The 123551-nt window shown below is 42.1% G+C and overlaps 1 protein-coding gene and 1 long non-coding RNA gene across 9 annotated transcripts; both read right to left on the bottom strand.

Annotated features, from left to right (window-relative positions):
- Positions 1-1942: 1942 nt before the first annotated feature.
- On the bottom strand, positions 1943-106820 carry Cecr2 (CECR2, histone acetyl-lysine reader). Of its 8 annotated transcripts, XM_011241398.2 has the most exons (20): positions 106427-106816; positions 52172-52266; positions 41691-41874; positions 39264-39403; positions 38472-38576; positions 35986-36035; positions 34809-34978; positions 29268-29351; positions 22129-22282; positions 20365-20494; positions 18572-18609; positions 18394-18485; positions 17491-17617; positions 16197-16585; positions 15443-15568; positions 15173-15319; positions 14503-14608; positions 10577-11993; positions 7751-7862; positions 5342-6722 (listed from the first exon to the last, which is right to left on the bottom strand). In XM_011241398.2, exons 1-20 carry the CDS (start codon positions 106550-106552, stop codon positions 6717-6719), a joined length of 3798 nt encoding a protein of 1265 aa, XP_011239700.1. In that variant the 5' UTR covers positions 106553-106816; the 3' UTR covers positions 5342-6716. The 8 variants fall into 8 exon arrangements, with proteins under 8 accessions (NP_001355635.1, NP_001121623.1, XP_011239699.1 ...); NM_001368706.1 differs by having other exon boundaries at positions 1943-6722; positions 14503-15319; positions 106427-106820; NM_001128151.2 differs by having other exon boundaries at positions 1943-6722; positions 14503-15319; positions 16281-16585; positions 106427-106820.
- On the bottom strand, positions 53531-77694 carry Gm52876. Its single transcript, XR_003956357.1, has 2 exons — positions 76744-77694; positions 53531-63114 (listed from the first exon to the last, which is right to left on the bottom strand). It is a non-coding gene; the product is annotated as a predicted gene, 52876 (long non-coding RNA).
- Positions 106821-123551: the final 16731 nt, after the last annotated feature.

Raw genomic sequence — 123551 nt, 5'->3', positions numbered from 1 at the left:
GACACCATGTACATAATAGCCACAGATCATAAGCCATTCCCCTTCCAGAAGACTCCAGCTAGGTATTTCTCCGTTATTAATATTTTCAGGGAGAGATCAGAACAATACTGCACAAACAAGTTTTAAAATCAAGCTCACTAGTAGTAGAAGATAGTATTTTTTGTTGTATACAGGATTTAGCATTGTTTCGTCAAAATGATTTGTGTAGAATAGACACTTTCTTTTGAGATAGGATCTTGTGTATCCTAAGCTGTAAGCTATGTATACAAGAGGACTTGATTTTGAGCTTCCTGCCTCTCTGACACACACCCAGCTTCATCTGGAGTTGGAAGTTGGAACTTGAGGCCTCACACACAGTATAGACACTCTTTTTTGTTTGTTTTTTGAGACATGGTTTCTCTGTATAGCCCTGGCTGTCCTGGAACTCACTCTGTAGACCAGGCTGGCCTCGAACTCAGAAATCCACCTGCCTCTGCTTCCCGAGTGCTGGGATCAAAGGTGTGCGCCACCACACCGGCCGCAGACACTCTTATCAATTGATCTACATCAAGTTCTAAGAATTAAGTTCTATTTTGTTTACAGTAGATCTATTTTTAATTGACATACAGGATTGTACATGTAAATGACTGCCTGTATCTTATATGCACAATGGAAGTCAGAACTGAGCACTGGATCTCTTGGAACTGGAATTGCAAGCAGTTGTGAGTTGCTCTGTGGGTACTGGGAGAAGCAAGTACTTTTAACACTGAGCCATTCCTCCAGGCCCACAGCTAAATTCTTAGTAATCTGGCTTTCCCTGTTGAGGAATTATGTAATATGGGGGTTTTGGGTGGAGAATAAGTTAGGCTCCCAAGTTTCTATTTTCTAAGGGACAGTAGGGTGCACAAGGAAGCAGCTGTCTGGATGCCTAAGGCATGATGCAACTGGGCTGGGTTTCTGAGAGGCTGGTGCATGGGGCTGGCAGCCAGTGACTTGCCATCCCACTCCAGGCAAACAGAAACCACCACCATCAGAGAGAACAATGTGACCAGCATAGTACACACCTAGGTTTCCTAAAAGTGTTCATCCTAAAGCTTACTTTGTTCCAGAAATTACATAGACATGCAACCACACTAGAAAATAAAGTGACACAGCGTATTTTATAGAAGAAATGCCCTTTTCTATTGTGTAACGTTCTCAGGACTGGGTTGTTTTACTTTTGTATGTTTTGAAGAGGCCTTGAGCTGGAGAGATGGCTCAGCAGATGAAAATGTTTACCTTTTTAAGCCCACCAATCTGAGTTTGAGCCCCAGAACCCATGTGAAGGAAAAGAGACAAGTCCTTGTTGCATTAGCTGGCCACCAGCTACTAACTGACCTGCAGTCTTCAGAGTCCAGAGATTGTGGGTAGGCACATGTATGGCTGAATTATTATGGAATGAGGACTACTTAAAAGTGTAATAATAAAAGCAGCTAGGTAGTTTGGTCTAAGACCACGGTTGATTACATAACCTACCTAATCAAAACATTTCCCAGGAACTAGAACTAAAAACAATTGGGTTAGCCTAAGCTTCATTGGGCTTGCAGCTCCCTCTTCTGGATATCTGTAACTTGGATGACTACAAGCTACAGGTTATCTATGGTCTCTGTCAACTGACTGCTCACCAAAGGCTCTGCAAGGAGAGCAGTCAATGCCAAACATGGCCATCACTTTTGGGAAGATACCTGCAACCAGCCATGCATTGTAGCTGGGATGAGGATAAAGGTCCCAGGTGGGTACCACAGACTAGCTGTGATGGGTTTTGCCCTGGCCATAGTTAAGACTGTACCACTGTGAAGATTCTTGGCATCTAAGTGAGATGAAGATGAATCCTTTAAGGTGGTGGGCACTGTTGAAATAGGAGTCTGACCTGATGATAAAAGTGACACATGAACACACACCAGGCACATACACGAAAGCCTTACTAATTTAACAATGTACTTTATACAAAATAACGAGTTCATATGGAAATAAATCTACAGATCTCCAAAGATCAAAAAAGCTTTTTAAAAAGTTCTTTCAAAAAATTATCCAACACACAGCATCAAACTAACTATTGAGGTAATTGTCGCTCTCAGTGAAACAGCAGGGAACCAGCAGACCATGACAAAATATATACAATATAAAAATAAATACCATTCCCCCCTGGCCAGGACAGTTCATAGGGCATTCACTTCTGTAGCAATGTCCAATATACTGTGTGCAGACTGGCAATGTGGGGCTAGGGCCCACGAGTCAAATGAGAGATATATCCCCTGCCTAAAGAAATGAAGGGACCACAGAGAATGGGGTGGAGGGAGGGAGGCAGCATTTCAATAAATTATTCAATATCCATACAGCTGTCCCCACTGAACTCCAAGGGGGAGGATGGAGTGAGAGCAGCTAAGTTAAGCCAAGCTAGTAGAAAGCTTGTTGTCCCACCTCACCTAGAGAATGTGTTTTAACCCAAGACTGACACAGATCTTAGCACCAAGGCTAAGCTTGTGTTGGCCTACTGTGATTGGGCACGCAACTCATCTACTCAAAAGGAAGGTCTAAGCCAGGTCCTAAGGCTCTAAGGAGTTCAGTGTGCTCAAACAGAAAAAGGTAATCGAGAGCCTTTTACCAGCAAGTATCAATCACATTTGTCACATTCATTCTTGGGGTTTGTTTGCTATTTTAATGGGGGTCTCACTACTTAAGCTTTGGCCTGACCAAGCAGACTTTGAACTCAGAGGTCTTTCTGCCTCTGCCTGCTGGAATTAAAGGCCTGTGCCACCATGCTGGGCTCACACTGGAACTAAAGCAGTGCTGTAAATTCATGGGGGAAGGGGCAATGTTTCTGCATGTTTCACCCAAATGCCAAGTGTCTTTGCTATAGCTGTTGACAAGAGCTGCCCACATTCCAGAAATCCTCCAGACTGAACACTCACTGATACACTCTTGTGAAGGGAACGTCACATCAGGGTTTTAAGTATGTAAGGAAGGAGGCCAAGGAGGGAACAGTAAAGAATGCTAGAAGATCAAATGAGGTCATCTGAAACACCTGAGGATTTTGACACCTGATCTTGACTCTGGATTAAGCCTTCCTGGGGAATTTCAAATTATGGAGTGTTGGGGTAACTAAGGATTGAAGCTAGGACCTCAAGTATGTATGCTGCACAAGTGTTCTACCACTGAGCACCACCCCACCCCTCTTCACTGTGGAGTCGCCATCTAACTAAGTTGCTCAGGCAAGGCTGAACTTATGGTCCTCCAGCCCCAGCCTTGGAGCTGGGATTACAGCTCCATTCCACCAGACCTTCTTTATTATTTCGACCTGCACATGCTAGGCCAGTGCATAGAACTACATCTTTAGCCCCTCCCCCACCTCTGATTAGGTCTTAAGAACAGTTAGTTATAGATTTGAACATTCATTAAAAAAAAAAAGTCTGACCAAGTGGTATGACTTGAGTCATGTTGATGGCAAACATAGTTGAGAACTACATTGGGACATTTGTGTGTTTAAGACTACATTGAACATGCACACCTTTTAATTTCAGTAGAAGTTAACGTAGAGAACAACCATACAGCAAACAAATGTCATTGGACAATAACACCATGGCCAGTCAAGAGACAGACTAGAGTAATTGACATTTAAAGTTGAATTTTGATTGATTAAAAAAAAGGCAACATGAAATTTGATTGGAGGAGACCACGGGTCTTAAAGTTTTCCATATAGTTTAATATATGGACTAGTATGAGATTTAGCCTTTGAGAGCACGTGGCCCAGCTAGGCTCAGTGTGAACTGAAGAGAAGTTCACAGGCTCAGATAGGTGCCTCATCAGGTGACCCAAAACCAATCTGGCTCAGAAAGCAAGAGTAGCTGTACATTTATTTTTAAGAGATTGGACGGAAAGTTACATGAACAAGAGCCCTGCATAGTCTATCCTATTCACATTCTTCTAAGGGGAGGAATTTTAGCTAACAGCTCTTGCTATTTTTTTCCCTTTAAAGAAAACTATTTCACAGTAGGGATGGGGTTGGGGGACAAAGACACACACGCTCATAAGCCCTCTAAAAGGCTCCACTTGTGCTTTCTGAATCTTTTATTTCTTTTAAGCCCTAAGGGTTCTAAGTTATGACGAAATCTGATAAAGCGAAGTCTAACACTAAATCAAAGAGTGCTTCCAATTACGCACAACTATGTCCTCCTGGGGATCACTGAGAGTCAGCATACTAGCAAGGTCACAGTGACCAAAAGATGCAGCTCCTAGCCTAAAAGTGAATCTTTTAAGATATCCTTATATACTGCTTCCTAAGTATTCCATCTTCCAAAACCACTCTTTCCCTACTGAAGACTGCAAACAGAATTATTTGCATCTGCTTTTAAAATATTGCCATCTGTGTAAGATACCTGGAAGAGAAGTGCTGGAAGCAGAAAGGTAAAAAACCAATGATCTTGTCTGCATTTGAGAGAGTGAGGGGTGTGATCACAGAGGCTCAGCACTGTGTTCTGGCTGCTCCAGGAAACCTAGCACCTGAAAGACCAATAAAAGTTGGGGCCAGACCAGGAGAGGAAGTACTAGGTTCTGTAAGCCTAGACACCACCAAATTCACACACAGGACACAACAGGCTCTTCTTACAGTGTTAGAACTTAATGTAGTAATTCAATTTCCTATTTAATTTCCTCCATAAACCAGGAAGGGATAAAGGAACTTTCCTCTCTCCACAGTTTTGTTCATAGCACTTCTTTAGGAACAGGTAAAGGGGGTGAGATGGGAGGTGGAAGCAGCTTAGCAACCTCTAGTTTTAGCACCTTGACACTGTGGGGCCAGATTGTTGCTGCAGTCCTAGTGAGATTTACAGGCCCCCACTGTTAGTGGTGGACACAAATCTTGCAGCAGTTGATTAGGTTAAGTTATACAGCTCAACAGCACAATTCTGACTTCGCTGCTCTTCTAAACTGGATTGCAGATGTCTGGCTTCTGATTCAAGAGACTTGCAAACACAAATTAAACAGGAAAGAAAACTCTCGTGTGTGTGCGCCATAACCTGGGAAACACTCTCTGGGTCCTCAGCAACACCAGCAGGTTAGTAAGCAGCCACTTTTATCAAGAGAGCAAGTGTCCTAGGGTCCAGCTATCTCTACAGCCTGGGTGTGTCCAATTGTTTTCCCTGCAATCCTCCTAGACTAGTCTGCATTTCCTGAGGACACTGGAACTGGAGGGAAAACTCCATTGACCCCTCCTCACACCTATACTATAAGATACTAGGGCAGATTAGTATTTTAATGGAAATCTCTATTACCCCAAAGCATACTTAAAAATCATATTCCTTTACAAAGACTTGAAACTCCAGGGTATTTCCCTTGGTTTATTCTGTATGGGATATTCAAAAATTTAAACATAGATCCTAACTTTGGTGACATCTCAGCTAAAATAAAATACAGAAGGCTAAACAGGGAGAATCCAGTGTAATTCACTTCTAAATCCATAGTAACGGGATTTAATACTGTAAAATTGTTTCCTATCACAGACACAACAAATAATCCCCAAGAACTAGCCCTTGGCAGCTACTTTAAATCAACATGACTGAGTCTACTATGATTCACGTAAGCTGGATAAAAACTACACATACTGAAATAGTCCTAATTTCAAATTTAAATCTATAGGATATACTTTCCTTATTCAAACCTGTGCAATTTCTTTATTGAGACTAACATACATAACAAACCTGAGTAGTCACTTTCACAAAATGTGATTTGTGCTAGAAAGCACTGTATGATGCCTTCTAGATCACAGGCCTGACAGGCCCATGGAGAAGCCACTTTATCTTCTAATAAAACACTCTAGAGTCCAAATTCCTGGCTTACAACTATCTGGTAGAGCTGGTGGAAAAGCAGGAAGGGACATGCTTTCCCAAGTCCAGAACTTAGGCCACCAGAGTAAGAGCAGCCTGTCCTATGGCTGCGACACCCAGTAAAGCCACATTGACAGCACCGTCCAACCAACTGTGAAATGAATGCTGAGGAGGACATCTTGTCTCGGAGGTCGGCTGGAGAGGAAACAAGTTAGTGACATATATAAGCTGCAGTCTTCTGGGTCTCTTCTCCAAGTTCCTCAGGCATTCAGTGTGACCTGACTGCACAAAGACAGAGACTCGTCCAGTATAGTATGCTGGCCATATCGGGGAAGGAATCCCAACTCCTCCATGTGCCCACCTGACTGTCCCACTATATATACAATACATTCACCACAAAAAAAAAAAAAAAATTAAAAAAAGGCAACATGAAACTTCTGTAAACTGGACCCAGCTCCAAAAACATTAATACTACAAGTAGTCCCTTCCCCAAATATATACCTGAGATTAGCTGCTCATGAAAGTTTAAAAGCACCACTCCAGCCTTACATGTACCCTCCACCCAAGTTTAAAGTGATTTTTCCCTGAACAAGAGTCTTGGGATTTGGAGAAGCCAGCAAGAACTCCAGGTCCATTGCTCTGGCTAAGTTTGTCAGCTGTGCAGATGATCCCAGCTATAGGCCAGCCAGTCATCTAAAGAGTGTGCACCTAAGGCCTATGCTGTTCAGCTCTGAGGAAGGCTTGATTCACAGTGAAGAGGTGGAGCAGGACGACAGGACAGAGATGTACAACAGTCATTCCTCCAAGTCCGCCAGGCCTGCCTTCGGGTCTCCACATGCAGCCGTCCACTTCCTTGGGGCTTAGTTCCTCCCTGGACTAGCTCTGAAAGTACAAAAAACCTTTTAAATTATATCAATTGCCCAGCCTAACAATAATTGAATATGCCCACACAGGCTTGTGGGAGCAATAATTTACCCCCAGAGGCTAATCTGAGTCCTGCAGCTCCAATTTGGAGCCAGGCTCCAGTGCTAGCTGGAGAGAAAGAACAGAACACCCAGTGCAGTTGTGCACATTTGTAACCTAGCACTTGGAAGGTGGAACAAGAGGGCCATGGGTTTAGAGTCACATAATTAAAGTAGATTAGGTCACATTGAGATCCTGCTTCAAAAACAAAAAACTACCCACCAAAATGCATCCCCATAAACACACTCAAAAGCTATATAAAACTAGGGGCAATCCGAGCACTCAGCTGAGATTCATGACCGCCTACGCTGGATTCTCCAGGATCAGAAAACTGCATGTACAAAACATAAACAACCCCTATTCTCAGAAAAATGAAGTCAAGTAGAGGTTGAACATTCTTTATTCCAATCATGAGGCCCGAAATTTTTTTTTTAAGATAAGGTGTCTGATCGGAAGAGGTGGCTCAGCTGTTAAGAGCATTGGTTGTTTGATCTTCCAGAGCACCCGGGCTCAATTTCTAGCACCCATATGGCAGCTCATAACAGTCTGTAACTCACTCAGCCACAAACAAGAAAAGCCTGCCTCTGGCTCTCCAGTCCTGGGATTAAAGGCGCGCACTACAATTGCCCAGTAAAATCCAGAACTCTCTCAAGGCCACCAACCAGAGCACTGGCTGGCCTTGAACTCACAAGGGTTGGGATGTGCCAGCAGGTGTGTACTACTGTCTAGAGAATCCAAAACTAGATTTAACAATAGAAAAGTCACATTTTGCAGCTTTTTGGGATGAGGTTTTCAGGTTGAGTCTATCAACTACTGAAGTCCATGCTAATATCCCCACATCTAGAAACCTGAGACCTGAGTACCCCAGGGCCCAAGATATCCAACCTGTATTTATTGCTTACATCTGTCAGGTGTTAGGAAATGATCTAGTTTTTAGTAATTCTTACCTGATCCAGAGGAAGCGTTGGGGTCTTATGCGGTGGCAACTGTTCTGGTGATGCTGCAGGTGCCGGGGTCTTTGGGAATAAGGACTGTGACTGCACTGGATGCATCTGCAATCTACAGCCAGAAGAAAGGCACAGTTCAGAGTTATTGAGGAATTACTAATCACGAAGACACTGTTGTAAATTTAGAAACATCAATACTGGGACAAAATGTCATAACATGCCTATTGCGGTGATAGAGCAAACACATCACGGCCTAAACAAAGGGGCCAGTGAACAATACCCAGCATTGGGGAAATTCTCCCTAGAGAACTGGCCTGAACTGAGAAACAAGTCAAAGATATTAAAAATAGAAAAGACTTGTATACAGAGACTAAATAGACACCACAACCAAATGAAAATACCTGAGCCTTGACTGGAGTCTGTAGCAGAAATAAATCAAAAGGAATAGAAAAGTTGAATCCCTGAACAACATTCCAGGGACACAGGGAATTTAAGGACCACCATGCATTTCCACTCTGAGACTGTGGAAGGGCAGTATCCTGATGCTTAGGTGATACACACTGAAGCACTTATGTGGCTGCAATGTAAGCTGCAGTGGTTTCCAGAAAGGCAAAAAAACCCAAAACAAATAAACCACCAGGCATGGTGGCACAGGCCTTTTTCCCTAGCACTCGGGAGGCAGAGGCAGGTTGATCTCTGAGTTTAAGCGTGGCCTACAAAAGACAGCCAGGGCTACACTGAAAAATCCTGCTTTGAAACAAACAAACAAACAAACAAACAAAACCAATCCAAACAAAGAAAAAGCCACAAAATAAGTAGTTACTAGACTCTGTAGGCAAACAGAGAATGGTAGCATACTTGGGGGGGGGGGGGCAGTGCCTGGTGGAGGCCATCCAGAGTTAGGAAGTTAAGATCTTGCCTCCAAAACAAAAGAACAAGCTGGCATGGTGGCACACAACTTTTACTCCCAGCATCTTGGGAGGCAGAGGCAGGTAGACCTCTGTGAGTTCAGAGGCAACTGTGGTCTACATTAGAGAATTCCAGAACAGCCAGCAGGACCCTGTCTCAAAAACAAAATTGTTTCAAACACCCTCAACATAAAACCAAACAACCCTTCCCCTCAAATAGCCTCCAAATTCAAATGCAAAAATCAATAGGCAAACTGTAAAATGTGAGAGCAAGTGTGGCTCACATCTGTAAATCCTAGGATTAGGGAGGCTGAGGCACCAAGACTGAGTTCCATACCAGACTGGGCTACCCAGCAAATTCCTGTCTCAAGCAAATCACAAAACAATCACAAAAAAGTCAGAAGTGGGTAGAGAGATTTTGGTGTTAAGAAGATGGGATAGCAGTGGCAGGGGGCACACCAGGTTTTAAATGGAATGGTATGGCGGTTAGTCTTTATAATCAGCCCCCCAACCCCCTAAGTTTTCTGGACAGGGCCTCTCTGTGTAACAGAGCCCTGGCTACCCTATTTGGCCTCTAACTCACAGAGATCCACCTGCCTCTGCTTCCTGAACACTGGGATTAAAGATGTGCACCACCATGCCTGGCTAGACAGTTATATGTAGTTCAGTTGGACAGTGTAAAGTGATAACCTTGAACTCTTTTCTCTCCTTTAAAAAAAAGACAAGATCTTATTTATGTAGCTCTGGCTGACCTCAAATTTAGGGATCCGCCTGCCTGACTGGGTTAGAGCTGTGCACTACCTAATACTTTGCACTCAGACTTCTTGTGCTAGGATTATAGGTTTGAATCCCTAGCCAGGCTTATCTTTTATATATACTATTAACTTGGTGTTTCCTGTGAATTACTAATTTGGATAGCAGGTAGATCACTTCATTATGTGCACCCATAATGGTGCTATGGATGGGACAAAGTACTCCACATGGTGGGCTAGTGTTCTGACTTGTCAATACATCCCACCCCTAATAAGTTTCTTTTTTGGTTGTAGCTTGTGTAACAAGAATGGTTGTCCTGGAACTACCTCTATACAGACCAGGATACTCCAAGACCCACCTGTCTGCACCTGCGCAGTGATGGGACTAAAGGTGTCAACAACCAACACCTGGCTATGGTTGTTTCTTAAAGCCATCACCACTAACTTTCATGATGACATATGATTTAGTCCACATTTTTTTTTTAAATTCAGCAATAGGGAAGAATGAGACAAGGACAACCTCAGCCATGCAGACCCATGCTTCCTAAAGCAGACCCTCTTTTACTGTAGTTAGTAACAAGTCAACTAGGCAGAAATGCTGACCAGCCTCTGCCCATAGCTTTCAAACTGTAGTGTGCAGTATGAATTTTTTGACAGTCCAGGCATGGTGGTACACACTTATAGTCCAGTACTCAAGAAGCTGAAGCAGAACAGTTCCTCAGAGTTTGAGATCAGCAGGGGTCACATTGTGAGCCCTATTTTTAAAAAACCACTGTCCCCCAATTTTCTTTCTTTCTTTTTTTTTTTTTTTGAGATAGGGTTTCTCTGTATAGCCCTGGCTGTCCTGGAACTCAGAAATCCAACTGCCTCAGCCTCCCGAGTGCTGGGATTAATGGCGTGCGCCACCATGCCTGGCTTTTTTGTTTGTTTTCCTATCTTTTTAAGATAACAAAAAAATCTAATGACAGAAGTACTTATCACTATACACAAAGATCAGTCTAAATGTTGACTCATTTTCACCAGAGGAAGAAAATGGCAAAGACACAACTGTTACCTAGTCCCCCATCAGGTCTGTAATTTATGTATGTTTCTTGGTATTGTGCAATCACTTTCTTTCATTCCTAAAGACATTATTATTTTCTCAGAAAAACCTAATGCATCCTTACCCTGGTGGTCTGTGTACTTCTTGAAATGAGCCTCTTAATCCGCTTCCGGTACCAGTCTGCTCCATCATCGAAGCCTGAAAGTGACCTAGGCCCTCTTCCTGACAGCAGTAGAGGGAATCCTCTGGAGAGAGGCCATTGGGTTGGGTGGCTACTGGATGGGGAGGTGGATGGGCAGGCACAGGGGATGGGTATGCCCTGGGCTGAAAATGACTGGCTGATCGCTGAGGAGTGTATGGAGACCCTGTCTGCAGCATCACACTGTGGGGTGGGAAAGCAGATGAACCAAAAGTCATTCCTGAACTCAGAGATGGTGGTGGAGTTCCATAAAGATAGTCACTGGTTGACAGTGAGTTCTGCCGCTTGGTAGCTGCATTATGGTTGTCGAGATCTAGAAATTCTTTGGGACTCTCTGGCCTCTCCACAGATTCATCCATCTTTTCTTCTTCTGGACCAGAATTGTGTCCATCAGGAGGAACAACTTTAGCAGTCACTACATCCATTTGAGTTGGAGAAGTTAAGGCAGTATTTAATGTTTCACAACCTTGCAGACTAGACAGGACATTCTTCTCTGAAAAGAGGGAGCGTGGAGGGTGACTTCCTGGGGGTCCACTTGGGCTTCTCTGGGAAGGGAGAGATCTCTGCCAATCAGAAAAGCCCTGTGGACATGTATAATAAGGAGTCCGCTGATAGGGGTGGTAGGAAGGCTGAGAAGGCGGCTGGTAGGAATATCTCATTCCCTGCTGAGGACGGTACCGAGGAAAGAGTCCAGGGTGGGGACCATTAGCCTGGAAACCCCTGGGAGGAAAGGACTGAGGTTGTGATCCTGAGGACTTTCCTCCCATCATAGAGGCCAAACCTTGCAAACTTGGACTCATAGGGTACTGTGTAGCTGAGTTAGAGTATTCTATGCCAGGCATGTATAAGGGAGAAAACTGGTTCACAGTGGCTGCCATCAAACTGGGATCTGTGCAAGGAGGTGTAGTTGCATTCGGTCCTGTACATGGCACGGCTTCTTGCAATGTTTTACCCCTGGGGCAGAGTGGCTTTTCTGAACCACTACCATCAAGGCCCTTCCCCTCTGACCTACAGGGAGATGCTTCACCAACGACCCCATTTTCAGGTAGATTCCCCGTCTCTGCCACTATGGAGAGGTCCCTCAAACAGCCTTGCACAGCTGGGCTGCTGTAGCTATTGTCCAAAGGCCAGGTGTTCTTGTTCTTTGATGTCTTATAAGTGTCTGCAGAGTCTGAAGCATCACTTTTGAGTTGGGAGTCCTCTGTTTCCCTTTCTTGTGGTGAGCTTTGCCTGGTACAGCTGGCTTGCAAGGGAGGTGCTGGGTGAGGTAGCTGTTTGAGGTATACCCCCTCTGAAGAACAAATGCTTGCTGCTTTCTCTTCATGTCCAGGCAAAGGCTCTGCTGGCAAGGGAGAACAAAACAATAACTTGATAGCTGAAATGACAACATCAATGGATAGAGCATGCAGTTAGATGAACTGGGTCAAGGCTGAGACAAACCTCTGCTAGACACAGTGAGTCTCTGAAAGGTGTAATCATTTGGGGGTCTGTACACTCTTTTGTAGGCAGAACACTGTGCACATCTAAGCTATCAAAAGATAAAAAATCTGGGTCTCTCCTGTGTTGTTATAGTCACATTAGAAAGAGGCCAAGAGATAGCCCATGTTCCAGACTGCCAGGAAGAGGAATCTGAAATGTGGAAGAGAATGTGGTCCTTTTCCATGAAAAACAAATTTAAACTTAAGATCTAGTACCAATTTCATGTGGAATATTCATCATCTTCCATAAAAGTTCAAGTGAGTCCATTCCCCAGGAAGTACTAAACAAAATCAGATACTGGACACACACATAAAATGGAAAGGATTCATTTCTCTTTCTCTTTAAAGATGTATGTATGTATGTATGTATGTATGTATGTATGTATTTAGTGTACATGAATATATTGTTGTTCTCTTCAGACACACCAGAAGAGGACATCAGATCCCATTATTGATGGTTGTGAGCACCATGTGGTTGCTGGGAATTGAACACAGGACCTCTGGAAGAGCAGTCAGTGCTCTTAACCGCTGAGCCATCTCTCCAGCCCCATTTTTCACTTTCAAGTTTATCTTTATGGCCTTTAAACAACACTTCTGAAAAACTGTTTCAACCTTTAGATTTCACTGTTCTCCACAGTTATGTACTCAAGACAGATGGATATAAAAGACACTGAAAACGTTTCATAGCGATCACTTTTACAATGCACGATGAGGTGCATCAATAAAGAAGACAACGCTGAGGCTGGAGGGAAGGTTCAGAGTTAAGAGAACCATCTCTTTTGCAGACCTGGATTCAGGTCTAGTACCAAGATGGCAGCTCACAACAATCTGTAACTTCTGCTCCACATAATCTGATGCCCTCTTTTGATGTCTATACACAAACACGGAGCACATAGTAACAAAGGCTCATAACTTACACATAAACTACACAAATACGATGTTGCTTTACCTGTACAGCTCAAACTCAGCACTAATATTTCTCATCAAACAGCAAATCACTGTGCTCTCAATTTCTGAACTTTATCAGCCTGCCATATTTTCTGAATTATTCCGAAAAAATGTAAGTCTTTATCTCTTTTGTTTTTCTTCTTTTTCCCCAAGATAGGGTTTCTGTGTAATAAACCCAGTGGTCCTAGAATTCACTTTGTAGAGATCCACCTGCCTCTGCCTCTGTCTCTGAAGTGGTGGAATTAAAAGTACACACCTGGAAAGCCATCACTGTAGGCTCTTCTACCTTGTTCCTAAGCACACTTTTAATATCTCCACCCCCAATACTTCTTACTCTCTCACGATATCACCACTGTTGCCATGTATCTGATCATTTCTCTATCAGTTTAAATGACATAGGCTTTTCCTTCTCTCCTCCATTCTCCTCTTTTGGGCAGCAGCTTAGGTTTTAAAGCTAGGTTGTCCTGTGGTTTTTCTTTTAGACTGTAAAATTATCCTTGAACTCAAAACAAAATAAAACACAGAGAGAGACACACACATAGAATGAGCATGGTGGTAATGGCTGATGATCCCAGCACCTGGGAGGTGCAGGTTTGAAGGACCATGAATGAGTTTGATATACAGAAAGAGCCCAGATTAGGGCAATCAAGATGGCTCTTCTGGTAAAGGCACTTGCTGCCAAGCCTGAGAATCTGAATGTAGTCCCTAAGACTCACTCTACAGGGTGTACTCTGACTCCCCACAAGCACCCCACCCCCAATTAAACCCCAAAGATATTGGTAATAGCTTGTACAAAGGCAGGTTCTTTTTTTTTTTAAAAGATTTATTTATTTATTATATGTAAATACACTGTAGCTGTCTTCAGACACACCAGAAGAGGGAGTCAGATCTTGTTACGGATGGTTGTGAGCCACCATGTGGTTGCTGGGATTTGAACTCTGGACCTTCGGAAGAGCAGTCGGGTGCTCTTACCCACTGAGCCATCTCACCAGCCCGAAAGGCAGGTTCTAATTAAATGAGTTTTCATTTAAAAAGTTTCATGGGCCTGGTGGGCACACCTCAGAGGTAGAAGTATGGAGACTCCTGAGTTTGAAGCTAGTCTGCTCTTTATAAAGTTCTAGGACAGCCAGAGTCAGAGATTCTGCCTTAAAAATCAACCAAACAAAACAAAAGAAACAACAACAAATAAGACCTAAAAGTGCATCTCACATGTAAGTGCCTTTTGGCTGTATGTCAATCATGTAAATTCATGAATTATGTTTTTGATACCTCTATACCTAAAAGGACTTCAGTTATCCCGAACTCGAATAGCTTATAGGAGGCTTGACATCACTTTGCATGTTATCTTCATATTCTGTATGAAAAATTACTCATGAAATGACACACAAAAGTCAGGGGAAAAAATAAGAAGGCACTGTAAATTACCTGGGTCTTCCTCGGGCTCGTGTGTTTCAGTCATCTCCTGTGTACTCCCAGGGTTGTCCAATGCAGGCTTGGGCGCCGACACACAGACTGAAGCTGAATGAGCTACCTGCGGAAAGGGACCAGGTAACTGGGGAGGAGTGGGCTGGCGGGGGTGGTAAGGCACACCTGGGGGACAGACTCGGGAGGAGAGCTGCTGCATGGCAATCATTTCAGGGCTGTCCATCATGGATTCCCCTCCTTGTGCCCCCCGGAGGGCCTGGGAGGGCCCTCTGAATCGAGGACTTGGTGCTGGAGTTGGAGGTGGCTGCAAACGATGTCCAGCAGACTTACAGGGTGGCTGCATATACCCCGAGGAAGGAACTCCATGAGGTAGAAAGCTTGACTGTTTAGTCCACTGGTTTGGTGGGATAGGTTGTCTCATCACTCGGCCATCCATCATATGACCAAGGGTATGAGGGTGGTGAGAGGGTCCTGGCCCCAGGTGGGGCTTCTCATCTGGCCCCAAACGTCCAGGGTTTGTAGTACCATGGTTCCCATTCCAAACAGCAGGGTGTGCTCGATTTAGATACTTGTATGAATGATAAATATGACCGGGAGGAATTTCAGAGCTTTCAGGAAAGTCTGGGGGTCGGGCTGGAGTCCCACCATGCCTAGAAGGAATAAATCCTGCCTGGAATGGAGCTGGTGGATACATGTTTCCATCTTGACTGGGACAATTCATCTGCCCAAGCTGTAAGGATGGGACATGTGACCCCATATTGGAAAGGTCTGGAGCACTGAGCAGGGATCCCCGATGGTTACTAATTCCAACTGGAGCCTGATAACAGAAATGGTAAGAAGAGAAGAATGTGAATTCACAGAACAAAACAAACCTTGAAAGATGCTACCTCTTAATTATTGCTGCAGAACCGTCCCAGCTGTCTCTCTGCAGACTGCTTACCTGTATAGCAAAGGGTGGGTGTTGCAAGGGCTCTCCTGGGGGAGCCTCTGGGATTCTAGAGGAGCCATGTAAGTTGGTGGGATCTGATCCTTGAAGAGAGCCAAATGTTCCTGGTGCTGCTGGCCTCTGAAGGCAGTGAGTAAAGCAGAAAGGGTGTGAGGGAAGAACAATCAAGGAAAACAAGTCATTCCCTAAGGATTGCTATTAATGTGCCCTATGGCAAGGAACTGCCTCCAATCTCAAAGCAGCTTCTCTCTCCAAGAAAAAAAAAAAAACACTTATCATTTTGTTTTGAAAAACAAAAACAATCACCTTCCGAACCACAATTAGAGAAATTTTAGGCATTCTGGATACAAGTACAGCCCACAATTATTTATTTATACATGTTTGACTAGGGTCTCATGAAGCCAGGTGGGCCTCAAATTTGTTGTGTAGCTGAACTACTTCTGGCTCATCTGCCTGTCTGTGTGTGTGTCACACAAACACACACACACACACACCCATTTTTCAAGACAGGGCTTCTCTGTATTAACAGTCCTGCCTCTGCTTCCCGAGTGCTGGGATTAAAGGCCTGTATCACCATCTGGCCTGTCTCCATCTCTTAAGTTCAAACATCACAGGTGTACAACCACCACACTCACTTTTATGCTGTGCTGGGGATCAAACACACACGTTTTCATATGTGCTACATCTCCAGCTCTTTATAATGAAATTTTAACGTTTAAACAATATATAGGTGAGTTTTTTTCCTTACCATCTGGTTTAAAGGGGGTGCGTGGCTAGGCACCCTACCACAGTGCAGGGGGCGAGAAAAGCCTTGGCCATGTGATGTGCCCACCTCTGGAGGGAGTTGTATGGAACTCCTACTCTGATCGTCCCCTGAGGAGGCAGCTCGGCGTGCCGGGGGCAATGATTTTCCCCCATTCTCCACTGGTGGCTGTTTCCTGCTCGACCCTTCTGTGTCTCTGGAGCGCGTCCAAACATGGCTTCCACTACTTCTACCAGACCGACTTCTTCTTTTTTCCCGTTTTTCATCCTCTTTGATCCAAAATTCTTCATCTGTGTCTCCATCTTCACCAGGAAAATGTTTTGTCATGGCCCGATGGAAACACCGCTCTAAATTGTCAGACATCTTGGTATACTCTAGAAGGAAGACAAGAAGACTGACCACCAGGGTACATATTTTACTATACACAAAGACAATTATTGAAAATAATAAGGAAAGCTACTTCTGGAAAATATTACACTGCAAAGCTACAGATACAATATGAAGATCTGGTTTCTATAAGTATTCTGCTCAAGGCTTTATGGCTGTGACATAAACTATAGTATGTTATCTCAAATTAGTGAAATTTTAATTCTTTAGACTAAGTTACTCAAACTAGTATGTACTATAATTGAATTTGCTTTGTTTTATAGGCTGTAGCATTTTTGTGTTGATGCATGAATCAAGACAAAAGTCTCAGGATCATTAGAAAGTTTTGCTGCATGGTAAGTTGAGAGGAAGCCCAGGGATGTTGCTCAGCAGCAGTGCTTGCTGAGCATCCAGGAAGCATTAGATTCCATCTCCTATGTAAAACACAATGGCAGGAATTCAAGGTGGATTCAATCTTGTCTGTGGTAAAAAGGCCCAGTACAACACAGGCCAGACTTCTCTGTCCACAAGGCCGAATGAGAACTCCTGGGACACTGTGTAAGAAACTAGAACCACAAATCCCATGACTGTTGGTATACATTCTGTCGGCCGTCCTAAGGCAAAATAGGAAACCAGCAATGGTGGCACATCTGAGATTAACTGTTGGTCTTACAAAGGACCTGGGCTTAGTTCCCAGCACCCATGTGGTGGCTGACAATCATTCATAGCTCAAGATCTAAATAAAGGATCCAACAGCCTGTTCTGATCTCAGTGGGTATAAGGCACAGTGCACTTGTTTTAAAAATCCAAGGTAAGCTTGGACTATAGCAACTCCATCTCAAAAGAGAAGAGAGTAAAGTCTGAAACACAGACACATGCATGTGCAGTCAGCAAAAAGGCCTCATCCACCTACCACTACTGTCACCATTGTATTTTCGGCAATTTCTGAACATGGTCTTCATGTCATTTACAAATTCCTCCTTGTTACAATATAAACCTCCGTTTAATTTCTTCTCCATGCTTGAAATATCCATGGGGATCTAAAAATGGAACATAAAATACTGTAAGTGGCACAGTGGATTTAATCCCAGCACTGGAACTCAGGAGGACTGACACAAGTTTGAAGCTAGCCTGTGCTACATAGTGACTTCCAGGCTAGTCTTGGTAATAGTAAATGAAGCCTTGTCTCAAAACAAGATAAAACCAATTAACTGCATGCCGCCTCCAATCACTTTTTATGATGAAGAGCAATCGTGACATTTTAGATTTTCAAGAGACTGGTATAGCTAGGAGTATATTGGCACACACTTTTAATCCCACTGCTTAGGAGACAGAAGCAGGCAAATCTTTCTGAGTTTGAGGACAGTCTGGTCTATGTAGTGAGTACAAGATCAGCCAAGAAAACACGGGGTCCTGTCACAAAACAAACCCTAACAACACATACACTTGTATGTGTGTCTGTCTATCTGTCTGTCTGTCTCCCTGATATTAAGGAGGACAGAAAAGCAAGAGAAAAAAACAGTTCTAGAACCCTGAGTTTGAATAACTTGTCCTCCGAGGTAGTAGTGTGGCTTTATGAGGCTGCAGAACATTAGGAGGTTGGGCCTAGTTGGAGGAGTGGATTACTGGGGGACGTTTTACAAGTTATACTGCAAGCCATTTACAGCCCTAAGTTCTGGTTGGCCACCAAGACGAAAACAAGCTCCTACCACCACAGAGCTGCCCGTTACCATCAGTATTTGTTCAGTATGATGGAAAAATGACTAATATAGAATCCAAGCAAAATACAGATGCTTAAGTACAATTTAAAAGATACCTTAATAATCTGGTAATAGTTGGGGGCATACGATTCATCCACAGGTTCCAAGAAGGGCCAGGAATCCTTGTGAGCCTTCACCACATCTAGAACTGGAAACCAAAAAGGAGAATATAACTGACACATTCCTGTGGAAAGATGTTCATCAAGAACACCAAAGCTGAGAATGGCAACTAACCTTTATACATGGCTGTGAAATCGTCATCCAATTCAAAGCTGTGAACCACAAAACACAACATTAGTTTAACTGTGACTGCCATTTTTCCTTAGCTTTCTTGGATCAAATACAGATTGAACAGTGCTTTTTACTTTCCTTAAGCAAGTCCAAATACTGATCCCAACTCACTGGAAACATAAGGATGGTAGATGGTGAACGTTGCAAAAAGGACTATCATATTCCCTACAACGAATTCCATCTCCAATGAAAGACTGGCTTAAATGATCTAGAACTTTATTATGACTTTGTAACTACAAACATATTATAAGAATATTAACCATATCAGTTTATTTTTATGAAAATAGGGTATTGTTATATAGTTGTCCTGGAGCTCAGAGTTTGTTGCCTTTGTTTATCCAGTGGTGAGATTAAGGGCATGCACTTTCCTTTTTGACCCTTGTCTTCCCCTGCCATGGTTCTATTCTGGCATACCTTCATGACTAGCTGGTATTAATGTACAACAGCCAATGCCACTATTTTAAAAAGTAAGATACTTCCTGATCATGATGGTGCTTTTGTAATGCCAGCACTGAGGAAGCTGAGAGAGCAAAATGGCAAGCTCTCGTCTTAAAACGTAGGTCTAAGCTGTAGCTTAGTGCTAGAGCACTGCCAACACGAATACTTAAAAGTATTGGGGATTCAATACCTAGCACTGCCAAACAAGCAAATATAAAATATTCTATATATGCCAAAGGAACAAGTTCCCATTAATAGTAAATTCTGGTGGCATTGAAATGCTGGGGTAATAAGAACCCATCTTTTCCTGTGCCAGTAGATTCTAAGACTGGAAAGGAGGGTAGTGATTCACTTAAAGAGTATGTATGTAAACAATGCATTTGAGTCAGATCTGGTTTTAAGGCCTACCACTAACACTTGCTATGCTTTCTTACCATTAAAATGTAAAAGCCACTGCCTTCCAAACAGGCCTTTTTGTTACAAGGATTAAATGAGAGATGTAATTTTTTTTAAAGGTGCATTAATGAGTACACGGTTGCTGCCTTGAGACACACCAGAAGAGGGCGTCAGATCCCATTACAGATGGTTGTGAGCCACCATGTGGTTGCTAGAAACTACACTCAGGACCTCTGGAAGAGCAGTCAGTGCTCTTAACCACTGAACCATCTCTCCAGTCTGAGACATCTAACTTTTTAAAACCAAGAATTTTATTTTTGACCATGTATATGTGTCAGATTCCCCTAGAGCTAAAGGCACTTGTGAGCTGCCACGTGAGTGCTGGGAATCAAACTCCAGTGACTTGAAAGTTGATTTTTCAAGACAGCGTTTCTCTGCATAGTTCTGGCTGTCCTAGAACTAGCTCTATAAACCAGAGCTGACCTCAAACACACAGATATCCGCATGTCCACTGCCTGGTTTGAGAGATGCTTTTCATAAAATATGCTTCTTTTTGTTTTTTTTGAGACAGGGTTTCTCTGTGTAGCCCTGGCTGTCCTAGAACTCACTCTATAGACCAAGCTGGCCTTGAACTCAAATCCGCCTGCCTCTGCCTCCCAAGTGCTGGGATTAAAGGCTTGCGCCACCACTGCCTGGCCAAAATATGCTTTTTTATTGCGTGCGTGGGTGTGTATGTACTCCTGAGCCATCATGGTCCATGTGTCAGAGGACAATTTGCAACAGTCAGTCCTCTCCCTACAACATGTAGGTTCCAGGGATACAAGTCAGATCATTGGGCTCTGCGGCAAGTGCTTGCAGAGAGAAGTGCTTAAGGTGGCCAGCTGCTATTACTAAATACTCACAGGTCCTTGGTCTTCTTCCCTTCCCTCATAGGAGAATTCAGGTCCAAATGGGAAAGTTCTGGGGGTAGCTCCTTGCCTTGAGCCAATAGCCATGCTCGTTCTTCCCTGAGCTTTCTCCTCTTAGCTCGATCTATAATGAATACACGAACATAATCCAGGTAAGCACCTGTGCCACTGCTCCTGGGACACCTGTGAGCCATCAGTTCTGCGCCAAGCAACTGCATTCATTTCACTCAAGTACCACAGCAGACAGAATCTGTGATGATCCCAGTTAAATGTCACTTTAGGCATGAAACTCTTTTGCTTTTTAGAGGGTGGTGGGAGGGAGACAGGACTTCGTGTACCCCAGGTTAGCCTCAACCTTATTATGTACCCAAGACATGAACTCTTGATTCTCCTATCTGATCCTTCAAAAAAGGAATAGCCTTGCTCATTATCATAAACCTGCCTGATATAGAATGGGTGTATAAAAACAATGTCACTTTGGGGACTGGAAGGATGGCTCAGTGGTTAAGAGCACTGTCTGCTCTTCTAGACGACCTGGGTTTGATTCCCAGTACCCACCTGGTGCTCACCACTGTCTGTAACTCCAGTTAAATGGGGACCTGATATCCTTACACAGTCATGCATATAGGCAAAACATCACTCACTGGACATTTAAAAAAAAAAAGTCACTTCAAAAAACTGCTTCAGCTGGGTGTGTGGTCACACGTATACTCAGAATGCTTGAGAGGCTGAGGCAGGAAGACTGCTGCAAATTAAAGTCAACCTGAGCCACATAATGAGACCACATCAGACCACACACATGGGTGTGTGTCTTGTAATTTAAGTATTATTAATCTTATTTACCCTGTTCCCCCCCAATAAAGTCTTAAGGAGAGGGAAAGAGAAAGGGAAAAGGTCTTGAGAGGGCACACAGAGAGAAGACATCCAGATGTTCAGCTGGTAAATGCTACCATTAGCCAAGAAAGCAACTCATGTTACTCTTTGTGTTGTAAACCTATAGATAAGCACTTGAAAGACAGAAGGAGGTAGATCTCTGTGAGTTTTAGGCCAGTTTGGTCTTCACTGTGGCACCCATGTCAGCTATGGCTACAGGGAGACCCTATATACTCTAAAAAACAAAAAACAACAGACAAAAGAAAAATCTCACTATAGCAAGACTGCAGTCTACAAAATTTTGACTCTACAAAAATTGCCTGGCACTGGTAATCTCAATGGCAACATTCTGACATGCGGTATGACAGGAAGATCCAGGCTAGGGATGTAATTCAGGTGATAAAGTGTTTACATAGCACGGAGGAAGTCCTGGGCAGAAAGCATCACATAACCTGGCAGTGGTGCCCCCATCTATAATTTTAGAACTTGAGAGGTAGAGACATGAAGCTGTTCAAAATGAGTTCAATGTCAGCCTGAGATACATAAAACCCTGTCCAAAAGACCAAAACCAACCAATCAACCAACCAACATCAAACATTCCCTAAGCATATACCATTGCATCTATGAAAGTAGCTGCCAACATCTTAATGTCTTTTCTTTCTTTAATTCTGTATAAAATGTATAGGACACAGCAGAAATCCAAATATAAAGCAGGGCATTGAAAGGACAAATACAATTGGCTTTGGGCAGAATTTAGAGAGCAAGGCTGCATGGATTTAGATGAGGAAACATGACAGGATACAAGTGACAGGACGTTTACACAGTCGCAGAACAGCAGAGATGAAGGATGACGGCCTCAAGTTCTCACCCTGAACCATGACATACCTTCCACTGCCTTGACCTTTTCCTCCATTTCCCGCTTTCTCTCCTCCTTTAACATCTGCTCTTGCTCCTTCTTCTGCACGGCAAGAAGGAGCTGTCGCTCCTCCTCCTCCTCCCTGCGCTTCTGTTTTTCTATCTTGGTGAGCATGGGAGTTTCCTGTAAGGGGCAAAAGTGCATGGAAGTTAACAGACAGCAATTGCAAGGCTTCTTCACTGAGTAAAGAGCTAGTTTACAGGTTCCAACATATACTAGTAGACAGAGGATTTATACTTCATAGAAGGCTGGCTTTATTACCTGTGAAACGTGTGCATCAAAGTACAAAAATACACACATATGAAAACATAATGGGAGACACATACCAGAACCTTAGCACTGAGGCTTATGAATTTGAGCTACCAAAAGACTCTTCTCAAAAAACCAAGATGGACATAGTGGTATATACCTTTAATCCTAGCACTTGGAAGACAAGAGTTAAGGGCAGCCAAGGCTACACAATGAGATCATGTCTCAAACCAAAATGGGCTGGAAAGAGATGGTTCACTGGTTAAGAGAACCTGCTGCCCTGCAACATCCATATGGATATGGATGGCAGCTTAAACACACACAGAGGCACACAATCACTCTCAATCAATCCCTCCCTCCCTCCCTCCCTCCCTCCCTCCCTCCCTCCTTCCTTTTTTCCCATGGAGCTGTGGCTTATGTTTGCGGGTTTAAGCCATTTTTATTTTATTTTATTTTATTTTATTTTATTTTGAGACAGGATCTCTAAGTCTAGGCTAGTCTCAATTTCACAGAGACCTTGTCAGCTTAAGGTGTGTGGCACCTTTTGGGGTGGGGAGTGGGGGGGGGGGGTGTTATCAGGGAAGATTCTCTTATCTTATAAGGTAGTCTGAAACATTCTTTCGATGGAGTCCAGGCCCTCAATCTAACGACCCATCTCAGTCTTGCCCTACCCCAACCCCCAACCCTCCGCAAGAGGGTTCTACTGTTTATTGTTACTGTTGTCTAGGAACTTGCTCTTCACATCAGACTGTACTTGAACTCAGCGATCCACTTGCCCCTGCCTCCTGAGTGCTGGGAGGAAAGGCATGTGCCACTATGTCTTGAGGTATATATGTGTATGCCAGAGATGCCATCTACTTGTTTTGGGCTAGGGTTTCTCATGTTTTGGAGCTCACCAGTTAGCTAGTCTGGCTGTCCAGGGAGCCCCAGAAATCCTCCTATTCCCACTTACCCAATAGTGCACAACACCATGCTCAGCAATTTTGTGTCAAGGATTAAAGAGAAGCCCTCCCGTTTACTGACTGAACAATCTCCCCAGCCTCTACCTCAGTTGATGTCTCTAGCCCAGGCTGACCTCAGACTTCAAGTATAGTTTAAGTATCACCTAACTGGGAACATGATGCTTGTTTTTCTACAGTCAATTCTCTCAAGTTTTAGACTATGGAAACTGTACAAGTGGGCTTTGTCCAGAGGGCAAAGATGAATGCAGATGGCTGGTTAGAGAAGTTAACATTTAACACTCGGAATTGTTTTTGATTCAATTTTTTTTTATTATTATTCATTTCCTTTTTTGTGGCTTTTGAAACCAGTTAAAGATTTATATTTATTTTTCTTATGTGTGCTATGTCTATGTGAGTGAGTGCATGTGTACAGAGTGCCCTCAGAAGAGAGTGTTGGATGTTCCAAAGCTGGCATTCCCCACATAGGTGCAGGAACTCCACTGGGACCTCACAGCAGAGCAGGAAGCACTCTTAACTACTGTGCCATCTCTTTAACTCCCTTGTAAAAAATTTCGATTCGGAATTTGGATGTGATTTTGTCTTTGAAGTGAGTGGACTTTTCAAAGGCTGTCTTATTAATTTACAGTCAGGCTTGCCCAGAACTTGCCCTGGTCCTTCTGCTACCACTTCCCAAGTGTTAGGTGAAGAGGCCTGTCGCCATCCTTGGCATGCTGTCAATCAGTTATTTACTATTTGTTTATCGTGTGTGTGACAGCACAACTGTACCGTAGTGTGGATGTGGAACTTGAGAGGTCGAGTCTCTCCTACCACACGGCTCCAAGGGACTGAAATCCCTTACTAGGCTCCGTGGCAAGTGCTTTTACTCAACAGAACATCTTGCTACTACAATGTCATTCTATAACTTAAATTCTCTTAATTTTATTTCAAGGCCAACTGGGCCACACAAGATCTGACCTCATAAAGCCAAGGTCAAACCAAGATAACGTGTACTTTCTCTTCCCAAGAAAGGAGTTCACAAGTTGGAGATCTGATTCACACTGTACTGATAAGGAACCTCAGCAGAAGAAACACAGTGCTTTAGAATTTCAAAACAACAATCTGTCTAATGATAACTGGCAAGGGCAAGTCCTTCAATATTGAATTTCAGGTCACTGCCTCCTACTGTCACTGTCCATGGGTGTGCTTGTTAGTTTTTGTTAACTTGACATAAGCTAGTCATTTGGGAAGTGGGATCGCCTCTATTACACTGCCGGTAGGCAAGTCTATGGGGCATTTTATTGATTACTAATTGGTGTAAGAGGGACCACCTTGCTGTGGGCAGTACCACCCCTGGGATGGTGGTCCTGCATTGTATAAGAAAACAAGCTGAGTGAGCCTCAAGGAACAAGTCAGTAAGGAGCACTCTTCCATGGCCTCTACTTCAGGTCCCGCCTAGACTTCCTGCATGATGGACTACAGAAGGTAAGATAGAATGAATGCCCTTGCTTTTCCAATGCTTTTGTTCATGGTATTTATCCCAACAATAGAAAGCAAACTGCCAACAGCCTTTCCTGTGTTCTACCAGTAACTTCCTGGGTTCTTATTTCAACATCACACCACTGATAACATGATTGACCATTATCATGTCTTCAAGGCAATGCTATGTGTAAGACATTACTGACTATCATGGAAAGAATGGAAATTAGAGCCTGATTTCATTCCAAGAAAATGAACTGCTGCAATTCCCAGTACTACATAAACTAAGCCCGGTGGTGCAGCACTTACAGCACTCAGGAAGTAGAGGAAAGTCTTTAAGGTCATCCTCAAATATATAATCTGAGACCAGCCTGATATACATAAGATACTGTCAGTGAGTAAGGGCGCTCGACAATAAGCCTGACCATCTGAGTTCAACCCAGGCAGCCCACATGGTAGGAGAAAAAGGACCCCCTCAAGTTATCCTCTCATCTCCCAATGATGCTGTGGCACACACACTCCCCTCCACTAGAACTCAGTAAATAAATGTTCAAAAAGAGCCTTTTATTTTTAAAACAGAAATATTAAGCCACAAAAGATTGGATCTAGCAAAGACAGAAACTCCAAATTCCCCTTTTTCCACTTCTTAAATGATAGGATTACAAGCACACTCATTATGCCTGGTACAGTGAATTGTCTTAAAAATAGTGCCAGGTATTGTGGTACATACCTTTAATCCCAGCACTTGGGAAAAAAGGCAGAAAGATCTATGTAAATATGAGGTCAGCCTGGTCTACATACTGAGTTCCAGGCCAGCCTAACTAGAGTGAGACTTTGTGTCAACAAAGGAGGAGGATACATGTATATGCTAAACATACTGGATAGTAACAGCTGAGTAATATTGATTGAAATCATCTTTAGACCCAAACTTGAAAGCTCTCCAAATCTTTTTCCAATTGAGGTGAAGAATCCACACCTGCCTTTGCCCATGGTTCTGTCCTGTGGTTCTGATCCCTCTCTCTAGTTTTTTTTGAGTCTCCCCATATAGTCAGTTCTGGGTGGCCTGGGACTCACTATGTAGACCACGAAGCCTCACACTTTCAGTAAGCATCCTGCTTCCACCCTTCATGCTAGGGTTACAGGCATAGCCGCTGCATGGAGGAATTCTACCTCCATTTTTCATTCCCTCTGTTCTCAGATCATTTCATCTGTAATCACTTCCACACTTAGCACTGCCATGATGGACATATCCTAGGCCCGTTTCTTCACATGAATCTCTACAACTATGTCACAGACATGACACCTGAACAACACACCAGGAGAGAAAATCCACACTGTGATCAAAATTCCTGACTGAAAAATCCTGTGCTTATTGTCAGTCATTCCATTTAAAGGTGAAGCACATGCTAAACAAACATGACCAAAGGATTTATTTATTTTTTCCTCCCTGTCAGGACTCATTTCCTTTGTGATTTATTTATTCATTTTTCTTTTCCATTAGAGTTTGCCTGCATGTATGTATGTCTATGCACCTCATGCTTGTGAATGCCATCAGATACCCCAGAACTGGAGCTGACACGTGGGTGCTGGGAACCAAAGTCAGGTCCTTTAAAACCCAGGTTCTCTGGAAGTCCTGTCTCAGTGCTCTTAACCGCTGAGCAATCTAACTCCCAGGACTCTTCTTGAAGTCAGAAGTAGTGTCTTAACTATTAATTTGTAATGTTTAACAGCAAGTTAAACCAATGGACTGAGATGAAAGACCAAGGAGGACAAATGTCTCATAAGTGGGTTATTCTTCCCATTTAAAGATATCCCAGCAAGCACCTACTCCTCTTACTATAAATGAATGAATGAATAAAGATAAAGGAGGAAAAAAAGAACTGGTACAACAAAGCAAAATACAACTAATTTATATGTGTGAATCTCATATTGTCTTTCGTACAAAAAAATTTAGTTAAGCCAGGGTCTCACTATGGCTGGACTAGGTTAGCTTCAGCCTCATAGAGATCTGCTTCCCAAGAGCTGGGATTAAAAGATGTGTATTAACTTGCCCAGCCAAAAAGATTTTATTTTGACTTATGTGACTCTGTATAAGCAAGCATATATGCAAGTGGATGCCTGTGGAGACCAGAAGCTGGAGAGAGGGGGTTTTGAGTCCTCTAGTTGTGGGTCCTGGGAACCAAACTCTGGTTACAGCAAGAGCAGCAAGTGCTTGGCTATGCTGTCTCTCCAGCCTTTCTAACTGTCTTAGTTGTAATATTTCCCTTGTAAAAGAGGTCAGGTAGGGGTGGAAGCACAGGAGGCTGAGGCAAGAAAAATCACTGAAAGTTCAAATCCACCATGGGTTATATTTAGTTCCAGAACAACCAGAGCTTCATAATGAGATCCTATCTCATAAAAACAAAAGTTTCTGCTACAAAAACCATAGTGGTCAGTGTGTAAATGCCTTATAGGTAAGAAAAAGACCTATTAGAATCATGAAGGCATTTTAATAAGATGCTAAAAGGAGCCACTGTGAAATCCTTCAAGGTTTATTAGCAAGCTCTAGTTGAAGCAGTGCCCAAGCTCTGTATCCCAACACATGGGTGTAGATTCACTCTTGCCACCAGGAGCACACTGAGACCATCATTATAAACTGTTCTCTAGGCATCCAGTCGGGTCTACTGAACTAACAAACACCTCGGCAGCCCTAATCCCCAGATGTCGCTGCACTAATATTTTCCCCAGAAGTCACAATTAAAAGCCTCAGGGAGGAGGAGGCAAGCCCGTTGTGGCAGAATTGTTAACTAGAAAATACCTAAGGTTTTAACCTTATACATGAAGGTTTTAATGGAGGCACAGGTGCTGCTGATCTGCACCTCCTAACACTGAGGTGACTAAGGCAAAGTTGTGAGTCTGAACATTTCATCTGTAATCACTTCCACACTTAGCACTGCCATGATGGACATATCCTAGGCCCGTTTCTTCACATGAATCTCTACAACTATGTCACAGACATGACACCTGAACAACACACCAGGAGAGAGTCTGAACAAGCCTAGCAATATGTTGTTTTTAAAATACCAAAGCCAAATTGTAAAAACTCAAGAATGCCTCTCCATTACTTAAGTGAGGAGAGAGGATTGAGAAAATTTCACGCCAGGTTGACCTTGAGTTTTTGATCCTCCTGAACTTCCTTTCTGCAGCAGTGGGAATATTCTTCTATATTTTCCCTAAATAAAAACTTCCAAAGAGCACAAGGTTTCATGTTGGCATTTTCATTCAATGCCACAAAAATACAAGCTCAAGGCAAAAGAAAATGCCCCAAATTCACAAGGGAGCACATGGCATGGTGACAAAGCAAACCAACTGTGACCTGATGTAAAGCTTGTGTGACCACTCACCAGACTACAAATGCAATGGACGATAGTGTCAGAAGGAGATAAACATCTGAAAAGGGAGAGAGAGAATATGGTAGCTAGCCAGGCTTTTTGAAGACAAAGCAGGCTAAAAGTCTAGGGACAGATGCATGGGCCTCTGGCCTCTTGCCTGAGCAGAGACAGGTAACCTTTCACTTCACTCTTCACTTCCCCTTGTCATATATGCATGGTCACCAGCAAGCTCAGTGAATAAAAATATAAATTTCCCAAAGCAGGACACTAGTTCAAACCACGAGTACATAACGTGTGCGCAGTCAAAACCTCAAACAGACCTGGCTTTTAGGTGCTCTTTGAACGAACCTAGTTGTTGCCCCGATGTTTATGCCACCTAATACTGCACCCCAGATTCCCACCTGATAGTCTCTTCTGCGACAGAACACAAACTCCCTCCTGCTCTGTCCTGCTCAATAGTGATTAACTAGACTCCTGGGCAAGAGCTGCCCTCTAAATCAGCTGATTTTACCTGAGCCAGCTGCACATAACCTCGTTTTTCTTTCCTACTTCAGTAGAAGAGCCAGGTCAACATTTTCCCACCATACATCACAGCATAGCTCACTATGCCATCCACATATGTACACTGTTCTTTGACCATATATTCCCCTTTCTGCCTCAGCTTTTGTTACATAGCTCCTGCTGTAAAGAAGACCTCAGGCTGTAATTCCACACCACTGCCCACCATCCACCATCAGAATTCCAGCTACCCCACATGCTAAGGCCACACATCTCTGTCTGCCTAAACCCCTTTCTTGGCCTGGCTTCAATTTTTCCCCTCTTTGCATTCACAAACTTCTTGTAACTACGATAGAACTTATTACTCACCTCTACTTTAGATTAAATGTGTGTCTGTCACCCAAGAACACTGTTAAGATAAAAAGGAATGCACCCCAATCTCCCATTTTCTAACTTCTTTTCCCCAAAAAGAGTATACATATAATAATCAATAAATATTTGAGGAGTAAAAGCATGTGAAATGAGATGGAACTATCCTTTCAAATACACCTCTTTACTCTCAAACACACTCACCTCTAGCTTGATGGATTTGATGGACAGGTGGTCAGACATAAACCTATGTTGCAACTCTGGCTTTGTGCGCTGTGGACGTTTTCCCTAAGTTAGAAGTGAGGAAAAGAAAGGAAAAGAGAGATTAGGGTGTTCTCAGCTACCCCTGCTGCAACTACAACCAGCAGAATGGCCACTGAGGCACACCGGTAACTAATTTATCAAGGAGAGGGGCAAAGCTCTCTCTTTTAGGATGATAAGGGAAAACTGTTCAGGTGGGTAAGGCACCAACCTAGTGCATTTGCTTAACAAGTAACAACTCAAAAGCTATGACAGCCAAGCGTCTCCTATAAAAATCTTCACCACAAACAAAAGATGTCCCAACTTTGGGAAAACTTTGACTAAATGTGGGAGGCTAAGGGAAGAGGATTCCGAGTCTCAACCCAGCCTTGGAACATTGGGGGGCAATGTCTCAATATGTACCCACACAAGATCAAGAAACCAAACACACCCACCTCAACAATTCCCCCCCACTGAGCCAAGAAAAGCCTCTCTTCAAATGACAAAGCAAACATTGTTTATTATCACATTCACCTGAGGGAGGCATCAGGAGCACCTGGCTCAGAGGCTATAAACAACTGCTATCAAGTCTTACTGAGTTTGATCCTTGAAAACCACATGGTGCACTGTGACAGACACACACACACACACACACACACACACACACACACACACACACACACACACGATATAAACTCAACATATGACTGCTTATAAAGGAAGTCTTGCCAATTTACCATGCAAATATCATAAGAAGCCAATACTAGTTTCACTCCAACTTTGTTACATGAAAGATGCTATTCTTGATACAAGGGTGATCAGCTCATCACCCCATGAGCAGAAATCTGACTACCTCTGCACTTCAAATGCTAGGAATGCAGGGATAAAATCTGTATCCATCATGCCCATCTTCTATCAGCGTTTGTGGAGACATCATAGATACATGCAATTATTAAGTTCCCGATGCTGATAAGCCACCATTCACCACTTTCAGTAGTTTACCTCTTTTTTTTTTGTTTTAAGTGAACATGTGTCAAATGTTATACTGAACTAAATAGAAACAAAACATAAAACAGCAAAAAAAAAAAAAAAAAAAAAAAAAAAAGTGGGTGACTAACAGACCTTAAGAGAAATTGGTTCATATCAGTCAATGTCAGGATAAATCCCTGGATAATCTCTATACTAGAGATTATAAATATTGATAGTTGCTGGGTTTTGCTGGGCAAAAATAATTTACAGCTCTAAAAACCGATGTCTCAGTAGGTTAGCATGTAAATACACTAATCTTTAGAATATAATTAAAAATAAGTTTGAATTTTGAATGTTCTCCAAAGTAATCTTTTACTATCATGAGGTGATCTCACCATTTGCTTTTATTGACAATCTGATTATGTTTGTGTAAAATTCTATTATGCCATAATGTTTATTCAGCAAAAGTTGAGGAGTAAGAATAATTTAGTCTACATTAGATGCTTCAGGAAGATGCTACATATCATCAGTGTACTAAAATATCTATGGAGCGGGAATAATGAGTATTCTCAGAGTATTTGTATGATGTAGTATGAGTTTATATCATAACTGTATAATTTACTTATCATTATAACACTTCACAACCCTGACATAATAGGAAGAATACATTACTAGAAATGAGTATGTCAACAGACACTACATAGACATTACAGTTGATCTATGTTCAAACTTTTATTCTTTTCATTCCTTCTTCACCTTTAGCTTGTAATCTCAATAGTAGATTCTTTCTTTTTTTGCTATGAAGTTCAGGATGGCCTGGAACTTCCAGCAGTCCTCTAGTGTCTGCCTCTTGAGTAATGGAATTATAAGCCTGTGTACCACATACTGGCTTAATTCTAATTCTATATTAAAAAAAAAAAAAACCTTACCTTATACATATTCAAAACAGGCCTTATATCTCTACATGTTTAAAAAAAGTTTTTTAAACATTTATGTGTGTGTACTTGCATGAATTTATGCATACTACTTACTTCTTCAGCTGTCTATGGAGTCAGAGGGTGTCACATCCCCTGGAATTGTAATAGTAACTGGCTGTGAGCGCCTGATGTGGGTATAGGGAAGTGAACTTAGAGTAGTAAATGCTCTGAGCCAGAGACCAAGCATTTAAGTTTACTATCCTATATCCTAAGAGCTATCAAGTCTTTCTTCTACCTGGTTTTATTTTGTTAAGAAATACAGATGTTGGGCTGGTGAGATGGCTCAGTGGTGAGAGCACCCGACTGCTCTTCTGAAGGTCTGAAGTTCAAATCCCAGCAATCACATGGTGGCTCACAACCATCCGTAATGAGATCTGACTCCCTCTTCTGGAGTGTCTGAAGATAGCTACAGTATACTTATATATAATAAAAATAAATAAATCTTAAAAAAAAAAAAAGAAATACAGATGTTGCTGTGCATGGTGGCACTTGGGAGGCAGAAGTAGAAAGATCTCTGAGTTTTAGGGCAGTCAGGTATATAGTGAAACCCATTCTTAAACAAACAGACTTATCTTTAAACTATCACGAACAATGGAAGGAATGAATGGGGTCTTTTGTTTAATCTTTATAAAAGCTTCGGTGTAGTTTACCTTGCTAATCAGAAAACTGAAATTGCAATTTAGAGATAGCACACAGGGTCACCAGAGTACAGGATCTAACCAACACTTGAACATCGAGCCAGTTCTTTCACAGTTACTTCATGATCACCATTCAGGTTGTCCTGTCTTCCTTTACGCAGTGGTTAGGTGTAAATTTAATTACTATTTGTATCATGCTCTTTTGTACTCATAAACCTTTCAGTTTTCAAGTCTGACAGATACTAGTCACTGTTAACTTATTTTTTTAAACTAGGATAGGATATGGTAAATAAAGAGACAGCTCAAGCAAATAAATGGGGAAGTTTTCTGTGACCTATTCTTAAACCACCTCTTAAACTTTCATCTGGTCTTCAAGTTTTGATTTGTTTCCAGTAAAAGTAATCTCTTAGATTCACATGAAAGTAAAAAACACGGTTAAGCCCCATTTAATTGATTCATTCCCCTACCTGTTTGGATACCAAGCCCAGAGCAGACAAGAACTACATGCAACTGAGGAAAGCCAGCAGTGGGAGAGGCAGTCCTCACCAGGGAAGACCATACTAACTGGAGCACTTCATTTATTTAGAAATGTTAATAAAAAAATAAAAAGACCATGAATTTGAAGAAGAACAGAAGGGGTATATGGTAAACTTTGGAAAGAGAAAAGGAAAGGGAGGGATACTGTAATAATTATAATCTCAAAATCTACCATGCCTGGCCAGTCCAAAAAAATTTTTAAAGGAATATTTACTGTTTCACTTTACTGGCTTCGTAATACTTACAATATTACAGTGTGCTGAGTATAGTCCAAGTGCTAAATGCCAAGTACAGCAAGACTACTATGTAGAATAACATCTCTATAACTCATGTCTTTGAGAGGCTTCTAATACACTGATTCAGGTCTAAAATCAGTAGCTGCCTACTCTTTTCTCCTTCACGAGGTCTCATTATGTAGCCCAGGTTCAGGTTGGCTTCCAACTCTCAACAGTCTTTCTGCCTCGGATTCCCAATGCTGGAATTACAGATAGAGCCCAGCACACTAGGTTTGTCATAGTTTTTACACAGATTCAATTTTGCTTTGGAGAAAAATATGTTTATGGTGGGAACTGGCTCAGACTGTAATGATTTTCAACTCCTTCGGGTGTAAATTTAGGTTTTCCTCTAAGAATAGATAGTTCTTCATATATAAGAATTTGAAAATAGTATGTTTTAGGTAGAACTCTAAGACTACTGATAAAATTCCTGATAAATGAGTTTATCTATCTTCAGTGATTTTTCAAATTTGGAACACATCAGACACCAGGATAGGTTGCAAACAATTTGGTGGGTGGGAATGTGTTCTCTAGAAAGGATGGCAGAAGGTTCTGATGACGAATCCAGTCATCCAGCACCTGCAGGAAATCTTACTTAACATACATTTTAATCACATTCACACAATAGTTTTCCACAAACATTCTACACGTTTGCAGTTTACATTCTTTTTTTTCTTTTTTTTGGTAGAGGCTTTAGATTCAGCTCAGTGAGGAGAGCACTTGCCTGGCACACTTAAGGCCCTAGAGCCAATCTCTAGTTTTGCAAAAACAAATTTGTTGCTGTTATATCGAAAATAGCAATATTAACATTATAGTCAAAATTTAGCCTTGACTTGATGGATTACAATGTATTTTTTATTTGGTGTGGAGGTAGCTCTCACATGCTAGTACAAACAAGCAGACACAGGAATCAACAAAGTCTAAGCCCGGAGGAAAAGTCCCACTTCTCTCTCTTTTTTTTTTTTTTACGTATATATGAGTACATTGTAGCTGTACAGATGGTTGTGAGCCATTATGTGGACAGTCCCACTTCTAACTAAGAAGCTATTTGCAACTGATAGCTGGGGCAGGGGAGGGGGTGTGGCAGGAGGGCAGGTATGCCTGTTTTCTCCAATCCGTGTCACTGGATTTATCAGTCCCTACTTGAAGAGCTATAGGCAGCAAATGGTTGATAGAAGAAGAGTCATAATCATCAGGGGTAAAGACAGTGATAAACTGCTGTTGCTCAGTTACATAAATCTCTACCCAATGAAGGAAGTTTTATGCAGTGGGCCATAAAAAACAAAAAACAATACAAAAAGACAGAAACATAAGAGGATGACCTAGAAGAGGGGTATTACCATTGTATATTATAAATAAATAAAAATACTAAGGAATAAATCATTGAACGCCAAGACTCCAGTGTCATCAGATGGAGCTCTAAGTGGGGCTTAACAAAATGTGTGTGTATGTGTGGGGGGATTGACACAGACAAAGATAGAGTGCACATGAGTGTAAGTACTCACAGAGTTCAGTATGAGCCTAGAGCTCGAACTACAAATAGTTTTGAGTCACCAAACATGGGTGCTGGGAACTGAATTGAATTTGGGTTCTCTGCAAAAGCAACATGCATGCACTTCTAACCCCCGAGCCACAATTTTGAATAACATCCAAAACATGAAAAGGGGGGCACAAAGTTATTTACTTGAAAATGTCATGTATAGGGTGTATGTAGACTGAAATATAGTTCGTAAAGTTTACACTCAGGTCAGAGAAACTACAAAACAGCTCAGGTGTAGTCAGGTGAGGAACTTTCACAGGTCTATAGGGACAAATGTTCAAAGGCTGACATTGTGAGGGCGAAATAGGTTAATTCCTAAAACGATCATTTTTCTTGGAGTGTGGGAGAGAGCAAACTTGGGCCAAGTTTTCTAGTAAAAGTAATAGGAAAACAAGAAAGCTGGTTCCAGTTTGCAAAAAGCCATTGTAAAGACTGCAGGCATTAGCCATGGACTTAGAAACATCATAAATGACACCAGGATAGGGAAAGCAGGTCCACACAGCTCCTACATTAACACCCAGTCCTATCAGGAAGGAACAGCATGGGCCTGAGCAGTAGGCAGGACCTACCTTCTGGGCAATCATGTTGCAAATTTCAGGCAGGAAGTCCTCGCTAAGGAGCTTGTAGAGTTGCCGCTCTCGGAGAGAGGTCCGCTCTCGGAAGCTCTCAGTGACCTGTCTCCATTCTTCTTCTGTTTGACACAGGAGCCACCAAGTACCTTGGCCTGGCCCTCGGGATCCTACAGAAAATGGATGGATTCACTAAAATAGAGCCTACACTAGACTTTTGTTCCTATTACCCTGGGTCATGACTCAAACAGAGGAATCATAAAAAAGGAGCTGCTAATCTTCTCAAGTCTGATAGCACGCTCTTTTCTTTCATAGAATAGGACCTCAATATGTTGCCTATGAAAGTGTTGAACTCCAGAGACTAAGTAAACCTCCTGCCTCAGCCCCAAAAGCATTGGGATTACAAGCACTTCACCCAGTGTCTAGAAAATAATATATACTTTTTTTTTGGGGGGGTGGGGTCTCATTATAGACTAGACTGGCCTTAAACTTGCCTACCTCTGCCTCAAAGTGCTGTGATTATTATACTTTTAGTTTTCCTATTATTATCATTGTTTGTAACCAGACAAATGCCTAGCAAAAACAAACAAGGAAAAACCCAAAACAACAACAAAACCCCTCTTATTGTGATTTAAAGAAAAATTTAACATTCTAGAAATGGTTAAAAATATATTATTTTTCTAGAAAAATGGTTTTGAAACTGAGATTGTGTACAAATTGGCTATTTCCTTCCAAATTTAAAACTTTTGGATACAGAATTAAGATCTAATCAAGGTGAGGTGTGGCATATTCCTTTAATCGCAGCACTTGGAAGGCAAAGGCAGGTGTCAAGCTGGTCTATAGAGTCAGTTCGAAGAAAGCCAGGGCTACACACAGAGAAACCTTGACTCAAAAAACTAAAATCTAATAATGCATTTATGTGTGTATGTATATACAAACATGCATGCATTCAATCCTTTCCAGGTCCCTAACTGCTTGTCTACGCAAATGTCTGTGGCATATACTGTGGCAGGTGACAGAACAGAACTAGTTCTCATCTTAAGTGTCTGAGATGGATGGCAGGGGAAAGGATGAAACAGGGAGCAACAAGCTGGAGGCAGTTGGAATCATCCTAATACAATGTATGACTGTAATATATGTATGAATCATGCTGAGAGACAGCAACAAATATCATTACCATTTCTTGTCTGTAGGTCAGATGTCAAGGAGTTTTCTTCCTGCTTTTCACTGAAAAACAAGAAAAAAGAGAAAATAATTAAAACACTCACATGCCCAAATTGTTTGTCTTTCTTGCAGGTGTGGATCCAGTAAACATAATGGTGGCTAGGACTGGAGTCTGTCAGAGTTCAAAGTTAGGAAGAATAATTCTAAAGAGAAATAAAACTAGAATGGATGGTGGGCTTGCTGCAGAGAACGGGAGTGCTGAGAGCCAAGTATCAAGGTTATGGTAGCACCACAATGAAAAGGGAAATGACAGTTGCGATTCTGGTGCTCTCTCGCTGTGGTTCTGGGCTACACTAGAAAGGAAGCTTACAGTTACACCCTTAGGAAGATGGACTATGAAACTGAACTGCCTCTGCTCAAGACTGTCACTTGCCAGTAGAGGGTAGTATAAGCCCATGTGTACCAATACAATGGTACAATGGTTCTATATCCCCAACATTAAGATAGGTATAAAACAGATTTCTGACTATAGAAGAATGTGTGGACTTCTCAGGAAATCCTTAAACAAATGCTCAATATATAGATCACAAGTGAGTACAGACACTTTCCAAAAGGAAGAAGGACCAGGCAGTTGTAATCTTAAATTTAACAGATCTTACATACTAGCCTAGCCATGTGATTTCTAAGAATTCTTCCCATTACCACCTTCTTGTTATTACAACCTTGCTATGTAGTTCAGGCTAGTCTGGAACTTAGGATCCTCCTGCCTTTGCCCCTCAAAGGACCTCCTTTCCCTCAGTCTCTCCTCCATTTTTGTCCCTGCAGTTCTTTTTGACAGGAATAATTAGCTGATCCGAGGCAGTTATATATACATATACAGCAGAGGACTGCCTGGTCTGGCCTCAATGAGAGATGATGTGCCTAACCTAGCTGGAGAGACTTGAGGCCCTAGGGGGTGGGGAGGCCTGGCAGAAGGGTGGAGGTGGCGGTGAGGTGCGGGTGGAGGCATTTTGTTGGAGACAGGGTGGAGGAGAAATGGGATGATGAGCTGTGTGTGTGTGGGGTGGGGGGGCAGAAAAAAAGAAAGAAAAAGAAAGAAAGAATGTAGGCTGGGGAGCTCCAGAGAACCTGGGGTCAGTTCCCAGCACCCACATAGGATAGCTCACAACTGTCTGTAACTCAAGGTCCAGTGGATACAACTCCCTCACACAGACATACATAAAAGACAAACACTAAATATGTACAAAAGAATAAGCAGATAAACTTTTTTTTTTTTTTTTTTGGTTTTTCGGTGTAGCCCTGGCTGTCCTGGAACTCATTTTGTAGACCAGGTTGGCCTCGAACTCAGAAATCCGCCTGCCTCTGCCTCCTGAGTGCTGGGATTAAAGGCACGTGCCACCACGCACCCCCGGCTACTTTTTTTTTTTTAAAAAGAAAGAAAACAGCTGGTCAAGCCACGTGAAGCAAGGCAGTAAGCAGCATGCCTCTATGGCATCTGCATCAGCTCCTGCCTTCAGGTTCCTGCACTGTTTGAGGTTCTGTCCTGACTTCCTTCAATGAACTGTGGCATCAAAGTGTAAGCCAAATGAACCCTTCTCTCCCCAATTTGCTTTTTGGTTATGTTGTTTCATCACGACAAGAGAAACGCTAAGATGGCCAGGTACCCAGGCACGGTGGTGCACATGTAATCGAAGTGTTAGGAAAGACAACCATGATCAAGGAGGACACCAACATCAAGTTCTGACCTCCACATGTCCACGCAACCTCATACTCACACAAAAATAGTAGACCTCCCTAAAAAGTAATGACATATAAAATATTTTATATATATTTTGTCATTGTGAATGTACATGTTCAAGCACCTTCTTTACTACAGTGGAAGAACTAAGCCAGATGGTGATGGCATACACCTTTAATCCCAGTACTAAGGAGACAGAGGTAGGTGCTTCAAGGCCAGCCTGGTCAACAGAACAAGTACCAGGATAGCCAGGGCAATAGAGATAGACACTGACGTTTAAAACAAAACAAAACCAAAAAACCAAAAACAAATACCCCACCTAAATCTGTAACCCAAATCCTTGTATATTCTATCAATTCACTATATCCATAGCTCACAAGTAACCCCAGAACAAATTTACCCCATTTTCTAGTGGTATAACACATTTTGAAATATACACTAAAAGGAATGTTTATCAAATACTATGGGTCAAGCACAGCCTTCATCTTCTTGTATTGCCATGTACTGTCCTGTGCAGTTTAATACTCACCAAATGAACAACTATCATCCAAATAAAGTAAGAGGCTCAAGCAGATAACCTGATAGATAGAGGTCATACAAACAGGGCTGCTTGATAATTTCATGTGGACTCTGACTCAGGTCTCTGTAAGCTATGACCTATGTCCTCTCTATGCACAAGTAAAAATAATAAAGATGAGGGGAAACTAAGGTACCTTCTAGTATGAGAGAGTCTATGAAAATGGAGCAATGAGATTTCTTACCTGGATATAATCTCCTCCTGTAGCTTTTTTCGCTTTGGAGGCCTTCCTCTTCTTTTGCCTGTTTTTCCAGGAACATTTGAGACATTTTTTTGCCTTTCACTTTCCCTAAGAAACAGTATCATTAAATAGAAATGTTCTGGCATAGTACTAACAACTAATATCATTTCTGCTATTAGTAATTACAGTGTTTTCTGCCATAAGGATATAAAAATGGATTATGCAAAATAGAAGAAACGGGGAATAGAGTGACTTCTCTTCCATAAGAATTTATGTGGAATCAGAGAAAACTGACATTTATTAAAAACAACCTAACACCTTCCTAGCAACAAATGGTGTTCATAACAGTAAGGAAGTCGCAATAAAGCCAGAGCATCACTCGCTCACGAGGCCACAGGAAGGAGGCCACCGCTTATGTACGAGGCACTTTGAAGGCCTTACTTTGCATCATACTAAGATTCTGCCATGGGATTATGGACCGTTGAGGCAGATTAATAATCCTAACAGGAAAAAGTACTCAAAGCTACTGTATTCAATAGTCTGTGGAACTGAAAAGGTTCTTATCTGGAATTTCTCCATGTTCCAATCATAGTATTTTTCACCAGTCTTGTGGCAGAGGCTATAGAGTAATTCCTTTGTATTTTTAGTAAAAAACTCTTTGCTATTGTATTTCAGGCATGCCAATACAATTAATTATGTCATTGAAAAAAAAAAGTGCTGTATGGTTCTGATATACTAACTTTCATAGCATTTTTAACAGAGCAGTTATCACAGCCCCGACATTAGAGACAGTACCTGCACAAGGAGAGTTCTCCATTGGACCTTCCTTGTACTGGGTCTTCTTTGTACATTCGTGTCCCATAGAAGTACCAGTAGAGTGCACCTGAATTGTCTTCACCCAGAGGTTCAACTCTGAGACTGTCTGCATCCAGACCCTATGCAAAAGGAGAAAGCCAATTTGGGAAGAAAAAAAAAGGGGGGAGGGGAGAGTAACAAAAAACAGGTGGAAAATAAACAGTCAACTCAAAACTTATACTCAGATACATATCGTATTTTAAAATGGCAATGTGCTTTATGTTTCAGGCAGATGAAATTCAGAGAGGCCTCTTTGATGAACAAGATGAAGAAATTACAAATGTTCCCCCCTATACCCAACCATGGCTTCCACAGCTGGCTCACACAGAAAGAGGAATCAAAAGAATTCTAAGACTATTTGGTTTAGGATTGCTACCTTATGTGTACTCGTGTGAAAGGAAGGACAATAACACCAAGGACAATCAGAACTTTCAATACAGTTCTCTCACAGAACAGCCTTATACTCTCAATTCTCCTGCCTCAGCCTCCCAAGTGCTGGTATTACAGAGGCTGAACAAGCTTGAACCCCTATCAAATTTCCAACCAGATCAACCAGACAGATGTTCTGAAGGCTTTGCTTCATGTAGTTTTGTACTAAACCTTTGCCATATGTATGTATGTACGTATGTATGTACGTGCATGTTATGTTTATGTTTGGGTGCCCAAGGAGGACAAACAGGGCATTGGATCTCATGAAGCTGGAATTACAAGCAATTGTGAGCTGCCCAATGTAGGTGCAAGAGAACTGAAACTGGGTCTTCTGGAAGACCAGTAAGGACTCTGAACCACTGAGCCATCTTTCCAACCAATACAGCACCTTATTTTTTCCAGCTGAGATCCAGCAAAACAATTCCCAGAGCACTTCCAGGCCATATGGGTCTGTGCTGGCCTTCCCACTGTTACTGCAAGTACTCAGCAGAGACTGCACTAAATTATACGACTGTTATGTGACTGTTACATTTGGATTAGAAACTACCTCCTGCAGGGCATGGTGGCGCATGCCTTTAATCCCAGCACTCGGGAGGCAAAGGCAGGCGGATTTCTGAGTTCGAGGCCAGCCTGGTCTACAAAGTGAGTTCCAGGACAGCCAGGGCTACACAGAGAAACCCTGTCTCGAAAAACCAAAAAAAAAAAAAAAATAAAAAATAAAAAATAAAAGTAGACAATTCTTGGGGCTAGAAAGAAACTACTTCCCACACTGAGTAGTGGCAACACCTTTACTCCCAGTGCTTGGGAGGCAGAGGAAGATGGAGAGTTTAAGAAAAACCCTATCACAAAACAACAACAAAACTGACTTCACTATTTGTGAAAGCATTATTCTACCTCCTTTCCCATTACATATATAAATAGGTAACAATAATATATATTTCTAAAATTGGTAACATCAATAGAGCAAGGAGGACAGAAGAATATCTTTCTCCAATGTTTTGTTTTTAAATTGGAATGTGTATAAAAAATATAGTTTCAAGTCTCTGGAGTTTGTTAATTACAGAAAAAAAATTCACTATTGTTTGTTGTGGGAAATATTAAAAAATGAACGTGCCAACTCTCAGCGGGGCCAGGCCATGCTCCTGCACTCCTGCTGCCACCAACAACTCTCTAGAGCTAGCCCCTGTGCAAGGTGATCTCACTCACGCAGTCTCTTGGCCCGCCAACGTTCCAGCCCTTCGAGGCCACATGGCTCCCACCAGGCCATCTCTCAGATGCTCCCCACCCCCAACCCCCCCACCCCCCACCCCCGAGTTCTTCTCCCTTTCACACAACACCTCATGCATCCCTGGTTAGCCATCTCGACACCTAATTATTTGGTAGAATCAAGACTCTTAATGTTTAATTAGCCAATCAAATTTATGTATCAATAATAACAAAATTTACAAGATGCCAATACAATAATTTCAGAGCCAAATACTAATGATAGAGCTTTAACCCAATTATTCTAACCTTTTGATAACACCATTCTGGTTCTCTCTTTCTTCCTGAGACCCCCACCCCCACCCCCACCCCCCACTCTGTCTCTCTCAACTCCTCACTCTGCCTCCCTTCAACCACAAGCCTCCCACTGCCCTAATGTGATTGGACAGGGAAAATCCTGCAACAGTTGTTTTACGTGAAGACCTACAAGGACCTACAAAAAGGTTCTCCTATTTGAACCATGGCTCAGGAAATTAAAAGGAACAAATTTTAAAGCCATATCCCAGCATGGCTGGCAGTCCTTTGGCCACTGGCTATGTATGTAGGTCATTATTGATTACGGGCATGAAGACTGCTGAGAACAAGCTAACCTCTTGCTTCTCAATAATTTCCGGTTTTCACACTCAAAATGCTGGCTTTTTACTCTCTAGAAAAAAGAGCTTGCTAGACAGGTACCTTGAGAAGATCAAAGACATCATCTGCATCAAGCCGGTAATCACAGAGGCGATGCAGGATCTCTACTCGAGTACGCAGAGGAAGGTCTTGGAAACTAGCTTCTCTCAGAGGATTGGGCTTTCCTTCTTCAAGCTCCCAACGGTAGTTAATGATATCTTCCAAGTAGCTGTGGAATGTCTGAGGCCTAAATCAAATGGCCCCAAATATATAAATGCATTAATATAAAACAGAAGATAGGGAAAGGAAACTAATAGGTTGACAGTTTATAAAAGAACTTGAAACCCTTTCATTGAAGAATTATGTATTATATTATCATTTTATAAAATCCCAAAGATAAGCTTTATCAAATTTTTTTTTCACATAACTGGTTATATTGCTTTAAGCTAAAGATGGAAAATCCCAGTCAATGGTATAAAATGAAAAATACAGGCAATAGTCTCATCCTCTGTCCATACTATTAAGGAGGCTTATGGAGTTCCTATAAAAAAAATTATGTATCAGCTTTAAAATTGGGGAATGCCTTAAAACACGCACATATACAAAACACCCTCACAAAAATGCATTTACTTATATTTCAGGTTAAGATGCAAAAGTATAGAAAACATCTTAATGTGTAACTATACTATAATAATTGTTTAGATTTATGTATATATTTATTCTATATGTATGGGTACTTTGTTTGCATTTGTATCTGCACACAAAAAGATGTCACCAGATAGTTGTGAGCTGCCATGTGGGTGCTGGGATGAATTTAGGTCCTTCAGAAGAACAGTAAGTGTTCTTAACCACTGAGCCATCTTTCCAGCTCTTTAATTTTCTTTCTTCAAGAAGTTAATTTATGCTGGGTGTGGTGGTGCATGCCTTTAATCTCAGTACCTGGGAGGCAGAGGCAGGTAGATCTACCTGAATTCAAGGCCAGCCTAATCTACAGATCAGAAAAGACAAAGCTATGTATATATAGAGAAGAGACACTGTTTTAACACACTGCCACAACAACAGAACAAAAATAACACTGACTGGCATGGTGGCAGGTTTCATGTAATATACTATAGCACATAGTGAAGGTCAGAGAACACCTTGTGGGCCTGGGAATCAAACTTGGGTTGTCAGACTTGGTGGCAAGTGCCTTTATCCTGAGCCATCCAGCCAGCCTGTCATTCTTTTTATGCATCTACTGTGCTGTCTGCCTGGTCTTAGCTCTTGGTCTCATGTGGTCCTCTAGCCACTGTTTCCTACTGTCTGGAATAAGGCATATATACCTTAGGGGTCCCCTAAGACCATCCTGCATCAGATATTTATGACTCATAACTGTAGCAAGATTAGTTATAAAGTAGCAATGAAGTAATTTTATGGTGGTGGTGGGGTCACCACAACATGAAGAACTGTATTAAAGGGTCACAATATTAAGAAGGTTGAAGCTGGGCATGGTGGCACACGCCTTTAATCCCAACACTCCGGAGGCAGAGGCAGGTGGATTTCTGAGTTCGAGGCCAGCCTGGTCTACAAAGTGAGTTCCAGGTCAGCCAGGGCTACACAGAGAAACCCTGTCGGGGTGGGGGGTGGGAGGGTGGGGGGGAAGAAGGTTGAAATTCACTATTCTATATAGCACAAAAAAACTGCATGCTTGACACTGATACTTTTTTGTTTTATGAGACTAAGTTTCACTGGTGGGCTAGCAGACCTAGAACTCCCTATTCAGGCTGGCCCTGAACATTCACCTTCTTCAGCCTTCCAAGTTTTGGACTTAAAAGTGGGTACTACCACTAATCCCCTGCTTTTTACTTCCTACCCCCACTAACTGCAGGACTAAAGTGAGTTCCCTCACCCCTCAGTGAGGCAGGCTAGAGTGCTGGCTCCATTCCTTGCCTAGGCAAAGTAAAAACTGACCCCAGTGGCACAGCCTGAGGAGAGCTGAGTCCACTACTTCCCAAACCCACGTCTAGGGCTTTGATTTTAGCCCACCTCAACATCTACACCATCTATGAATTGTGAAAGCTTGTGAAGGAGCTGGTCCTGCAGAACCAGAGCTGTAGGACCTCTATAACACAAGGACAATAACAGACCTCCAAAAAGAGAAGCAAGGGATCCAGATTGATAGTGCAGCAGAACACAGAGGACTCTAACCTGGCTCACAATGAAAGTTTACAACTGGCTAAATGGTTAAGAGCACTGACTGCTCTTCCAAAAATCCTGAGTTCAAGTCCCAGCAACCACGTGGTGGTTCACAACCACCTGTAATGAGATCTGATGCCTTCTTCTGGTGTGTCTGAAGACAGCTACAGTGTACTTACTAACTAAAGCTGTTTGGGCAAAAGGATATCCTGTGTAACACACTATGGCACATGAAAGCTTCCACAACAAGATGTTTTCTGGTTTATTTTCTTTTGGTGGAGAGGCCTGGCTGCAGGGGTAGATATGGAAAGACATGGAGATTAAATGGGATTGGGGTACATGATGTGAAATTCACAAAAAATCAATTTAAAAGTTAAAAAAAAAAGTGGGTACCACCAAGACTGGCTAAAAGTTATTTTCTTTAAGATCATAAAAAGAGGCCGGGCAGTGGTGGTGGCACATGCCTTTAATCCCAGCACTTAGGCGGCAGGTGCAGGTGGATTTCTGAGTCTACAAAGTGAGTTCTAGGATAGCCAGGGCTCTACAGAGAAACCCTATCTCTGGAAAAAACAAAAACAAACAAACAAAAAAAACAACAAAAAAAATTAATCATAAAAAGACTCAAGCCAGGGGTTGGAGAGATGGCTCAGAAGTTAAGATCACTTGTTGCCGCTGCAGAAGATAGAAGTTAGATTCCCAACACCCATGTAGTGGCTCACAGCCATCTATAACTCTAGTTACAGAGAATCTGATAATCTCTCCTGGACTTTTTGTGCACCAGGCATGCGTTTGGTATACATACATGCAGGCAAAATATCAGCGGGGGCTAAGAGAGGAACAGAGGAAGGAAGGTAAGCAGATAGACATCACGCCAAAGTAAAGGCAACAGATTGTTGTTGTTGTTCTGTTTCTTTACATAGCCCTGGCTATCCTGGAGCTTGCTATGAAGACCAGCTTGGCAACTGACAGTGGGAGATGGAGCACCGACCATTGGTTTGGTTTGCTCTGTTTCACTATTCTTTGCTAACAAAACCCAAGTATTGGTTAGCCTTACACAGTGTTGGTGAAGCCAGACATAAATACACCAAGGAACTGCTCATGAGGTTCCTGCAGCAGCTTGAACTACAGCTGCTGGTTCGTGCCTGGTGTCTGCCTGCCTAGAGGACTGGTCTGCAGTTGCCCAACTTCTGAACTTCTGATACAGGCTTTATCTTCACCTCCCAAGTGTTGGAATCGAAAACCTATTCTGTCATGACCAATCAATGCACTTCTGGAGATAAGGGCTTTGTATATGCTGGGCAAGAACTCTACCAACAAAGCCTCAACCCCAAGTCTCAAAATCAACTTTTTTTTTTTTAAAAGATTTATTTATTATATATAAGTACACTGTAGCTGTCTTCAGACACTCCAGAAGATGGCATCAGATCTTGTTACAGGTGCTTGTGAGCCACCATGTGGTTGCTGGGATTTGAACTCCAGACCTTCGGAAGAGCAGTCGGGTGCTCTTACCCACTGAGCCATCTCACCAGCCCCAAAATCAACTTTTAAAAAGTGAAAATAACAAGAGCTGGAGAGACAGCTCCCCCAGCACCCTCATGTCACACAAATGTCTCCAACCCCAGTCCTAGAGGATCCAGTGTTCTCTTCCTGCCTCCATGCACTACACACATGTGGTGCATAGACTTAGATGGAGCCCAAACACCCATATATATTTAAAAAGAATGAAGTTGGTAAAGTCATCCTACTCAACTTTAAGAGATATCTGTACCCTGCCTGCATAATAAAATATACATTTCAATAATGAGTAAGGACAACTACTGCATCTCATATATAACCATTAATCCTGGCCATCCTGGACTCACAAAGACCTGCCTCTTGAATGATGGGACTGTACAACACTACACCCAGTCCAAAAATGTGTCTTAATATCAACTCTAAAAAGCTAAATCCACAGCCTCCTTTGTTGTGTGTGGTGTTCATGAATATTGTAATGGTGTCACCACATTTTCTACACTAAAGGTATCACTTGAACACAGAGACTGCCAATTCAGCTAGTCTAGCTAGCCAACCTATGCTGCCTCCCAAGACAGGGGATTAGAGGCAGGAAGGTCTGCCCTGAACAGGTCCTAAGGAATGAACTCTAGTCCTCTCCTTTGCATGGCCCACTGACCAATCTTGTCAGCCCCTCGAGGAGTTATTTTTTTAATAAGATGAGGTGTCTATCTTTGTGACACCGAGGTCCCTTACATTGGGGATGAGGAGTGGGGGAAGATGACACATGACATGACAAATAAATGGACACCTTTCATTCTTTCAAATACAAACAATGTAAAAGCAAGATACACATTTGCTTTTAAATATTCAGTAAAGCTAAACCCAGCAAAGGCTGCGATGACATGCAGCCCCTGGGTTAGTCCCAGGGCTCTAGGAGAAACAGAAAGGTACCTGCTTTGCAAAAGTTTGGCAGCTTCTTCAACTGAAACAGACTTTTAGCATATGACCCATAATTTGCCAAAAGGAATGAAAAAAAATGCACAAATATTTTCATGCACATGTTCACAAAAACTTTGTTTATAACCATTTTAAATTAAAAACAACACAATGTCAACTTATAAACACTTAAATCTTATTTTATTTTTCTCCACTGAACACAATTCAACTCTTCACCCCTCTAAAAGGAACCACTTATTGACAATAAATAGTCTACATCAACACAAGCCATTATGCTAGACTATAAGAAGCTGTACACAGTCATCTCACCCTATGAGCTCTCTCTCACACACACAGTTGGGGGAAATTGTGAGATGGTGTGTCTCTGCACACTCAACTGTTAATTCTGTACAAGCAGGGACCTAAATACTGCCAAGGATTCTGGTATTGTCACTTCTATGGCCCATTACTGGGTTTCTCATTTGAAAATAGTGTTCTTCCTCACCTGCCCAACGCCATCTAGAATGTATCAGAGGTTATCTCACTACTGATTTGGCTATAATAAAGAGCTGACAAGTAATAGCTGGGTAGGAAGTAGAGGGTGAAACTTATAAAGAGAGGGGGCAAGGAGAGGAAGAGAGTCACTGGGGAAGAAATCAGAGGGAGATTTGCCAGCAGACTCGGAGTGAACGGACTGACCAGAACAGTGCAGAGAAAGAGTGGTGGAACACTGCCAGGATTAGTCATGTTAAGCTAGATAGCTGGCTGGGAGACAGCCCTATATAGAAAGCCTCTATGTCACTATTTATATTGCTGGGAGAACATATATCTTAACATATAGTGGTAAAGTGAAATCAGTGGAAGCCAGATTTTAAGTCTGTATGGAAGTGACCAACTGTAAAAAAGCTTTCTTTGGGGCTGGAGAGATGGCTCAGCAGTTAAGAGCACTGGCTGCTCTTCCAAAGGTCCTGAGTTCAATTCCCAGCAACCACATGGTGACTCACAACCATCTATAATGTGCATGTGTACATGCAGATAGAGTACTCAAATAAATTAATCTTAAAAAAAAAAAAAAGACCTTTCTTGGAGGATCTACATTCCTGAGCACACTACGTCCCAGATCATTTATCATATATAATTAATTGGCTTCAGAATCAGGTATGTATTCAGTAATGAGGCAGTAGAGTCAGAGGAACTGGGTTCAATTTCCAGCACCCACAAGGCAGCTTACAACCGCCCAACAGCTTTTTGGCGGGGGCAGGAGGTTGATGGTGTTGGGAGGATGTTGACCTCTTCTGGTCTCCACAGATACTGCATATATATAGTGCACAGACAGATTCAGGCTAAACAGTCGTGTGTGTGTGTGTGTGTGTGTGTGTGTGTGTGTGTGTATGTATGTATGTATGTATGTATGTATAATCTTTTTGTCGGGCATGCCATTAATCTCAGTACTTGGGAAAAATAGGCAGTCTGATCTCTTTGAGTTTGAGGCCAATCTAGTCTGCAAAGTGAGTTCCAAGACCCAGGGGTAGTCACACAGAGGGTGGTGGGGTGTGTGGGTGAGGTGCTTGAGGGTCCACTCTGATGACCCAGCCTATACAAGATCATTCCCTTACATGGTACTTTGTGAATTCATCTCTGACATTCCTTTTCCCAGCTGGTACTTTTCTGGATTCTCTTAAATACTATGTTAGTCTTCTTTTTACATTCTCCACATGTGTATCCCATTTTCATTTTGTAGTTGCCCGACCTTATTTATGTGTGGTGGCCAGCTGCTGGGAGTGTCTAGGAGGAACCACTATGGCTGCTTACTCCAATGACAAAGCTGATGGCTAGAGAGTCAGAGGCTAATCGAGCATTGCTATCCTAACAGTTCTGCCAAGCTCCCCTACTTGGGAGTAGGTTCTATAACACTCAAGGATTTACAGGATTATGTGGGCCACCCTCAGAGCCCAACAACCATCCACACAATCCAGTGAAGAACCATTTTCAGTAGGGTTTTTTTATTCATCTCATACAGAGATCAAATCCAAGGCTCCAAAATGCAGGGTGAGTACTCTATCACTGAGCTATACCCTCAAGCTTTAAAACAACACTTTCAGTTAACAATAAACAAATTCCAGAACAACCCCCCACATACACATCCTGAAGCAGAAGGCTGGACTTGAACTCCTGGACAATTACAGGTGTGACCTGAAAACTTTTGAACTAAAGCTTTATTCTCTCAGACACAAAGGATTTCTAAATAAAACAAATCTAGTTAGACTGAAGAGTCTCACTAAGTTCCACTGTGGTCTTCAGGAAGTTCAGCTTAGATGCGTTGGTACAGAAGACAACAAACAAGGGGGAGGGCTGAGGACTGGGTGGCTTGGATGTATCCACATGTGATTTGTTGTAATCTCCTCAGTTACAGAAACGGATCTCCAAACATACAGTTCAAGCCTATAATCCAGGACTCCGGAGGTTGAAGCAGGAGGATTGTAGTGAGTCAGGGGCCAGCTGGGTGCGCTCTCTCAATTTCTTCCTCTGGGGTAGGAGGGTAGGGGAGATGAAGTACTAGATGGTAACTGAAGTTCTTGGCATAGCTATATTCTAAGTTGCAGTTATGAAAGCTTGGGATGAAAAACCTTCTAATGCAGAGATACAATCCAGTCAGGTATGATGGCAAGCAATAAACAATAATGTAGGAAGGTGTTTATTTCCACCAGTAGAAAGCAGGTATTTTCACATCCTGTTATATATATTACAGGTACCTTAAAGTAAACATGTATACTCATTGACAGCTGAAGACAGTAAAGCTAAGAAATCAGAACTGCTGCTACAGTTTGAAATGTAAGGAATTTGAACACACACACCACTGTATCAGAACAGAGGGGAACATAGTTGAGTCCTTGATTTGATTCTCAGCACCACAAAACCTCTGGGCATGGTTATGCACACAAGTAACCTCAGCACTCAAATTCAAATCATCCACCCAGCCAGCTGGGGTCCAGCCTGGGCTTTATGTGACTCTGCAAAAGGAGCCAAAAGCAAGGGCTCAATTCAGCCTGACTAGATGAACAGATTATGGTTTGTTTTTTAAACAACCTGAGAGATAAGACTGACTTTTATGTTCTTGAAAATAAAATTTTAAAGTGTATTATTTTAAATATATTTTATTATTTAATGATTTGTAGTATTAGATATTAGTTTATGGTAGTAAAGAAAAGACTAAAGTGTCTGGACAAGGCAACTTTATTCTTGATCCAGAGGATGTGCTCCAGAAGAGAGAACACACCTAGACAAGACGTGCAATTGGACTTTAATCCAAGTGAGATGGTGCTCTCTGTGTTGGGGGTTTCCAGAGGCTCATTCTGTAGCTCAGGATGTAAGCTCTCAGGAAACCTCTTGTCTCAGTCTACACAGTGCTTGGATAGATGTGAGCCATGATGTCCAGCTGTATTCTTATCCTTGTGCATATACTACAGTACATACCTACTTGCAATGATAAAATAATAATGTAATTACTGCAGACACCCTGCCCTCATCCGAATATAAAACTGTATGCTCCAGGAGAGCCAGTGGAGTGTTCTGCTCAGTCCCCACTGATAGGTCTAAAGGGCACTGTGTTCAGAGCTAATGACAAATCACCTCGTTTCCAAAGATGGTCCAAAGGTTTTAAAAAACAACAACAACAACAAAAACCCAGCCACTTCTGTAGCGGGCAATCTGCTGAATTAACACCTTGTTTATAAAAACATTTTGCTTACTTCTATGTATGTTTGTGTTTTGCCTGCATGTATGTTCTCTGTACCAAGTGCATGCCTAGAGCTACAGGAGGGTAAATGAGAGCATCAGATCATCCCTTTAGAACTGGGAGTTTGGGCTGCAGAGATGGCTCAGTGGTTAAGGTCCTAAGTTCAAATCCCAGAATCCACATGGTGGCTCACACTATCTGCAATGGGGTCTGATGTCCTCTTCTGGTGTGTCTGAAGAGAGCAATGGTGTACTCATATACATAAAATAAATAAATCTTAAAAAAAAAAGAAAAAGAACTGGAATACTGGAATCAAAAGTGAGTAAGCTGATCCCATTAACAAAACCTTTTAAAAATTCTTTTAACTGAATGAACTTCCAGAAACAAGAATAATGAGATAAATTAGGTACCTAGTGAATTTAATATAAAGCTATTGCTTGTAACATTAGTTAAAAGTCAGACAAAATGTCTACCAAACAGACTAGATTATCTGATAAATCATAGAGAAAAGGTGGTGACAAAAAAAGTACTGCTATTATAAACATAACAGTAAATATAAAAATATAAAACCATATACAAGTGAGCTTTAAAATGAATAAATACCGCTGGGAGTGGTAGAGCATAACTTTAATCCCATCACTTGGGAAGCAAAGGCAGATGGACTGATAGCAAGTTTGAGGTCAGCTTTTGCCTCACAGTGAGAGATTGGTGATGACGGTGGTAGTGATAATGTTTATTTTAATCTCTTTGACAAAACTATCACACAATTTAACAAAGCATTAAGTCTAAAGTTTAAATAGTACTACACATATACTTTACTCAAAATGGGTATCATACTGCCAGGTAGTGGTGGCACATGCCTTTAATCCTAGCACTCAAGAAGCAGAGACAGAGGCAGGCAGATCTCAACTTGACTCAAAACAAAACAAAACAAAACAAAACAAAACAAAAAACAGCCCTCCCAACCCCGCAATCAAAAAAAGCACAAAGCTTCCCTCTTAAACCCATGGAGACTACATCTAGTTTTTTTAGGTCTGGCAGTATAATTCAAGGAGAGAACATGCTTAGCATAACCAGGGCACAAGAACTGATCCCTACCTCACTTCCTGAAAGAAGTTTGCTAGCAATGCCTTGGACAGAGCAAGCCAGACTTCCACACCTGAGAGGGTGAGGGCACTCAATGCAGCCTATGACTTAACCCTCACCATATCCGTGACTAGAAAATCTCAACCAAAAGTCAGTACACCATGTTTGTGGATTCTAGCATGAGTCTTCCCTGAACTAGAGAGGTGGAGGCAGGACCTTCAAGGCCAGCTTTGGCTACCTAACAAGTTCAAGGCCAGGCCAGTATCTCTCAGATCAACACCCTGAATCAGCAGGTATGAAGGTTTCCTTACACATTAACACCAGGCCTAACTTAAAAGTCTAGCACACTGGATTAACTAGAACAAAATGATGTAATACACCATTTTTTTTAAATTAAAAAAAATGTATTTTCAAATTATGTATTTATATGGGTGTCTGTGTAGATTTGTGTACGTTTACAAAGGATATCAGAGTCCTGGGAGCTAGAGGGCGTGTGTTACCCAAACTTCACATTCATGCAAGTATATGCTCTTAAGCCCTGAGCCACCTCTCCAGTCATCTTTAACTAACTGAAAAAATATAAACAAAACGCCTACATTGTTTCAAAGGGCCAATAGGCAGGGCAGCAGGTAACTGGGGTGATTTTGTCCTATTTTGTTTCAACTTGGATCAAATCAAAGGAAAGCTGGATGATCCATGTCTACACACCAGCTACCTGGGAAACTTAAGCAGAAAGAGCTCACAAGCTCAGGAGTTCTAAGCCAGCCCTGGCAACATAGATTCAGACACAAAGCAAAGTGAAGAAAAGAGCTCATATTGGGGAGCTTTATACTTGTCTACTCAGATAACATTCACTCCCAAACAGTACACATCTCAACAGCTTAAAAGAGCCAGACTCCACCAGTAATTCTGTTACTGTACTAGTTATGGGAACATAAGATATCCAAGTCACAGGAATGTAGTGAAACCTGATTTTAATTTGTTAGGCAATATTTTTATTATGTACTAGCAATGCTGGTTTTTGCTTGTCACAGGAGAGGAAAGCCACTACAACAGCAGGTTAACAACAGAAGGTTAACAGGTTCCCTATGCAAGAAATAAGTTCAGGATTACTCACGTGATATCTCTTCGCTGATAGCAGCCTTGAAGCAAGCAGGCAATCAGATCACTGATAAACTCCACGTCATCTCTGTGAAGAGCTGCCTCTAACTCCTGAGAGATGAAGGAAAGAGATGAAGGAAATCGGGTATTATTTAAATGCACTGTCTGTCCCTCCTCAGCATCTTCAGATTGCAAACAACAGAATGATTAGTGAAAAAGGACTGTCATAGTGCCTGTGAGATGGCTCAGCGGGTAAGAGCACTGACTGCTCTACAGAAGGTTCTGAGTTCAAATCCCAGGAACCAAATGGTGGCTCAGAACCACCTGTAGTAAGATCTGATGCCCTCTTCTGGTGCATCTGAAAACAGCTACAGTGTACTTGTGTATAAGTAAAATTTTGGGGCAAAGCAAGCAGAGACTGAGCGAGGTGAGTTGACCAGAGTGAGGGGATCCGGCCAGAGCAAGCAGGTCCTAAAAATTCATTTCTCAACAACCACATGAAGGCTCACAACCATCTGTACAGCTACAGTGTACTCACATACATGAAGGACTGTCATAAATAACACTGCCCTTCTCATGTATACTGTCAGAGGACATTGAGAGTTTAGCATTCAAGTTTATTTCCTTAATTGCTTACTAGCCCCATTCCCTTTTATCTACATTCTTCACACCAGAAGAAAGACTTAATATAATCAAAGACCTTGATAACAAATAAGCCGGTGTGTGCTACCACAAACATGCATATGTGAGCAGGTAGGGAGTCTTTTTTAGATGCTTCTTCACCTTATTTTATGAGACAAGGTCTCTCACTGAAACTGGAAATTGCCAAACTGAGCCTGGATCCCTGAATCCCCAGCTAGGGGGTTGCAAGCACATCTTCACAACTTGACTTTTTTACATGTGTCCTGGAGATTCAAACTCAAGTCTTCATACTTGCAAAGCAAAGCACTGTACAGTCACCTCCTTAGCCCCTTGCTTCATGTTTTAATGACAATGAGGACTATAGAAGCAGCATACGACTGATTATAAATTAGTCTCTGTTTATTGGACAGTACTATTAGACAACCCACATGCAGCAGCTGTAAGGAACACTGTGTTTTGAATGAAATAGCACTGGGAGAATGCAATATGGCTCTACCTACATGACTGACTGTAGATGCATGAAAGCAGATTGCTAGAATAAGATAAATTCTTACATCACCTGGAAAAATATGAGCTAATAACTGTTAATAGTTTTATCCTAAGTGAAGAGCCCTGAAAGTTCAGGTGGAACCTGCACAAGACAGCTGGTTTCCAAAAAGAATTTAGAGTTTAAGAGACGGGCCAATGGGCAAAAAGTAGCAGTGGGAAACATCAGTTATCTTTTTTTCTCTTCTCAACCCTCCAATACAAGAATGTGATGTATGAAGTGATATATTAAACTTTTGGGTACCTTATTTCAAAAGCATGACATATGATTTTGGATCTCAACAATTACATAGGGGTGTGTGTGTGTGTGTGTTACATAAAGTAAACAGCCTCTTTCTAGTATAGAGAAATATTAAACTTTTAATGCAATCTAATGAATTGTTTATTATTTTAAAGCCCTAAATTGGAAAATCTTTATTTTCAAAACGTAATGGGCTGTTTGAGACTCTAAAACAATCAAAAACCAAAACAAACCACCACCACCACCACCAACAACAACAACAATAGGCTCACAGTTTAAACCTGGTCACAGGCTAAGATTACAAAATAAATGGCCAGTTGTTCTAACAGTAGCTTAATCCTGGATGCAAAGAAGTTCCAGGCTATTCACTTCAAAGTATATCAGAACCCAGGGATGCTAAAGCTAGAAGGCAAATTACAGGTCATACACATCCACTCTCTCAAGATAGCTAGGCCTGCAATCTCAATGCTTGAGCCGAATAGAACATTCAAGGTCAATCTGGATTCCAATAGCAAAACCAGTCTCAAAGACTTTTCCAAATCAGTAAATCTGTGATGGGGAGAAGGGAGAGGGGAGAGGAGAACCCAGTTACCCAGGACAGTATTCTTGGGGAAACAAAACTATCTTTCCCTTATTAAGGTTCTATATTTTAAAAGACTCAATGGGGTCAGCAAGATGGTTCAGAGGGTAAAGGCACTTGCTACACAAGCCTGGTGAGCTGAAGTCTATCTTCGAAAGCCAAGTGAAGGTGTCCTCTCCTCTTCACATGCACACCCACATATAATTATAGTAAAAATGGAGGCATTTCAGCTCAGTAGCCTGACACCAGAACCAAGCACCAGTGTATAGCCAGCAAAGCCATAGAAAGCCCATCAGCCAGCCCACACCAACCAGAAGCAAGACCAAAATGTCTGCAAGGAGGAGACAAACCTTTGAAGGGCTATAAAAAGACCAGGCTCCAGGCAGCTCAGTAGGTGCTGGTGTCCCAGCATACCCCATTTTACCACAAGAACCACATAGCAATAGGAACACTTCTAGAGGCTGTGTGTTCCACTAAGAACTCCTGCCTCTGACCCAGGTGAATGTTGAGTGTCTGGCATTCTGGTTGACCTGGCTAAGTACAACTAAGCCTATGATAGCTAGCCTCTGTAGCTCTAAAAGAACATTGCTTTCAAGGAGCATTTGCTGTGGGGCCAGGATCTCTGCCCTCCCAGTCCTTCCCCACCTTTGAATTCGGGACATGGTTGTTTGCTGCGCACTAGACAACTTGTGCTACCTCTACTCAACCAATGCTGTTTCCTTTTTCCTGAGGTGTACTATGTAAACAATGAACTGCATTCAAAAAAGATACCTGACTATATATCTGTCTCTCTGTAACGAATGTAACGAATAAGTCATGTTGAAGACACTGGTCTTTACAACTCTTACAAGTCTTCCCAGAAGACTTCAATTTTGTGGTCCTACCACCAAAATGCCACAGCTACATTAACATTTACTGTAATACACACTTCTATGGGATTTACTATGTCCCCTTGTTCACCACACTCAAGCCCTGATCTTTTGAGCTGGGGATGGAACCCAAGACCTTCATTATAGACCAGTATTCACCACTGATATGTGTGTGTGTGTGTGTGTGTGTGTGTGTGTGTGTGTGTAGTGTGTGTATATGTAGTATGTAGTGTGTGCATGTGCACACACACAGAGCTCCAGTTGTGCACTTCTACAAGGCCTTTTCCCAGAGAATGCTAGGTCAAGAGTTATTAAAGCTAGACACAGTGATCTACACCTTCAATCCCAGCACTCAGGAGGCAGAGATAGGCAAGCCAGAGCTACACACTGAAATCCTCTCTCCCCCAACCCCCTATAAGCAAAAAATTTTAAATAGCTGCTTTATCCTGCTCCTGTAGGTAATAGAGTCCCAGCAGTTTATACTAATAAATAAACCAAAAACTCTATAGTGAAACATACCTTTCTCTCATTCTGGAGTGGAATGGACAGTAAGAATGTTATAGGAGAAAACAGCAACAACAAAAGAACGGAGAAGCCATTTTAATCCTGCTTAACAAAAGGACCAGCTTGGTTAACCTTTTCCATGTTAGTTTAATGGTACAGAATCTCAGACACAGAAAAGAAAAAGTTCTGGAGATGTGCCTCACATCGGTGTGACTGCACTTAACACTACTAAAATGTGCACTCAAATGACTAGCAGCAAGGTACTACTGAACTGCACTTAAGAATGGTTAATGGGGAAATCGTTTTAATAGTTCAATTTTAAAACTTTTTGCCACAATTTAACATTTTTTTCTATTAGGAAAATATTGCTAAGTATGGTCTCTGACACATACTATAAATATTACAGGTCATCCTTACAATGACAGTCTGAGCAAACACTAGGGATAAAACGATCTTCAAAATTTACAAGTTTCAGAACAGAAATTGAAATTCTCTTTAACTCACAGCCCATCATGTTCATGCTCTAATAAGTTGCTTACAAAAAACTACTTGGAAATCCAGGTTATTCAAAGCTTTAAGGTTTCAACCTGGAGCTTAAGTCGTAAGACTAAGGCAGCAAGGGAGAGAGCCTCCTAAAAATCTCCACCCCAACCTTTTTTTTTTTTGGTTGCTTTTCTCACTTTCTCTCCTACTCTTTTGTATCTCCCTTTCACTGTGTGCAATGAACTGTGAGCACCGAAATGTGACCTTTGCCAAGATGCTCAGGGGCAGAAGAGGAAGGGAAAGGCAACAGCAGAAAAGGCAGCAGATCGGCAGAGAGAGGGGAACCTTGTTCCCATCCACTCTGCAGCCTCAGAGAGTAGGTGAAGAGAGTAACAGGATTTGCCCCTCTTGCAGCTGTCGTCACAGCTCATTAGTGAAAAGCCCGAATCAATGTCCCCCCACTTTCCCTGCCCCAGAGAACAAATCTTTCCACCATGCAGTGGCTACTGGGGAAGAACTCAGGCTGAGCAAGGGACAGCCCACACCACTGGGCAATGGAAAGTAACACAAAGAGGTGCTTTTAGCACACTTGCAGAAAAGTATTCTTAACTGCTTATTTCTAAAGTCCTGCCTGCTTAACAAAACCATTTGACTATATAGACACTCTAAAGATAGGATATTCCTAAATCCCTTCTCTTAAACAACACTGATATTTTCTCTTGCCTGCTGGGATGCTCCTGTTCATTGTACAAATTTTCTTTAATCTTACTCAATAGGAAATCTTTCTTCTAATTCCAAATAAGGACAAAGATCATAGATTTGCATAATTACCAATCAATCACAATAATGCTTTGAGTTCATTAGAGACAGAAAAGTAGTAAACAAAAACACCTAAAAAGAATAATAGATTCTGTTTGTTGCATTAACTTTTTTTAGAGCTAAAATCCTTCTGATGTACATAGGATCAAGGATGGTGTAGGATCTGGGTCAGCTCTGCTCCTGTGTGGGAACAGATCCACTTCTGCACAAAGGGAAGCTCAGCAGGCCCTGGGAAGGGCTCTCCCAGCTGCTGTTCAAGAGAGAATGCCTGGAGTGTAAGCTCAGAATGCTCCAAGAAAAAAAGCATACTGGTCTCCAGAAGGCACCCTGACTTTGACAGCTGATGCTTTCTCACTTGGTATAAATTAATTTAATCCCAAAGGCATGTGCCATGCCAATTTAGACTGTAGAGTATAAATCAGATAGAGTGCCTATAATGCTCAGGGACCTGAAACCAGCTATAAACAATTTTAGTTGGTCCAGCAGCATATCTCGGATACTTCCAAAGGCTGAAGGTCTGTTTTGCTGCTTTGCTGTAATATTTTTTTTTTCCTCAACTTCCCTTGAAACAGAATAGATCTAAAATAAAATAGCTTCTTCCATCAAAGTTGAATGCAACTCTAAACCACCAATTTTTCTGCAAAATATTAATTATACCAATAAAAAACAGTAAACCTAGAGTGCAACTTTCTATTAAATACGAGATATTTTAGGATTGCGGGGAGGGAGGGGTGAGCAAGGAGGAGCAGGAGATTCCTGCAGCTCCATGGAACTTCCAGACTACAGAAAGGCCCAAAAGCTTTCCACTTGTCACATTCTGGGAGGCTCGTGCAAGCATGGCCACGCAGAAAAGAAATCTGGAAAAACAGGTTCCTGGCTAGCCATACCCAACTTCTACCACCAGGCTGTCTAGATTTCATGACTGATGTGAGTTATTCAATGATGGCAGGTAGGGTAGCTGAGTTCTACCACCCATGGGCAGGATACAGGAAACACAGGGCAAAATGGCACAGCTTCCTGAACAGTCTTACTTTGCGCCTTTGCTTTTACTGTTGGTCCTTGCAGCAGGGGAAGGTACACTTAATTAAAGCAGGAGGCTGTCAGAACTACTTCTGGAAGCTACTTCAAATGACAGTCCAGGCATCAGAAACTATTGGCCCTCTCTACTCTCAACCAGGACTCACCCCTCCCCCTTTTGGCAAGGGGTGTAGGGATTAAGGCAGAGGGCATTTAGATGGAGTGGCTTCTATATGTAATAGAGATAAAACTGGCTTGAGGCCAGAGATGGCTCAGAAGTTAACAGCATAAACCGCTCTTGTAGAAGACATGAATGGGCTCCAGTACCAATGCTGAGAGGCTTAGAGGCCTCCCCCTGGTGGGTACCTGTCCTCTTGTGTACATACCCAATACAGATAAACACACATACACATTATTAAAAAGACAGTTTTTCTCTTAAAAGGACATTGGCTTTTGAAGGAAAGCGTAATCGACCCCAAAAGGTTAAGGTAGACATAATTGGCAGGACCTGTTGTTTGGGAGAGCGATGCCAGTTCTGGGAAGGAGGGGTAGGAGGATATGTTGAAAGCATGAAAATGGACATTGAGAGAAAGGGAGGAAACACTTCAGAAGTAGAGTCTACAGCTTTTTACAATTAAGTGTAGGTTTTAAAAAAAAAAAAAAATCAGAGCCAGACGTGGTAGCGCAAGCCTTTAATCCCAGCACTCGGGAGGCAGATTTCTGAGTTTGAGGCCAGCCTGGTCTACAAAGTGAGTTCCAGGACAGCCCGGGCTATAAAGAGAAACCCTGTCTCAAAAAAAAAAAAACAAAAAACAAAAAACAAAAACAAAAAAACAGAAACAAAAATCAATTAAGTTTTAAATAAGTTGTAATTTGATTAAAACACATTAGAGCTAGAAAGGTGATTCAGTGGGTCTTTGCTACATACTCCTGACCCCTGTAGAAAAGCTGGGTGACATTTGGTCATAGAACATAGAATCCCAGTGGGTTGACTAATTTTATTTGGGGGGGGGGGTTTGCATAAAGATTGTTGGTGTTTGATGGCTTTCTGACTAGCTGAGACACAGACTCAGGAAGATCTGCCTTAGAGAAAAAGATGGAGAGTTACGCCCTCTTCTGGTCTTCTGTATGCAAACCCATATATACACAAACATTCAAATAAAGCTAAAAAGAGAAAGAGACACAGAGAGCTCCCTACTACCACCTATGTAACAAGGACTCTATCCAGAATAGGAGACGGGCAGTAAATATTTCCAATTCCAAGTGATGGCTACCCCCAAACAGAGGGCCAGTTAGAAGACTGATGTGGCCATGAACACAGGCTCACAAAAGCCCTCAGCAGCAAGGGGACAGACATCAACAATACACTTTGAGAAAATTATAGGCAACATCTAAGAATAAAATGTTAAAAGTTTTTTTTTTTATTAGTAACAGACTATATTTAAACCGCTGACAAAAAAAAAAAAAAAAAAAGCAGCTCCTCGTTTCAGGTTGGGTTGTCGTAGAGTCTTGCTAGATAGAATATTAAAGTTAATTAACCCCTATAGTATGAGTTCTCTTTGAAAAAAAAGATTATCAGAATCCAAAGGGGATAAACTTCATGCTATCAATAGTGCAAAATCACAAGATAAAGAACCTGCTCGTGTTTATTCAACCTTGCCCTGGGGAGACACTTTGTTGTGGGGGACAAATATTTCATCAGCTCTGGGACAAACTATTCCCACCAGGGTGGGTTAGCTGGTGGATCTTGATGTTAAGACCTGGTGTGTGCTGTATGGCAGATGTGGACACTAAGACCATAAAGGTGACCTATGTAATTTAAAATATGTAAGATGTTATTCTGACACTTAAGGCCTATGGACATTGCAAATTTTTCAACCTACAGGCTGAAGGCTAGATATAGTAATCTGAAAACAAGCATAACAAGACAAGACACTAGCCCAGAATGCGAAATATGGAGGCGATCACAGAGGGACACAGGGCAAACAAAAAGGTATAATTTGGTTTAAAAGGTACAAGTGGATAAAGAAGAAAGGAGAACAGACACAAAGAGTTTCCACAATGGTTTCCACAACTGAAGTCCAGGCTCCAAAGTCAGTATTAACACTCGCCAAACATTCAGAGAAGGTGCTAACATTTTCCCTAATATTTTTATGGCTTCTCTTGGCTACATTTAATAAAGAAGAAATGCCTTAGGTCATACATTGAATATATTAATACTAATAAAAGTATCTGTGTAATTTTCATATCCAACACCACATAAGAGCAAAATAGTCCTCACATAACCTTAACTATGCAGCTTGACAAGATGATTAAGAGCACCTGTCTGATGAAGTGAGTTCAATCCCCAGGCTCCTCAAATGGTTTTTTTTGGGGGGGGGGGAGGGTCCAGAGCCACCCACTACATGCAAAACAATAAACAAACAAACAAATACCAAAACTGTATTCCAAAATTATCCTTAAAAAATACTAACTACATAGCAGCCCATCCTGGTAAGTCCTTCAAAATTGTTGGACAGCCTCAAGTGTGTACTCATTAATAAAGAATCCAAATAATAAAACGTCATTAACTTATAAAATTACATGTATACATCTATCCACCCATCTATCAATCAACTATCATGAGTGTAACTAGGTGGAACTAGGGCAACAATGAGACCCAGAGGCTGAAGCCTCAGTTATACCTCTATTTGGAAGGAGTCTTTATGGCACTGGGGCTCAAGGGGGCCTTTTTAAGAGGTCATAATTTTCAAGGAAGTAATCCATTTGGAGCATAGGCAGCATTAAAAAAGCTTTCCTGGAGGAAAGCCTTTTGTTTCGTTAATCACAGTTTATTTGCTGCAGTGACCTTTTGAAAAATTATGCTAGATTTTGCTATTCTGTGTGTTATGCAGATAGATATTCATGTGAGGGATGTGTATGTAGGCAACCAGACAACTTGGAAAGGTCCATTTCTCTCCTTCCACCATACAGGTTCCACAGATTGGACTTTTGAGTTATCAACCTTGGCTGCAACCACCTTTTATCACTGAGACATCTTGCTGGCCCATAATAAATTCCCGAATGCTATATAGTAACAATTGGGATTTGTTAAGACTGCTACATAGTAATGGGATTTGTGACGACTATCCACATACTTTATAAATTATACATCTATTCATTTATTTAATATGTATGTGTGTTTCCCTAAATGAGTTTATGTGCACCAGGTATGTGCAGGAGCCCTCAGAACTGGAAATGACATAGGTTGTAAGCCACACTGTATTGGGAACCATGTAAAAATCAGCTGCAAAAGCTTCTAACAGTGAGCTGACATTATTAAGAATTAATTAGGGAAGATATGTATACAAAAGTATATCCTTAAACAACATCAAAAATATTAAAATAAAGCAATTTACAAACCTCTCCATCTTACTGAGTGCCCAGCTCCTTACAATGCCTAAGCATTGGATGAGGTAAGTACTTCCATAAACAGAGCACTCATACAACCAAGGTAGGAGAAGATCCTGAGCCAGTTAGCCTTAAATACACAGTGAAGACGCAGCAGTTATAAGCACTTGATGCAGAGAAAGGGGGGGGGGGGGAACACGACAGTAGACAGTCAATTCCAGGACCCACATGGTAGTTTAAATCTGCTTTTAGCTCCAGTTCCAGGAAATCTAGAGCCCTCTTCAGACCTTCCCAAATATACATGCAGTACACTTACCACATGCAGGCAAAACACTTAGGGGTGGGAGGTTGTTATGAAACAGATTCCTGGTGGCTCTATCTGTATGTTCTTGCCTTTCTTCCTACAATGAAGCAGCACACATTGTCTTCATTTAGGTCTTGATGGAGTTAATGCCTTTGTGTTTTGTTCAACACTAGAAATTTATACTGTGTAATGAAGTTGAAGAACTGCAATGAAGGGTAAATATACTTGGGGAAAGTGTAGCAAAGAGAAAAAATAAAACTTTTGTACGTAAAATAATCAAAGATTAAATCATTAATAGAAAATACTTTTTTCTTTGTGTTAAGTAAGGATATATTTCTGTGGAATATTATTTTTAGGGTATTTATTTACCAGATGTGGGTTTTATCACCTCCTGGGAAACTATTTCTACTTGTCTTGATATACCTAATATAGTAAACTAGAGTGCATTCTTACTCAGAAATTTATTAACCCTTTGGTCTCGGTATAGGAAGAAAATATCTCCTTCTGGCTTGACCTTAGCTTGCTCTGATTAGTTCTTCTAAGGACTAGCTCTAAGCAGAGCCAAGTTTTGTATAAAGACAATACTAGCGTTTCTGTAACACCCCCTGTAAGTGGGTTCACATCTACTTTGGCGATGCTTCTTACCAGCTATAATCTAAAAGAACTACTTATTATTCACTTCTTCATATTGCAGCTAGAGAATTTACTCTCTTTATTAATGAGCAACAGTCACTGTCTGTAATCAACCATGGAAGCAGACTGCAAAACAAAAACATGGAAAAGTGACCAGAATATGGGAGGCTTTAACTCCACAGGAGACCATCTAAGCAGAAGCAAGATCTGTATGTCTGGTGAATGTTGGAGCAGAATAAATCTTTTGTTGAATCTTGTTTGAACAACCTTGCTTATGGTGATAGAATTGTTACTAAAAAGCTGAATAACATTTGTTTTGTCTCAAGATTTCAAAATATTTTCTTAAGAATTTTTCTGCAAATGTCAACATTTATACATTTTCTCCTGTATTCAGCTTGTCTACCAAGAGCTTCCTACTTTAGAGACCATACAAACTCCTGAATGGCTGGCTGAAGGGATCCATTAACCCTAAAAGATACAGTGAGCTACAACAACAACAAAACAAAAACCCAAACCAGAGGAGTGAGAGGAGTAAGAGGCTGTCTAGAATTTGCTCTAGAGAGCTCTAAGTCCACCCAACAAACTGGCAGAGAAGGTTTCGCTGCTCAAAAAAAGTCAAGCTTTCCTTTCAGGCATTCTAGGGTCTCTTACTGCTTCCCTTCTCCATGGGCAGATCCGGACATCAGGAAACTGTCAGGGATGAGTCTAACCATGATTTCTCAGCACGGCTTTTCTCCCACCATTTGTCCTCTGGTCCTGGACAGGCTATACAAAATTTTTCTTACCTACAGATCTCTGCCCTTCTTCATTTAAAGCAGAAAAAGTTTTGTTCCCAACACTCGGGAGATAGAGAAAGATAAATCTCTATGAATTTAAGGCCAGCCTGGCCTACACAGCAAGTTCCAGGATAGCAGAGTTACATGGAAAGATCCTGTCACAAAGCAAAATAAAACAGTGGTTTTATTCCTTAAGTGTGCTGACGTATGTGGGTGCCCACATGGAGGCCAGGACAACCTTCTCGGTTGCTCTCCTTCCACCACTGCAATCAGTCACCCTGTGGGTCATAGGGAGTCAGGCTGTCAGGCTTAGCAGTCTGCTTTTTACCCACTGAGCCATCTCTCTGGCTCCCCTTTACTTTCTGTCAGAAAAAGTATCCCCAATAGTATTACCAATTGGTAGAATTAAGCATGTAAAACTTAGCTTAAAGCACACTAGGTCTAACTTGTTGACTTTTCTAGGTCTTCTGTTTGCCTTTTCTTCCATGTTGTACAGATAGGAAGATTTGTAAACCCATTAGATGAAACTAAGCTACCAAGCCTGTCTTTTTACTTGGGAGCTGGAGATCAAACAAATGCCCTTGTTTTTGAGTACCCACACCTCAAAAAGAATATTGTTGTGTAGGTCAGACTGGCTTCACATTCACCCCCTACTTTAGTCTCCGTAGTAAAGGGAAACCACTGTTGCCACCATGTCCAGCTTCCAATCTGCACTTAAAAAATAAGCATTAGAATTTTTCATACAAGGGGGATGTGCAGCCCTGCTTCCAGAACCACTTTCTCGGTGAGATCAAAACGTCTGTGACAATCTACCAGTATAACTTACAACGCATCTGTGCTTCTGCCCTGACTGGATTCTAACAGCCTTATGTAAATGGGAAAGGGGATGAGAACGAAAGGAAAAAGAATGGAAGTGGGGCAAAGTGAGTCTTGCTCCAACCATATTTAGAGAAAAAGGTTCCTTTTTGCTTATTAAAAACAAGACAGCAACTTTACAGGGTGTTTTTGGTTTTGCTTCTGAAGTAGGCTAGACTACAGCTTCTTATTCTCATACAGGACTAGATACCTGAGTGTGGGGGTGTTGTTCCCATGCAGGATTGCATAATTGAAAGTGGGGGTTACAAAAAACTTGGGCAATAGTAAAAGTTAAAGGTTTCTAAGTGGATAATTAACAAAAATTCAAAAAAACAAACATATTACGTCTGAGGTGTTACTGGCAGCACTCAGCTGACTGCACATGGTCTTTGTTCTGAACACTAAACATGTGTGCTCTGCATGGATGCCATGTAACACCAAGAAAGCAAGGGGTGTCTGAAATCTTTTATCTCAAGACTACCTGTTATGACTACAGTGTTTTTAAGGCATAAAGGAAGTTTTCTGCTCTTTTGTTGTTTGTTTTGTTTTTTTTTTTTTCAAGACAGGGTCTCACAATATAACCCTAACTGTACTGGAACTACACAGAACAGGCTGGCCTCCAAATCACGGAGATCACCTGCCTCTGCCTCTCAAGTGCTGGGATTAAAGGTGTCTGCCACTACACCCAGCTTGAAGTTTTCTGCTCTTACAGAAACAAAGACTTAACATTTCCTACCATCATCCTTCAGCACACAAGTGCCAAACGAATACAGCTTTGTATTGGATTGTGTTAGAATGCTTGATTTTAAAATTTTTTGAGTTTCCAGTTTAAATTTAACTTTAAAAATAGTTAAGATTGCCAGGCAGGGTGGCATGCTTTTAATCCCCACATTCAGGAGGCAGAGGCAGGTAGTTCTCTGTGAATTCCAAAGCCAACCTGGTTTATGCATGAGTTTATGTTACATAGTAAAACCCTATCTTTAAAAAAAAATTTTTTTTGATTGATTTTGGAAGGAAAATTTAAATACTGGCAAATCTGAGTAAGGTTAAAAATGTTAATTCATCATGTAAAAATAGGCAAGCCAATCAATTTCATGAGCATATTGTTTTATTTATATATATATATATATAAACAGTCTTATAGTACATGTCTTTATGGTTTATTAACAGTAAATGTTGATCTATATATCTATTGTATATATTTATATATCCTGGTAATAGTAGGGAAAGAGGTAAACTTCAAGTGAAGATAAGGATGACAAATCACTGAACTTTCATACATCAGGACATCGTGCCACTGAAGATGACCACCAAAGTTCTTCATCACAGTGACATCTCCATCTTGTAGCCTTGGGAACTGCCTGCACTCACAAGTACCTGAAGCCCACCATACCAGGAAACCTTGAGAGATTTACTTAGGGTACATACATACAGAAAAGGGAAACAGTATTCTGGGGCAGGAGGTGGGAGGTAGTCACAACCATTTCCTAAAATTCTCTACCTTTTGCCACCTTAACTCATAACCCGTTTTCCATTAAGGCTTGCCCAAAGTCAAGCAACTCTCTTAAGAATCCCACTCCCCACCTGCCAATCAAGACTTCTTTGCTATATATGATAAATGCCCCCTCTTATCTCTGTATTTTCTTTGTTAGAGACAGAAACCTGGACACAATGACTGCATTGACATATAATTATCTTTAAGAACTTCCCTTGACTTTTACCACAAATATTACCATAATTAAAATGTAATGTTTGTGAACAAGAAAGTATTCAAAAACTAGGTTTTGTTTGTGTAAAAAGCCACACTGAATAGTACTACCATGAGAATTTTGTTTTAGCACCAGAGCTGCAGTGATTAGAGTGCCGGCTTTATTAAATTTTATAATCTGATTACATCATTAATTCAATTTTAAAAAAGTACTGGGGGTGGGGGGCGGAGAGGGACTCACATAGCTCAGGCTAGCTTTGAACCTACTATAAGATAACCATGAGCTCCTATACTGAGATCACAAGGCATGTACTACCACACATGGGTACCTTTTTCATTTTAAATTTTTGAGGATTTGGGGAAGAGGGGCCTTGTTTGTATTGGGTATTTGTTTTGGTTTTGTTGTTGTTGTCCTTGTTGTTTGTTTGTTTTTAAGACAAGGTTTCTCCATAGCCCTGATTCTCTAGGAACTCACTCTGTAGACCAGGCTGGCCTGAAGAAATCCACACTGGGACTAAAAGTGTGTGCTACCACCACCCTTCTTCATTGTATTTATTTCCTTTTTATTTATTCTTCTCTCTATTACATCCAGACTTCAGTTTCCCCTCCCTCCCCTTCACACAGCCTCTTTCCCCCACTTCCCAAAATTCCCCTTTCTCTTGAATCCATCCCCCCTTAGAAAAGAGCAGGCCTTACATGTACACCAAACAAATACAGCATAGCAAGCTACAGTAAACCAGGTGCAAACTCTCACATCAAGGCTTAATGAACGAGAGGGACGTCCAAGTATGTAGGCAAGAGTCAGAGACAGACCCCACTACCACTGTTAAGAACCCTGCAAGAAAGAACACCAAGCTACACAGCCATAACATATACACAGAAGACCTAGGTCAGATCCAACAGGCTCCCTGATCTCTGTGAGCCCACTAGAGTACCAGTCGGTTGAATCTGTGGACCCTGATCTTGTGGTGCCCTTGATTCCTCTGGCTCCTACAATCCTTCCTTCCCCTCCTTCATAGGACTCCCTGCACTCCACCTAAATATTTGACTATGGGACTTTGCATCTACTCCCATCTGCTGATGGATTACGACTCTCTGGTGGTGATTATGCCAGGCTCAGAACCCAGCACATCCTACAGGCTGGAGGTTTTGTGGCTGGGTTGGTGCTCCAGTCCTTCTACTTGAGCCCTTGCCTGGTTACAGAGGGCCGGTTCGGGCTCCATGGCCCTCTCCTTTATATTTTTTTAAGACTTATTTATTTTATTTTATTATATGTGAGTACACTGTAGCTGTCTTCAGACACTCCAGAAGAGGACGTCAAATCTTGTTACAGATGGTTGTGAGCCACCATGTGGTTGCTGGGATTTGAACTCAGGACCTTTGGAAGAGCAGTCGGTGTTCTTAACCACTGAGCCATCTCACCAGCCCCTTCTTTAAATTTTTTAAGGACTTATTTTGGTTTACCTGTTTTTCAAAAGCATACTCTAAAACTCTGACAATGCTTCTAGTACATGGTCTATGGACCAAATCACTCCATCTCCTATAGAGCATTTTATTCAAAATGCAAACTGCACAAACCACCTGCTGGATCAGAATACCACAGATGAAAGAAAGTTATTAATCTTTTTCCTTCAAAGACTTTCTTTTTAATTATGTGTCTGCATGTGCATGTGAGTGTAGGAACCCTCTAAAGCTAGTGTCAACAGATCCCCTGGAACTGGAGTTGTAGGCAGTTTGTAAGCCTCTATGTAGGTGCTCTCTAAAAGCAGCGATAGCAGACCCATCTCCCCAGCCCTGTGAATAAGCCTCCCTTATCGTATCTCATGAGCACCAACCACAGTAAGCAGTGTTCAGTACAAATTCTGAAATTGTACATAAAATTCTTTTGGTTTTACATACTGTCTTACGAGTTTTTGCTGTTTTTCTCTTCAGTCCCCTGTCTTTCCTTCCTCCTAGAACTTTCTAAATTTAAAACAAACAAGCAAACAAAAACAAAAAACTCACAAATTCAATTAGCTTCTTGAATTTAATGAGATGAGTTTGTTGTTTATAAGTAGAGTTGCTAAAACAAGGTCTATAGACCTTGTCACCTCCTTTCTATACAGATTATTTAAAACACAAGCTTTTCTTCTTTTCATGTGTATTGAAGTTTCTATAGGGAGTTGTGGGGAAATTACATGAGGGTGGGGGGGTTCTGTTAAGAGGTTGGAAAACGATATGGAGTCACTGTTGTGTATGTTGAGGTTTTATGGGGGGAGGGGTAGGCACAGGTATGAGAAAGCTGGAAGCTAGTAGTATCAGGAACCTTCCTGGATCCCTTTTATATTATCTTTGATGTTGTCTCTGCTTTCTGAAGATGCAATGGCACCAGACACAAACCACTGAGGGAACTCCCCTAGCTCTGTTTTTAATTTTGTTTTTTTGCTAAAGTCAAGGTGCCATTCTGTACACCAGCCTGGCCTGCACAGTGTGGTAGGTGATCCTCTGCTGGAATAGCAGGTGTGGGCCATATCAGACTTTTTTTTTTTCTTGGTAAGACACATGGAATCCTATTTTCTACAAAATTCTTACTATGGTTCAGTTATAATATCAATCATATTTCTGGAGCGTTGGCTAAAGAACTTTTGCCAAATAATTATATCTAAATCTTGTTTCCACATAAAAGTCTTTAATCTATAAATGCATTATCTATTAAGAGAGAAAAACCAAAGATCCAGGACAGAAACCACCAGTCTACTATCCTCTGGTAATATCCTCAAAAAGTTTCTTTCAAAAGGGAGGCTACAGATCAGTACACAGGAAACCATTAACAAATGGTGAGTGTCCCCAGAGACTTTTTAAAGGCTTTCAAAAGATTTAAATAAATGATGCATTATTCTATACAAATAATGGTGACTGGTTTTAAACTGGCATACTACAATACAAATACTATTGACTAAACTAATCTGAAATTAAGTGACTATTTATAACATTATCACCAGTGTATGTACCATTGTACTGGAACCTTCCACCATGTTTCTCACTTTCCTGCCAGCAGCAAATGTCCAGCCATCTGTCCTTTGTTCTTCAGATAGTAAACAGTCAGGACTTGCTACCCTGACCATCTCTGTTAACATACTAGTAGAGTAACTCCTGAAATACTCTAACAGTTATAAACCAGAAACAACCATCACCTGACATGGTGGTGCACACCTTTAATCACAGCACTCAGGAAGCAGATGCAAGTGATCTCTGTGATTTAGAGGCCAACCTGGTCTACAACCAGGACGACCAGGGCGGCACAGTCAAGACCTTGTCTGAATAAATGAATTAATGAATGAAATTAGCCAATCAAACAGGAAAGAAGAGAGGGAGGGATGGAGGGAAATATAACTATCAGTAAAGATATGAGGCATTAATTTATTTGGATATTTAATTTATATCCTAGTAGACAAAGCGTATCTGTAATATGTGACTGTCTTGTTAAGGAGGATCTGGAAGGGGAAAAAGCTAATTATCATTCCTGATAAATCTGTTTTGACTCTACTAAAACCAAAATTGTCCCTTTGGTGGGTGGATGGGGGGAGTATCTCTTTACTACGTAAATTTCAGCTCTCATTTCTCCCCCACCCAAAGATTTATTTATTGTTGTTATATGTAAGTACACTGTAGCTGACTTCAGACACTCCAGAAGAAGACATCAGATCTCATTACAGATGGTTGTGAGGCACTATGTGGTTGCTGGGATTTGAACTTAGGACCTTCAAAAGAGCAGTCAGTGCTCCTAACCCCTGATTCATCTCTCCAGCCCTCAGCTCTCCTTTCTTACAAGTAAAGTTACATTTTACAGATTAACAGCCAGGTCAGTAGAAAAATCTATGCCAGAAGATAAGAACCAGACAACAGTTTAATATGTCATGGAAAGTATAAAGATAGGAAAGTATATGTTCCAGTAGTTAGATGTCCTATGACCTAAAGACCTACTTCTGAGAAACCCTAGATTTTCCTTAAAGGTTTTTGTGCCATGTTAGGCAGTGGTGGTTCACACCTTTAATCCCAACACTCAAGAAAAACCCTGTCTCAAAAAGCCACCTACCACCTAACCAAAGTAAAACAAAAAAGCAAGTGTTTTTCACCAGGTGGACACAGGAAACCCTTCAACAAGTCACTGGCCTTTCAAGACTATCTTAACTTTCCCTTAAAGAATAAACTAAGATACCAAGAATAACAAACATCCTGCTAGCTGGGCATGCTGGCTTGGGTCTCTAACTCCAGTACTTAGGGAGCTAAAACAGGAGAATGGCCAAAATTCACAACTACCTACAGTTAACCTATTCCCTTAGACCTAATATCAAAGAGCTTAAGTGTAATATATAATATTGTTACGTTTTATTGTGAAAAATGAAAAATATTGTGCATATAATATATATATATATATAAGAAACATAAGACTATACATGATTTATGTATATATTTTGCAAGAAGAATAAATATATCTTACAGACAAGCACTGAGGGCACATTTTTGAATTAAAAGTCAAGTAATTTACTGGGGATATTGCTCAGAGAACAAGCTAGCCTAGCACCTGCAATTCCAAATACCAAGACAGACAGACAGACTTACTGACTGAAATCCTTGGGACTCACATGGTAGGAGAGAAACAGCTCATCCAAGTTGTCTTCTACTTTTTCTTTTCTTTTTTTTTTTTTTTTTGTTTGGTTTTTCAAGACAGGGTTTCCTCTGTATAGCCCTGGCTGTCCTGGAATTCACTCTGTAGCCCAGGCTGGCCTCGAACTCAGAAATCCACCTGCCTCTCCCTCCCAAGTGCTAGGATTAAAGGCATGTGCCACTACTGCCCAGCTCCAACTTGTCTTCTATTTACTCATGCACACCACAGCAATGAGCATGCCCCCTTCACACACACAAAACTAAAAACAAAATAACTAAAACATAATTTTTAAAATATGTATAATATTTACTTAATAATTGTTTTTAAACATGGCCTCATTATATAGCCTTAGCTGTCCTGGAAGCTGTTATATATAAAGACTGGCTTCAAACTCTGCCTGAGTGCTGGAATTAAAAGCATACCTTACTCAGCATGAGAAAAAAATTAAGGGTGGTTCTGTGGTTAAGAGTGCATGGTACCCAGCACACATATAGGGCAGGTCACAAGTGCCTGTAACTCCAGCTCCAGAAGGTCCAATATCCTCTCTGGCCTCTGTGGATATCTACACTCACATGCAGGCAGGCAGACAGGCAGAGACAGACTCACACACAAGCATGCACAAGCTTACACACACACACTCAAAAATAAGAAGTCTTAAATAAAAAAAAAAAATTAAAATTAGTACTTTGTATACAGGAGCAAAATTATAGCTAGAACAATTCATTCTTATAAACTACTCATTTGACAGGTTGTATGGACTCAGAGAGTTTGTTCGGTTTGGATTTTTTGTTTATTGTATGTATGAATGTTTTGACTGCACATGTTTGAATACATGTCTCCCTGGTGCCCCTGAAGGCCAGAAGGGGAGGTCTGATATTGGAATTACAGATGGTTATGGAGCCACTAAACGGATGCTGGAAATTGAATTTATTAATCACTGAGTCCCTGTCTAAGTATTTTTAAGCTAAACACCTGATGAGAACAGAGGACGCTGTTCTTATTTAACTTTATGATTCTCCATACCAAGGATTCTGGAATCAGATGTACTCTAGCTAAAACAAACTCACTTCAGAATCAGGACAGTAAAATATTCAATCTGGAATCAACTAAATTTTATTCCATTTGTAAGGAGGTACATTTTTAAAAAGCAAACTATCATTAGTGTACCAATCTTTCAACCTTTTTGTTAAATTTTTTAACTTTTTAAAAATTATGTAAGCCCTGTCTAAAAAAAAAAAAAAAAACCTAAATAAATAAATAAATAGATAAATATTGTGTGTGGGTACATGCACCTGAGTATATGAATGTTAACACACCTGTGCAGGACTCCATGAAGGTCAGAAAAGGGCATCAGGTTCCCCTGAAACTGGAGTTACAGATGGTTGTGAGCCTCCATAAAGATGCTGGAATTCAAATCCAGGCACCCTTGAAGAGCAGCCTGTATTCTTAACTTAGAGTTCTCTCTGGATTACCTCATTTAAAGGTTTTATTATGAATTATTGCAGGAATATGCAAGGATCACAGAAAAAATCCCATTAACATTATAGTTTTATTTCTATTAACCTCTAACAAAAATTTTGTCCTAAACTATTAAATTATGCTAGAAAGTGGTAGCTCAAACCTTTAATCCCAGCACTCAGGAGGGCAAGGTAGTTCTCAGAATTTGAAACCAGCCTGGTCTACAGAATGAGTATAGTCAGGATACTCAGGGCTACACAGAGAAACAGTCTCCCAAAATAAAGATGAGAGAAAGAGAGAGAGAAAGAAAAAGAGAGAATAACAAAAGAATGCATGAGACAGAAAAAAAATTATTAAATTACAATAAACAACATTTGTGTTTCAAATTCATACATAGTCTAAGAATGCTGGTTAACATTCTTCATATAATGTCATTAGATATAAAAGTCTGCTTTTCAGACACTTAAAAACTTATGTACTTTAATATAAAAAGCAGTAATATTTATCTTGTTCTTTAAGGCTTAATAAAATTTTTTAAAAAAATCAAAATCTTTTTTAAATCCTTATACTATTTTAGGAAATTTTACTTCTGTACAATATGACATCAAGAAAGGGGACACCTTATTAAATTAAAAGATACTCCCCCAAAAAGGCTTATAAAAAGCAGAATGCCTACTTTTATATAGACGACAATTTCCTGCCAGTAAGAGATGATATAGGGCAAGAAATGGGAAAGATAGAAAAAGAACAAGCAACCACACACACAAGCACATTCAGGCATCCCCAGGAGGTAGGGTGTCTGGGTATATAAGGCAAGATCAATGATAAGCTATAAAAAGATAAACTTGCAAAGGAAAACAAAATTCTCATTTTGAACAGTATATATGTCAATACTGGGTGATTAGAAACCCAATAAGTTGCAATTTAAGATAAAGGTTGAAGCAGCAGCAAGATGAAAGGCAGCCCCTTTAACATTTGTTCCTGGAGTCCAGCAACTCTCAGCAGTTGGCTGGAGACTGAGCTGGAAGATCCTGTGGAGCTCCAACAAAGGGACGAAACAAACTCAAGTTCCCAGGGCCCCCTCTGGACAACTAATGAAACAACTTGATAAATGATTGCTCTGTCAAGAGACCAAGAGATGGAGACGTCTGGAAGCAGAGGGGGAATGTATCTAATTTAGGAGGGGGTGGTGCACAATGGCAAAGAGATCATCACTTGTCACACAACATCTGAACCGAAAACATTACAAAACTCCAGTCTAAGAACTGAAGCCCGGTGTTAAGTGTGTAGCCACAGACCTAGCCATCTGACTCTTCCTAGGTGATTTTTAAGGAACAAACTGTTTACCTTCCCATCCTCCTGCCTTAACTCCATGCTGAAGAAAGCACTGCTCAAATAAAAATTCCTTCTCTACTTCATACATAAAGAGGTTGATTCTGACCTTACTTAGAGCCAGAGAAGCACCAGGACCCAGTTTATTCAACTTAAGAGAATGACAGAGCAAGAGCCCACAATGAATGAGTGAGTGAATAAACGAACGAACTAACGAACGAAGAAAGAAAGAAAGAAAGAAAGAAAGAAAGAAAGAAAGAAAGAAAGAAAGAAAGAAAGGACCATTTTGTAAAATTTAGGAGTTCCTATTTGAGGCCCTTAACTCTCCTCTTTCTCTTCCTTTAAGATGAACACAATCTCTTTCTGACCAAAGACTGGCATGGGTTTCAAAGGTACTGCTGACATATTCAGTCAACATTCAATGAACATCTCTAATGAGAAACAGGTAATCAGAACTTGGGGATGTTACCCAAAGAGTTTGTAATTAAGTTTAAAAAAAAATAGTAAAAGACAATGTTGTAGTTTTAGTAACTGATCAAAGACCAAAAATAAACCAGTTCATTAAAATATGTCAAAGGAAGGAGAAAAAAAGTAGCATGAAGAGCCACTTCAAAACTTTAACTTGCTGGGTTAGATAATGCTATGGTAATGAAAGTATTATATACTGTACTGTTGTGCAAAAAAAAAAGAAGGGGGGGGGGCTTTGAAGGAAGGCCAAATTAACTTTTGACTATACTAAAATACGCCAGGCATGGTGGCTTACCCATGCACTCACAGACTGCTAAGATTTCCAGGACAGCCTGGGCTAGAGTGAAACCAGAACATATGGTGCTGGCTCAAGTGGTGGTCAGCATGTAGAAGAAAGCAAATTGATCCATTCTTATCTCCTTGTACAAAGCTCAAGTCCAAGTGGCACAAGGACCTCCACATAAAACCAGATACACTGAATGTCATAGAAGAGAAAGTGGGAAAGAACCTGGAACAGATCAGCACAGGGGGAAATTTCCTGAATAGAACACCAATGGCTCAGGCTCTAAGGTCAACGACAGACAAATGGGATCTCATAAAATTGAAAAGTGGGCTAGAGAGATGGCTCAATGGTTAAGACTGCTCTTACGAAGGTCCTGAGTTCAAATCCCAGCAACTATATATATATATATGGTGGCTCACAACCATCCCTAATAAGATCTGATCCCCTCTTCTGGTGTGTCTGAAGACAGCTACAGTGTACTTAACATACAATAACTAAATAAATCTTTGGCCCGTAGACAGCGGGGCTAGAGTGAGAAGAAAAAGTGTCTGAAGACAGCTACAGTATACTTACATATAATAAATAAATCTTTCAAAATATAAATAAAATATAGTTGAATATAAGGCAAAGGACACTGTCAACAACCTACAAATTGGGAAAAGATCTTTACCAATTCTACATCTGATACAGGACTAATATCCAATATATACAAAGAACTCATGAAGTTAAGACTCCAGAGAACCAAATAACCCTATTTTTAGAACAGAGAATTCTCAACTTGAATGTCTGAGAAGCACCAAAAGAAATGTTCAACATCCTTAATCATCAGGGAAATGCAAATCAAAACGACCCTGAGATCCCAAATCACACCAGTCAGAATGGCTAAGAGCAAAAACTCAAGTGACAGCAGATGCTGGCGAGGATGTGGACACAGAGAAATACTCCTCCACTGCTGGTGGGATTGCAAGCTGGTACAACCACTCTGGAAATCCGGAAATTCGGTTCCACAGAAAACTGGACATAGTACTACCTGAAGTCCCAGGTATACCACTCCTGGACATAAACCCAAAAGATGCTCCTCCAACATACAACAAGATTACATAAAAATGGCTGTTCTGGAAAGACTCACCCTTGCTAAGTACCCAACTCAACTCACCTCCTCATCAGGACACAGTTCTAATGGGTTCCAACATGGAGTCATGAGAGAAAAGGGATCACATCACAAATCTCACGCAGACTGACTCTAACCAACAATTCACAGAGGCTAGCAAGCTGGTGGGCATTTCTTTAATGATTGAAGTGAGGGCATACCCGATAGTGTTGCTACCTGTGGGCAGGTGGCCCTGGGTTATGTCAGAAAGCAGGCTGAGCTTTGGTCCCTGCCTCAGTTCCTGCCTCCAAGTTCTTTCATGAGTCCCTGTCCTAACTTCCCTTAGTAATAAAACATCCTGTGGAAATTTAAGTCAAATAAACCCTTTCATCCTCAAATTGCTTTTAGACATGGTGTTCAATTACAGCAACAGAAAGCAAACTAGTTCACCTGCTGAAACATGAATGGGCATTCAAAACATCCTGATAAAAAATAGACATCAGTCACAAGTGTGCACATTTGAGTGATTCTGCTCATGGGAAAGGTTCAATCAGCAAATTTAAAAGATGAGTGGATTCCAGAAGCTAGCATGTAGGGAGTGGAGTAGAGACTGACTGCTAAAGGACTTTGGAGTTTACTTACAGTTGACAAAAAGCTTTAAAATTGACTGAGGTGATGGTTACAGACTTAAAAAGAGTATACTAAAACCAACAAAAATGTCCACTTTGAAAAGGTCAAATTGGGCTGGTGAGATGGCTCAGCAGTTAAGAGCACTGACTGATCTTCCGAAGGTCCTGAGTTCAAATCCCAGCAACCACATGGTGGCTCACAACCATCTACATTGTGATCTGATGCCCTCTTCTGGTGTGTCTGAAGACAGCTACAGTGTACTTACATATAACAAATAAATCTTGGGGCCAGAGCAAGCAGAGGTTCCAAGCTCAATTCCCAGCAACCACATGAACGCTCACAACCATCTGTACAGCTACAGTGTACTCATATATATATAAAATAAATAATTCTTTTAAAAAAAGGTGAAATTAAGTTTGGTATCTCAATAAAGTGTCCCAAAAGACAAACTATTAAAATCTAATAAAGATGCCAGAAATATGTGATCACTGTTCTAAGTGCCATAAACATTACTTATTGTTCTTAAGGGCTGGGAAAGATGACTCCATGGTTAAAAATGTTCCTGTGGAGAACCAGGGTTCCATTTCTAAAACCTATACAATGGTGGCTCACAAGCATTTGAAACTCCAGTTCCAGGGAATCCATCACCCTCTTCTGACCTCCACAGGCACCATATGGTGCACACACATACATGAAGACAAACACACACACAATAAAAATAAACAACCATTTAAAAAAATATTGTATTTAGCCCTCTTGGTGGGGCCCCTTTAATCCTTGTACTAGAGAGGCAGAGGAAAGTGGGTCTGAGTTCTATGCCAATCTGGTCTACTCAATGAGTTCCAAGCTAACATGAGACCCTATCCTTATTTTTTTTTTCCTCTTTTCTATTCAAGTATTATTCTTGAATTCAAATAGTACTATACAGAAGCAATGTATAGGCAGCAAAGATTTGCATGGTCTCCATACAAACGGTTTTATGCTGAGAGCCCAGATAGTTTGTACTACATCTCTAGAAACAGAGGTTCAAGTAAAAGACAGGTCTGGAAGGGTGTGCTGGACTTACTTAGAATGGGACATAAGTTTGTACAAACTTCTTTCTCAGACACTATAGCTGATGCTTCACATTGATGTTTAATCTTAGTTGTCAGTGTAACTGTATCAAGTAAGAGACAACCCTTGGGCCCATGTGTGAAAGATATTCTTGATTATGAATTAAAGTGGGAAGACTACCTAAGTGTGGGTACTATCTTCCAATAGCAACCCAGACACACTGAGGTTGAAAGGAAAGGTTTTTGTTTTGCCTGCTTACCTTCTTGTCTCTCAGGCAAGGTCTACGCTGCTGCAGCTGAAATCACCATTTTTCAGACATTAGAACCCGGCTGCTGCTTGCTTGTTTGCTTTGCTTTCTTTCCTTGAGACAGGGTTTTTCTTAACAGTTCTGGCTGTACTTGAACTCGACTGGGCTGACCTCTGAACTCAGAGATCCGTCTGTCTATGCCTCTGCCATCGAAGTACTGGGATTAAAGGCATGTGCCACCAGCATCCAGCTTCAGAGCCTAGTTTCTAATGTGGACAGAAGACCAGTAAGTAACTCTCCAAGGAAAATGTCAGAATTGAGACTGCTGAGGTGTTCAGCCTTATGTTTCACTCTTCAGTATGAAGACAGCAGTTGTAGAACTATATAGACCATATCACGTAAACCAATCCAATAAATCCTCTCTTTTAATATATACTCAGTTTTGTTTCTCTAGGGAACCTTGACTAGGCTAGTAAGGTGACTGGTTCTGTGGGTAAAATCATTTACCACACAGGGGTTCCATTCCCTGGACCCACATAAAATGCTAGACTCTTTTCCAGGGACTGGAGAGATGGTTCAGAGGATAAGAGCACTTCTCTTTTAGAGGACCTGGGTTCGATTCACAACACCACAGCACACATGGCAGCTTATACCATCTATAACTCCAGTCCCAGAAAATCCTATGCCTTTTGAACCCAATGGGCACCAGTCACACACATGATGCTCATACACATAAAAATTTTAAAAGGTGGATATGGTGACGTGTATCTGAATCCTAACACTCCTACAGCAAGAAAGGAGGCAGAGAGGAAAAATCACCTAGGGGCTGGCAAGAGGACAAGCTAGCCTTGAGTAGATTCATAGTAGAAACAATATACCTTGTTTTCAACAAGGAGAAATTCCTCTTGAATGACTCTTGAAAACTGTCCTTTGACCTCCACACAAATGTTATGGCTTGGAGATATATATATATATATATACACACACACACACACATATATATATATATAGTACACTCACGCATGCATGCACTCACGCATGCATGCACACACTTGTTAAAAGTGCACCTTCTGTAATTCTTTCAATAGCCTTTAAGTATAAATGTCCTGGTCTTCATCTGAAATAGCTTAAAACCAAATACCCAAGACCAGAAGAGTTCAATTTTCACCTCCAGTTTTGAGTTCTATGAAAGAAATGATAGGGCACTCATCAGAGTTATAAAAGATGAATAAAGTAAGGTACTCCCTAATTAGATAGACACTCAGATTTTACGTTCTTTGTTTCAGCAAAAACAGATGATGCACTTGTCAAGCTAGCAAAATAGACAAACACAGTGACAATCAATTTTTAAGATCAGCAATTCTATCATGCTCACCCGAGTTTTAAGTTGTAACCACTTACAACACAGGTAATGAACTCTACAACTTACAGATTAATTTATGCTTAACCAAATAAAGCAGTTAGTCTGTTTTTCAGAGTGTAATAATACAACTATGCTAAATATGTCAAAACATAAAAACTGCAGGCAGCAGTGGACTATATCTATTTAACATAGCAGTAGTTATTCCAAAGTCACTTGAGAGCCTAGTAAGGTGTTTTTAAATTTCTCTTTTCCTCCCCACCTGCTGCTTTCACGGATAATTCACAGTTGAGAAACAAGTCAGGATGCACGAAGTGTAATTCAGGCTTGGACTGGAACACTTCTCCACCATTAGTATCTGAATGGAAAGCCTAGTTCAAGGAGAAAGATGGCAGGAGAGGAAAGGCAATCGATCACAGCCTGAGCAATGGAGCACTGGATATGTATGTGCAGTGGGTGGAGATGGGAGAGGATCAGAGATAATTGAGTGTGATGAACTACAGGGGCTGATGGAAGATAAATTGACTGATAGACCAGCGTGAAGAATTAGGAAGAAAACAAAGCATGCCAGATGGAAGAACTCCAAAGGACATGTGGGAGCATAATGGGGGGAGCTGAATTGGGGGTATTAGGTGCAGAAAGGTAGGGCCACTTTTTTAAATGATTATGTGCTGTTTCTCAGGAATCTTCAATCCCAGTTTTTCTTTTTCTTTTTTCTTTTGCTAAAGAATGTCAGGATGCATACAGCAAGAATGTAGGTCAATAGTACAGCACTTCCCTCAAATACAGAAAGCCCTAGGTTTAATCCAAAATAACACAAAAACGAGAAAAGCAATGTGAGCATATGGTGAATGTACATCTTCTCCTATAGGACTACACTGAAGAAAACTAGTCAGTTTAACAGATCCAACCTATGGAAACTACATGTAAGATAAAGATATTGGCAAGAACAATAGTATTCTATTCTACAGTATTTTGGGCACAAAATTATGTGGGCCAAGTTTCAGTATGACAATTATAAACCTAATAAAAACAAAAATTACCATCAATGCTTTAGTGCAAATTGTGTATGTATGTGTGTGTACATACATACATACATACTATTGAATATCTCATACATGAAATGTAAATTCCCATCACTCCTGGTGCGAATATTAATGCGGCTGCTATGCACAGCAATTTTACATCTCTTGACATAGCAAAACAATCTCCTTAAGAAAAAAAGTCATGGCCTGGAGAGATGGCTCAGAAGTTAAGAACACTGATTGTTCTTTTGAAGGTCTTGAGTTCAATTCCCAGCAACCCCATGGTGGCTCACAACCATTTGTAATAGGATCTGATGTTCTTTTCAGCTCTGTCTGAGGGCAGCGATGGTGTAACTCATATGCATAAAGTAAATAAAACGTTAAAAATGAAGGAGGAGGGGGAGGGGGAGGGGGAGGCAGAGAGGGAGAATCACTTTCCAAAGACCACAGAAGTACTGGCTGATTTTTTCCAGCTGGGCCAAATACTGCTTCTTATTGCCTCTCCATAAGCACTCATGAATACACAGTGATCTCGCTCCACTCTACCTCCTCCATTCGTCACCAAACTGCCAACTGTCGTCCTATAGCTGGGGTCTCCCTCCTCTCACCATCAACCAAAATTATTTGAGATTCTTTGCTATGTCTCATCCAGCACCATATAAACATTTTCCTTTTTATTTCAAAAATTGAGTCTTTAAAATGTAGTCAGAATAGGCCTGGAACTTGCAGAGATCCCATGTCAACCTCCAGAGTACTAAGATTACACCCCCATGTTCCGAACTTGTATAGTTTTTTATCATCATCAAATCTTCAAACTGCAGAAACCCCACTACTATAACAGTGTCCTGTGCTGCTCCCTTAGCCCAGATATTCTCCCCTACATGATTTTACCATGTCCTATGTTCAAATTCTCACTTCTGTGCTTTATCTGCACTCATGTCGTATGTGCCCAAACTACCTATCCCCGCCTACACTAGTATTTCATTTTTCTAACATTTTTTCCTCCCAATCCAACATTTCCCTCATCTATGAATTGTACCATGCATTTCCTGTGCATATTTGTGCCAATTACTTTCATTTCTCTTTATTTATCCAAACATCAATCCATCAGTCATTCTCTCTATTACACTGGACATCCCTTTACTACCTTACACACATTCAGTCCAACCCTGACCTAATGAACAATTACTGCATTTGTATTTTCAGATACAGATAGCAGGGTGACTAAAAAAGACCATGAAAGACAACAGACTCACACACGCATACTGTTACCCCTATAAATGATGGTTGTCTCCCCCAGCTCCAACACCCCCAAAGCCCTTCTTTTTCCTCCTCGTAATGACTCCAAATGTGACACCTCTCTATCCCTTTCTAGAAAGGTCTCAAAGCTGACTTGGAACTCACTAGGTAGCTCAGGCAGGTCTCTGGAGCCTCAGAGTATTGGTGTTGTGTGCCATAACATCTGCACACATATACCAACCTAGTGAATACCTACACCTCAAGCCCTTCTCCAGAAAACAAGCTTGATATTTAAAAACAAACAAACAAACAAAAACAAAAAAACCGTACCTGCGTTATTGTCACAGGATAGCTATACTTAGATTAGTATACTTACGCTTAATTTTGTGGCTTTTTAAAAATCAACTGTATTATTAAAATAAACAAACAAAACCCTCTGGCTGGGTGTGTGGTACATGCCTTTAATGCCAGCATCTATGAGTTCTCAAGGCTAACCTGGTTCTAAGAGAGCCAGGGCTACACCATGAAAACCAGTGTGGGGAGGAAAGGTGGAAAGGTTGGCACCGAGGAAGGACTGAATCCATGAAATAGACATGAGTTATAAAGAGAATAGAAAGGTAATTGGTTGTCTAGTTGAAATCTGTTAACTTTTTAATTTAACTTTGGTGGTAGATAAATGCACAAAAAACATATTATTAAATGTGAAAGCATAAATCCCAACAAGAAGCTTCGGAACAGCTATTCTAACTCCAGAGCAGCTGACGTATACTGTCTCTTGGGGTCTGGTTAATTTTGGTATGTGATGGGGTTTTTTGGTTTTTTGGTTTTTGGGGGTTTTTCAATACAGGGTTTCTCTGTGTAGCCCTGGCTGTCTTGGAACTCAATCTGTAGACCAGGCTGGCCTCAAACCCAGAAACCCGCCTGCCTCTGCCTTCTAAGTGCTAGGATTAAAGGCGTGCACCACCACATCTGGTGGTGTTTTATTATTTCCAGGATTTATTTTATTTTTAGCTGTGTGTGTGTGTGTGTGTGTGTGTGTGTGTGTGTGTGTGTGTGTGTGTGTTGTGTATATACTGTGTCTGGCATACATTCATTTTTGTTTATTGGTCAATGTGTGATAGCTATTCAGCTAACTTTAAGGACTATGTAGCCAGCCCAGTAGAGTGATAGTCTTGAAATTCCAACATACTACGAGGCAGGGACAACCTGATCTCTGTGAGCTTAAGACTTGCCTCTGTCTCAAAAGAACAAAAAGAAAAAAGAAGATTTATAAGGCAGAATGCATGTGGATGAAGATTAACATTTTGTTTTAAAAAAACAAAACAAACAAACAAACAAACAAAAAAAGGCCTGGGCTACAACCTGATGCTTCTGACCTCTCACACCCTGCTCTAAGTGTCAGTATGCTACACAGGCCTGCACTGTCTGAGCCCACAATGCTATGTTCAACTCCTTTCCATCAGCACATGAAGTCAAGAATCTCTAAATGTTAAAGTTTATAGAGCCCAAGAAGGAATGGAGCCAGACTAGCACAGTGTAGAGGGTACTAGGTAGAGCTCCAGGACACCAACATAGTGTTCCAACCATGCTCATGAGTAGAGATTAAGTTCCTTTTCAAAAGAAAATATCCACAATTCTAGTCTTTAAAGACTGAAAGATCCTACATTTCCACTCTATGAAACCTAATGCAAAAAAAAAAAAAAAAAGAATACATTCTGTTGGAATTTTATCAAAAAGAAAACATTTTGTAACGAAGAATTTCAATAACACAAGATCGGGACTGGGGATGTAGCAGAATTGGTGGAGTGCTTGCCTAGCATGCATAGATTAGGCCCAGTGGTCCATTCAACAAATCCTAACATTTTGGAAGTAGAGACAGAAAGACCAAAAGTTAAAGGTCATCTTCGGCTTAATGACATTAAAAAAACCATAAACTATATGCTTGCGTGTTCTGCATATGTGACTATGTACTGCATGTGCGCAGTGCCTACAGAAGTCAAAAGAAAGCACTAGGTCCCTTGGAAGTCAGTTACAGTGGATTTAATAAGTACTCTTAACCACTGAGCGCTCTCTCTCCAGCTCCTGCTAATGACTTAAGGCCAGCCTGGGTGCGTGAATCCCAGTCCAAAATAACAAAGCAGTGGAAGCTAGGCATCCTACCTCATATGCCTATAATCCAGCAGTAAGCCACTGACAGACTGCCATAAGAGGAACCAGAATTTTGGCCAATAGATTATGTCATTTTGGAATGTAAAGAGCATGTTAACTTTAACTCCTCACTAGGCAAAACGCCTAGTTTAGTAACCCATCAATATATATTCCTATTTGTTTATTCATTTTTGTTTTGTTTTGGTTTTTTTGTTTTTGAGGCCATTGTTTCTCTTGTGTAGTTTTTTGGCTGTCCTAAACCTCACTCTTAGACAAGGCTGGCCTCAAATTCAGAGATCATCCTTCATCTTTTAGAATTAAAGGCACGACCACAAAGGCCCAGCTAATCCTTAAGATTATTATCTACAGCTAATCAAAGCTAAATACTTGTTCTGGTCTGTCATAAAAACAAAACTGGCAAAGGACAACTAGTCACTTCCAAGATCTGAATTCATACAGAACACCACTCTATTACTGCAAAGTCACATTTGTCACTTACAATTCATCTATATCCCTAAAGAATATCCAGGTAGAGGGCTGGAGAGATGGCTCAGTGGTTAAGAGCACTGACTGCTCTTCCGAAGGTCCTGAGTTCAAATCCCAGAAACCACATGGTGGCTCCCAACCATCTGTAATGAGATCTGATGCCCTCTTTCTTCTGGGGTGTCTGAAAACAACTACAGTATACTTACATATAATAAATAAATCTTTAAAAAAAAAAAAAAAGAATATCCAGGTAGAATATTATAGTACTCAAGCACCTTTAAGGTGAGTTTACTGGCACAGAATCTCAAAACCAGTGAGCCACTGGAAACAAAGGGTAAGAAATAGAACAAGAAAATGGAAAAGAAATGCATAGTGAAGTTTTAAGGAGTAAACAGTTTGCCAGTTCAGCATATAAGGAACTTGGAAGTTATGAATCTGACCAAACAAGTTAAAAGCTGAAAACTAAAAAACAACAACTCTACAGATTCCTCAGAGTGAGGTTCAGAGAGTGAGTTCCTTTTACTCAATCAATATACCTATGTTCAGCTACCTAAAGAAATTAAGCATGGCATGGTGGTACACACCTATAATCTCAACACTAAAGAAGCGAAGCCAGGAGGATCTGAAGTTCCATGATGTCCTGAGCTGCTAAAAAAGATTCTGAAGGTGATCGGAAAATGGAAATTTCTAAAGCAGTCTATCAGTCCTACCAGCCTTGGAATCAGACACAGATACAGCAGAAATATTGGGAAATAAGAACCCTAAGAATTCTAAGGAAAAGCTAAAACAAAGTAACAAAGCTAAAGAATGTCTCTGACAAACTCATTAGTTTGGGAACAGACTGATAAGTAAACAATCCGGTCAGACCTTATCTACAGACCGTGTTCCAGGACAGTCAGCGCTACACAGAAAAACTCTGTGTGTGTGTGTGTGTGTGTGTGTGTGTGTGTGTGTGTGTGTGTGTGTATGTGTATGTGTGTGTGGAGATAAATATTAAAACATAAACACATTGAAAATTTAATGACCAAGAACTTGTGATATTCCAAACTATCATTCTAGGAGGCTCAGAAAACAAACAGTATAAATGCTAACGAGCCATTCATTATTACATAAAGCCTACAAATCAAAAAACAAAACTAGCAAAACAAAAACAAGATACAAAAATCCAACCAATTGCTGTCAGTGAAGGAGATGCTACCAAGCATAAAGATCTGGAATTTGTGGACATAACTAAAGTCAATCGCTATCCTCTAATTCAGTATATTCAAGCAGAGGCATAAAGACACACAAAATATATTGGACTAGATAAAAAATTATGCCTTGAGTACCATAACTCAGGAGGCAGAGGCAGGTGGATCTCTGATTTTGAGGCCAGCCTAGTATATAAAGCAAGTTTCAGGGCAGTCAGGACTACATGGGAGAAACTGTCACAAAACAACAACAAAAAGGTGCATAATAGATGGCCTGGAAAAAAATGAGAGGATACATAGAGTAAGGCTGCCCTGATCAGGAACAGGAAAACCCTCATCTATGATGAGATAGAATTCAGATCAGTAGGCCAGGTAGTGGTGGCTCACGCCTTTAATTCCAGCACTCGGGAGGCAGAGGCAGACAGATCTCTGAGTTCAAGGCCAGACTGGTCTACAAAGTGAGTTCCAGGACAGCCAGGGCCACACAGAGAAACCCTGTCTCGAAAAACAGAAAAGAGAAGAGAAGAGGAAGAGAAGAGGAAGAGAAGAGGAAGAGAAGAGGAAGAGAAGAGGAAGAGAAGAGGAAGAGAAGAGGAAGAGAAGAGGAAGAGAAGAGGAAGAGAAGAGGAAGAGAAGAGGAAGAGAAGAGGAAGAGAAGAGGAAGAGAAGAGGAAGAGAAGAGGAAGAGAAGAGGAAGAGAAGAGGAAGAGAAGAGGAAGAGAAGAGGAAGAGAAGAGGAAGAGAAGAGGAAGAGAAGAGGAAGAGAAGAGGAAGAGAAGAGGAAGAGAAGAGAAGAGAAGAGAAGAGAAAATTCAGATCAGCTACTGCCTGGATTATGTGACTGTATAGGTTTTGAGTTTTGGGGAAATCTTAATGGTCCATCACTGTTTGTGATGGCAGTTATACCTGTGTATACAGTTGCTGATACTCAGTTATATATTTTAAACTTTGTATACTTAATTATATGAAAATTATCCCTTAATAATTATCCCTCAATTTGGGCCAGCCAGACATGATGGTGCATACCTTTAAGCCCACCACTTAGGAGGCAAAAGACAGGGCAGCCTCCTCTATAAAGACTTTCAAAGGCAGCTCAAATCTTGCAGTCCCTTATTTTTAAACTTTATATAAATGGACTTATGTTGTCTTTATTTTTCTGCAAATATTTGAAATAGGAGTCTCATTAGTTACTCATGATAGTCTTGAACTCCTAGATCCTAGTGACTCTCTTCACTGCTCTCTTTGAGATGAGATGAAATAGAGAATCAAGTACCAGGCAGGGTGTAGAGTTTAGTGGAAAACAGGAGAAATTACATACTGAGATGTTGCAAGTCATCAGCAAGCCTTCGGTTCTTCCATCTAGTCTGTGCCTGACATTTCCAAGTCTTTTTGATTTAAGCAGATTAGTGAAACAAGCTTTCATATTCTATGTATATTTCATTTTATTTAACTTAGGGGAGGCCCAGATGGACCTTTCACACTGCAATGGGTAGCAGGAACCTATGGATTCATTCCAAAGTGCTGCAACCTTCTGTCAATTCTCTCCAGCTCATCTGCCCCAGTCCCAATTCTTTACATAGACCCACTGAACAAGTAGTCAATGTCTCCTTCCCATCGAGACAGGAAAAATGAAGTACTATCTCCAAATAAAGTAATGCCTTTATATTATTCTCACCATCTGAAAATATTGCTATATTTAATGTTAAGTGCCAAACGAGACACTAAAAGTTAAGTGTATGGTCACTGACTACAGAGACTTGGGTCTCCAATAAAGGGAGAGGCCAGCTAGATGGTTCAGTGAGAAAAAAATGCTTACAGGGCAAACCTGATAACCTAAGAACAGACCCTTCCCCCACTGTCTCCTGACTTCCACTAAAGTGCCATGTCATGCTTTATCAATGCAGATACACACACACACACACACACACACACACACACACACACACACACCTGATTTACAAACTGGCTTTAAAATAAAAACGGTTAACCAGAAACACAGAAAACCGTGTGTATGAAAAGCAAATGCTAACTCAGGCTATCTACTGACTTTGAGGCTTGATTCTCATGTTTCAATCACAATTCAGCACAACACTCTGAGCAATGTACCTCATCTGTACAACTGAGCTAGACTTAAATTATCTCTACATCCTTTGTATGAATGGATACATGTGGACTTTCCAGAATATATTACAAATTCACTACAACAAGACAACAAAAAATTTTTAAAATAGAATAAGGGGCCCAGGGTGGTGGTACATGCCTGTAATTCCAGCACTTGGGATGCAAAGGTAGGTGAATCTCTGATTTCAGAGCCAGCCTGGTCTACAGAGTTAGTTCTAGGACATCCAGAGACAAATCAAACAAAACAAAAAGGTGGGGGCTGAGCTGATGACTCAGTTGGTTAACTGATTTTCTAAGCAAACTTTAGGACTTCAATTTGGATCTACCTGTCTGCAAGCCATGTAGTGTGGGAGGCAGAAACAGGAGGATAAACCAGCCTGTAGGTTATGATCCTTTGAGGGTCAAACAACCCTTCCACAGGGGTGCCATATTAGATAGTCTGTATATCAGATATTTATATCACGATTCACAACAGTAACAAAATTAGTTATGAAGTAGCAACAAAATAATTTTAGTGGTTGGGAGTCACCACAATATGGGGAACTTTATTAAAGAGTTACAGCATTAGGAAGGCTGAGAACCACTGTCCTAGACTAAAACATAACTCCAGGCTAAGGAGAGGTGGACAGTGTTCCTAAGGGTTCCTCTTGGTTTCAAAAAGCACACATTCCCAAACACACACTTAAAAAAAAAAAAAAAAAAAAAGACACAAGAGGACAACCATCTATCTCCTCCACTAACCAAACCCTGCGGAAATTTCTTCCCAACTATAAAATGTTAAAGCAGAGAGAATGCCTCACCTAAATATGAGAAATACAGAAAGAGACCTACCAACATGCAAAGGTGCAAGCTTGGAAGTAGAGAAATGGGGTCTGATTTTCTAAGCCATTGCTGTACCATTAAGATGTTCTGTCTGTCCATGTCCCACACATAGTGACCCAATCAGCTCACAGCTCAGCCTCTGTGGTCCTCCTTTAATGTGCACTCAAACTCTATCACCTGGACGCCGTGTTTAAACGCTAAACCAAATTCAGTAGCTCTAGGATGAAGTCTAGATGAAAATATGTCTCAAGTCTGGCGTGGTGGCGCACGCCTTTAGTCCCAGCACTCAGGAGGCAGAGGCAGGTGGATTTCTGAGTTCGAGGCCAGGCTGGTCTACAGATCGAGTTCCAGGACAGACAACACTGCACAGAGAAACCCTGTCTCAAAAGTCTCACACACTCAAGATTTTTTGAGGAGTACAGATGGAATGATAACATCTGGTTCCATCCATCCTATCCATTTCTGGCTCATTATTTATGATTTCTTAACCTGTATTAAACCGATATTAAGCTTTAATGTCATTAATAGTCTTGAAAACACCAAATGAGATAATTCATATATTCACAACCCTGGTACACACTGAATGTCTGGTGACTAATAACTAATATTGTGTGTGCAGTGCAAGTGTATGTGTTTGTGATTGGGGAATGTGTGTAGAGGTCAAAAGACAACTTTCCAGAACCCATTCTCTCTTCTAATTTTTAAAAATTTTAGCTGACTACTGTGTATGTGTATGGTATGTGCAAGTGAAGCCACACTCTAGCTCCACTGTAGAAACCAAAAAATTCAGGCCAGGGCTATATAGCAAATGCTTTTTTACCCACTAAACCATCTAACTGGTTTTGAAATCTAGTTTTTAACTGCAATTCTTCCAGGTAACAACTCTTCTCAATGCCAAGTCTGAGTTCGCAGCTACCTACTACAAAACTATAATTAAACTGCCCCCTAAGAATCTTAACACGGCCTGTACTTCTCAGGCATCATGTCACCTAGTTTTGTCCTTTGCCCTGTCTATAGCAAAGTGAACTTTCTACTCTGCAAAGATTAGTTTCTATTTAATAAACAAATATTTACACTGTATACAGACCACATCCTAGACCTGTTCCAAACATCCAATTGCTGCCCCTTGCTTAAACGCCAACTGCTACCATGTATGGCAATTTTCAAACAATGTTTTAACCTTATCCACTTTATGTATTTAGGGATTTGGGGTTTGGTTAGAGTTTTGGTTTTGTTTGTCTTGTTTTGGTTTGCAACAGGATCTCACTGAGGTTGGAATTACCTCTGCCTCCTTAGTGTGGGGATTAAAGGTGTGCACCACCATACCCAACCTGTTATTTTTGAGACAAGGTCTGGTGTATCATTCCAGGCTGCATTCAAATTCATGATACAACCAATGGTGACTTTCAACTCTTAAATGCTTTTAATCCCAACACCCAAGAGGCAGAGATAGGCGAGTCTCTTAAATGCTGAGATTATCGGTGTTTACCTGGTTTTTGTAGTACTGGGGATTGAACCTGGGCTTCCTGTGCAATAGGCATGGATTCCACCGACAGAAGTATATTTAACCAAGCTGTTTGTTTCATCCTGACAAGGTTTCACTATATAGCTTAGGCTAGCCTTGAATTTGCAATCTATCTGCATCAACATTCAGAATGCTGCCACTGCAGGTGTCTACTACCACATCCAGCATATAGACTGAGTTTCTACTTTCTTTGTATTTCCTTATAATGAATGATGTACCATCTCCAGGATGAAATCTAAATTAAGCATAATCTTCAGACCTAACAGCTTACTAGATTCATATTTTGCAACTCCCATCAATCTTCTAAAGATGTATCTAGAATGCCTTGCATTTCCAATTCATATGGGCTACCTATAAATATATTCCCATCTTTCCAGGACTCAATTTCAGTAGGCTCCTCCCCTAAACCCCTAGCAAGCCTAACTATTTCTTTCTCTGTACTTTATATATACCTACACTGACACAAAAATCTGACTGCATTGCTTGTTTTTTTTTCAAGCAGGGCTTCTCTCTGTAGCCCTGCTTGTCCTGGAACCCACTCTGTAGACTAGGCTGGCCTAGAACAAGAGATTCACCTATCTCTGCCTCTTGGGTGCTGGGATTAAAAGACTTTCCACCAGCACACCCAGCTACCACTATGATTTCTATACATCTTTGTGTTTTAGATTTTGTGTGGTTTGTCTTCCCACACTAGACCCAGAAGCTATCCAAGAGTCAACTAATCGAAAAGAACTGCAATAATATCAGTATCCAAGCCAGGATGAGGGCTAGCTAGTGTGGTACAATACCAAGGACAGAGCACTTGCCTAGCTAAAGTGTTTTAAGTACAGTGAGGATTGAAAACGGGCATAAGTCCCTTGGTTTAGTCCTAAGCTACAGAAAGAGGGGGTGGGGGGCAGGATTGGGGAAATAGCTCAGTAGTTAAGAACACTTCCTGTTTTCCTGAGGACCTACAGTGCTTGACTCACCACAACCACCTGTAACTCATACAAATAAATAAAAATAATAGTGTGACTAGAGGGATAAGCTCAGTGGTTAAGAGTACTTGTTCTTGGGGCTAGAGAGATGGTCCGATGGTTAAGAGCACTGACTGGGGCTGGAGAGATGGCTCAGTGATTAACACCACTGACTGCTCTTCCAAAGGTCCTTAGTTCTATCCCTAGCAACCACATGGTAGCTCACAACCATCTGGGATGGGATCTGATGCCCTCTTCTGGTGTGTCTGACAGCTACAGTGTACTCATATAAATAAAATAAATAAATCTTTTTAGAAGGGGGGGGTTGGAGAGATGGCTCAGCAGTTAAGAGGTCATGAGTTCAAATCCCAGCAACCACATGGCGGCTCACAACCATCTGTAATGAGATCTGATGCCCTCTTCTGGAGTGTCAGAAGACAGTACTTACAAAGTGTACTTACATACAATAAATCTTTAAAAAAAAAAAAAAAAAGCACTGACTATTCTTCCAGAAGTCCCAAGTTCAATTTCCAGCAACTGCATGGTGACCCACAGCTATCTGTAATGGGATCTGATGCCATCTTCTGGTGTGTCTGAAGACAGCTACAGTGTACTCACATATAATAAATAAATATTTGGGGGGGGGGGCGAGTACTTGTTCTTGCAGAGGACCCAGATTCAATTCTCAGCATATACCTGCTGCTCACAACCATCCCTAAATCCAGATCTGAGGCTTTCTGACCTCCAAGGGCACCAGGATCCCACACATTGCATATACATCCATGCAAGCAAAACAGTCAAGACATGAAAAATAAATCTTATTCTAAATATATAAAATATTTAAGAAAAAAATACTAATTACCAGTTTGTTGAGAAACTTGTTTCAAATCTCACTGTAAGTCTACAGAATAAGTAATGAACAAGTCTGCCAATGAAGAAGTGAGACTCAAAATTAAGCAATTTGTCTAGACGTTGAACATTCTGTAGATCAGTATTACTCCAAGAAGTGGTACTTTTTATTACTGTTTCACTTAATGGACTCTACAACTTGAAGTTTAAATCATTTTACCCATTTTTACCTATTACAAGGATAATCAACTACTTCAATACACTTAAAAACTATTCACCTAAACCCCAATACACGAAGCACTACTCACATTTGCCAAATTATGGAATCAACCCAGATATCCAACAGAGGAATGAACTAGAAGACATGTTATGTAAGCATCAGAATTTTCTCAGCCATAAAAAACAAAGAACCAGTGACAAAGCTAGGTACTAGGAATTTGCACCCTGTGGGGGTTTGATGAGAATGACCCCAGAAGCTCATAAATAACAGTTAGTGGAACTGTTTGGGATGGATTAGAAGGTATGACACTGTTGGAGGAGGTGTTGTCACTAGGGCAGATCTTGGGGTTTCAAAAGCCCAGGCCATTTCCAGTTCTCTCTCCCTCTCCCCCACACTCCCACTTCATACTAATATATCAAGACTCAAGTAAGCTCTTAGCTGCCTCTCCAGCACCATTCCTGCCTAGTGCCATATTCCTGCCATGATAAACATGGATTCACCCACTCTAACTTTGAGCCCCAAATTAATTTCTTTTATAAGTTGCCTTGGTTGTGGTGTTTCATTTAAGGAAAGTGACTAAGATACTACACAAACCCTGGTAACCTGGGTCCTTTTTTTTTTAATGTATATGAGTGTTCTATCTGCATGTACACCTGTGTGCTAGAAAAGGGCATCTGATCCCATTATGTGGTTTTTTTGGAATTGAACTCAGGAGCTCAAGAATCTAGAAGACTCTAGAAGACTCTAGAAGACCAGCCAGTGCGCTTAACTGAGCCATCTCTCCAGCCAATGAAAATGTTTAACACATATACATACACAAAACCTCCCCTTTTTGGGGGGCGGGGGGGATAGGATTTCTCTGTGTGGTCCTGACTGTCCTGGAACTTGCTTTGTAGGCCAGACTGACAATCTTGAACAGTGATGTGTTTGACTTCCCAGTGCTGGAATTAAAGGGTTGCACCACCACACCTGACTCAAAATCTCTTAAATATTAATAATTTTTTTACAAGTTTGAAGCCATCAAGAGGACTCAGTGAGTAAAGTCACTTGTCACAAAGTCTGATGACTTGAGTCCTCTTTCTCTCAAAATTAAGTTTGAACAAAGGTACCCATGCTATAAAGGGTAAAGTACCCATAAGATTATTAAATGAAAACCCGTGCCAAGGTTGTGCACATGGGTACGTGTGTGTGTGTGTGTGTGTAACATCACAAAAATAAAAGCACATAGCCTGGAAATTCCAGCACTGAAGAGTAGAGGCACAAAAGTCAAAGTTTAAGGCTACGTGGCAAGTTTGAAGTTTGTCTGAACACTCTTAAATTTAAAATAATAATGCCCACGAAATGTTATATAAATTGCACATATCAATACCATTTAGATCCACAGGCAGCACTTGATATACTACTGTCTATAGATCATTCTCATTATTCTTTAACTTTAATAACTGGTAGAAGATGGCTGGGTTCAAGGCCAATCAAGACTACACAGTGAGGCTCTGTTTTGTTTTGTTTTTTGTTTTTTGTTTTTTTTCGAGACAGGGTTTCTCTGTATAGCCCTGGCTGTCCTGGAACTCACTTTGTAGACCAGGCTAGCCTCAAACTCAGAAATCCCTGCCTCTGCCTCCCGAGTGCTAGGATTAAAGGCATGTGCCACCACGCCTGGCTCGAGGCTCTGTTTTAAATTTAAAAAAAAAAAAAAAAAAAAAAAAAAGCAGTAGTCTCACAGATTTTAAACTTTAAAAGGTACTATTCTAAGCTTCAATAACTACAAACCAAATCTAAAACTGCAAACAGTGGGACCAGTGAGATAGCTCAACAGTAAAAGCCTTTCCTAGTAAACTGACAACCCAAGTTGGATTATTAAGTACAGAACAGAATCCTAAAAGCTTTCCTTGGACTATCACATGAGTGCCACATCATGTGCACATGCGCGCGCATGCACGCACACACACACACACTGCACACACTTTCTCATACATGCTAAAAAAAAAGATAAAAATAAGATAAAATTCTAGATAAGTAAATTTCTATACACATATTGTCACATTTACACAAGGACCTAAATACTGGGAAACCAACAGTTCTAGAATGGGGTAACTATTCCCCACCATCGGAGGGAACAGAAAAATACTGACAGGAAACAGGGAGCAACATTCCAAATGCTGGTTGGTTGTTCTTAAGGAAATGGGGTATCACAACTAACCTTCTTTAACAACTTGGGAACTGGAATTCCATTTTTTCTTGTTATAGATGCTCTCTAAAGGCTGAGAACCAAATCCAGATCTCAAGCACAATGTTCCAAAATATGGTGGAAAGCAAGACAGGAAAGGAAGATACCTGACTGATGTCCACCTCTGACCCCTACCACACGCACACACACGCGCGCGCGCACACACGTATATGCCCCCACACCTATGCAGTCACGAACACATGCACATACTAGTCATTATGACGGTTATGGGGATTCAAACTCTCCATTCTCCTAAAACTTACTCCTGGAATTCTTTCTCCTACCACCTCTCAGGAAAATGTCATTTTAATCCCTGTATCTCCTGCATCTCTTCCCTCTCCTCCTCAAACCTTCCTTCACATTCATTCAAATAACCTGTATCAAGTCATCTTTGCCTCTTCAAGGAATGAACCCCAAGTCCTGGAACATTTCCCTCAGCAGAGCTACCTGCCTCTAAACTTCCTACTGTGATCATCTTGTATAAATCATTTTGCACATAATAAAGGTTTTACACTGTATTATCACTGCCCTCCCCAGAGAAACAATAAAACAGCAATTTGATCACAAATCTCAGCAACTTTAACAAAGGCAGCAGCAAACAGAAAAGAAGTAAACTTTGTTCAAAGTTCCACTTGCAGAGAGGGGAGTGGTGGCACACCTTCAGCTCAGCACTCANAAGGCAGAAGCACACAGGGTCTTGAGTTTAAGGCCAACCTAGTCCACAGAGCAAGTTCCAGGACAGATAGGACTACACAGATNAATCCAGTCTCAAACAAATAAAAAAGAAACAGTAAAAATCACCCCAGGCTACCCACCTATCTACCTATCTATCTATCTACCTATCTGTCAATCANATGTGAGACAAACTTGAGCTACATTCATATCTATCTACCTATCTATCTATCTATCTATCTATCTATCAAATATGAGACAAACTTGAGCTACATTCAACCCTGTCTATAAACCTAATGGTAATTAAAAGATGGGGCTGGCAAAATGGCTGGTAAGTACAGGTGTTTACCACCAAGCCCAACAAGTTGACTCCAATATCTGGAACACCCTCCCACAAATTACCCTCTGATCTCTCTACACATGCACTGTGAGATGTGTCTATCCCCAAATAAGTATATAAAGTACTTTTAAACAATTTTTATTTTAAGGATAGGTGACCTAGAGAAATGGCTTGATGACTTAAGAAAACCTACTGTTGTTGCAGAGGACTTGAATTCAGTTATCAGCATCCAAAGTGCACAGATTACAACTGCCTGTACCACCAAGTGCCAGCCAGGGAAATCCAATGCCATTTTCTAGCCTCCGTGGGTGCCTGCACTCACATGTTTCTATCAATACATAAATATACACATAATTTAAAAGAAAATAAGCCAGCCATTGGACTGAGCACAGGGTCCCCAATGGAGTAGCTAGAGAAAGGACCCAAGGAGCTGAAGGGGTTTGCAGCCCCATAAGAAGAACAACAATATGACCCAACCAGTACCCTCAGAGCTCCCAGGGACTAAACCAACAACCAAAGAGTACACAAGGGGGACTCAAGACTTCAACCACATATGTAGCAGAGGATGGCCTTGTAGGACATCAATGAGAGGAAAGGAAAGGCCCTTGGCCTTGTGAAGGCTCGATGCCCCAGTGTAGGAGAATGCCAGGACAGGGAAGGGGGAGTGGGTGGGTTAGTGAGCAGGGGGAGGGGAGATGGGATGGGAGGGGGCGTGCAGAGAGGAAATGAGGAAAGGGGATAAAATTTGAAATGTAAATAAAGAAAATATCTAATAAAAAAAAATGAAGAAAAGAAAGCAGCTTTTTTTTTTCCTTGTTAAGATAGGGTCTCTCTTTGTAGCCCTGGCTATCCTGGAACTCACTATGTAGACCAGGACAGCCTCCAACGCAGAGATTCTGCTTCCCAGGTGCTGGGATTAAAAGTGTGTGCCAGGATGGCACTCAACTGAAAAGCATCTTAAAAACAATAAAAATTTTGGGGGCTAGGGAGATGGCTCAATAGGTTACAACACTGACAACCAAGCCTGATGACCTGAATTCTGTCCCAAGGAGACACATTGTGGACGGAGAACTGACTCTAGAAAAGTGAACTCTGCCCTCTACACATAAGATATGGCATATGGTAGGTAGGGCAACCAAAATAAATTTTAAAAAGTAATAATAAAATGGAGTAATAATACACTGAATGCTAGCATCTCAGAGGCAGTCAGGTTCATCTCTAAGTTCCAAGCCAGTTGAGCTCCTAGACATCCAAGGAAACATAGTCTCAAAAACAAAACAAAAGTAACAATTTGTTTGCAAACACGGATTATCCCAGCACTTGAGAAACAAAGGTAGGAAGATCGCTGTAAATTTAGGCCACTTTGGTCTACACAGCAGTTCAAACTAGCCAGGACTACATAGTAAACTTGTTTCAAAAATATGGGGCTAAAGATGGCTCAATAGTTAAGAGCACTGATAATTCTTCCAGAGGACCTGGGTTCAATTACCACATAATAGTTCACAATTGTCTGTAACTCCAGTTCCAAGAGATCTGACACCATCATAAAGATACGCATGCGGGCAAAACACCGACACACATACAATAAAAAATAAATCATCTAAAATTAAAAGTTATAAATAATAAAAACATTTTTTAAAGAGGAAAAGCAACTGAGGAAGCTGACTTCTGGCCTCTACAGGCACATACACAGGGGTGCATGCTGCCTGTATTTGCCCTATTGTGCGCGCGAACACACACACACACACACACACACACACACACACACTCTCTCTCTCTCTCTCTCTCTCTCTCTCTCTCTCTCTCTGAGAGAGAGACAGAGTGACAGAGAATAATTAGCACATGTGTTATGGAATACTATCCCAAACCAATACCACTCAAATGGGCCAAAAATCCCAGTAATTATACAAAAATTATACCAATAAGTCAAATTATTTTGGTTCTACAAGACAGTTCCAGCCGGGTGGTGGTGGCGCACGTCTTTAATCCCAGCACTCAGGAGGCAGAGGCAGGCGGATTTCTGAGTTCGAGGCCAGGACAGCCTGGTCTACAGAGTGAGTTCCAGGACAGCCAGGGCTATACAGAGAAACCCTGTCTCAAAAGAAAACAAACAAACAAACAAAAGACAGTTCCCTGAACAAGGACCTATAGGAAATAAAAACTGATCACACCTAAAGAACCCGAGGATAACCCTTCAGGAAGAGAGAAGAGACACAAAAGAAATGGAAACAAGAAAGGATTCCCCAAAGGAGATCTGTTAATTTAACACACTTTCTGTTAGGCAAATAACCTATCCCAAGTGCCATTGTTGCAGAAAACAATGATCATTCAGGGAAGGGGTGTTCATTAAAAGAACTGGCCAGAAGGAAAACAAAAATAACTATTCTAATCAACAAGACTACTTAACAGCCTTCTCAGTTCTAAGAACTTACACCACTCCTGGAAAGTACACTTCAGATGTGAATTAATATTAAACATTAATAAGTGAAATGGTTGGTATCACTGTGGCCCAATCACTGCTCTATTTTCACACTGACTTTTTGTTGTTGGGATAAACAAGGCATCATGCACAGTATAGATGTATACTTGAGATGACCACGTGCTATGACCTACTACTTTCAAGTAACAAAGTTACTTTAGCAAACCTACCAAAGAGAAAAAGTAGGCCTGACTTAGCCAGGAGCTAGTGCTATAGAGAAATCTACCACTGAAGAGGGAAGCACCAAAGAACATGCTATCACTTATACCAGCCAAGTACCCTTCATAAAGGTCAGATGAGGTCAGAGACTTTAAACAAGAAAATGAATACTAGCTCTTGTGTATTGTTATGAAATTACATTTGAAACCTGTGTGTAGCTAATGAAGTACAAGACACAGGACACAACAACATTAATTCAAAGAACAGCGAGAGAGGAAAAAAAAAAGCTGCAGAACTTCACAGTTTACTTATATGAAGTCTGGGGTTTAGCACCACGATACAGGCCCAAAATTCTACCCCTCCTCCACAGTGCCCAGAACAAGCCCAGAGACATCAGGAGTTGAGCACAACAAAGGAATGAAAGAAAAAAACAAGGGAGGGTGTCAACCACTGAGACTCAGTTAAAAGAGAATGTTAAGAAGGTGCAGCAGGCTGGATGTGTGGCTCATGGCAGAGAGAGCCTGGCTTAGCATGTCCATCTTCAGGTTCCAGCCCAATGTGTGGGGGCAAAGGGAGGGGGAGGGGAGGGGAGGGGAAAGGGAGAAGGGGAGGGGCTACAAACAAGTGTCAAAAGCCATACATAGGTGAACATATCTTAAAATGTTTCATATCTTTCTTACTTTTATTGTTTTTCAAAACAGGCTTTCCTGGCTGTCCTGGAATTCACTCTGTACACTAGGCTGGCCTCAAACTCACACAGATCCATCTGCTTCTGCCTCCTAAATCCTGGGATTAAAGGAATACACCATCATAGCACTTCCTGTTTTATAGCTTTCTTCCAAGAAACTCAGAGCACTCCACAGAACTCTAAGACCAGTTTAATCACCATCACAATACCATCTTTCCTCCAAACCAAAATAACACATCACCAGGTATAGTGGCACATGCCTTCAATCCCAGCACTCAGGAGGCAGAGGCTCTATGGTTTTGAAGGAAATTTAAAGGCCCATCCTAGGGGAAAAAAAAAAAAAAGATAGAAAAGATAAAAAGGAAGAAGAAGCCAGGCAGTTGTGGCACACGACTTTAATTCCAGCACTTGGGAGCAGAGGCAGGCAGATTTCTGAGTTCGAGGCCAGGACAGCCTGGTCTACAGAGTGAGTTCCAGGACAGCCAGGGCTACACAGAGAAACCCTGTCTTGAAAAAACAAAAACCAACAACAACAAAAGAAAGAAGTAGGGATTGATAACCAAGTATCTGTTTACCAGATTTCTGTTTGGCATGTACAGTAACAGGGAGCAACTTCAACTTCCTTCAGAAGCTGGGTGCATGATTTTAATCCCAGGACTGGGGAAGTAGAAAGACAGGCAGAATCGAGGCTAGCTTGGTCTACCGGACTTGAAACACCAAGATTGTCAGGAGCTAAAGGCCAACCTAGACTACACAAAGTTATAGTTTGGCATCAACTACAATGAGATTCTGTCTTTTTGCCCTGCCTGAAGTGGCCAGGAGGTGGTAGCGCACACCTTTAATCCTAGCATTTAGGAGGCAGAGGCAGACAAACCTGAGTTTGAGACCAGCCTGATATACACAGAGCTAGTTCCAGGACAGCCAGCTCTTTGCAGACAAACCCCGTCTTTAAAAAATGGGGGGTGGGAGATAACATAACTCAAGACACTCATTCTCCAGAATCCCTCCAAATCTCACGCATATAACATCAGTTCAGTTTGAGAACAACAGAATTAGTGAAGATGTCAACCTTCAAAAGCTTCAGCCAGCCGGGCATGGTGGCACACGCCTTTAATCCCAGCACTTCGGAGGCAGAGGCAAGCGGTTTTCTGAGTTCAAGGCCAGCCTGGTCTACAGAGTGAGTTCCAGGACAGCCAGGGCTACACAGAGAAACCCTGTCTCGAAAAAACCAAAAAAAAAAAGTTCCAGTCAAAGAAGCTTATTTAGAAGCAAGTTTGCAGTGAAAAGAGAAAGAAATCCACATAATTCACACACATACCAAGCAAGTATGGACCTGCAGCTTCTATCTGGTACAAAACTAACTTGTAAAGTATGGAGAGTTGCTTTGAGTTAACCCATGGTATTAGCCACACTTAGAAAGTCCCTCCTAGAAGCCAGGAATCAATCATCTAGTCTGAAATTCCCATGCTACCAAAGTAATCTTACTAAGATGACACTTCGTGTCAAGGGCAAGTGAGAGCCATGATTCATGCCTTTTGAAAACGTGTTCCAGATTTGAAATGCGGTAGTAGAGCTGGCATGGCCAGTAGGAGGCAGCAGGTCCAGCTGTCTACACCACTACGTTTTGACTCTTCCATGGACAGAAGATGGCTTTCAACCCTCTGCTGCCACAACTCTCATTCTGGAACCTTAACACCCATGGAAGTCCACCTTTAGACTCTGTTATCAAGGCCTATACTACCCAAGTTGGATTTTACGTTTTCCTGTGTTCCAGAAAATGAAGCAAAGCTGAAGTTACAAAGCAAGCCAAATACCAAACCAAAATGGAGTGTCCTTCATGGATGAGAGACCAACCCTTCTGTAACTGTGGGAGATTCTCAACTCTCTGAAGCTCCCAGTGGTACAAAAGGAGGAAAAAAAAAAAATGGGGGTGGGGCCAGGAAACTAGAAAGCCTTTCTTTTTAAAAGGCTGGAAAAAAACAGAAAGATGAGCTTTCCCAAAGCTCCTTTACAAAAGGACATCCTCCACTTCAGGATCCCAAGATGCATCATGGATTTCCTCTTGTGCAACTGTCCTCCTCATCCCTCTATAGAGAAAGAGGATTCTGACTCTTCAAAAGGTAGAAAGCAGGAAGTTTTAAAAAGGATCTTCTGTGGACCAACAATATACAACTGTGTGGATGACAGCTACAGGTTGTGGTCAGCCCCAGGGACACAGTTCGTGTTTTCGGTTGAGGCTGGAGAGAAGCTTAGTAGGTAACAGCACTGGCTGCTCTTCCACAGGACCCAGGTTCAATTCCTAGCACGCACATGGTGGCTTGAAGCTTTCTGTAACTCCAACCTCAGAGGATCCTTTCTCTTCTGGCCTCTAAGGGCACAAGGTACAGATTTGTATGCAGACAAAACAAAGATACACATAAAAATAGTAATTTTTAAAAAATTGTTTTGTTTCTATTTTTGAGACAGGGTCTTTCATAGTCCTGGCTGGCTTAGATCTTACTACGTATGTGTAGCCCAGGTTGTCCTTGAATTCAAAAGAAATCCACCTGCCTCTACTCCAGAGTGCTGAAATTAAAGGTGTTCACTACCCCACCCATCTCTAAATAACTAATCTAAGTCATTTATCTCAGGTCCATTCAAATGCTATCTCAACATACAATCTCTATCCCTCTCTTAAATTGAAGAAGCCATTCCTTAGCATGACCCTGTGCAAGCCTCCCTGGACTTCATTTCTTACACCCTGTGACATACTGTATCATTTGTCCACTAAGAAGAGGGCAGGTGCTTTTGAAACTTAATTTTTATTAATTTATTTTGTATTAGCTGGACATGGTGGAACCCTTAAGAACAACTACTTGGGAGGCAGAGTCCAGCCTGTTCTACAGAGTGAGTTCCAAGAAAACCAGGGCTAAAAAGAGAAAGCCTGTCTCAGAAAATAGTAACAACTTTGTGTGTGTCTATGTGTGTGTGTAATATATGTATGCCATGGAACACATGTGGGGGTCAGAGGAAAACTTGAAGGGGTTGGTTCTCTCATCCTAATCATGTTTGGTTCAAGGGATAAAATTCAAGTCCTCACAGTTGGCAGCAAACTCCTTTATCCATTGAAGAATCTCACCCACCAAGAGAGCAAGTATTTTTGTGTTACACACATAGCTGTATCTCCATGAGCTAGTACCCTGCCAAGCACATAGATGCTTTATAAACATTTGTCAATAGGAATTATTACATTAACTTGACTCTCTGCACTTACTTCAGAAATTTTAAAAATATCAGACAAGGGGACTCATACTTAAAACCCAGCATTCCAGACGCTAAGTCAAGAGAATTATAACAAGTTCTAAGACAGCCTGAGTTACAGAGTAAAAACAACCCTGTCTCAAAAACAAAAAAGCTAGGCAGTACAGTCACACGCCTTTAGTCCCATTGTACTCAGGAAGCAGAGGCAAGTGGATCTATAGGAGTTCAAGGCCAGTCTGGGACAAGATCCAGGACAGCCAGGACTATACAGAGAAACTCTGTCTCAAAAGACTCAAAATAAAATATAGGGTGACGGGATGGCTCAGTGGGTTAGTTTTAGCCATGAAACCTAAAAGGCTAGATTGAGATTCCCAGAACACACATAAAGCCACCAGATATTTCAAACATGTAAGAAGCTACACTCCGCCGGGCGTGGTGGTGCACGTCTTTAATCCCAGCACTCAGGAGGCAGAGGCAGGTGGATTTGAGTTCGAGGCCAGCCTGGTCTACAAAATGAGTTCCAGGACAGCCAGGGCTACACAGAGAAACCCTGTCTCAAAAAAACAAAAAAGAAGCTACACTCCAGCTTGTCCTGATCTCCATATATGAAACACATACCTAATGAAAAAATAAAGATCTTTTGAGCCAAGAACCCTTAGACATGCCTTCAATACAAATAATTAAAACGTCCACAAAACTGTGAAAAGACAACAGCAACACAGATTTTGGAGTAAAAGCCCTGAACCTAGGTAGAAATCCTGTGCACACAACCAACCTCCCCAAACTTCCAATCCCCACACATCTGTAAAATGAGGTTAACATCTACATAGTAGTTATGGGCAGCGAAGTATAATGAGACAGTATTTTTTAGATTTATTTATTTATTTCATGTATATGTGTGTACACTGCCGATGTCTTTAGTGGGCATCGGATCCCCATTACAGATGGTTGTGAGTCACCATGTGGTTGCTGGGAATTGAACTCTGGAAGAGTAGTCTGTAGTGCTCTTAACTGCTGAGCCATCTCTCCAGCCCACGAGACAGTATTTTTAAGAAAATACAATCCTATATGTCTCACTTACTAAATTACTATGACCTGTGATCTCTGTGACTTCAAGACCAGCCTGGTATACAAAGCAAGTTCCAAGACAGCCAGAGTTCTTAGAGACACCCTGCCTCGAAAAAACCAATAAGAGAGAATTTTATTGAAGTCTAATACCCACCCTGACAGCACTTGTTCCTATACACAAACAGAATCTATCCCCTAAACACAGCTGATACAACTAATCTATGTTTAAATTTCAGCAAGTTTTATTACTTATATTAATTATAATTCATGGCTCATTCTCTTGATTAAAGGACTAGAAACAGGACTACAAAGGGGAGAATACAAAGCTCTCTATATACTGGCCCTACATCATCCTGCTGAGTGAGGTACTTCAGCAACACACAACCACAAACAGAAAGAAGACACAAGGCAGGGAAGATTAAAGCTAAAAGAGCAAGAATCTCTGGGCAGTAAGTAGTAGCACAAGCCTTTAATCCCAGCACCCAACTTAAATTTTGTTGTTATGAATCATAATGTAAATATTTGTGTTTTCTAATATTAGGCAACCTCTATGAAAGGTTTGTTCAACAGCCCCCCCCCCTCCAAGATTGAGAACTGCTGCTCTAAAGTTATGAAAAATTGTTGTCTTTCACTGCCTTACTTCAACCTGAAGCAAGTACTTAAAGAGGTCAATTATCTTTGTTTCAAATCAGGGTAAAACTTAACTAACTTAATCCACTACAATATTAAGTACAAAACATTTGGCTTTAGCTAAATCATATATAAATGGATTCTATTATCAGCAAATGTGGCCAAAGAGGTCCAAATATGAGATGCTTTGGTGATTAGATGGTTCATCCCTATAAATCAAACAACTAGGGAAGCTTAGGTAGAATAGAAAGCTTGCTTAGTTACTTATTCACAAACCCTAAATGCAAAGTAGGACTAAGAGAGAGAGGAGGGGATGGGGGGGGGGGGGCCTGGGGTTGTACCTCAATGCCTAGCATGCGTTAAAACCCTGGGTTGTCCTAATACATTAAAAAAACAAAAACAAAAACCCCAAACAGTGTAGTAAGTGTTCAGTGATAACCAACTACTAAAGGCAGTGTCTTCAATCTATTACTGTCCAACTACACATAGCCTCTTCAGAAAATTAAAAGCAACATCTATGTATGGCAAACATATCAGGAATATAGGAATTTCTAAATATGTTAACAGAAGATTTTTACTCAAGTGTCAGGATACAATTTTAGAGTTACCAGCTTCCCAATGACTGAGTTATTTTAATTATTTTAGCTGTATTTTGCTAAAAATTAAGCTTTATATACTATTCATGTCTTGTTTTGAAAACCAGGGAAGGAAATTATGGCAACTGAGCTACAACCCTATCATAAACTAAGAATCTGGAGCCACTGAAAACATTATTATTGTACCCTCAGGTTTTTGTTCTGATTATTTTAGAACCTTTATTTAAGGGCAGCAATTCATGAGTGTTCAAGCTTATCTTAAAATGAAAAGCAAAAAAGTAGGGCATGGTGGCACACACCTCTGATCTCAGCACTCAGGAGACAGAAGGATCTCCAGGAGTTGGAGGCCAGCCTGGTCTACATTGTTAGTTCCAGGCCAGCCAGAGCTACATAATGAGACTCTGTCTGGTAGAAGTAGTCTCAGGGCTGGAAAAGACTGTTCAGTGATGCAGTGCCTGCCTGGCAAGTGTGAACACAGAATTCAATCCCCAGCGCCACATACACCACAGAGTCAAGTATGTTGACTCTTCTGAAGAAATGATCAGTTTAAGGTTAATTAACAGAGCGCAAAAATATTTTTACATACAAAAATAAAAACATCACCACTTTAGGGACCTTAAGTGGGAGGTCTTGACCTCTTACAGAACAGCATCAAGAATCTTAGAGCCTTTCACCTGAGAGATTTTGCTTGGGATAAAAACAAATCCTTAAGGATTCCTGCTTTGTCAATGTTCTATAAATCCAAAGATTCAGCCTGGGAAAGAGGAGTAAAATGAGATCTTTCCCACAACTGAAAACTGGTGTCCTAAAGGAATGATGTCTGGTTTTAACTATTTGGTAATCAGTATTCTTCATTTCTAGCTTTTCCAGTGTAATTAGGACTTTCCATGTGTCTAGCAGGTACATTCAGCTCCTTACTGGTATATTTTTACTTTAAGACAAGGTCAGCCGGGCAGTGGTGGCGAACGCCTTTAATCCCAGCACTTGGGAGGCAGAGGCAGGCAGATTTCTGAGTTCGAGGCCAGCCTGGTCTACAGAGTGAGTTCCAGGACAGCCAAGGCTACACAGAGAAACCCTGTCTCGAAAAACAAACAAACAAACAAACAAAAAGACAAGGTCTAAACTAACACTGTTCTGTAAGACCTAACCCATAAACTAGTTGATGTTTTTCAAATCACCAAAGAAAAAACAAAAACAAATTTACTGTTAGCATCTTTGGGGAACTCTGCATTGTTGATGGATCAAAGTCAAATTTCTTAAGAGAATGAGAATTTTAGATATATTTCATCTTTCAGTAACTAATCAAAACCCTAAATAAAATACAGGAAATACAGAAGGGGAAAACCACTATCATGTTCCACATTTATTGATCATCTCCATAGGGAAAGGGAGAAATGGCTGGTAGTATTTAAGGTATGTACATGTTGGAATCAGGATAGTAATGTGCTGAATGTTGTTTCAAGTAACACACACTTTAAGGAACAAAGTGCATCTTCCAAGAAACACATAGGAGAGATGGCTCCCTGTGAAGGAAACTAGTACCAAGCCTGACCACCCAAGCTTGACTCCTGGGGCTCTCACCACCAAATGAATTCCCTCAAACTGTCCTCTGACCTCCACAAGCACTCCCTGACACATGTACACCCACACAGCATAATTTTTTCTTAACCACTAGAATTAAGAGACACCATGTCAAGTAGACCTGATTATTCACCATGTAAAGGACAGTAACAGCTTACATTTCCGAGAGGAATTAGGCCAACAAACACTGAGAACCTCAAGTTTACTATTTAAAGATAGAAATTAGAGGTTAACTTTAAATATGTTGAGTATAATTAAGACAAAATGAGTTTCCTCTACCTTTTTATCAACAAAATGGGAATACAAGGACTTGGGAAAGTGCCATTTCTCCAACAGTGGCGTTTTCAAATGTACTCAATTTGTAATCCGCACATCAATTTATTTCCTCTTGAAAGAAAATGGGTTGGGACAGGTTTATCAGCACCCAAGACAGCAATTGTCACAAGCACCAACACACACACACATACACACACACACACACACTGCAGCCATTTTGAACAGCAGGATTTAATTAGACTACTCAAGATTTCAAACTAACTAAAAGGAAACACAGGACATCAGAATCATTAATCATCATCTCTTCCCCTTTAAGATTCCTCAAATCGTTAATCTTTGTAGTCCGATTTCATTACAAAATTTCATCACAAAAATGGTCCTTACACTCCTGTTCAAACTTTGTAAATAAACGCTTTGAGTTGCGTTTAATTGCCAAGTTTCATTTTCCTAAAGCCTGGAGAAGCCCACGACCTGGAAAATCCTACCAACCTTTTCACTTTGTTTTAAAGTCCCTCCAAAAGCCATCGAATGGCCCCAACTTCAGTCCACATTCCTCTTCACCTTCCTAACCTACACCCCTTGTAATCGGTTTAGATTTCCAATTTCGTTAACTTTGCAACACGAGGAAATTCCCACGCTTCATTCATAGAAGCAAGTGATATTTCTGCAAACACAACGGACTTTAAAAAATAAAGGTGTGCGAAGACCTCAAGAGTCAACAAATTAAAATCAAGATTCGGGGGGGGGGGGGGTGAAGAGGCAACCACAACGGTCAGACTTCCCAAATAAATTACTTTAATTTTGATTACTTCCATTGTAAAGGCAGTCACAAAACTGAAAACAGTAACTGACCAACAACAGTTTCTTGTACCTTTGTCCCAAGGAAGAAAAAAAAAAAAAAAAAGGGTGATTAAGTCCCTACAGACAGGAAAAAAAGCAACTCAACCTGCCAACCAATCAGTATTTCACAATTCCTTCCAAAAATAAATGCCAGGATGCTGCTTCGGACCATCTTATACATTCCGTTTCCCACACTCCCGCCACCGTCCTTGTCATTAGGACCCTCGGATTTTAGTCCAGTTATCACAAAGCCTCGGGTCTTGAAAGCACCTTCGGCCTGGCCAGAAAGCCATTCCTTTCCTCCTCGCTCGCCCGGGGGAATAATGGTGGCGAAATCAACTCAGAGAGAGAGCTCCCGGAATACGGACGGCTGCGCCTTCCTCCGTAGAGGAGCTGTTTTAAAAGGGAGGGGGGCCCAAACTTTCCCTCCACAGTCTCGGCGTCCCGAGCGACGGTGAGCGACGGGCGGTCCCACAAGGAGAACGCCCCAAGCCCAGGCCCCATCTGCGCCCGCCCGAAGTTGACTCGAAGCGCCCGAGAGTTACGGGCCTCCGCAAGTCCGCCAAGTGCGACCCGGGCGAGCGTCTCCCGAGCAACGCCGCCCCTGCCCGAGGCCGCTCCCGCCCCGCCGCTGTGGCCCCCGGCGCGTGAGCCCGCATCGCGTCCCGGTCCCCGCCTGAGCAGCTGCTCGCCGCCTCCGAGGCTCCAGCGGGGAGCGCGCGCGCACTCTCGCCCTCAGACCGGCCGAGAAGTCCCGGGAGAGCCCCGGGGTCCCGCGCCGACAAAAGCAGGCTCGACCCCCGCCGGCGAGAGCGCGCGGGGCCACGGGGAGCCCGTGCCGGCCGCCAGCCTCGTGCCCGCCGCCGAGCCCCCTCGCCGCCCGCACTCCGCGCCAAGTCGGCGGCCCGCGACTCCCCGCAGAGAAGCGCGGAGAAAGGGCGCAGCGCCGGCTACTCACCTCGATCTCGAAGTCGGGCAGGCGGAACGCCGTGCGAAAGAGCGAGCAGAAGTGCGCGATGGCCGGGACTTCCCACCAGGAGCGGAGCTCGCCCAGCCCGGCCGCGCCGCCTTCCTCCGGGCACATCTCCCCGCCGCGCTCGCTCACTCGCTCTCGCTCGCTCGCTCGGACTCCGGCCGCCGGCAGCGCCTCTCACTCAGCGCGCGGCGGCTCCCGCCGCTCGGCGTGAGCTCAAGCGGAGGCGCGGCCGGGCGGGGGGCGGCGGTCCGACTCGCTCAAGCGGCCGCTGCTCGGGCAGCCGGCGGGGGCCGCGCGCTCGCCCCGTCCCGCCGCGGCCGTGCGGCCGCCCCCAATCCCATACAATATAATCCACTCAGCGCTGAGGAAAACAGATGGGGCTGGGGGTGGGGAGGGGGCCCGGCAGAAACCTGGGAGGAGGGGCCGCCCACGAGGAGGGGGCGGGGCCGGCGCGCACCACAACAACAACCCCGCCCCCACCCCTGCGCGGACAGCTGCACCGAGGGCGGGGGAGGGGGAGCGGGCGAGCCGCGCCCGGGGAGGGGCCGCCCGTGACGCGGAGGGGCCCGCGCGCAGCCCGCGGGCGGCCGGGCGGGTGGGAGCCGCGCTCTGCCGTGCAGGTGTTTGGGGCCGGGGAGTTCGGCGACTTTGGTGACGGAAGACAATAAGGGTCTCTCCCACCCCCACGTGGCCTCAGTGGTCGAGTCCTTTTAAAGGGCCCGCGGGGTGGTGCTCTTGCTGGGGACTCGCTCCGGGAGTGCGCACGTGTGGGATTTCAGTTATTACTGCTGTGGAGGGTGGCGCGGGACAGAGCGAGTGGGACGTCCACGCTGGAAACCGGAGGCCCGGGGAAACGACGCGCTTTCCACCTGTTCTTTAGCGCTTTTTTATTTTTATTATTATTACTATTATTAGCCTATCTGAGAACGGGACTTAAGGGAGCGCTAAAGTGCCTCGCTTCTCCAAGGGAAGAAGGTGGTGGGGCTGGTTCGGCTGGAACCGAGTAGGATGGAGGGGTAGAGTGTGGCGGGAAGGGTGGAGTAGGGGGGAGGCACCAATCAGCAGCCTAGCGGGAAGAGCAATTTCCCCCACCCCAGGGAACGGACACGTGCAGCCGCCCTGGAGGAGACTGGCTTTGAGCCCTCTGACTGCCCTCGCCGGAGCGGAGCGCGGCTGCTGCGGGCGCGAGTGCTCACAATGTGGCTGGGAGGCTGGGGGATGGGGAAGAGCCTGGAGACTAAGGACGTGTGTCCGGGTGGGGGTGGAGACCTGCCCGGGCTGCGGGAATACGCTCCGAGAGGAAGGTGCTCGGACTTTAGAAAAGTTAACTGCTATTTAGGACGGTGGAATTCTGTCTAAACCGGAAGGGGAAAAAATCACCCCCGAAATAGCCCAGAAGTTTGGAAAAACTACGTTGTAGTAGCGCCTATTTGTATTGGTCATTTGCGCTTGAGCAGTTCTACTCTAAGAGTCCTGGCTGCTTCTTTAGTCCACCTCGCCAGAAACACCGCCCCTTAGGTGCACTCAAATTCGGCTGTTTAGATAGGTACAACCCTGGAAAGAATAATAGGGAGCGAGTTTGTGAGATAGATGTGTAAGTGGGAGGCCTGGCTCGTTCCTCCTCCCTCACCTATTCTAATTACTTTAATAACTAACCTCTTGTGTCTTTGTAAGGCAGCACTTAAAAACACTAAAATCCTTAAGTTATATATCCAAGTGTGCCTTTTGTGAGCCAACTAACCTTAAGATACTTCATCTTCCCTCACACTGCCCTGTAGGTGAGAGTTAGCAACCCCTACACGCTATCTATCCCATTTTTATTTTTAAAGTTTGTTTTTGAATGTTTTCAAAACGCAGCTACTCTGTAGATACCTCATGAATGGGGGTGGAGGGATACAGGAGGGCTCCGTGGAACTTTTTTGTGAGTCTGTAGCCCAGGCTGGAGCCTCCATGTTTGACTTGCCCTGAACTGCTGTGCTCTTCATGTATCACACCATTTTCCTTTGAAAAGGGTTGCATGAAGCCCAGACTAGGGAGCAACAAGCTCTCTGCACCTTGAACCAATCCTTCCTGCACTTGCTGGGTGCTGGGGTTACAGACACTCTGGGTGCTGTGGCGTTTCTTAACATACTTGTGTCAAAGCCATTATGTTCTGACTGTTTGTTTGATCCTTCCTCCCTGGTCTCCCTGATCCTCCTATCACTCACTTCCATCTTTATCTTTTATCATTATCTAACCTTCTTAGCTGGCATCTCAGTTGTCATTACTATAGCCTAATAATAATTAACAATACCAGAAAGCAGAAAGATAAGAGAGATTTGGCTCCTTCTTAATCACTGTGATATTGAGTGCTCGTTATACCCACTACTCACCCCCATTGTAACTTCTCCCTCTGCTTATTCTCATGCTGCCAAAAGTCCTGGAAATGAAAGGTGTTGGGAGCCTGGAAGTGCTGTACTTCTGCCCCTTAAAGGGGGTCAAGATGATCGGGACCTCCTTCCTCTGAATGGATTTGCCTCAGAGGCCTGTGTCTGCTTGAATGTCCCATATGGGTTAGTGTGACACCAGCCATTGACTATTACCAATATGCAACTCTGTTTCAGTCTGGCTCTGGTCCGACGGTTCTTAGGTCCGACCATTGGATTAGACTGGCTACTGTTGAACAGCCACTTCCTGGACTTGGCAGCCCTGGATCCTTGACTCGGCTCCGAACACTAGTTTTGCCTTTCCCTATGCCTACCTGCTTCAGACCTGTCTCCTGGACTAACTTGGAATCTAGAATAAGGACCCCTGTGGGAATGCAAGTATGGGAATTCTTAAAACAATTGTCACCTGTTTGGATTGTTCCTTTTGCTCTTGATTTGTTCCAACCTAGCCCATTCTCTCTCAGATCACCAGAGTTAGCTAAGTCTTCCCTATACCATGTCTCACTCTTGTTCTTTTCTACTCTTGAGCAGTGCCTTTAACCTCCAGTGATGCTGAGGCTACCTGGAAATAATTCTTTTATTCTCTCTACAGCTTCCATTTCATAACCTCTTCTCCCTGGGTATTTTCCATTAAAGGGGAAATTAGTCCTGACAACTTGAGTTTGAGCCCCTGACCCCACTTGGTAGAAGAAAGAGAATCAAACACCATCTTGGCACACATGCACACCCACACACATAGAAAACAAAAGCATGCCGGGCAGTGGTGGCACACGCCTTTAATCCCAGCACTTGGGAGGCAGAGGTGGCAGATTTCTGAGTTCAAGGCCAGCCTGGTCTACAGAGTACAGAGTGAGTTCTAGGGCAGCCAGAGCTATACAGAGAAACCCTGTCTCCAAAACACCAAAAGAGAAAAAAAAATTTTTTTTTAATTTAAAAAAAAAAGAAAGAAAAAAAAGCACTCGGGAGGTAGAGGCCCAAGAATCACAAGTTTAAGTCTAGCCTCCACTACACAAAACCAAAGACTAGTTTAGATTACATGAGAATCTGTTTCCTTTTCTTTTCTTTCTTTTTTTTTTTTAAGATTTATTTGTTTTATGCAAGTACACTGTCGCTCTCTTCAGACACACCAGAGAGGTAGTTGCTAGGACTTGAACTCAGGACCTCGGCAAGAGCAGTCAGTGCTCTTAGCTGCTCTGTCATCTCTCCAGCCCACAGATTCTGTTTCAAAAACAAAATAGGGCCACAAGATGGCTGAGAGGATAAAGGTGCTTGTCACCAAGTCTGATGACCCAAGTTCTGTCTAGCAGGAGAGAACTGACTTCAGCAAGATGTCTGTGACCTCCATAGGCATGCTATGGTATGGTGAATGGATGCATGTAATCTCAGTGCTCAGGAGAATGAACCAGAAGGATGGCCACAAGTTTGAGGGTAGCCTGAGCTACATGGATTAAGGACCAGCCTATTCTAAACAGTGAGATTCTTCTATCTGTCAAGTACTAAAATTAAAGAGGTGGGCCACCATACCCAGCCTAATTTTTAAAAGTTACTCTATGTGTATGGGTGTTTACTGTAATCTTCTGTATTCTGTATGTGTGTGCTTAGTTTTTCTGGGAGCCAGGAAAAGGTGTTGGATCCCTGGAACTGGAGTTACAGATGGTTGTGAATCACTGTGTAGGTGTTGGGACTCAAACCCGGGTCCTCTGGGCAAGCAGCTCTCGCTCCTAAGCAATACATCATCTCTTTAAGCACCGCCATCACACACACCACCCCTTCCTAACCTACAGAGGCTCACTGTGTTTTCCCAGCAATCTTTAACTCACTATTTAAGATCAAGCTGGCCTCAAACTCAAAAGATGTCCTCAGTGTCCTGAGTGCTGGGATTAAAGGTGTACACAGACAGCCTTGCCTGATCAGACTGCCTATATCAGGGGCTCATTGCTTAAGAACTGCTCTTTGAGAAGACCTGAGTTCAGTTCTCAACACCTGTATAGTGGCTCACAATTGTCTTCATCTCCGGTCCCAGGGAGACAACCCCTTCTCACCTCCATGGATACCAACCATGAACATAGTGTACTTACATACATCAGGCAAATCACTCATACCCATAAAAGAAATGAATCAAGACTTAAGCATATGTATGTTTATGGGTGTGGGAGAATGTGTGAGTGTAGGTATGTATGTATGTGCACCACATGAGAGCAGAAGCCAGGCAAGATCAGAAGCGAGCCTTGGATTACCTGGAACTTGAGTTGCAGATGGTTGTGAGTTACCAATGGGTGCTGGGAATTTAACCCAGGTCTTCTGTCTGTGATTGTTTTACAAGACCACACCCAAACATTTCACTATGCTTGTTTGTTTCTTTTGTTTTTCACTTTTTCAAGACAGGGTTTCTCTGTATAGCCCTAGCTATCCTGGAACACACTCTGTAGACCAGGCTGGCCTCGAACTCACAGATCTGCCTGCCTCTGAGTCCTGAGATTAAGGTGTGTACCACCATACCCTACTAAAAATGTAGAGCCCAAGCTAGCCTTGAACTCGTGTTCCTCCTGCCTCTGCTTTCTTCAAAAAAACCCACTGGGGTGTGCCACCACAACCAGCAGCTTTCATTTTTAAAATGAAGCCAGGCTAACATCTTTATATTTTAAATTCATGTTTAGTATCATGGCATACACCTATATTTCCATTACTTGGAAGGCAAAGTCACAGAATTGGCAATGTTAGAACAAACTAAAACACATGAGACGGCACTGGATAGATAGATAGATGGCTCAGCAGGTAAGAGTGCTTACTGTAACCAAAGGGGTTGGGGGGGGAGGAAAGGAGGGAGAGAGAGAGAAAGAAAGAGAGAGAGAGAGAGTTAGCTGGGCATAGTGACATGCAGCTTTAATCCCAGCACACTAGAGAGCCAGAGATAGGTGGATCTCTGTGAATTTGGAGCCAGCCTGATCTACAAAGCAAGTTTGAGGACAGCCAGGGCTATACAGAAAAACCCTGTCAAAAATTGATTAAAAGAGTCTTTACTGCTATTGGAGAAGAACTGGGTTCAGGGTTCCCAGCACCCACATAGTGGCTCACAACTACCTAAAACTCCAGTTCTGGGGGATCAATACCTCTTCTGATGGCCCAGGACTTCTACATGCATGTGGCATGTGGTGCACATACACACACACAGAGTTTAAATCAGGGCAGGCATGGTAATGCACTCATCTAATACAAGCATTTGGGAGGCAGAGGCAACAGATCTCTGTAATTCCAGGCCAGGCTGATCTACAAAATGAGGTTCTCATAGTGAGATCCTGGCTGAAAAATAAGTTATTCTCCACTGGTAAAATGAGCCAATTCAAGCCAGGTTAGAGTACATAAGGGCAGATTTATTGGGAAGCCACTCTGGTGGGTTCACTGGTCCCAAGGAATGAGGCCAGGGAAGTTATCATTAGGGGAGACCGAGGAAAGTTGGAAAAGAAAGAAAAATGCAAAGAGAGGGAAAGAGAAGGTGGGGAAAGACCAAAATGTCTGGATTATATAGGGAGGAGCTTTTGGGGAAGAGAAAGCCCAGTCCCTAGGCTGGAAAGTTCAGGGCAGAGGGCCAGATGTGCCAGGTAGGGACTGAAGGACGCTGGGAGAACCTGGAGGCCAGGCCCACTTTGGTATGTTAAATCTGCAATTCAGCTGGGCAGTGGGTCTTCAATCCCAGCACTTGGGAGGCAGAGGCAGACAGATCTCTGAGTTCAAGGCCAGCCTGGTCTACAAAGTGAGTTCCAGGACAGCCAGGGCTACACAGAGAAACCCTGTCTTTAAAAAATAAAAATCTGCAGCTCAGCTGCTTGTCTTGGGTCTAAATCCCAACAAATAATCAAAAATAAAATAATAAAAATAATAGTATAAACTTAAGGGGATAGGCAGTGACTGGGATGAAAGTGAATAAATAAAAACAATTTAATTCAAAGGCTATAGGGTGTAGTTTTTGTTTTGTTTTTAATTTGGACTTGTAAGACATGTTTCACTGAGTAGCACTGACTGTCCTGGAACTTTCTCTGTAGAAAAATGAGGCTGGCTGGAACTCATAGAATTCAGCCTACCTGTCTCCCAAGTACTGGGGTTAAAGGCATGTGCCACCACAGCCAGGCCAAGGTGTAGCTTTGTAGCAAAGTTCTTGCCTAGCTCTGAGTTCAGTCCCCAACACTGCCAAAATTTTTAAAATTACATTTAACCACGACATATCAGTTATTCACTTGCTGGTCATACAAGGATAAGACAAATTGAGATGGCTCCATGGTCAAATGCCCCTGCCGGGCAAACCAGGCATCCTGAGTTTGATCCCCGCGTCAAAAATGGTTTGTATCTTTAATTCCATCATCCAACCTCCTGGTGAGATGAGAGGAGACTGAGAAGTCCCCAGACACCCTGCAGGACTAGCCAGAAACTGTAAGAGACCTTCCCTTAAGAAGTGAGTTGGTCCGGGCGTGGTGGCTCACGCCTTTAATCCCAGCAGAGGCAGGCGGATTTCTGAGTTCGAGGCCAGCCTGGTCTACAAAGTGAGTTCCAGGACAACCAAACCCTGTCTAAAAAAAACCCAAAACCAAAACCAAAAAAAAAAAAAAGTGAGTTGGAGGACAGCTGTGGTAATCCACACCTTTAATCCCAGCACTCAGGAAGCAGAGACCGGAAGCTCTCTGTGCAGTGCCTGGCCAACCTGGTCTTCATGTGACCTTGTCTCAAAAATTAAAAAAGAAAAAGGAGAGAGAAAGTTCCTGGGTTAAGAACAACGGCTGCTCACCTAGAAGGCCCGGGTTTGATTTCCAGCACTCACACACAGCTCACCACAGCCTGTAACTCCACTAACAGGAGATCCAATTCCTCTAGGCATCAGGCATTCAAAGTGGTACACAGACATAATAAAATTAAAAGTTAAAAAGAAAAAAACAGATGGAGAAAACTGACCGTGAAAACCTTGTCCTCTGACCTCCACCCACGAGCTGTAGCATGCACTCATAGTAATACGTTTTATACACACACCACACATATGCACAGAGCAGAAAAGCAAAAAATCAATGACAATCTTTTGATCACTGGAAGATCCAAATCTGGTAGATGCTTATTGAAGACCTGCCAAACGCTGGCTTTCACCGCCTTGTTAGTTTTTCACTAACACCTCCACCCAATCCCACCAGGAATTCTCTCCTGCTGCCAAACAGATGGATGGCCTGCTCCCACTTTGATCATGCCGGGGAAGGACTCCTTACAACTTGACTTCTGAGCATGAAGCTTCAGAGCTCACTTCCTTGATGCAACACTGCTGAAACACCCTAATTTGGGGATGTCCCCAGGTACGCTTACACAAGAGACCGGCACACTGCATGCCTGACTTCGCCAGCCCTGTGTCTTTCCAAGAGTGCAGTTACCTGACTCTTGCCGTTAGAGCAGTCTTCTTCCCGACTAGACTCTTCCAGGAAATCTCCCCTGATACTCACCGATTGTGTAATAACAATCTACATAATGACAGGGAGCAAGGCTGAGTGTACAGCCTGCCTGCTGCCTTCCACTGCCTTTCTGTTCTCAGCCATGGAACCCACACACTCCCAACTAGATAGGTGGCAGGCCTTTCTCAGCAAACTTCCCACATCTCCCCCAGCTCTGGTACCATTTTGTCATATGCTACCTGGAGGCTTATATTCAATATTAAGGACCAGGAATTAAAAACCTAAGGTTATTGGACATGGTGGCACATGCTTTTAATCCCAGTACTTGAGAGGTAGAGGCAAGCAGAACTTTGAGGCTAGTCTGGTCTACATAGTGAGCTGTAGGCCAGCTAGAGAACTACATCATAAGATACTGTCTCAAAACAAAAACAAACAAACCCTGAATGTAAAGATATGGGCCAAAAGTACAAGGCTTGCCTACCAGGCCTTAGGTAACATCAACATTCAGAAAAAACAAGAAAGCCTTACTTACTCATAACAACTTTTTACTTCTATTTTTAAATTTATTTTGTGTGTGTGTATATGGTTTTTCAAGACAGGGTTTCTATGAGTAACAACCTTGGCTGTCCTAGAACTTGCTCTGTAAACCAGGCTGGCCTTGAACTCACAGAGATCCACCTGCTTCTGCCTCCTGTATGCAAGTTTTTAAAGGCACCTGGCAATTTTTATGATTATAATTTTATAATTAATTTTTCCTCTTTTTGGCTGATGTTGGTGATGTGTGTTTTGTTGTTGTTTGCCTTTCTTTGTTTCTGGATTTTGTTTTGTTTTGTTTTGTTTTTTGGAGACAAGGGTTTGTCTGTGTAGCCCTGGCTGTCCTGGAACACACTCTGTAGACCAGGCTGGCCTCAAACTCAAAAAGATTTGCCTGCCTCGGCCTCCCGGGTACCAGTAGTGCATGCCTTTAGTGTGAATGCCTTTAATTCTAGTACCCAAGAGGCAGAGGTGGGTAGTGGAGTATGACAAAACTTTTCCTGGGGAGTTGCACTACACATGTCTACTTACCCCAGATAAGGTGCCCACAACAGACAGAAGTGTGGGCACCTCCAAAGCCCAAAGCTTGTGATTTTTATTGGGGGTGTTGTGCCAGGGAAATGTTATTGGTCCCCCAAACACACACACAGGAGACAATCTGATGCAACTCACAACAGGGTCTTTATTCTATCCGAGCTAGCTCGGGGCTTACCAACACACCATGGTCATGCAGGACGGTTTTGGTGGCTGGGGAGCCCCGAATGTCTATGGGGCAAGGCTTTATAGTAAGCAGCAAGCAGGGAATACGTGTGCAAGCATCTAACTGGGAAGCTCCTATGGCCTTTAACATAATTGGCTGGTGCTGGGAGTCATATCATAAACTTAACTTCCGCTCCCCTCTGCATTGGTGGACGTTAGGCAGGGGGTGGGCTTGTAACCCGGGGTGCAGGTTTGTTGGGGGAATAACCTGTAGACACTGGTCTTGTTGGGGGTATAACCTGGAAACTCTGCTCTTGTTGGGGATTAGCTTAGAGACTGGAGCTAGGCTCAGGTTCTCTTGGGGGGAGGACATGGAAACTAATGCTGTTCAAGCCTGTTTGTCTACCTGAGTTCAAACTTAGGTCAGGTTCTCTAAAGTAAGTAGAGTCTGAATTTAAAAGCTTTGGCATCTCAGGGGTACTAACAGGAATATGGGTGGGGGGTTACTTACAAGAGAATGACTCAAGGACAGCAAAGTCTACCCTAGCACAGGTAACAGCTCACAAAGCTGACAACCTAGAGCACACAGGACAGGCTGCCCACAGCCCAATAGGTTTGAGGGTGTCTTTCTAGGTACCTCAGTTAGTCTAAACCTCTTCAGACAGCTCAGCTAGTTTCTGTTTCTCCCAGACTGCTCTTAGAGTCTTCTTGCAGCTTGGCTTTGATCTGCTGAGAAGAGCTCTCAACCTTTAATGCTTACTCTTTAGGGGAGAGGCCTAGTGAATCTGGTTAACTTCAGGGACTTCCTGAAGCTCTTTTGAGTTGTTTACCTTCCTGCTTACGGGAGCTTCCTTGCAGGATGGAATGTTTCTAGTCTCTAAGGAACCAGTTACACAACAGGTGGATCTCTATGCTTCCCAGGCCAGCCTGGTTGACCTGGTGAGGCCCTCCAGGCCAACTAGGGCTACATAGTGAAAACCCATCTCAGAAAACAAATGTCTTCCCTTCCTTAGCTGGGAGTGGTGGTATACTACTGTAATCCCAGCATTTGGGAAGTAGAGGTAAGAGGATCAGAAGTTCAAAGTCACCATACAGCAAATTCCAGGTCTGGATGACCTGAGATCCTGTCCTCAAAATAAATGAGAAAAGGAAGCCCAAAAGCCTTGTCAAAACTGGGCAAGACAAGGGACCTTCCAATGAGCTAAATCCCATTCCTCATCTATACACCATCTCCAAGTATATATATCCGTTTTAGTTTTTTGTTTGTTTGGTTGGTTGGTTGGTTTTTTACATTTACTTATTGGGGGGGGGCACATACATGCGGAGGCAGAGAACAACTTATAGGCGTCGTTTCTCTCCTACCATGTGAGTACAAGGGACTGAACTCAGGTCACCCAGCATGGCAAACCCCACCTTTATCCACTGAGTCTCAGGTGACATGTTCCCTTATATACTTTTTATTTATTTACTTACTTAGCAGACAGAAACTCTATATGGCTAATCATGGTCTTGAACCTTTGTATTATTTGGGGTTTATTTTGGTTGGTTGGCTGGCTTTGATGTGGTTGTTATGCTGGGACAGTTCTTCATACAGAGTATTATACACCACGCTGGTCACCAACTTGATGACCAGCTAAGGCTGACTTGAACAGAGATGACAAAAAAAAAAAAAAAAAAAAGAAGTTTAGGAGAAAAAAAAATATGCAAGGCCGTGGTTTCAGTCTCCAGCCCCATTAACAGTCAAAAGAAAAGTGCATCTGGTCAGCACTGGGGAAGCAGAGGCAGGTGGATTGCTTTTGAGTTCTAGGCCAGACTGATCTACATAGTGAGTTCTAAACCAGCCAGGGCCATATAATGAGAGCCTTCCTCAAAACCAAAACGGTCACTTGGGTAAGTAGCCAAAGTTACTATAAAAATTGCACTGTATGCTGAGGGCATGGCCCAAGGGATCATGTGCTTGCTGCAAGAGCTGAAATACTTGAGTTCAGATCCCTAGCACCCAGGTAAATGTCGGGTACAACAAGGGCACACACCTGTCACCCAGCACTGGGGAAGCAGAGACAAGCAGGTCTTGGGAGCTTCTGGCCAGTTGGTCTATTTGGTCTATCAAGCCCCAAGTTCAAAGAGAAATCCTTACTCCAAAAAGTAAGGGGGCAGGGCTGACCAGATGGCTCAAGTCCTTGCCACCTGTTAACCTGAGTCAGGTTCCCAGAAGATGCTGTCGAAAGAAGAGAACTTTCCCTCCAACATCCACCCGGACAGACTGTCACTCACACCCTCACAGATACAATATATACGTGTCAAAAACAAATGAATTGAAGGTAAAGGTGGAGAGAGCCAGATACGCGGAACTCAGCAGGTAAAAGCCTTGACTACCTGGCCTGACAGCCCGGGTTCCAGCCTCAGAGCCCATGTGGTAAAAGGAGAGGAAACTCTTGCAAGTTGTCATCTGACTTCCACACGTGTATGCTGTGGCACACACACACACACAAGTAAATATACACACATCTATGCACACACCCACTTAGATCAGGGCTCTGGCTAACCCTGCACCCACTGCTTGAGAACAAGAGACCAGGAGCTGCTGCGAGCTTTGGTCTTAAGGCTAGAAGTTTGTGCTCTTGGCTTTCAGCTGTCATCATGTCTTCCATGCTTGAAGCAAACCTGGAAACATCAGGCCCATGTGAGCTACCAAGGCCTCGTTAACAAGCACCCTGTGTACCGAGGGGTGGGGTGGCTGGGGAGTGGGGGACGTAATGCCTCACCACAGGGTCCAGTCCCACAAATGCCTGCTGGCTTAGTTTGGGAATGTTGGTGTGAGGGATTACCACTTGACGGGCGGGCTGGTGAGATGGCTCAGTGGGTAAGAGCACCCGACTGCTCTTCCGAAGGTCCAGAGTTCAAATCCCAGCAACCACATGGTGGCTCACAACCATCCGTAATGAAATCTGATGCCCTCTTCTGGAGTGTCTGAAGACAGCTACAGTGTACTTACATATAATAAATAAATAAAAACCACTTGAAGGGCTTCTGCCCAACTGTCAACTTTAATGAGCGGTGGACACTGGTCAGTGAGCAGATATGGTAAACGAATGCTGCCGAGAACACGTGGCTCCCATCTTCGGTCCGGTGCAATCAAACTGCTACAACATTCTGAGGGAAGGAAAGCTGGATACACAGCCTGTCATCAAGAAGGCTAAACTCACCCAGGGGTGGCACACACCTTTAACCCTAGGAGGCAGAGGCAGGCAGATCTCTGAGTTTGAGGCCAGCCTGGTCTATGAACTGAATTCCAGGACAACCAGGATTACACAGAGAAACCCTGTCCCAAAACACAAAACAGCCAAATTCTTTAGCAGAAGCACTGAGAAGGTTAGGAGGGCTGACAGGCCCAGGTGCCCTGCCTGAAATCACATAGGGAGGTTCATTAAATGGTAAAACTTTAAACAAAACAGAATAAAAAGTCCTCCTGACCTGATAGACGAAGATTCCTGGATCTTGCTGTCTTCCATACACAGGCAGCTGCTGTGCACTGGAGTTATTCCTGCATTCTGGGCTCAGGTTACAACAGTGTGGGCCAGAGTGGGCTGTGTCATGTGTATGTGTGTGTGTTTATATGTATATGCTGTATACATATATGCGTATATCTGGGTCAGGTATCAGAAGCCCTGGAACTGGAATTACAGACAGTCGTATAGGTGATGGGAACTGAACTTGGGTCCATCCAGAACAGTACTCTTTTTTTTTTTTTTTTTAAGATTTATTTATTTATTTTTGGTTTTTCAAGACAGGGTTTCTCAGTGTAGCCCTGGCTGTCCTGGAACTTACTCTGTAGAACTCAGAAATCCGCCTGCCTCTGCCTTCTGAGTGCTGGGATTAAAGGTGTGTGCCACCAGGTCCAGCCTAGATTTATTTATTATTATATCTAAGTACACTGTAGCTGTCTTCAGATACACCAGAAGAAGGTGCCAGATCTCATTACGAGTGGTTGTGAGCCACCATGTGGTTGCTGGAATTTGAACTCAGGACCTTCGGAAGAGCAGTCAGTGCTCTTACCCGCTGAGCAACAGTATTCTTAACCACTGAATTATCTCTTCAGCCCCAAGACTTTTTCTTTCAAACATGGTCTCTCTTTTTTTGCTTTTGTTTTTTCAAGACAGGATTTCTCTGTGTAGTGCTGGCTGTCCTGGAACACACTCTGTAGACCAGGCTGGCCTCAAACTCAGAGATCTGCCTGCCTCTGTCTCCAGAATGCTGGGATTAAAGGTGTGCACCACTATGCCTGGCCCAGACTGGGTCATATCTGACAGTCAACAGTAGTTTCTTTTGTTTAGATGCTAATAGGACTAGTGTTAATGACTTCAATGATGCTAGACAAGGGCTCCTCCACTGCCCCACATGGCTTTAATACCACACATAGTGAGAGATTATTTTAGAGGTTGCTGAACTTCGTACTGGATGGATGGGATACAAAAATGTGTTTCGGACGTCATTTTTTTCCATGTGCCCCTCCTTGATCCAAGACTGATATCCTCATCAGAAAGGCTTCCCTGCAAGCATGAAGCCCCGTACCCCACACTCAGCCCCGAAGAAGAATAAAAGAGAATCCCTGTCAGATTTTGTTGCCTGCTACATTCTCTTCCACAAGCTGCATCTGAAAGCCAGCCTCGACCGCCTGGGTTATGTAGTCCCTGTTCAAGCTTCTCCCTGCTCCAGAATTCCTCTCTGAATTCCTGGGCTCTCCCAGCCCGGGCCTATCTTATTGTGACATCTCCTCTTGTTCTTGACACCGGGTCAAACAGCTTTGTAGCATCTCAATTCCCAGTGCCGTTCAGGAGCTGGTGAATCTTAATGAGTTCTCCCCTTAATCTCTTCTCAAAGGAGCTGTGATTCTTAATTTCTCCAACTTTCCTTTTAATTATTTTAGCTCCTTGTGTCATTCCTTTGGCCTCAGATCATCCCTACTCGGTCGAAAGGTCACATTACTTTGGTTGAAGAAGTGTCCGGGAACGCATACATTTGGCCTCAAACGCCTTAGCCAGGCCCAAGTAGAAAATTCTATCTCAGGCTTTGGGAGGTTTCTAATTGAATTGATAAAATAGTAGAACTGGTAGTGTAGTATAAATTCCAAGTACACACTGGTCTCTGTGGTATTTGTGGTCCTAAAGTTATAAATGATGTAAGAAATAATCTAGTCCAGGGTTGGGGCTCTAGTTCAATTGGTAGAGTGCTTACTTAACATGAACACAGCCCTAAATTCAGTCTCCATCACAGCATAAACTGGAAAAGGTAGCAGCATGCCTGTAATCTAGGTTAGGGCAGGAGGATCTCAAATTCCAGGATAGTCTGGGTTACAAAGTGAGAGCCTATCTAAAAAAAAAACAAAAGCAACAAAGCAAGCAAACAAGAACCAAAAGGAAAGAGGAGTAGCTCTAATTGTTCTTTCCAGGGATGAGTTTGGAAGACTGGTATGTGAGGGAGTGTTCATTTTATCTATATATCCATACATACATTATGTACCTGTTTGTGAAAAGTGTCCAGTGTCTGTGGAGCCATGCTGTTATGAACCACACAGAGTGGGTGCTGGGAACTGAAACTGGGTCCTTTGTGGGACAGCAAGCCTTCCTAACCGCTGAGACATCTCTCTAGTTCAGTGCTCCTCAGTCTACCTTATGCTGCAGCCCTTTAATATATAGTTTCTCATGTTGTGGTGACCAACCACCAGAAAAATAATTTTCGTTGCCACCTTCATAACTACAATTTTACTGTGATGAACTGTAATGTAAAATATCTGTGTTTTTAGGGAACCCCTGTAAAAGGGTCTTTCAACAAAGACGTTGAGACCCACAGTTTGAGAAACACTGCTCTAGTAGAGCTCCTGGTAGAGCAGGAAGAGATATTAACTACTGAGCCATCTCTCCAGCCCCCAGAAGTGAGTCTGAATTGGTGGGAAATCCATTTGACTATTCAGAGCTTCAGAATTTAGGCTGGAGAGAGGATTCGACCCAGAAAGTGCTTGTCGCTCAAATATGGGGACTTTCGTTTGATGCCCAGCACACACATTAAAGCCAGACACAATGTCAGTTTCTATACACACCTGCAAGCTCATTCTCTGATGTGAACATATACACACACAAAACAGAAATAAGTAAAACCAGCAGGCAGTGGTGGCACATGCTTTTAATCCCAGCATTGGAGAGGCAGAGGGAAGCCAATCTCTGAGTTTCAGAACAGCCTGCTCTTCAGAGCTAGTTTCAGGACATCCAGGGCTACACAGAGAAACCCTGTCTCCAAACAAACAAACAGATGACTGTGGTGGTGTATGCCTTTAATCTCAGCATTTGGGAACAGAGACAGGCAGAACTTACGAGTTCGAGGCCAGTATAAAAGTCACATTACTTTGATTGAGAAAGTGTCCAGCAGGTTCATAGCCGTTTGGCCTGAAACTCCTTAGCCAGGCTCAAGTTGTTTCTGATTTATTTCATTCAACACTGAAAAATACATTTAGGTAGAATATTCTGTTTACTTAGTAAGCTCCAGGCCAGGCAAGTCTACATAGTGATACCCTGTCTCAGTCAAAACAAAAGTAAACAAACAAACAAATCAAAGATACAAACTAAAACTTAAACCAGGCATGTTGGCACATGCCTGTCTTCACAGCACTTAGGAGTTAGAGACTGGAGGATCAGGAATTCAAGATCAGCACTGGTTACATAAGACTCTTTTTAAAAAACTAACCAAACAAACAAACAAACAAAAAAACCACAGGTAATCCAATAGAGTAAAAAATAGAATTAAAAAAACAGACAAGTTAATGCAAGGGCTAAAAAGACCTGGATTCTAGTTCAATCCATCAGAGTGTTTGCATAACATTTGTGAAGTTGTCTCCTCCCACTACCACCAAATGTGCTTGTATCTCCTAAAATCTGGTGGTGGTGAAGGGTCAGATGAACAGAAACTCAAAGTCACCTTTTCTGTATAATTAGTTCTGGGCTGGAGAGATGGCTCAGCCATTAAATGCTAGGCTCACACACACACACACACACAAAATATTAAGTTCAAGACCAGCCTTAGCTGCCTGAGTCCCGGTCTCAAAAGAGAAAGGAAGAGAGGAGAGGGGGAGGGAAGGGGGGGAAGGGGAAAGGAGGAGGGGAGGGGGAGGGGAGGGGGAGGGGGAGGGAGGGAGAGAGAGAGAGAGATCACCACTATTCACTCCCAACTTATTGACCTCCATAATTTGTACTACTTTTTGTCAACCTGACACAAATTATAGTCACCTGGAAAGAGGCAACCTCAATTGAGGGATTTCTTCCACCAGACTGGTGGTCTGTGGTGTTTTTGTTTGTTTAAGACAAGGTCTGTCTATGTAACTCTGGCCTTGAAATGCTACATACACCAGGCTGGCCTTGAATTGACAGAGGTCCTCTTGCCTCTCTCAGAGATTAAAGGACATTATGCCCACCTGGGGCCATTTGCTTCGTGATGATTAATATAGGAGGACCCAGCCACCTATGTGTAATGCCAAACCTGGATGGACTAGTAGTCCTGGGCTTCTAAGAAAGCAAGTTTAGAGCTAGACAGTGGTGGCACACGCCTTTAATCCTAGCACTTGGGAGGCAGAGGCAGGCAGATTTCTGAGTTTGAGGCCAGCCTGGGCTACAGAGTGAGTTCCAGTACAGCCAGGGCTACACAGAGAAACCCTGTCTCGAAAAACCAATCAATCAATCAATCAATAAATCAATAAATAAGAAAAGAAAGCAAGCTTAGCAAGGCCTGGGAGCAAGGCGGTAGACAGCAACATTTCTCTATGGCCCCTGCTTCAGTTCCTGCTCCAGGTTCCAACCTTGTTGGCTTCCCTCAATGTAATCTCTTAGCCAAATAAATCATTTCCTCCCCAAATTTGTTCTGGTCAATGAAACATGAAGCAAAGGAGAACTCAGTTGTAATGGAAAGCAAATGAGATCATTGTCTTTTCAGTGGTAGGGTTTGCTAGGTAAATACTTTAGTTTCTTTCTCTCTTTCTTTCTT

Source organism: Mus musculus, chromosome 6 (genome assembly GCF_000001635.26).
Source record: "Mus musculus strain C57BL/6J chromosome 6, GRCm38.p6 C57BL/6J".
NCBI classification, from domain to species: Eukaryota; Metazoa; Chordata; class Mammalia; order Rodentia; family Muridae; genus Mus; species Mus musculus.
The sequence above is the reverse complement of the archived record's forward strand: the minus strand, read 5'-3'. Positions and strand labels throughout refer to the sequence as shown.

Bases quoted from the DNA above. Each gene is read 5' to 3' on its own strand.
- Cecr2 (NM_001368706.1), bottom strand. From the start codon at position 106,552: ATGTGCCCGGAGGAAGGCGGCGCGGCCGGGCTGGGCGAGCTCCGCTCC. The intron at 52,267-106,426 runs GTGAGTAGCCGG...TTCATCTCTCAG, and splicing joins TGCCCGACTTCGAGATCGAG to GAGTTAGAGGCAGCTCTTCA. The intron at 41,875-52,171 runs GTGAGTAATCCT...CATTTGATTTAG, and splicing joins TATCAGCGAAGAGATATCAC to GCCTCAGACATTCCACAGCT.